This window comes from Agelaius phoeniceus, chromosome 1 (genome assembly GCF_051311805.1).
Source record: "Agelaius phoeniceus isolate bAgePho1 chromosome 1, bAgePho1.hap1, whole genome shotgun sequence".
Lineage (NCBI taxonomy): Eukaryota > Metazoa > Chordata > Aves > Passeriformes > Icteridae > Agelaius > Agelaius phoeniceus.
The window spans coordinates 127,609,015-127,753,193 of NC_135265.1; the positions used below are offsets into that span (position 1 = coordinate 127,609,015).

The 144,179-nt window shown below is 39.0% G+C and overlaps 1 protein-coding gene across 1 annotated transcript; it reads left to right on the top strand.

Annotated features, from left to right (window-relative positions):
* Positions 1-4,614: 4,614 nt before the first annotated feature.
* Positions 4,615-109,819, top strand: RSPO2 (R-spondin 2). The gene is given in 8 exon segments (XM_054645813.2): positions 4,615-4,770; positions 4,773-4,908; positions 5,156-5,308; positions 5,311-5,481; positions 61,297-61,485; positions 67,364-67,507; positions 68,208-68,396; positions 107,727-109,819. Coding segments are annotated over 8 exon segments (1,125 nt in total). The 5' UTR covers positions 4,615-4,737; the 3' UTR covers positions 107,837-109,819.
* The last annotated feature ends 34,360 nt before the right edge of the window (positions 109,820-144,179 follow it).

Genomic DNA, 144,179 nt, shown 5'->3' on the forward strand with positions numbered 1-144,179 from the left:
GAGGGAAAATTATTTTCTATTACACCCAGCACAAATCTCCCCTGTTTCAGATCACGACCACTGTCTCCTGTTCTTCTGTCCAGCACCTCCATAGGGATCCTGGCACTTCCTGCTCAGTAACCTCCTCATAGGTGTGGAAAGGAACTGTTTGGTCTCCTCTAAATCCTCTCCTTCAGGATTCTGGAACACGCCCAGCTTCTTCAGCTCTCCTTCACAGGACTAATCCTCCAGCCCCCAAACATTGTGGTTCTCCAATAGTCTTGCTCTGATTTGGGGAGACAATATTCCATTATTGTTATTATTATTTCAGATGACATTTTGAAGAACGAATGAATTAAGTGTATTTTAAGAATTTAAAGAAGGTAAAAAATGACAGAAATAAAAAGTTTGAAGCTGGGTTTTATATAAATATATCTCTTTTTGAAGGTTAGATATAAAGCTTGTCAGATTCGTTCATTTCTTTCACTGAAAATAAAGATATGACTTTTCTACTGCAATCTAAGGCTGCTAAGACTTACATATTATTGCTGAGATTCTGGTCTTAGGAAAGATCATGACTTTCACATAGCAATGAGTTGCCCAGATATAAGAATATGGAGAAATTTCTTCTAAAGTAAACCTTAGTGTTGCTCATTTTGAGATGATGAAGTTAGAATACTTACAGATCAAATCTTAGGCAGCCAAATAAAGAATGGAAAGATTCAATTACAATTACTTTATATCACAAAAGCAGCAGTGCTTTGGCTGTAATACAGCTGAAATGTAGAAGGTAAGATCTTTTACAGTCAGTGAAACCTCTGTGGAGCACAACACATAAAAATTAATTTTCTATGAACTGAAATTTAGTTCTAGAAAATAATATGATTTCTGAACAGTGTGCAATGAATCATCTCAGCACTATTCAAATGCATTAATTTGGCTGCTAAGAGTTTTGACTGATCTATGTAAAATGCACCTGTTCTTAGCTATCCCCATTGCTAAAGCTGTTGCCCAGACTGTCATCATCTGATATTTCAATCATTGCCACATCATCCACTTGGGCCTTGACTAAAGCATTCTTTCTAAGACTGTTAATTGAACATGCTCAGATAATTTTCCCAGTTCCTGCCTGTGACAAAGCCAGCCTCGGAGTGAGTGCAGTGTTCACTAGAGCCACAGAACACAAGGTGCCATTGACCTACACTCAATTCCTCTCTGGTAACTGATGTGAACCTGCAGAGACAGAGGTCTACCATGTCCTACAGAACTCATCCCAGCACTCTTCCTTCCTCTGATTTTTAAGCTCTTGGAGTCCCTGACTTTTTCCCCTCTGACTGTAAAAGTGTTCTGGGCTCTGCAGACTCTGGTTTGGCTTCCAGGCCACTGACACCGCACTTTGACAGACATCAGTCATCTTCAGTGCCAGCAGGACACCTGTCATAAAGTCCATTCATGCTTTTATTTCAGACTCTTTCAGAAGTGGAGCTGTGTTAGTGAGTAGATCCTGATGTCACTGTTTGCAAAAAGGACTCCAAAACTCTAGAAAGCTGATGTAGAGTCAAAGACACGTAATTATGGGTTTGTAGACATGAAACAGTAAAGGAGATTAGTTCCTGGAGTCCTCACAAAAGTAAACACCTATGTTTGGTTTCCCCTTCTTGTACTTTGATATCTCTCTCCCTGGCATTAAAACTTGGGAGGATCTCTTGGGTGCTGGTACAATTCTTATTTCTGCATCAGAAAATCACAAGCACATACTCTAAAGATAGTGCTAGTGCAAAAAGTCTCACTTTTAGCTGTCTAGGGTACACAACATGTCACATGAAATTAGAGTGGGTACAAGGACTACACATCTTGGAGAGCTCCAGTTGATAGTAAACACACATGACTGAAATAAATTATGGCATCAGTTGCAACAAGTTTTACAGAAAAGTTTCATTGTGTAAGTAGACTGGGGAAAATAAAGACCATAAACCACATATACACATGCCTTTTTTTGGCACTCTTTCCCTTTGCATCCACTCCAGACCTGCTTGGATACCACTGACACTGAGCTAGACTGACCTTGACTGACAGAGTTCTTAGATCTGTGTTAATTAGTTGACAGGTGACATCTTTGTAATTCTTAGATTATGACAACACTGAAAGATACTGGTGCTCTGCATAGCACAATGGAATCTCACACACTGTAACCTCATCACAACAGTTATAATAAATAAATACTTTGCATCAGAAAATACTCATATAATAGAATCATAAAATGGCTTGGATTGGAAGGGACTTTAAAGAACCTTGGAACCTTAGTTCCAACCTTCCTGCCATGAGCAAGGACACCTTCCTCTAGGACCAGGTTGCTCAGAGCTCCATCCAACCATTTCCAGGGATGGGGTAGCCACAGCTTCTCTGGGCAATCTGTGCCAGCGTCTCACCACCCTCACAGTAAAAAATTTCTTCCTAATAACTAATATAGAACTACTCTCTTTCAGTTTGAAGACATCCCCCTTGTGTCACTACAGCCCCTTGTAAAAATTCTCTCTTTTCTTGTAGGCTCCCTTCAGGTATTGGAAGGCTGCAACTAGGTCACTTCAAAGCCTTCTCTCTTCCAGACTGAATAATTCCAACTCTCTTGGGCTTTCCTGAAAAAGCGCTCCATCCCTCTAATCATCTTGGTGGCCTCTTCTGGACTCACTCCAACAGGTCCATGTCTTTTCTGTGCTGGGGACCCACAGCGTTCCAGCTGGGTTCTCATGAGAGCAGAGAAGAGGGATAAAATTGCCTCTGTTGACCTGCTGCCCACGCTGCTTTTGATGCAGCCCGGGACACGTTTGCCTTTCTGGGCTACAAGTGCACATTGCTGTTGCTTGCCCACCCTCTCATCTGCCAGCACCCCCAAGTCCTTCTTGGCAGGGCTGCTCTCATATTGGTACTGGGGGTTGCCCCAGTCCAGGGGGCACATTGCACTTTGTCTTGTTAAATCTCATGAGATTCCCATGTGTCTGCTTATTGAGCTTGTCCAGGTCCCTCTGGATGGATCCCATCCTTCAGGTGTGTCAACTGCATCACTCAGCTTGGTGTCTTCTGCAAAATTGCTGAGGATGAACTCAATCCCTACTGGAATGTGACTTTAAAAAATCTTGGTAATTTATACTAGTGATTAGACTAATGTAGTGCTACTATTCTACACTAGAAAAATATAAAAAGGGTAGCACAGGGATTACAGAAATGTCTGAGAACTTGGGAAATTCAGGACACAGTCTCATATGACCCTTTTGATTTCAGGCAAGTCATTTACCGTCTTTGTAAGCCAGTCTTCAGTATGGAAACTGATAATACTGATCCTTCTCTGCTCCAGAGGAATATTATACAATAAATGCACTCAAAAATTCTGAGGTCTCAGGATGGTATGGCAAACATTATATTATATAATATGGAATATTATACAATTAAACACACTCAAAAATTCTGAGGTCTCAGGATGGTATGGCAAACACCATACAGTCAGATTTCACTTATCTATGGTTAGACTGTTCAGGCCATGGATGAAAAACCAGCTTGGATCTAACACGGCATATTAGCTCAGGCACAGTGCCACATGAATGCAGCTATGCTCTTTCTAAGGCCAGCTCTGCTGTGGAAAGAGTACATCTGCTTTTGTGAGAACCTAGCTGGCTCCATCCCGAGGCAGCTCAGGTATTTCAGCACCAGAATTATTGGCGCAGGGTTTGGGGGGAGGGGGCAAGAAGGAGGAGCAGAAACACCCAGTACAGACCTAGCCTGGATCCTGGATCTAGCTGGGTTTATTAGACCTGGCTTTGCACCAGCTGTACCAGATCCACGCTGCCTCCCAGCTTTTGCACCTGCTTCACAGAGCCCCAGGTCCTGCGGGGCTCATTAGGTCAGGCACAAGGGGATGAGAACCATAAGCAAAGAGTCACAGTCTGTCCATACCTGGCTGGGGAACAGGCTGTGAGTGAGGAGCAGAGAAATAAATGGCACAGTGTAGTGGATGTTATGAGGAATTCCTGTACCAAAACTAAATTCACTTGGAAACTCTTGGTTTCCCTCATTTCAGCCTTCCTTATCTGTACTATCGGGATTCTCATTTTACTAACTTTACAATACCTTTGCCAAGTAGAGATTTGGCTAGAAACAAGTACAAGTCACTTACTGAAGTCACACTTTAGGACTTCCAGAGCCATCTTGGCAAGACAATGAAAGTGGTGTTTCAAGGAAGAGACTTCGAAATGTGTGAGATCAGACTTTACGAAGTCAGAAACAAGGGGTGTGGGCAGAATAAATCAATCAAGGTCTTAAATCCAGGTTTGAAACACATAGTTAGCAAGAAGTAAAGAAAAGGGAAAGGAGAAATGAAAAAAAAGAGAGAAAGAGCAGTGCGAGAAGTGAGGAGGACTAGGTTTCCCCAGGCTGTAAGCAGGGCAGAGAAAGAGAAAGGACGAGGAGGCTTTGCGGGCAGAGGGAGAAGCCCGCCGAGGAAGAGCCTCCAGGCGAAAGCATCAGCGGCTCTCGGGCCGGCTGGCGTTAGGGCCCGGCGGAGGCGGGGGCGCGGGCCGGGGCGGGCGGCGCCAGGGCCGTGCGGCGGGAGGGCCGGGGCACGGCACCACCCACGTACCGGGCCCCGCGCCGCCGCCGCGCATCCCCGCGGAGCCCGCACGGCCCCGCCGCCCGCGCCCCCGCCTCGCCGCATAAAAGGAGCGGGCGGAGGCGGGCGGCCGGGGGCCCGGCGCGGACACCGCCTGCATGTGCCCGGGAGCCCCCGCCGCCCGCCCCGCCGAGCCCGCGTCCCGGCGGCCGCCGCCGGCCCGCGTGGGGCTGCCCCGCGGCGCGGAGCCGCGCTCGGGACCCGGCGGCGGGACGGGGCGGCCGCGGGGCCGCGCCGCGGGAGGTAGGGGGGGACGGCTTCGCCCCGCCGTGCCGCGACCTGAGCGCGTGTGGGCGGGGAGCGCCCCGCGCCGGGATAAATAGCGCTGTGCCCCGGCTGACAGCCCGTCCCGGGCAGCGCGGGGCCGGCGGCAGCGCTCGCCCGCCGCCGTGGGACGGGCTCGGGGCTCTCGGTGACTCCGCTCCGCGGTCCCGCTCCTGCCCCGGCACGGGCTGTGATTTTTCTCTGTCTGTCTGTTTGTTTTTGGGGCGAGCCAGAGCAGTGGAGGACCAGGAGAGCCCGGGTCCAAGCTTTTCACCTCTCTCTCCCCGCAGCACAGGGGAGATGCTGGAAGCGGCGGTGAGTTCGCAGCGCCCGAGAAGGGCGGCGAGAAGCGTGTAAACTCCTGCGGTCCCCAGCGGCAGCCGCTGCCCCGCGACCCTCCGCCGGCCCCTCCTCGCCCCGCACGCCGCCGGCCTCGCCGCCCCTCGTTGCCGCCGGAGGAGTCTGCCCACCCCAGCGGCCCAGGATGCAGTTTCGCCTCTTCTCCTTTGCCTTGGTCATCCTGAACTGCATGGATTACGGCCACTGCCAGCCCGGCCGCTGGAGACGCAGCAAAAGAGGTGAGTGGCGCCGGCGGCTCACCCGGGACGCCGGCCGGGGCAGCAGCGGGGAAGGGCCGCTCTCGGCAGGTGAGCCGCGCTCCGGCTCCGCGGGCACCGGGCGGGCACGTGGGGCGGCAGCGGGGCCCAGCCGGGGGCGTGGGGCCGTGCCGGCCCGGAGAGCGCTCCGCGGGGCTGCTCGCCGCCGTCCCGTGCGGAGGTCGAGCCGGGAGCGGGAGGAGCGGCGTGGACGTGAGCTCCGATGGGAAGGGACCGGCCGGAGCCCGGGGCAGCCGGGGACGCGAATGCCGAGCGGTAGGCGCACTGCCCTCGGCCCCCGCGGCGTGTCCTCCCCCGGGGCCGGTGGAGCCGGGGGCAGGGGACATCGCTGATGCCGCCGTCGCTCCTGGTCCAGCGGCTCGCGGCTGCCGGGGATCGCTGTTAGCCCGCGCAGTTAGAGTCGCGTGTCCACGGGACGGACTTGGAAGCTGCTTTCCGTGGACGTTTCCGAGGCAGAAAGGCGGCTTCTCCCCTCCATCCTCCGGTGCCGCCGTGCCGCTCCCGCGGGGCTTGGCCGCCGGGAGAGCCGCGGCGGCGGAGAGCACCGCGCCGTGCCCAGCGCCCGGGGCAGGTCTGTGCCGCCAGCTTTGCTGAAAACGTGCAGAGCCCTTTGAGGAAAAGACATAAACGGTGCGTTGGGGCTTCATCGGTTTCCCCAAACGCTGATGCCGGGATGCCGGAGCTTTGAGCCGGAGCGGTGCAATATGCCAGTACAGCTCCCGTGTGGACGGAGAGGTTACTGCAGCGCCTTCCGGCTGGCAGCCTGGCCAAGGCTTCGTCTGTTTCTTTTTTACTTTTTTTTTTTTTCTTTTAGTGATGGGGAGGTTCACCTTATTATAAAGTGTTTCATTATCCGCATATTCTGAATTATTATTTTCTATCCCTTTTGCTGTTATTTTCTCGGCCGTGCATCCTCTTCACATTTCTAAAGTTCGCTGAAAATCAGGTGGCTCCAGCTGCTGAGAAATTTCTGAAAGAATTGCACTCTTAGTGGTATTATTTGGAAGGGGAGGGACTTAACATCTCCAGTGTTAAGCTGCTACAAATAGTAATAAAACTGTGCGAAGAAAATAGTTTGCACTTTTGTGCATATATCTCTTTCAGAGTAGGTGCAAATATGCAAATAAAATTGTAAGGCAGTTTGGTTTTGATGGTTTCCAGAGTTTAATTTATGTGTGTGTGGCTAAAACGATAGCAGTCCTTTAAAGTGACCAGACTATCTGTCCTAACAAAGGGTATACTGTGTCTTTAATTAAATGTGGAACTACTTAGAGTGCTGGCTAGACAGCGGAGGGTGATAGTGGTATTTCTGCTTTACAACAGAGCTTAAGGGCTGCATTGTGGGAGTACTGAAATGAATAGACATCTAACTCAAGTTGTGTGAATTGTCCTCTTACAAAAACTTAAGCTGGTTTTAATTGATCTCATGTTCACTGATTGATCCTAGACCAATTGTTGTGCTTGTTGAACAGTTGGCTTTTCCAAAGGAGATTGATTTAAATTAGTTTTTAGTTTAATTATTGGATAAATACGATCAGTATTGACAGTTGACTTACTGGCTCTATTTTGTGCTATCACCTATGGGTTTTGTTTTGGGCTTTGAAGAATGCAGTCTTTTTCAGTTAATAAGTATAAAGAAGTAAGCATAGCTAGTTCTAAGCACTGAAAGCACAATCTAAGAATGTATTCACATTATAATAGGTATTTGCCATGACACATCCAGTCTGAAGTAATGCTTTCGTACAGGACTCAGAATTCCAATAATTTCACAATTTTTCCATATCCCATCTGCAAATAATCAGGCAGTCACTGTGGGGTACTGGCAGTTAAAAGTTCTCTGGCATTCTGTTTTGTCTGTTACATGATCTCAGATGCTCCATAATATCGTTTTCTTAATGAAATACAATTTTTGGCATAGATTAAGTCTCATGTGTGGTAGGAATCAATTACATTCAGTCTGGAATTATGGGCAAATATCATGTGTAGCTGATTTTTTTAAAGCAGCTAAATGTACAATAAACTTTAAGTGTATATGCCTGTATTGGCGTTTGCTTGGATTTGTTGCTGCTGCAGAATACTCCAGTAAAGAAGACTTAAGTAAAACTGGGAAGATGTTCCCAGGCTTCCTCATTCACCATCTGCTTGCAATCCTTTCCCAAATCAAGGCTTGCAACATTGTAGTAGAAGCAGAATAATAAAATAAGGTTTAGAAAGTGGTTCCTACCTTGCGTTTTGATTTGCGTTTTGTTGGTTAATGTCACTTCACTAAATTTTTTCTGATAAATACATAATAATCAACAGGCTCTACTTATTCCTCTGCTGCTCTTAGCTACTTTTTCAGCTCATTAGAAAATTGCTTTGCATAGTTGGTCAGAACAGAATCTTACTTTCCTTAAAACACCTCACCAAATTCTCCCTCTGGAAGTCACTGCCCTGAGCAGAATTAAGGCCTTTTTGCCTTTCCTGCAGAAGATATTTGAAAAGCCATTTAAGGGTTACCTAGCTGAAAGCTTGGTGGTGTAATGTCACAGCTGGTTTAGTCTAATCTTTCCTTTTCTTCTTGAATTGTATAACTTGACTTCTTGTTTCTTTTGTAAGCCTTCTTCAATGAAAATTTATATTTATTTTTCAGATTTCTCTTTAGCAATCATTATAGGATGGGCAGCTTCATGTCAGCATTTCACTGAATATCCCAGGGTACATGAAAGACCATTGTTTTTTCCCTTTGAGATGTAATGAAAGCAACTTTTCCAAAGAGTACCACAAGTTAAAATGGGGGTACATAGAAATGGGGACTCTCAGGGAGGCATGATGGTATTCTGCAAAAGTTTTGACAGAAGAGAATATAGGGATCATTATAAACAGCCATCAAACACCAGATGCTAACAAAATTCCCCAAGGGGAAAAAAGTCAATATGATAGCAGTGAGTGCCTGCATTGATGGGGAAACTCAGGAGTCTACAGAGAGGCTCTCCACAGTTTGTAAGACCAGTGTTGGAGCAATAAAAAATGTGAATGGGACACATTCACATAGTTAAACCAGAAGTTGTTTATATCCAAGTACTCAAAACCTGTGTCTTTCCATTGAGTTCCTATTCATGGAGTGTCATGAGAGCTAAGGTGAGTACTTATCTCCTAGATGCTTACACTGTGTGTTAGAGGTACATAAAAGTGGAATACCTGTGGCAATGAGTGACTAATTAGTGACAGTGGTGATGGTGAAATATCCACAGGTGGAAACAGGAGGAATACCTGGGGCAGGAAATTTCCCAAGTGTTTCTCAGACCTCAATATAGCTTTGTGCACAGCATTTATTGAAGAATATGAATGTATGGAGGGGCACATTCACTGGGTTCAAAATTATGTCAATTAAATTTTTATCATCTTAATATAAGATGGGAATCCTGACTATAAACCTGTTATTATTATAGGAAATTGTTACATGGATTTTCAACTAGAAGAAAAAGCTGCTTGGATATTGGGGATTGTGATTTAGCTTTCCTATCAAGGTATTTACCTGGGATAATCTTGGAACCTGTCTCAGCTGGATTGTATGGTCAAGCTTTGGGAAAGATGGATGATTTAAACATTAGGGAAAAAGAAACTGTTGGATATACTTGACTGAAATAAATACCACATCTACTTTTACAAGGGACTGTACTAGCTCCTAAAGAGTAATTTATCCCAAAGAAGTCATACTACCTGACTTTTAATGTCAAGCATTATCCAACTATTCTAGCTGTTATTAGCTATCCTCCTCTCTGAGGTTGAAACGTGTTGTGTTTGAAGGACAGTTAACTTTTTTATCTGCAGATTAAGACTTAAAATTCTATGTGGAAGCAGTACTTTGAGATACTTTTTTTTTTTCTGAGGTGTGACGTTAAGTAATTGTAACAGAACCTGAGAAAGAACTGAGTTGTGCTAACACAAGTGGTAATTTTCCAGGCTTATGGTCTGGAGACATCCTTTGGAACATAGCTTCTGTTACTCAGACCTATATTTAGGATAGTTACTAATCATTCTTTATACATACATTGTTACTACAGCAATAGAATATCCTAACTCTGTAACCATTGAAAAGTTACAACTTTTAAACCATTGGCTATTTACACTTATTACTGTCTTAAACTGACAGAAATCAAAATTTCTGTGTGAATGACTGAATACTAAACCAGCTAATGATGCAGTCAGTGTTACTGAGGATAAGCAATGCTCAAACAGGTTGTGAAGATTTGCAGGAGAATGTTCAAAGCACTAAGAGCAGGATTCACTGTCAAAATAGACATCTAAGGTTAGGTGTTTGATTCAGCTTCCCAAAATTGGTTTTTAGTGCTGCCTTATAATATTTAAAAGATCTGCTTCTGGGCTTGGTATGTACGTGACTCTCTTTAGCAAGCAGAGGCTGGGCAGGACGTCTTGGGGCAGGTCCTGTGCATTTGGCACCTTTGGGTGTCCCAAGACCTGTTATTGGGGAAGCTAGAATTGGGGAACCTGTTCTGGCACAGTGTTGGGCTGTGTCTGTTTTTCCTTGCCTGTATCCACCCCTTTAGGTCCCATTATGGGTCACTAGGGTTTAGGATGCTGGGCTAAATGGGTGTGCCTGATCAGACCTTGAAGTCTGATCTTTTGTGTTAAAACCTGCTGTAAGATTTACACTATGACAAAGAGCTTAGATTTGTATGCTTTAACTGTATATTTTCCCCTTTCAGGGGATGGAGGGGATTTTCTAAGGCTTGGCTGAAAACTCTCACTAAAGCAGCTCAAAATGCATGACAGATACCGAAAGTGAGTTTTTACTCTAATATAGGGACATTATAGTGATAAAAGCAAGAATGCAGTTTCTCAATTCAATGTGTCATTTACAATATACAGGCCAGCATAATTACTATGTTAAAGTATATTAGTATGGTGTTGTTTACATAAGCTGCTTTTAAAAATATGGAAAATATGAAATTATTTAAAAGGTAGAAAGTGGAAGAGGTGTTTCCTATTAAAATTCAAAGACGAAAAATAAAGGACTGTTTCTTCATTGGATTTTTTTCTTTCTCTTGCTCTTTCTGCCAAGACTCTGACTACCCCATGGAGGCCTGCATTTAATTTCTGATAATCTAGCTTTTTTTTTAATACCAAAAACTTAAGCTAACTAGAGGGACTGTCTAGTCAAACCTGCAAATCATCACAGGCTGAAAACCTTGCCCAACTTATCATACCTCCAACTTGAAAGCTTATAACTCACCATAACATCCTTTCCAAAAATGTATCCTTGATTTTGAATTCTTGGGTGGGATTTGTATGACTGCAGGTAACTATCTGGACCATGAAGGTCCATGTGTTCTTTTATGATTGATCTAGTTGGTGCAGTCCATCAAACTCTTGGTACAATTTAACTCATCCCATGGTGCATGCCTGCCTTTGATCAGATAAAGCATACCCCTAACTAAATAAATATAAGATTACTTGATTACCTTTATCTGTAATTGAAGTGTAGTTCAGCTGTATATGTCTTCAGTGTTATCCCCTGAACTAAACTGAAATCAGCCCTCAATGAGAAAGGATCCACTACCGATATTAAAATTAAATGTTGGAACATCTCTTAAGCTTAAGAGATGCAGTCCCTGAAAGTTCTAATCTCTCCTGTATTAGAAATTGATTTAGTTTCAGGTATTTTTAAATAAATTCAGTTCCTCAAGCATGCCCTTTCTTTTTACCTCAAAGTTTTGTTCAGGTACAGTTGGAGAACCTTCTGTATTTGTCTAGGCTTCAAGTATTTGCTAATCCGTTTCTTAGTGTAGAGCATGACTTCATAAGTATTGGCTGTTGGTAATGCACAAATGTAACAGCTTGATCCTTTCATCATGGACTGCTTTAGAAACTGAAATTAGGTGCTGCCATGGTTTGTATACTCGTTGTATTTGTAGTACGCATTTAGCAGATGTAATGCTTTTGTGTCAGTGTGGTGCTGCAGAGCAGTTCTGTGCAAGAGGAGTAAATCTATCACTTTTTGGGACAGCAGTGGTGGGTTTAAACCCATTCCCAAGTTATTTTTGGTGTAGAAGATGGAATAGACTTGGTATGACATTTTGATACTTGGATTCTAGCTAATACATCTTAGGAAGGGAGGTGTTGAAGTGTTGGTTGGATCTTGCTGGTGAGCACCATAAGGAGATGCAGAGCTCTCTTTCCTGCCTACTCGATGGCTTTGTCCAGGCAGCTCCACCCATGAAGACCACTTACTGGTCAGACTTCAGTGTTACACTTGTTGAGTTTTGCTTATCTGTGGGTCCCTGGTATGTATGACTTGAATTCCAGCTGTGCCACTTTACTCTCTCTGTGTGTGGCTCCTGTCCATTTTTGCTAGTACTTTTCAAAACTCTGAGGAGAAATGAAGTTGAAATGGATCAGGGTGGTGGTCTCTGCAGTGCTTGCCCCCAAAAGGCAGATGGTGATACAACACAGTGTCAAACACAGGAAAAGCAAGAGTGAAAGCATAAGTTTGCCAATACTCTAATGTCACCTTTCTGATGAAGTTGCTGCAGTGGAGGGGGTGAGTGGGATGGAGGAATTAAAATAAATTGGTATTTATACATAATACTATTTCAAAATACCTAATTGGTGTGAAACCTGTGTTCTGAACATGGAATAGAGATGACAAGTGTAACTCCTGTGAAATGATGGAATATGATATTTTCCTCTGTAGATTTTCCTCTGAGCCTAAAAGGATTTGAGACTTCAGTTGTATGTCCTTACTTTGGGATTTCTATGTCTCAGCACTTTGATTTCAAAGAGCTGCACACATCTCTGACCTTTGTCTGTCAAACTGTGGTCCATGGAGCAGCTGCTAGCATCTTCTGGATGTGTAGAGATGACACTGTCTTATCCTTGTGTTTCTACCTAAATACCCTTGAATGAAACACTCCAGTGAACTTGTATAGCTCTGCTTTAGTCTTATCCTATTTTGATGCAAGTGCTTGTTACTTAAATTCAAATTTAAGCTTAACATTTTTTTTAGGGGACAGCATATGAAAGATTGGCAGTTAAATTTTCTGAAATTTCCTCTTTTTTGTGGACTTGAATGTGCAAACTGAAGTGCAAAAGGATATAAAAGAAGGAATAGAACTATAGTGTGGGGAAGAGATTAAGAGAGGCAATTAGTATTTGAGGTACCTTGATTATCTGATCATTGGGTGGTTTTTAAGATCCCATCTGTTAAGATCTGGTGAGAAGTACAAAAACCCTTCATGTTCTTTGTTTCAGTAATTAATCTGTTATGTATTTCTTTTTGAAATACAAATTTCAGTAGAGCCAAGTACTTGATGTATCTCTAAGATTTTGTCCTTCTGTGAGGAAATGTTGTCTCCATTCCTTCCTTTTTTGTTGATTTTATGGGATGGCCATAAGACTGTAACTAGGGAAATGTAAGCAATTGCAAGTTACACGCAAAATATTTAGAAGAGGTGTGCAGTTCTGTAATTTTGTTTCAAACACCACCCTCCCCACCCCCCCACACTTTCAGTGGAATTATGTGTGTGATTTGATAAGGATAATGGCAAGTCTCATGTGCAATTAACATAGATCCAAAAATGAAAGTACTTTTACTGTGATTTTCTGTTTGTAAAAATATTTTTTCTCTCTAGGATTTAAATCTAAAAATAATCAAAAGCATATGGTTTAGGGACTGAGTATCAAATTTACCTTGCAGAAAATTTTGTCTATTTTTTTTTTTTTGAGTATGGTCAAGATTTTCTTCATTGTGATGAAAACCAGACCCAAACATGGATGTAGTGAGGTGGAGGAAGGGACATGGAAGATAAGTAATGTTTGTGATGTTGGCTTTTAGGGTTTTTTTTTTTTTTTTGATCACTGGACAGTTGCATGAGCACTAAATCCAAGTAGACCATGTGCAGCAATGAAGACAACGTTTGTGCCTTTTTATCTTGGAAGACTTGCACTGCTTTTACACTGCAAAGGGATAAGTGTATTTGTGTTAGAGAATGGCAGTGCTGCCATAAAATAAAAACTTCCTGATCCAAGCACATTATTTTCTTTTTTGAGTTGAAATGCTGGCTGAAATATGTTGCACACAAACATATACTCTGCAGTAATGTACGGTCTTCTCAGCGTATGGTTGCCACCTTTGGAATACCAAAAAAACCCCAAACTGGCCACATCAGACAAATGGCTGTTGTGCACCCACAGCTGAATCTGCACGTGTATAGCAGCCCTGACAACACCCATCACATCCATACGAAAACATTATGGGCAAGATGGAAACAACTGAAACAGCAGCTGTGCTTATTAAAGATAGATGTTACTGATTTGCTCTTCTTTCTGGAATTACTCAAAAATTTTGGTAGATACCATATGTTTTTATTATGAACCTTCCAACTTAGACAGTGTTTCCACTGCCAAGCATGTGGCTGTGACTCTTTTAATGGGCACTAAAGTTCCATCATCTTTTGCTTTATCTATATTGAGATGGTACTTGAGCATCCCAGCTGAGCTGAGGCCCTGCAGTGCTGATCGTGCTGACAGGGCAGACTCTGAACTAAGGTCACCAGAGCAGAAATCAGAAATCTGTCCTGGATTCCCTTCCCATAGCAGACATGTTCTTTGCCCCTTCATGTGAGCTAGTTCAGACTTGGTTCACATCTCATTTTACACAATGCACACTAATAATGTGATGGGCTTGGGTTCAGTTTTGACTCAGCAAGAGTAAGTGTAAGCTGGTACAATCCCTTTGCACACGAGTTGTGCTTTTCACAGCACAACACAGCAGCTGCTGATTTCAGTTTTATTAAAGCTTTTTAGCAATTATTGTACAATACTTTCAACTAGCCTTTGATCTGAGATGCTTCAGTCTTGCAAGAAACGTAAACCTAAAGAGCATTTCAGAGAGCATTTGCTTATTTATTAGTTGGTATCAGGTTGTGTGTTTTATTTTCACCGGGGACATTCTCAGGAGGGGGTTCTACCTCTAAATTTGCTCTCCTATCTTCTCCAAAATGGTCGGCGTTCTCTCCCCTGCTTTGTTGAGTGCAAGGAAAGCTGACTCCAAGGGACATCTGAGGAAGGCACCTTTTGGAGTAGGGTAGTGTGTGCCTTTGCTGTTTGATGTACTCCTGTGGCAGCAGGACAGTTCTTCAACTTAAGTTTCTTTCCTGGACCATGCAAATATGCCTGGCCTGAATGCATCTGTCTTGGTCTTCTTTAAGTTGTTCAGCAAATATTGATTGTACATGGGTACAGTAATTATTATACATTATATGTTTGGTTTTACCTGATATGGTTCAGTGTTGGGAATTCTGCCTCCCTGGTAAGAGGGTACCTTCAGGATATCAGAAGCAAATCTATCTGTTTTGTTAGTCTTCCTACCTGTAAAGCTTATGGTTCTTATGTTCATATGTATGTTCATATACATACTCATCATATGTATATACATCCATGAAAATGGGAACAGGAGATAAATTCCTCCTTTCTGTAAATGCTAAGCAGCTTTCCAGTGTGAAATGTTATGGCAGTAGGGATGTAAATAATGTCAGTATCTAATTGAAGTGGTGCTTCTAGACAGGTGCTTTAGTTTCCAACTTTATTTCTTACAGCACTATTGCAATATGCTGGAATGCAGCATCTTTGCTGATGCTGAGATGACACTGGGTCATGATTACTCTTTTTAGCTATAATGAAACTTGCAGAATTCCAAGTAGTTATCATAATTCTTTTATTAGTAGCAGAGTTTACTGAATTTTGTCTGTGGCCTTCAAAGTTGTTTTGGAATTCAGTTTTAGGAAATGCTTATGGCTGTAGTTAGAAATTAAAATGAGAGGGATCTCCAATATTTTTTGTAGTGTTTAAAGTTGCTTTTTTGTTTTTCTGTAAAGATTACTTTGACCACTTTACTCTGGTTTTTTGCTTGTTTTTCTTTTTTTTGGTTTATTTGTTTTTTTTCAATGGAGATTCTTATAGAAGTAGCAACTATGACTTTCTTTGATGCAAAATGTGTGGTGTGAAACTGAGAAGAAAATTGCAAAATCTTATATTTAGGTGAACAAAACTTGTAGACCACCTAGTCTAGTGCTGTACAGATGTGAAGTAGTAAAATATATATATACTCCTTTTGAAGGATCAGGTAAACAAAACTGGCACATGGAGAAGAAGAAGAGGCATAGAATAACCTTTATATTAGTGGGCAAAGTTGGGCATCTGATCTGTAGTTTTGATTCTCAGATTCATCCATATTCCCTGGATTATGTAGCCCCTCTGTGCTGAGGGCATGTACTTGCAGAAAAAAAATATTTTCTCCATTCCAGATTAGTGTTCAGCCTCATCTGTATCTCTTTGAGCAACAAAGACCATTTTTTTTCTGTTAGTGTTCAGCATTTGTGTTGTACATGCTCTATCCATCTCTTTTGCGTGGTCTCTGCAACCCAAGTCAGAGACTTGTGTATTATGTCAAAGGGAATCTAGTTTTGCTCAGCTTTGAGTACAAGAAGTGGATTATACTGTCTGTTCTTCTGCTAAAAATATCTTGTTATTTGCATCTCGTGCCAGCAGTATTCTGAAAAATACCCAAAACCCAGGGGACATCAAGAAGCTGGAGAAATCAAAAGAAACCTCACAAAGTTCAACAAGGAATTCACAGCCCTGCACCTGGGAAAGAGGAACCCCAGACATCACTGTAGGCTGGGGGGCAATCAGCAGGAAAGGAGCTTGGCAGAAAGGGCCCTGGGGCACATGGTGGGTGCTGTGCTGAGCATGAGCCAGCAATGTTCCCCTGTGCAAGGAAGGCTCCCGGTGTTCTGGATTGCCAGCAGGGGATCATTCCCCCTTAGCCAGCTATGGTGAAGCACAGCTGAATGCTGTGTCCTTCTCTGGGCTCCTCAGCACTAGAGAGAGTTCAACAAAGGAACACAAAGATGATTAAGGGACTGGAGCATCTCTCCTGTGAGGAAAGGTTGAGAGAGCTGGGACTGTTCAGCCCCGAGAAGGCACAAAGGGGTTCTCGTCAATGTAGCTGAAAGGGAGGGTGCAATTAGGTCAGGGCCAGGCTCTTGCCTGGTGCTCAGTGACAGAACAAGAAACAATGAGCACAAGCTGAAATACAGAAGGTACCCTCTGAACATCAGGAAATACTATTTTACAGTGCAGGTGACTGAGGACTGATATGTGTTGTCCAGAGAGGTTGTGGAGTCTCTGTCCTTGGAGATACTCAAAAGTCATCCACATGTGGTCCTGGGCATCTGCATTAGTCTGGCCCTACCTGAACAGGATAATTGGATCAAATGGTTCTTTTGCCTCCAGAAGTTCCTTCCAACTTCATCCATTCTGTGAAAGATAGTTTGGAAATATATTGAGTACCTGGCTTGAGCCTGCTTTTTTCTTTTTAGTAATAGCCAGCTGTGGAGAGGAACCAGACAATTCATTCCATTTAGGAATCCTTAGGATAAGTGACAGAATCATGCACAGTTGCAATCCCTTTTATGTTGTTGGAATACTAAAATCAACCCAGAGAAGATTCTTGGTATTTAGCAGTAGCACTGGTTGTCATAAAAATGGGATTCTATGTCCTGGTGATTTTTCATCCCACAAGTTCCTTGCTCCCCCATTTTTCTTCTCTCAGATATTTACAGATAACAAAGAGTGTACTGTGAATGTAATAATTAAGATACTAGACCTAACTCTGGTCTCCCTCATTTTGTTGTAAATTTGGGGGTGATGTCCATCTCTCTCAGGCATAGTGGATATTCCTGAGATTGTGCTTGCTCTGGGATATTGTTGTCAATTTGCTGATGCTATATTTGAGAACTCTTTATTTTAACTTTTTCATCAGACTCCTGGAAAAAGTCTTGCTGCTTTCAACTTTTATTTCAGTTATTGTAATTAGCTGTGGCATCAATATCTAGGGGTTTATTTCAGCTTTGGAAGAGGGCTTTTCTCTAACTGCTTTCCAAGCAGTAACTAAGTGAAACTGCTGCATATTGAGCCTGATGTAACATGAGGCTCATTGGGTAAAATAACATTAGTCTGTGCTACTTAAACACGCTCTGGAAGGCTTAAGGAGGAGAGGAAGGAAAATATTTGAAGAGATCAACTGGATGTGGTTGAATACATGTAATGTCACCTGAGAAGGATTAGAATTTGCCAAAGCTTGACCTGAACCAAGACCTCCGTTAGGGCTTGTGTTCCTACCAGATCAACTACAGTAGTTTTGCTATGCACAGTTCTCTACCAGCAGTCATAGAGTGAAAGAGTCCAGTGATTTACTTGGCTTCTGTGTCTCAGATGTAGTAAGTTTAAAAAAAAAAATAAAAAGGTCTCAGTTTAACATTCCTTTTCCTTATTAGCTGCAGCTGGCTTTTTCTAATTACTAAAGTCAACATTTTTTTCATCTGCATTCTGTTGCTTTTATCTTTGCTGGGAGCTCAGTGTATGCACTCTAGCTGATAAGCAGCTACACGTGTAGTTCATATCCATGGATGTGGACAGCTTCAAAAAAATACATGCACTGACACTTCCAATTCCAAGAGAAGACCCAGGGGAGTGGTTGGTAGCAATGGTACCTCATCCACCATGGTATTTGCTTTCTGATTATGTGGTGTTAGCAAACCCAGTGACCTTATTCTTAATAACATGATTACTGTGATTGTGTCTTTGAAAATCATGTGTTCTTCTGTTTTGTGATAGTGCTTTAGAGTGCTCAGAGTGTTTTCCCATGTACCTCTCTGAAGTGATGGGTGTCTCTTAGAGGTGTGGAAATGGAGTCCAGGGGTTACAAAATGAAATAAAAGAGAACGATAATTGGGGATGCTTAGTAACTCTGAAAAAACAAGTCACAAGTGATGTTCTTGTTTTATCAAGTCTGCTACAGAATTGGGATAGGGGTTGAAGAAAATTAAATGACTGTTGTGCCAACATTATGCAGCTAGACAGATGTTCACCACTATAGCCCCTATAGCCATTCCTGCTAAATCTGAAGTTTGACTACTGAAAGGTAAAGCAGGTAAAGTAGGTAATACTTCTACATAGCAGTAAAAAATTACAGATTTTAAAATTAAGATTATAGAGTTTTTTAGAGGAATTACTTAATCTCATCCTTCTAGATATAGACTTGAGTATCACAGACTGGGAATACTCTTAGTTGGGAGATTAGTTTGACTTTACCAACAGGAGATTTCTGATACTTTCCTCTAAAGAACTGACTGCTGCTGGAGTGAGCAATGCTTTTGCTCAGTATAAAGATTTCCATGTAAAATTTTTGTTGCAAAGTTTCTTTTTCTATACAAAATGTTAATTGAGTTTATATTTTTGGGGTTCAGCATAGCATGGGCTTGATCTTAAAAAATACCTTAAGTCACAGTTAAGTTTGGTGGATATGTAATGAGAAAAAGCACACAATGAAATGCAGTGCTGTGGAGGAATAGCATGTCTCTCAAGAGACTTATATTGCAATGATTTAATGTCAGAACTATTTAGAGTTAACCTTCTTTTGCATTTGCATCTCATACCAGTAAATTATGAAATTGTAACTAAGATTTAACCATTTTGTTTAGCCACAAACAAGGTTATCACTGCTTTTTATATATTTGTTTCTTTTTTTTTTTCATTCATTCTTCATTTGTAACAGAAACACTGTCCTTGTGGTAATCATGTGGAGATACCCACGATACTCTACTCTGTGGAATAATTTTTCTTTTGTTTATGTATTTTTAGCTAAGAAGAAATCTGATTAGTTGAATGCTCTTGATAATATTCAAGTACATCCTAGAGCTTTGCATTTGCTGTTTGATGTTCAATTTTACAGCTTTACTTAAATGCTCTGCAGGGATTGTGGTTTAGTGGTGAGAGCATGAAATTTGAATCCAAGGTGCCTGGTTCTCTTACCAACAGAGCTGGTCAGTGTGTTTAAAACCAGATTCTTCTACCCCACCACCCCGTAACAGATTTGCATGTGTGTCTACAAGTTTTTTTTCCTCTCTCTGTTTTTCTTAAATAAATGTTGAGCAGCTCAAGCAGGCACTGCAGGTCTGTCTTTCCCTTCAGGGCCTCAGTATCTCTGGTGTAGAGGGTAGTGTTTTATCACAGTGCAGTTTAAATTATATCAGTGATATGCATGGCTAACAGGTCCTAGAGTGTTAATCTCTAGGCATTTATATGGTTATTATGAAGGATAATAAGCACATAAATAAGTTTCCTGCCTCCAAGTTTATTGACTGAACACACTCCAGCATGTAGAACATTGCATTCATGGCAATGATTTAGGAGCTTTAGAAAGTGCTTGCTTTATCTAATATGAAGTCTTTTGTGCTGTCATGTCTATCAGAACTGAGATAGCAAAATCTGTTTGACTCTGCATCAGCACTCTGCAGGGTGCAGAAACTACTGCTGCCTCTTTTCATTACTAGGTAAGTGTCTGAAAGTATTTAATTTAAACTTTCAGATACAAAGGATGGAGCTCTTCAGTTGAAGGTAGGTATTTCCAGTAGTCTGATTTAATTGCTATATGAAGAATCTATGTATTCTCAAAAAATCCCCCAAATTATATTTTATTTCCTTCCAAACGGGGGTAACTATGTTATCAGATACCTCAGAACTGGACTGTGAAATGAAGATGTCTCAAAGAGGCTCACAGTTAGAGTTACTAAGCTGAACACCTAAATTTACCTTATCTTAAAGTGGAAACATAGCTTTAAAGGTACTGCCAAAATTAAGAAATGTGTGTTTCTTGTAATAAGAATATAAGAAAAGGAGATACCATTTTCGTCTTTGCCTCCTCAGAGCTTCCACTCTCTTTTCTTTAATTCTCCAGTCTCTCATTATTCACTTTGCAAACATAAGCTGTGTAATGTCAGCCAAGTAGCTTTTAGTTTTTTAGAAACATATGACCTGTCTGTTTTTAAGACAGTATTTGAATTTCCATGGAATCATGAAAAAAAAAAAATCAGTAGGCCCTTGCCAAGTATTAATTCTAACTTCTGCTTGAAATATACTGAATGGTAAGCACTCAGAGTACACAGGTAAATATAATACATTTTTATCTTCTTTATGAAGGAATTCTCATTTGAATTTAAAAAAGCCCAGTAGTCATTAAGTGTCATTTTTCAGGATGACACCCAGCCTGCTGTGATTTAAGTGGATCTGAAATACAGAAGCTAGTACATTAAATTTCATTTTTAATAGTATTCCTCCAAGATGTGGAGATAGCAATATGAATATATCTGAAAAGCAAATATGCTCCATCTGTTCTAGTTCAAGATTTCTAAGTCTGGTCCATCATCTTTGAAGTTTCAGAGTCTGGTGCCTGGGGTTGACAACAGGGAGGATGACAGAAGATTTGGTGGGTGTTTTGAATGTGGAGAGTACAAGGAGGATAGAAAGCTCAGGGATGTTGGATTGAATTAAAGTGATGTCCTGCAGCTAAGTGTACGAAACATTCAGTTTAAGTTGTCTTTTTCATATATCTTTTTCTAAATCAGATACTTTCATATTTTCAGAGTTCTAATTTTTCAATCCCGTGTTTCTCTACTATGTTTAAAGACACCTATTATGCTCTTCTACCTTCCCTTTCTAGCTAAATTGTTTTGCTGCTCCTCTTCTCAGTCATGTGTGGCTGTGGCAGCATAAATAGCATTTATTCTTCCTTCTCTGTTTGTCCAAGTGTCTATGAACTCTTTTGTTTGCCTGCAAATCCAGAATTTTCTCAGAGTATATTGCTAAAATTTCCATATTTGTTTGAAATATCACCTTCTTGTCTCCCAGCATCCAAAAAACCTGTCCTTATTGAGAGTGGTTTCATTGGTTCATTTTTGTCTTGGAAGATAACTTCATAGGAATTTCTGAAGTTTTTAAATCTAGTAATTTGAGTTTTTTAAAGAGTTCTATGAATTATGGTTTTGCAATGATTGTTTGGTTTTGCTAAATATTCAGAGCAGGATGATTGCAGTGATAAGGAACTCTCTCAGGTGCACAGAATGTATATTTTAATTTCCTGATTCTCAGCACATGTGACCTTGGTGAAGTTGTTCAGAAAACAGTTGTTCCTGTATCCACATTTCTTTTTCTGGAAAATGGAACATTTATTCCTTGCATAGTCTTGCAGCAGCTCTACAAGACTCTGCACATCTGAGAAATAAATTAAATGCTGTTGTCTAGTATTTTGGTTTTGCTTGCATTCTGCTACATGCTTTTTTTTGTTCGCATATTTGTGACTTGGAAGATCTTTTCCTTAGCACTACATGTTTTCTTCTTTTAGTGCTTTTATCTGGCATGTTCTTTGGAAGCTTTCTTCCTAGAAGCACCACAATGGTCAGAATCTCACGCTCAGACTTTAGTGCATAGTATTTCAATTTGCTTAAATTAAGCAAAGTAAATTTCTTAGGGCAAAGATATAGGGAGAATTCTGGCCCTGTGAGATGAATTGCACATCTTATGCTGACCTGGGTGGAATGAGATAAACCAATCACCATTGGTTTACAAGTGTCAGATGAAATGCTAGAACAGTTGGATGTGTTTGCTTATCCAGTGCTTTTCCTGGGTTCTGGTAGGACTGTTCTCCTTTGCTGATTTGCCAAGTAGTTTTCACATTTTTCATAGATTATAGATTACCTTAGCCTTAGGTGCCTTAGATGTAGCTGAAGTGAGCTGGAAAATAGGCTATTTCCAGTGCAGAGGCAAGCTTGTTACTAATGCTCAATAAAAATAGGAGAATGGGATTTCCTTCAAGTTTCTGAATTTTATTTATTCAGCTTAGACTTAGCATGTAAAATCTTATGGGCATGAATGAGATTAAGTAACACACGGTCTAGTTAGCATTGTTTCAGACTTGGCAATAAACAAACTTTGCTCTTTTCAGCCTTTCAGTAGATAAATGCTTCATATTTTATTAGAACAATTTGGCTCCTGACATGAACTGTAAGCCTGTTAAGCCTGTAATATAGTGATTAAAACTGGAAAAATACAGGATGCAAATATGTTCTTCATTATGCACTTTAATGCCAACCAGATATGTAGTGTGCAGCCTAGAACATGATAGCTGGAGTGTACTAAGCAACTAGCAAATTGTTGACAAGGCTCATCTGCTATTGGTTTGTGTTGGGGTTAAGAGCAAAAGACCTTAAGAAATTTCAACTGTTTGACGTTAGATGTTGATGCCTGTTGCATCTGGCTGGATGCAGCTTAAACAGACAAGGCCAGGACCTTTATTACCTTCAGCTCAGTGTTCTTCATTGAAGCAAGAAACAGGGCAAACTAAAGACTATGAGAAGAATTAGCAGTAAATCTTACAGAAGAAAATTACTCAGTTATGAGAATGGCTACTTTTTGTACATTGGGAGTAATAAAGAAAGTAATTCTAGTCTGTGAAGCAGTAAGTCCAAGCTATTCTATTTTGCCATGATCTTTTAATATGGGATTGGTTTTCCTTCCCAAATTTAATCTAAGAGTTGCTCAGATCACTTAAAAAGTGAGAAAGAATGAATTCTTAATGATTCCATAGCATCTGCCATGAGGATTTTGGAAGTGATGGTAGTGGTCTCAGTTGCCAATGAATGAGCTGCTCAGCAGGGAATATCAGCCTCCAAACCCTGGTCTCCACATTGGAATGTGTGTATCTTATCTGTGGGGAGCATGCATGTAGAAAGGAAGCTTGAAAGTCTTTGAATACAGTTTTATTTTTCCCATGCACTGTTTTCCTCTTGGATTGTCAAGATATTAGACTTCTGCTTGAAATTTGTGAAAGGGAGAATATTGATCAAGAGTCCTCATTATATAATGGAATCATAAAGTCATTCACCTTGGAAAAGACTTCTAAGATCAGTGAGTCAAGCTGTTAACCCAGCACTGCCATGTCCACCATTAAACCACACCCCTAAACACCCCATCTGTATGTTTTCTAAATACCTGCAGGGATGGGGACTCAGATGCTTCCTTGGGCAGCCAGTACCAATTCTTCCTTACCATGGCTACGAGAAATATGCAAGTTTTTATTGGTATTAGTGGTTCTTCCATTCCTGTTGCTAAACTCAGCAATACATTTCTGTGCTTGCTTGGATTTCCCTGTGTAAGCCATTGTCCAGCAGCTCCCCAGGCTTTTTCCATCTCATCTGGCACAGCCTCACCATGGAGAGCTTGGAAACATAGCCAACATGGACCAACCCTCAACAAACTTTTCACTGGGTGCCAAGGACAGCTTAGACCCCTTTTTAGATCCTCTTTTCCAGATTAAATCAATTCAAGCTCCCACATGGTACACAAAATGTGTGGGCTGGACTCACAGCTCACAGCTGCTTTCAGGAGATGTTCACTCCTCCAGAAATCCCACTCTATTAAGCTGGACTTGTCCCAGGAGACAACCTGTCCCTCAGCACTTGCTCCTGGACAGGCCAGGGTGCAGAGAGGGCTCAGCTCAGCCACTGCTCCACTCCAACCCTGCAGAAACCTGAAGCTCCTTGCTGGGGCCCACCAGGGTCTCTGCACCAGGTGCCCCAGGACCAGACCGCCTGCTCATGCAGCTGCTTACAGTGGTGATTTGTGGTGTTTCAAAAGATTTTGAAGTCCATAGATGGACCTGTTGTCCTGAAATAGGTTCTTTCACCCAGAGTACATCAAGCCCACTGTGTGCTGTAGAGATTTGTATTGTTTATACTGAAAGTCATCATGGTTTTTTTTAATAAAGTTTCCCTTTCTAGTCCATGGAGTTTGTCCTGAAGATATTTCTGTGTGTTGGCTTCCAAGCCAGATGTATTTTTAGTACATTTGCATAAGTGAAAGAACAGTCCTTTTATAAATGGGAGACATTCTTTTGAAATCACCAAATTAATGAGAAATTAATTATTGATTTAATAATGCAGCAAAATTACTGTATTGCATTAGTATGCTGCTATATTATTTTCTTTCTTTAAGAGACAGCATAGCAGAAATTTCCTTTCTTCATTAATGGCTTTTGTAAGAATCAGACAAGCTCCGTGGCACTGGCAATTGAGCAGCAAAAGATACAGTGAATCTGTATCTCTTAATTTGTCCCTTTCTTAATCCTCAGACCTCTCTCTTTTAGGACCAAGAACAGTATGCTTCCACAGGACAGAATGTAGAAAAAGAGTGAAGGAATCAGTGTACTTGGTGAAGAAAAACAAAAAGGTGCTTTCTATTGGTGGTCAAGGTTTGACAAAGAAATAGGGAAAAAAAAAAGGCAAACCTTTTTCATGAAAAGCAGACAACTATCATAGAAAGTATCATTCAGTGAAAAGAAAAATAATTGCCAAACGAGATGTCAGTCTAGAAGCTTACAAGCAGCCCCAGAAAACAGTACCAAGTTCACTGGTGTGGGATTTTGGGGTGCAGTTTTTGTTGCATCTGACAAAGTGTGCTGTGATCTCTTTGGAATGAGACTTCATAGAACCATATTAACAGCCTGCACACAGATTCAGAAAACATTCCTCTATTTGAAGTGGTTTAGCAAAATTCATTTATCCATTAAATCAAGAACTGTGTTTAGGCTGCAGGACCTGATGGTCCACATAATGTGCACTGGGCTCCTACCAGTCATATGTAAACTGTCTAATTGCTCTCAGCTGTGTTGTAACAAATAATTGGAAACTGAATATCCACCAGCAGCCCTACCTGTAGCTGTGACAGTAGCAGATTCCTCTTACAGTTCCTTAAAAAAAAATATGAGAATCCTCAGAAAAACGATTAGGGTTCTTTTTTTTTTTTTTTTCTCTGCTACTTTTAAAAGCTGCTGTTGCAGCAGGAGTTGCCTGCCTGTTGTCTGTGTTGCATTGCTTTCCTTGAACAAAAGCCAGTCGCCTTTTTGGCAAGTACTCTTGCCAAATGCACCATTTGAACAACTGTCAGTGGGGAGAGATACATTTCTGTGTTGATACAATGATGATTTTAACAGCTTGCTGATGCAGTGGAGGACGCTCCAGAAAGTTTCCTGCGTATGGATATCTTGGCTCTGAATCCCAGGCTGCTGTATGGTGGCCAGCTCTGTCCTGTCCACCAGGTAGACTTTCATGTCTAAAAGACCAGCAAACGGCCATGGTAGCATCTGATGTTATTCCTTGATCGCTTTATGTGTGGGGGAGGCAAAATTAATGAAAAAAGTCATACCAAATGTTCTGTAGAAGGATTGTTTCTGTTTTTGTAATGTTACCTGATCTATTGGAATTTTCCAGATATTGAACTGGGGAACCCAAAGCTGCTCAAATGTATTACAAGACCTGGGAGAGTACCCTGAAGGTAGGGTTATGGCATTAGTTAATAGAGCTGTGAAGTCCTCTCAAAAACATAAAGGACATACTTGTGTCAAAAATCGAGAATAGCTGAAGCAAAGTTGTGATGAGATCTCTTGAAAGCTATCATTATGTACACTTTCATTTTAACTCAAGTATGAAATGAGAAATCTTTTCTTTCCTTCGTGGCTGTGTCTGAGCAGATGTAACTATTTTGGTGTTCTATAGTTAGCCCAGTAATTAGCTGATGATTGCTCAGCAAAGAAACCAACAAATCGAGAATGTAGAGAGTACAGTGACTCATCTGAGAATATTTGCTGTGTGTTATATTTGATTGTTAACTTTTGGTTATATGATTGCTGTATGAAGTATCCAAGGTTTCATAACTGGAGAAAGGAGATAAAGTGTAAGAACTGGTTTTCAAAGGAAAGTATTCTCTTGGGTTCATTCTCTTGGGTGGAGAGGATCTTTCTCCTTCATATTCAGGATAAGCCAATGAGGCCAAAGCAGGTATGAAAAAGCTGCAAAAGTGTCACTATGAAGTTGCAGGTGATAGTATGATTTAAACACTTAATTGAGAACCTTACATTCATCTAAGTTTAGCTATGTTTTTAATGTTTATTGCTGATGTGTATTAACCACCAACATCTTCCAGGATATGATCACCTGCTCTTGGTCTCCTCCTGATGTGAACTGAGCAGATGATGGGCTCAGTGGGACGTGGATCTGCCCAGTAAAGAACATTAAATGTCCTCATCTTTGTGGCCTTGTAACACTTCACAGGCTGCAGGATGGCATGTGAGGAAAACAGTCAGTCTTGAATCATAGAAAGGCTTGGGTTGGAAGGACCTCAAAGATCACCTAGTTTAACTCCCCTGCCATGGGCAGGGGCACCTTTCAGAAGTTGCTTAGAGCTCTGTCCACCCTGACCTTGAACACTTCTAGGGATGGGCCATCCATAAATTCTCTGGGCAGCCTCTCTGTTCCAGTGCCAGGAATGTGTGGTCTTCTCTTCTCTCCCATATTCTTCAATGTATCTGCCAGGATCTGTGTGAGATTTTTTTATTTGGGGACTTTCAGATTCTTTTGGAGCTGCTAGCAAAAGCTCAAACTTCTTGGTATTCAATGTATGTTAAGTTGAATTTGGTGGTTGTATGGACTTGAAAATTTGTAGTTGTCGGTAAGAGAGTAAGTTCCTTTACTTCCATTTATAACTTTGAAAATATTCCTTCTTAACTGCTTGAGCAATTTACTAAATCTTAGCATTTTAACTACATTTCATAGCAATAAAGGGATGAATAAAAATAAGGAAGTTTCCCTGTGCTTATCTCTTTTAGTTACCCTCTGCTGTAATTTTGGTTGACATACATTTTGATTGATATAGATAGTCCATATCTATATATATGTATGCATACAGGTGCAGTGCAGCTATATTTTTCTAAATATTTCTTAAACTTTACTTCCATGCTGTTCCTTGTTGGGGTAGGATGCATTACAAGAACACAGTCCCTTGAGTGTGCCTTTTGTTCCCTGCCTCTTGGGTATGTTTATTATAACCCTTATCTTCAAGTAAGGTATAGTACAAGGCATTTTGTAGGTCTGTGATGAACTCCACTGAATTTAGGAACCACATGTAAGATCAAGGCCTAAATACTTTAATCAGGACCCTAAAGGGTATAAATAAGGAAATCAAGGTGGTAAAAGATAATGCTAAAGTAAGGGAGCAGAATGTGGCAGCAAGTGGAAGGAACAGTGGAGAAGGGAGTTTTTATTGTGGAAGGGAAATCAGTTGAGTTGATTAGTTTCATATGTGAGATTCTTTTTTTTTAAATATTTGTTTAAGAACTAAATGGAAATTCTTTACTTTGGAATATTGTGGTTGAGAATGATTATGCATGTGTGACACAGGATAACAATATATACATTTGAAAAAAAAAACCCAAATCTAAAACTACTCAAAATATCAGGGGATTTACAGGAGAAGCACCTATTCATTGACTTTAACAGCAACAAAATTGTGTGTCCCTGACTTAATCAGTGTCAAAGTTACTTGGCTCTCATCATGTTAACCTTCTATTTGTAACAGTTAACTGAAATACAGTTCTCAAGAGTGTTTAAGTTTTAGGTGCTGATGGACAAAGTTTGTGCATCTTATAAATTGCATGCACTGTGTAGAACTCTTATTAATTGGTGGTGGAAGTTACAATCCATATTTTAAATAAGTAGTATAATACAGCCATTCAGAATTACACCACAAAAAAGAGAGGGGTTTAATGGACTCCATATGTCTGCTTTTAGAACTGGTTAAGTAAAACTTTGTTATACCACATAATGGTAAACCATCAGTGCTATAATGTCCTTGGGGTCTTTTAAGAACCTCCTTTATAGACACTCTTCTGACAAAGATTAATTCATTAATGGATTCAAACTAACAGGAATATAGTTTATATTGCTACAATGAACAGGCATCAGTGTTGGTTGCATTGTCCCTTTAAATTCCTGGAAACTGAAATGCAATATCCTTGCTCATGAGGAAGAACTAATTTTGAACAAGAAGCAGCTTTTCAAGTACATCACTTGCATTTTAAAACAATAGCTTCAATGCATACCTTAGTTTATGCTCTTTCAGAATAAAGACTAGAATAGTAGATGTATCTAGGAACACAGGAACATAGAATGCAATCTTTCTGTACCAGTAACAATTTGTGATATGGAAATGTTACTGACTATTTCTTAAAAGTTGTTTCATGGTTAAGCATTTTAATAAAACAGCTCTGTTTATAACTTCTAAGTTATAAATAACTAATACTAATAGGTAGCTAGCCTAGGGCCACATTATTTAAATGGTTTGATGGCCTGCATCTCCTTCCCCTCCCTGTTTCCCCTCCCTCTCCCCCTGCCCCAAAATTGTACTTATGCTTGGGAGTATTTCCAAACCCAGTGACTGTACATGTGTGCTGCCTGGCATAGCCTATGGTCTTCTTGCATATTGAAAATCAGATCACTGGACTCTTGATCAATATTGCCATGGGGAGCATGTTAAAAACCATGGCACTTTGCCCTCCTTCATTTGCACTCCAGGGGCACAGGCTGGTGAGAAATGTGCACAGCCAGATCACACCAGGATATTCTGCTTCTCCACTCACACCTGTCTGGGTCTACTGCTCTGTGAATCAAAACTGCCCAGTGGCACCAGCACATCTTCTAGGGGTCAGGCAGAAACCATCGATGGAATTTGATTGCAGGAATTCTGGACATTAACATAAGTGAACGCTAATGAGACAAGCGTGTTTTGGTAGAAAACAAAGGCCATGGCTCTGTTATAGGGGCCTAAACAGGAAGCTAATCATCTGTTTTTGAATAAAATGATTTGTGCTTTTCAGAATAGTGTATGTAGATGTGTATGTTTGTAAGTATGTGAGCACATATAAGGGAGTTCCTGCATACTTTTGAAGTTCTTACTCTGTTCTGTTGAGGTGTCAAAATTTAAAATTTTACAAAACAAGCATGTAAAAATTGTCTTTTCCAAGATTCTTTTGAAAAACTAACAAATATCAATCTTTTTATTATTTTCATTCAAGATTTCTTTAATCTTGAATTATTAATTCCAGGAAATGCTAAGTTTTTTTTTTTTAAAAAAAAAAAGTAGACCGACTTTGAAAGGAACTGTTTTACTACACGTAGTTGACCCCCTCAAAATCATAGTCAGAGCATTTAGTTCTTCTTTTCAAAGCAACTGCCCCATGTTCAGATGCATCTCCCTCTTCCATAGTCCACATGGATATTCACACTCCATCTCAGGATGGCTGCATGTGTCTGAGCACAGTGGGCTGACCTTGGCTGGAGGTCAGATGCCTGCCCAGCCACTCTCTGCTCCTCGTCAGCAAAACAGCGTGGGGGAAATAGGATGATAAAGCTCACAGGCAGAGATCAAGACAGGGAGATCACTTACCAAACTAAATGTTCTTTTGCTACATGGGACTAACAGCAGCAGGGGTCTATTTTTAAATCCTGGAGAGACAGAGAGGCATACAGGCCACTTCTTGAGTGATATCACAGTGTTGCCTTGTGATAATGAAGTAAAACAGTTTCCTCAAAACGTAATGGAATTGCTGATATTTCTATAAAGCAAGGGAAATAAAAAAATTTGAAAAGTTCTTGCTCTGTGAAGTAGCCCATGCATTTCAAGGCTGTTATACAAACTGACTGCAAACTTAGACATTGCTTCATCTATTTTTCCTTCATAGGTTTTTTTTTTTTTTAAGAAAGAAATGCTATTGCTTGCTCTTTTATTTATCACTGGAACACAGGACCTGTATATTTAGGGTCCCATTCTCCCATATCTTAAGTGTTGGCAATACCTTTGGAGGTTCAGTATTTCACCAAAAAATCAGTTTGATGTTGAAAGGGAATGATATAGCTATCAGAGAAGGACAGGAGAGATCTCCTCTCATGAAAGTTTATTTATAAGTCATCATTTCTCCTTTCAAAAAGGGCGGATTATTAATTAGTTTAGTTATTTGTAAATTCACTTTTTTCATCAAGCAGTAGTTACTGTAGAATCAAACATAATACATTGGTTATTTCAGATGTTGGGATTGAATACATGCTCACAATTACCTTCTGCACATATGTAATACATTCTAGCTTTTTATAAGGCTGTTGGTTACAAATGTCTTTGAAATAACTACCATGCCTTCCAGCTATAAAATCCCATAATAATTATTCATTATATCATCATCATTTTTATTATGTTAAAAGGGATTCTTCCACACCCCCTCCCACAGCAGAATGTTGTAGAAGAGATTTCTTTTGCCCACATTAATTCAGGATTGTTCAGCACTGCAATACAGCCGTATCATCTTTGTTTTAGGGAAAACTGAATGGAGTGAGACAGCTGCTCCATGAAAGTTCAGTAATTGGATTCATGTTTAAATAACTTGGGCAAAAAACCCCTTCAGCTTCCTAGCTTAATTCTTTTTATTATCTGCATGTAATCTGAGTAGGTTCTAACTAGAAGTTCTCTAACAACTAGGCTAGCTGGCTTTATAGCTATAATTTAGGCATAGTTGAACATACCTCTGACAATTCCCACTTCCTGTTACATATTCAGAACATAAAAGACAAGGATGTTGAGATGGTAATTTGTTTCTGAAAATGAAGTCTGATTATTTTAACCCCTCTTCCTTAAATTTTAAAATGATTTCTGGAGCTTAAGGTCATTTATTTGTTTTTAGTTTTATTTTCTTCTCTTTTATATTTAAGACTACAGAAAAAATCTGATTTTAACTTAATTTTAATGTGGTATATGCTGTTATAAACATGCAACTGCTTAAGCATATTTTAGGCTATAAAATACACTCATTTAAACTGCTTTGCTTCCAGAGCATCTGATTTAGATACTTGTCCATTCACTTCTTAAATAAAGTGAAAGCATATTGTGTCATACAAGATTATTTTTTTCTTCATTATCTGATCCTTATGCATTTGAACTTGGGCTTCTGTGACAAAGGCACAGTTGTTTGTCTGCTGATTGAATTTAACAAGAAGCTGGTGTTCTCTAAGTACAAGTCCCTCATTTCCTATAGCATAACAGTACAGTAATGCTAAGAGCACATATGTACAAAAAAGCATTAAAATCCAGAAAATCCCCTTAAATCTCAAAGCTGGAAATTCAACCACTGAAAGGTAATTGTACTGAAATTTAAGCCCAAAGTATTTTCTTACATGGTTAAGGAGTTTTAAATGTGATTAATAAACTGCAATAAAAGGGGTATTTAGAGGTAACTTCAGGGAGATGTTATGAACTCATGTGCTGATCAGTGATCATAGTTCCCAGCTAAATGTACAGAAAAAAGATATTTTAAAACCTCTAGGGAAATAATAATAGTAATAATCCACATTTTACTGCAACTTCTCAATTTCTTCAGTTAGATATTTATGTAAATGAGGTATTTTTGGGGCTGCTGCCTAATCTGCACCTACACCTGAAGTGTAGCCCCCTTTGTACAGCAAGGCCCAACACTGGCTTAGACTGAAATTTAGAGAGGAACACTTTTCATTTAACTGTAGCCATCTGAAGGTTAGAGTCTGTCTGACTTAGCCATTAGGCAGTGAAACAAAATGGGCAGCTCAGCAGGGATGCTCATCCCCCTTAGCTTTTAGGTTCCTCTCCAGTCAGTGGAACGTGATGAGCTTCTCCAAGGGTAGCTGGTCTTATCCTAAAGGGCCAACCTAAGAATGAATCCTTAAGGTTTTAGCTGCTGAAGTTAGGTGAGGTGAATTCCATCCCCAGCTCACTAAATATTGTTACTGGGACGTACTTGTTTATGACTTGAGAATGACCCAGGATCTCTGTGCTGGAAATTAAATCACCTTACAAACTTTAGTAAAGCAGAATATTTGTTTTAATATCATAGAGCAACAAAAAATTTTGAATCATGAATTTCTGAAAAGAAATACCTTTGTCAAGGCTTGGGATCCCAATGGATGGGCTCTCATCTGGAAAGTTTTGACAGAGTCTAAAGACTGAAATTTCAGTGATTTTTTTTTTTTTTGAAGTATCATTGCATTATGATAAAGGGCTATGGTAGAAAAACACTTTTAATATTAAACCTAAACATGTATTTTACATTGTGCAACGTGCACAGGTCTTGTCCTGTTCTTCATTCCTGTATTTTCTAAACCTGACCTTCATAAAAGTTGTTATCAATATATCCTGCAAGCCTTCAAGTGCACAAAGCTAACACACTTCTGTGAGTGACATCCTTTTTCTCACAATTATCAATGAGCTGATGAAAATACCTAAACAAATGAAGAAAACTGCTTGTCTCCAATTCTGTCAAAGCAACTTAAAAGTTTCAAATTATTCAGCAGTATTGTTTGTGGAGCATCTTGCCACAGTATGTTAAATTTCTGGATTGCCTAGAAAGATGTTCTGCTAAGCTTCTAATCTTAGTATGTTCACTTGCACAGCAGTATTAACCTCTCATCAGTATTCTGTATGTATAAATAGGTTATTGTTTTTCTCTGGTTCCTGTCTGGTTCTATATAGTTACCACCCTGGGCTTTTTTTGGTAGATGGGTGGGGCAATGGATTGGTTCTTAAATTATTTTGCTTTTGGGACTGGTGCCTGACAGGCTTCTGCCTTCTGTTTAACTCCTATTTTTTTATTTTGATTGGAGTCATTGCTCTTTATCTCTAGTACTTACATTGGGATGTGTTTGTTTTAGAGTTTCCACAGTGTGTGATAGTTTGTTCTTTGCATAGTCCCATATGTTCACCTACTGACTTGGACAGCAAAGAGGAAAAAGGAAAAAAATAAAAAGGAAAGAGCATATGTACTTTTTTCCAACATTTGTAGTCAACACAAAATACACTATGGAAAACACAGTTATTTCAACACACTCAAAGCTGAGGCCTGGGTAAAGTTTATAGTTTCAACGAGACTCAAGGGAACATGTATTTTTCTGCCAACTCTAAAAAGACTTGAAAATGCGTTGAAATCTTATATGTGTTGTATTTGTTTTGTCTGTGTAGGCAAGTGCTTCTGTGTGGCCCCTGTATTTCTTGATGTTCCCTACTGCTGACCTTGTAGGTGGATTTTTGACTCCAGTGTTGATCAAAGGGAGTTTGTAAAGTGCTTTTTAAAAGTTCTTTGAGAGTTGGTGTGACTTGTGTTTCATGGGTTTGAAGGATTTATTGAAAATATATTCAGCAAATTAATTTTTATTTCTATGAGGATTTTAAATTTAGTTTCTTGAGTGTTAGGATTTTTTCCCCTCTCTACTACAAAAAATAGGGATTTCCAATGGTATTTGAGTGGAACACTGAGAATTCCCATTTTATGATCTGATTCCATATAACTGAGTGTGTAATTTTGCCCATGACAAAGTTACTGGTCACATGCAGGTGAACATATTAGACTTGTATGCACCTGTACATTAAGGTAAGATTTTTAGAGTGGCATGTGTTGTAACTTCTTACACGTCCTTCAATTATTTAGTTCTCTTTCAAACACCTACTATTCCTGTTAGCAATTGTTAATAAATATTAGTCAGTAATATAATCAGTAAATAATAAACTCAGTAATACTTAGAAGGGTTGGGGTGCTCTGCTGTGCCACTTCAGTTGTCGAGGAGGGAACAGGTACCTGCTGTTTGAGGTCAAGTGAAAGAACAGAACTCTGGGACGTGGCTTAATTGATTGATTTATTGTCCCAAGAATGCTTGTTAGGTACCATATATTGCCTAAACTCTGCTATAACTTTGGAAGTTACTTTCCATACTCATGTTTCCAAACAAATTCTAATGTGTACAGACATAACTGATTTTAAATATCCAGTCAAACAAGGCTGATTTCAAGACCACTGGAAGTAAGGAGTGTCAGTACACTTTCCATTTTGGCCATGTTGGAACTGTTTTCATGAAATTGCTTGGTTAGGTGGATTAAGTTGGTAGTGAATTCCTCCAACTACCGTTGGAGCTGAGCAGAATTTAGCCTTGACTCTCCATCATGGTGCTTTCTTCAGAAAATTGCTGTTCTTAATCTGTGGAGAAGCTCTGCACAATAAGTATGTAAAGATGGGAGCTCTCACAGGAACATATTCGAAACTGCACCACATATGTAAGCAGATGTTCTTTTGTGGTTTAGAAACATTAACTTCTTTTTTTTTTTCTCCAGCTGTATACCAGGATCTTCCATTTGTGCACTTTCTGGATACAGTCAGAAGTTTATGTATCAGTTTATCAAAAACCAGTCTGTTCTCTCTTGAATTTGTGCCTGATATTTCCAAAGACACTTAGATACATTTGGATGTGCTTTTTCACTTTTGGATGCATTTTTATTTGTTTATGTTGATACATGATATTTTGAGATTGCTGCTCTGCAAGAGCAGCGGCCAAAAGGAGATGAGACTAATCCTTTGTTTAAACAGTTCAAAGACTAAACTGATATAGTAACTGCTTTTACACTCTCCAAACTACTTTGTAACAAAAATAATATATTTAAATCTGTCCCTGTTTTACTAAATGCAGTTTTATTTAATTATCTCCTCTATTTGAGAATGAAGTGATTTGGGGCATTGCAGTAGGGGCCCATGTCAGTCTGGGTTTTTGTCTGATTTTTTTTCCTCCTTAGTCCCACTGAGTTGTGGTCTCCCCTTTTCTTAGAAGAGTGGGTCTCTGCTGCCAATAGTGGACCTGTTCAGCCACAGAGATTGAGTGTTTGTGTATGTATAGCTTTCCTTTCTGGGCATTGTTTTCTGAAATTTGTATTAATTCCTGTTTCCAAGGTCAGGTACTTTTCATTGCATTCTCTTGTATTGCAGTGTCGAAACATACCTACTGCCAGCAGGTGGAGATTGGTTAAAAAAAGAAATCAGTTGGTTGATCAATCCTCTTGTTATCAAAAGTGACATTTTCAGATGTGTTCAGGATATCTAACTTCTTTTTTCCTGTTCTAAATCCCACTTCACCATAACCTGTTAATTTCTGCTGGTGAAACAGTTTAAGCCAAAAGGGCATTTGGAGGGAGATCTCCTGAGCTGCAGAAGCCTTTGAATGCAGAGGCTGATGAATGGGCAGAAATATTGCAGCTGCCCAGGAGGACTCCAGTAAAACTTTCTGTGCCTCAGAGAGTACTGACAACTCCCTGCCTTTCCAGCTGAGTGCCACTGTGAGGCTCCTCTCCAAAGGGATGAAAAACATTCAAGATATCTCTAAGCTGTGTGAAGTGTCATCTATCCATTTGCAAAGCAAGAGGGAAAGTTTGAGGATTCGCATTATGAGTTAATAATTTCAGCCTTTTTGGTCTGATTCCAATGAGCTTTTTTCTTGATCTTCCATTTTGAGGACTTTACAGGTAACATATCACGGGAGATCTCACAGTCAAGTTTCTATTTTGCCTGAGGTGGTCTGGTCTTAACCACTGGGCATATGAAATAGGTTTGGGTTCCTTCTTGGGAGACAGCAGCATCAGAATGTCAGGGCAACCTTGAGCTATGTTGAAGGCCAAGCTCTGCTGCTTCTCTCCTCATTGCCCCTCTCCTCTGATAAACAGCAACTTGTAGCTCTGCTGACTCCCTTCTTCCACTTGAGAAAAGTGCAGTGCTCAGGTTTCTCCAAGGCTGTGATGTTGTGGGGTGGCAGATGCTCCCAGCCCAGCTGTGTGAGAGACAGCTGGCTGGTTTGCCTCCTCCAGGGAAAAGGCACTGAGCCAGATTCAGCTTGTTAACTTCCAGCTGGATCCTACTAGCTAGTCTGCCCCAACATCATGCACAAATGGCAGCTGACATTTGGGAAGTAAGCATAGAACTGCAGACTGTCAGAGAACATACTTTGACAAAATTTGAAGCATCTCTAAAAGCATTGAGGGCTTTCATAGTAGAAGAATTCATCCAATAATCCATTGTCAGTTGTGAATCTGAGCTGGGATATGTCAGACCTGAACTCAACAAGTACTGTGAAACAGACTGTCTACAAACTCCTTTACTGGCATTGCCTTAGCATTTATTTTATCTTCCTTTTTGCATGGGAATTTTGATCTACATCCACTCCTCTGCACACCACTTTCTTCAAGAACCTTTCCTTGAAGCCTGAGGAAGTGGTTTAACATTGGATACAGACGCAGGCACACAGACACACACAAGCATAAAATCCCACTGATAGAAAAGGAGTGTGACTTCCTGTACACAGCGGGACTGATGGGGGTGGGAATGGCACAGTTTCTAAAATGCAAACAGAGGAAGGGCAATCCCCAAAGTATATAAAATTCCTATGATTTAAATGACTAAATCAGCTGAATGCTGGTAAATGCTCTACTGGTTCAGTACAGAGTTCCAATGCGTAACCCGCAGCCTCTCCATCAAACAAAGTTGGACTGTGGAGCCAAGCAAAGACCATGGGGTGGGTTATAAAAGAAGGTAGTAGGAATGGTTTTAAGCATCTTACTGCACATTTTATTGTCAACTAGAACTGAAGATAAGGAAAATATCTGCAGCATACAAAACTTTTTTGTTGAACTGTAACCTGGGCTTCCTAGTTACTGAATTTCTGCTTCTCGATTGTTAATATGCATCTCATACAGTAAAGAACTGAAGCAAAGATCTCAAGTCAAATGAATCCTGGCCTGGAGTAAGATTGCTTGTGATATATTCAAGGTGGAATAGCAGGAAAATGGTGGATGTGATGGAATAATTTTAATTTTTGAAATTTTTGTCTATACTTTCCCCATATGTGTTCTCCTCCTGTAAAATTGTTGCACATCCATCTCCTACAAACTTGTTGAAACTCCTTCTGAATGCCCTTGATGTTTCCATGAGCCCTCAGAGCAGCCAAGCTTGTGGCCCAGTGGGGTAAAAAGTTGAAGTGACCTGCTTCTCTGCTACAGAACCCATTTAATTGGGCACTTGGAAATGTAAATGCCTGAGTCTCTTGCTTCCTAACTGACATATTCCTCATTCTCTGTGCACCTAATTAGAGAATGCAGGTTGTTCCACAGAGATCCAGCTTTGCTAGGTGGTTGTACAGGGGCTGCAGGAGGACCTGGTAAGACAACATTCGTCTGGAACTTTCCTTTTTGCAGAAAAGAGAAGTATAAGTGGCTGCTGGTACAACAAAGAGGTTTCTGATGGGTCAGTTGAAGGCTTTAGGGGTGCTTGTGTCTGCAGCAGACTCTAGCAGTACCTGTGCCATCAGGAGGAACAAAGCTGTGAGAAAGATCATACTCATAATTAGCTGAATAAACCCAGAAAAACTCTTCAGCTTGCTCATTTCCAGCCAAGGCTTTTCTTGCTTCTTAACCAGCTATTATGGGGAAGAAATCAATTCTTGAAAAGAAGTGGTGTTGAAAAGATCATCTCTTTAGCTGAAACTCCTTCTAAGCCTCGTGGTGGTACAGATTTCTAAGAGCACAGCTTGGACTGAGAGAGTCATTACAAGCTTTTCTTTCTCTCCTAATCACCAGATTCTTCAAAAAGGCAGTCCCAGTATCCCTTATTGTTCTCTTTTCCTTTTCTCTCATGTTTTTGGATATGATAAACTAAGTTTCACCCTTAGATAACCTTGTGTCCCTACAAAATTTTATTTAGATGTCTACATTTCTAAAAATAATACATGAATGAGGCATTCCAAGCAGCAAACCACAGCTTCCTGAGGTATCAGTGGCTGTAATGCAGCTTCTAGTTCAAGGATTTTGTTTTATAAGTGATATAACATTGCAGAGTCTACATCCAGTATTGCTTTCCTGTGTGCTGTTTGTGGTTTCTTTTAACCATTTTTGGGTGCAAAGTATATGTCATTTAGTTGATTAACATAAACAGAAGACTGCTAAGGTATGTTTCCTGTGATATGTGTGCTCACTCCCCTTCTTAACAAGGTTTTTAACTGTATAATGATTCTAGGCTGCAATCAAAACACTGCCCACAAGCTTTAGTCATATATTTTATCACATATTAATGAAAATGCATTCGCTTTTGCAGAAGATTTCAGTATATTACTCTGATTCTTGGTATAAATTGTTTTCCTGGTGTCTAAAGCCATGTTTGCTCAAGCAAACTCTTGTGGAAGGGAATCTGACTGGGATTCAGTAGCCAAATGTTTTTTGAAAAGGCATCATGGTAAATGGTAAATTATGATTTCAAGTTGATTTGTCTGGGACAAAGCCAAGCACATTAGGTGTTATGTTCCAAAATTAGTTCAGCGACATAGAGTGGGGAGAGTTGAAGGGGAGGGGGGAATGGTAATTGGCAATAGCAAAGTACCTAATTTTCTTGACAAAGTTCTTGTATTTCAACACAATTCCATTGTTTGGAATACACTTTTTAATTACTGGCAGTAAAACTATAGATTTAAGAGCTAAGAGTGTTACAGTTGGAGGAAGCTATAAGTAAGGCTCTGTTTTCTTAAGGAAAACAGAGAGTTCTGGCAGCTTTTCAAAGAAGATGGCAGATATATGTGAACTTCTGGGTAGACTATGTATTGATAAATACATGTTCTCTAGTCTTACTCCAATAAGTTCAGCAGTAAAGCATATCCTAAGTAACTTCTTAATTTGTGTCTCCCAATGTGCTATTTTGGGTCTAAGGTGATTTATCTAGTAATAGTTATAATTTCTTCTGACTGTAAGTCAGAATTCCTTAATTCTACATCTTTTATTGTGGACTGAGAAAGAGAGGTGTAGAATGAAGTAAAATTTAATGGTTATGATTAAGAAGTAAGCTGGTTCTAAAATATGCACTATGTTTGTATTTGCACTCTTTTGCAGCCTGGCTGCTTCCAGAGAGTCAGGGAGACACAGCTACTGGTGAGCACAATGGCTGCAAGACTGTTAGTCGACAAATAAATGTGGGTGTACTGCAGTATTGTCAGTCAGCAGGTCATTACATACAACTCAGTCTAGACCATCTTGGAATCACTGCAGAAACCACTGCCATAGAAATCCCTCTTAGTCTGATGGGCTTCCCTGGGGCAATATTTTTCAGTCGGGAAAGATGCTGTGGAGGCCGGAGCTTGGAGTGGTGATTGCGGCAGCTCCTGTGCGCTGCCGCTCTCACTTTACCACAGCGTTCCACGGCTGTCAGCATTTTGGCTGCTTTTTCCACTGGCTTCCCAGGCACTGTGGGGGAGAGCAGACTGGTGTGTCCTGGTGCTGAGCCATGTGGGCTTTCCCTTAGCCTTAAATATGCTGCTGGAAGGGCATGAGTACCTGGGAAGCCCCATGATACCAGTTCCCAAGTGCCTGTGTTCCTGCTCTTGGTGCAAGGAAATGATCTTGTCAGATGGGCAGCACCAGAACTTGGCTTATCTTTGAAATATTTATTCCTATGTTATTCTGCACTGGAATGAAGACTGATTGTGAAACAGGAAGATCTGTAAAGTGGAATAATATTTTCTGAACATTCCTGCAAATGAGAATGACTGGTTTTGTATCACAGGATTTTGAAGTATTAGGTAGATTCAGTCACAGAGTTATGTAGTTAGGGAACAGAAAACTATTGAAAACTTTGTTTAGAAACTTAGAAAACATTGTTTAGAAGGTCATCACACTAGTGGTGTAGAAGGATAGTGTGACATATAAAATTCTCTTCTACTTTATATTATTTTTCTAATCAATTCTCCATTTAATAATCATTGTTGGATTGGCAGATTAATTGTTTTTTGCAGAGTCAAGCATTTTTGGTGATTTTATTTGAATTTTAGTGGGGCAGAGTTCATGTCTCTAGCATTAAGGTTTATTTTATGAGTGAGTTAGAGTAACCAGAACATTTTGTGTGATTTTTTGTAAACAGATAATTTTGCATGTGAGATAGTTTGGTTTTGAGGCAAATTCTTCAGAATCTCGTTAGAGCTGTCTGTAGATAAGCTGCAGCAGTGCTATGAAGAGGATGTGAGGTCCACAAATTAGTGTCCTGATGGACAGTGGTGGCAAGTGGTGTCCCTCAGGGGCCCACACTGGGCCCAGCACTGTTCAATATCTTCAATATTGACAAAGTGGTAGGATCAATTACAGTTTCAACAAGTTTGTGGAAGACACCACCACACACTGAGCAGTGTGGATGATGTGCCTGAGGGAGGGATGCCATCCATATGGACCTGGACAAGCTTGAGACATGGATCCATGGGGACCTCATGAGGTTCAGCAAGGCCAAGTGCTGGTGCTGCACCTGGATTGGGGAAACCCCAAGTATCAATCCAGGCTGGGGGATGAGCAGATTGAGAGCAGCCCTGCCAAGAATGATGTGGGGGTGCTGGTGAATGGGAGGCTGGACATGACCCAGCAATGTGCACTTGCAGCCAGAAAGACAAACAAATCCTGGGCTGCATCAAAAGCAGCATGGCCAGCAAGGAAGGGATTTCTGCCCCTCTACTCTGCTGAGATCCCACCTGGAGTGTTACATGCAGCTCTGGGGCCACCAACATAAGACTGATGTTTGTAATAGGACAAGGGATAATGGTTTTAAACTAAAAGAGGGTAGATTCAGACTAGATATAAAGAAGAAGTTTTTTACAGTGAGTGTGGTGAAATACCAGAACTTGTTGCCCAGAGAAGTTGTGGATGCCCCATGCCTGGAAACATTCAGGTTGAACAGGGCTCTGAGGAACATGCTCTAGTTGAAGATGTCCCTGCTTATTGCAGGGGGTTGGAATTACATGGCCTTTGAATGTCTCTTCCAACCCAAATTGTTCTGTGAAATTGTTCATGTACCGTTCTGTCTTTTTCATATATGAATAATTTTAAAAAAGCTAAAGGAAAATGAATATGTTTTACAGTGCTTGCAGCAAAGCAGAGCTAAGCACAGCACCATATATGCCACAATTATCTTTTTCTCTCCAGCTTTGGAGAGGAAGGAGGCAGCTGTTCAATGAGGACCATAGTGAAGAGTGAGGGAAAACTGTTCTTTTGGCACCTGGGATTCTTTTTCAGTTTCTAATTTTTACATTTAACCAATCCTGAAAAAGCACACAAAATGTTGAAACACAAAGTGTTAAGAATTACTTTCTAGGTCACAGGTTATGTTTTAAAGCAGACTCATGTTTTTATGGCTCCTGATAATATTTTTGGAATTAGAAACCTGTCAGTGTTTCCATTTGGAGATAGGGAGCTATAACTGGCTATAAAAATATGTTCCCAGCCAAGGCATGCCATATGAGGTTGTTGCTGAAAAGCAATTAAAGTCTGGCAGCTTTGAAATAAGAGGCACATCAACAAGATTGGGAAATCTGCTGTTTTGTGTTGGTGCTGCATTTCTAGAAGTCAGGAAATGTGTGATGATAGGTGTGACTGACTATTCAGGGTCTGCTTTTATGGGTCACTGTGCAGAATCAGGTCTGGGTGGATGATTTTGGTTTGTCCTAATGATAGGTTTTCTTGTGCTCTGGATGTCATTTCACAAATTAAGTTCTTGATAGATATTTTAACACCTTCTATCCATTTCCTAAATCTTTTGTGAAATTGGTCCTTTTCCTTTGGTTCACCACAACTTTAAGTAGCTCCAGCACATTCTTCCAAATTTACAATGTCTCCCTGACTCGCAGCTGGACTCCACACATAGCCTTGGTGCTCCAGGAAGGAAGACTTGGCATCAAGTGAGTCTGGGGTTAATGAAAGCCTGGAGTGGGAAGTTATAAAAATCAGATGGTTATAGTAATTTTAAGGGGCTGTTCTGAGTTTAATAGCTCCATGGGGAATGTGTATATATATGAGGAGAAGAGAAGGAGAGAGCGGACATAGCAAGGTGCCATTATTTATATTTATTAATGTGTGTATATATAAATCCCTCATCCCTCTCCCCTTTCATTCCCTCTTTTCAGGAGATTTGATATGTTTTGGCCAGAATCCTAGTCTGACCTGGCTGCATTGCATCATCAAGCAATCCCTACAGAAAGCTTGCAGAGAGGGGAAGCTGTTTTCAAGATTCAGTTTTCTCCTCTGGTTGCAATGAAATATTTGACTCTGATAATCACTCACGAGTATCTCCCCTGCATTTGCCACGGTAATTCTAAATCATCTGCTTTATCTTTTATTGTGATCAGATGAAACTTATCGGTTTCATTTTTTGTTCAGGCAAATATAAGATAAGTTTCTTCAAAAGGAAAACAGCCCCAAAGTTAACTTGGATCTTGGTTTGCCCCAAATGCAGAGTCAGAATCACATGGGCCAATGCTCCTGCTGAGGTGGAAGGAGATGATAGCAGGAGGCAGATAAAGGGTTGGCTGTAATCACAAACTTCTCGTGGCTGGCTGTCTGTAATGCTCAGTATGGAGGCAGAGGGGCAGACTCAGGAGCTCACAGCCCCAAGCGGAGGCACTGGAAGCTGCTGTTTGCACCGGGCTTCGTGCTCCATCCTTGTCCCCATGCTCCATCCTTGTCCCCATGCTCCATCCTTGTCCCTTTGTGGAGCAGATGCCAGGTGCTTGATCTCAGTGAGCTGGACTGTTGAATCTTCTCCCATGGCCCTGACTATAAAGAGATAGTGATGTTCCTTATTAGGCATAAGAGGACATGAAAATTAGGTGTTGCCTCATGTTTAGGGTTATGCTGTATCTTAATGATTGTAATCTGCAGAAAATGCAGGTTACAGAAAATTTAGGTAACAGTGAATAGTACTATGTTGAGGCATGATGATTTCAAAAGAAAAAAATATATGATATAACTTTGTAAATATAAAAAATCTTTTATAAAATATGATATTCTGTGGGATTGTCTTGCATTCATCCTCTGACATTCTAATTCCATATTGTTAAAAGGTGATTGTTTGTCTTGTTCGATTTGCAAAGTCAGCATTGTGACAAAAAATTCTTGTATATTTAAGAACAATGAAATAAAATTGCTACCTATATTCTGCTTTTACTTACATCTTTTATTTACAAAGGCCATGTTTTTTAACGTAGTTTGAAAGAAGGCTTAGGGAGTACAAAACCTTTGAGGGAATTGCAAGCCCCCCGTTTTATGACATTGTTTAATTAGTTGTTTTGTAGGGCTGGTTTTGGCAGGGAGTGTAAATGCATCTGTATATATGGGCATGTACATAGATGCACACACATGCTCATAACTTGAGCAAATTATTCTGGCAAGTGCTTGAGACTCAGCTGTGGAACACCACTTTGTTGGTTTAGCAGTCATATTTTGGAGAGGAACTGTACTTTGAAGAATATTCTCACAGCATCATTTATTCCATTTTAAAAAAAATATAGTTGAGGTTAGGATAGCTTGTTTTCTATATGCTTCACAATGTCAGAAAAATAACGAAAGCAAGCCAACAAAACCCCAATACTAGAGAGATTATGTATCTTGAGGTTTCATTTTAAGTAAAGTATTCAAATAGACATTTGAGTACTAATGTGTCTTATGATGTCTTTGCAGAGGCACAAAATGTGTTATAACTTCCTAAAAATATAACTCTGGTGGTAGAAATGCAAATGCTCTTATGATTCTCAGCTGCAGCTTTATATATTACAAATACCCCCGAAAAATCTTAGAAACTAAAAACTCAACTAAGTCTGAGCTAAAAAGTGAGAAATGAATTTAAATATATTGCTTTCTTCCTATGAAATAACTGTGAAGAAAACTGGTTTATTAGGGACCATTTGAGTGCACTCTCCTTCCCAGGACATGAGCTTTCATTTCACATGCAATGAAGTAAATTTGTTCTCAGTCATTTTGACTTCTCGTTTTAGAGCCCAGACTTACTCACACTATGGCTTTTTTATTACACATAGCTTTGTGAATGAAGAACATAAATTTTTTTTTTTTTTTTTTAGGTCTTAATGTGTGACTTTGGACAAATAAATGGGAGAGCATGTTTATTACTATTAATTTTTAGGCTTCTCTTGTTCAATAACAGTGTGGCCAGGATTTTTTTTTCTCAGGTGTTGTTATTTGGGCTCTCCACAGGCTTTCTTAAAAGAGAGTTTTTGCCTGTCTTTACAGAAAACGCTGCTCATCTTCTTTCTCTGGGAAGAGAATTTTTCTTTCTTCCAGTTAATCACTTTGAGTCAAAATGTCTCATAATGGAGTTGTACTCATGAGCAGGTTGAGTTAAAGACCATAGCTGCACCAAGGCTGTACTACACCATCCTTTCTTTCAGGAAACTACCAGCAAACATTTGTCATTCAGAAAAATGTACCAGGGACTTGGAACTGGAGCATTCCTGACTGCTACTGTCTTAGTTGAAATAATTGAAGTCTGTTTATGTACAGCAATCATGAAAAAAATGTTTGAATATCTATTTAGCTACCAAGTTTTCAGTGCCTCATTCGAAAATTTTTCTGCATTTTTCAATAGCTGTTTATTTCAGTGGCTTATGTAATTTTTATATCTGGTGGTCTCTAGAATGAAATTATTTGAGAACTGATAGGAAAACTTTGGAGGATTAATTTCTCTTTTATGAAATGTTCCAGAAATGAAATTGTTCAGTTTTTAATAGATTGAACTCTTCTCTCTCTTTTTAAAATAAAACATAAGCCCATGTAGCTTCTTACTTTAAGTTACTGACCCTGTTTCCATTCAGAGATAGTGAAGTTCTATTATCTCACTTTTAAGAAAGAGGGAAGAGTAAGAAAGGCTAAAGTTCTTCACACAAGTCATAAAACAGCTATGCCCAAATTATTGATTGAACTTATGTGTGTTTTATCTTAAACAGAGGGCTCACTGAGCTAGTTTATTCTTCCTCTCACAGGTGCAGCCTTTATATAAAAGGGAATAAAAAATAAAGTGATTTATTTAGCATATTTTAATTTGTTTTGTTACAACCAGGAAGGACTGTTACTGAAATACAGTGACAAATATTATTACCTTTTACTCAGATGTATGCAGACTAAAGATTCAAACTGGCACGAAGCACTTCAATTCAAAGGTTATATAACTATGTGTTACAGACTACAGCAGTGACCAAGTAGCCAAAAACCTCTTCTGGTCCTTGGAAAAGTGAGAATTAACTAAAATGAAAGTTGCCCAGATAGTCCCAGCTAGTAAACCATGCCACATGCTTCAAGTCTAAGCTGATTTGATGGAAGAAAATTCCTTTCTGTATGTAATCTGTATGTAATCTGATAACTGGTTGGACTCTGAGTATGTTGGAGATCTATATGAATTAGACACGAATTTTGATCTAGCATATTATTTCCCTCTTGTTATGGTCAGTCTCTGATCATTCAGAGGAGGAAAAATAATTTTCCTTTGTTCTTGGGAAGCTGTATCTTCTGGTTGCATGTTAAAGTTGGTAACCTTTCAATGTTATTGGCTGAGCCCTGAAGTGTGAGACTCTGTGTAATTTATAAACTAATTTGTCTCTGCTCTTTTCAAGAGTTATCTCTGTGGGGAATTGTTAGCAGGTTATTGGCCAGTAGTGGATATTGTCTAGTTCTTTCCTGAATTTTATGTCACTTGAGCTGAGCTGCACTGCTCCCTATAGGTCTTTTGCTCTCTTAAGACTTACTTTTGGTGGGAAAGGGTACTTCCAGCTGTGAAGATACCATTTTTGTTACCTTATTTGCAGTTACAACACATTTCTAAAATGCTTTGTTTCTATTTCATTCATTGATACTTGTTGTCTCCCTCCATGGGAACCCCTGTGTAAAGGAATATACCTGGACTTCCAGAAAACTTTGCATATGCTCATGTGCTTTGTTATCTATTCCTCCTCCATCATGTAGCTCAAGCTGCCTCCTTCTTCAGGCAAGAAGTGAAATCTGATGCTCCACATGCAGGTTGTAGGATCACAGGGTGAGTCCTGTGGAACTGACTTCTCTGGCAGGATTTTGGATTTCCTTCAGCAATCTCCTGCTTGAAACAGGTCAGGTGTGATGGCAGACCAGGTTAATTGGGCTTTATCTATTTGGGGCTTGAAATGGCTGTGCCTTTGTTAAACTGTTGTGACACCACTTGGAGTCCTGGACTTACTCAAACTGAGTAACTCTTGGAGTAACCACAGCATCCATGTTACTTTGAATTTCCTTCCTGGGCAAGGATAAGACAGTATTTCCTCTCTGCATAGTGCTTCAGGAAAATTTTGACAAAAATTAAACTTGAATTGTAATGGATTCAGGCCAAGAAGCAAACATGGAACCTTAGGTGTTCTCAGTTTTCTAGTGCAAACATAATCATTATCTACTCTTTGCCAGCTGCCATACTGAGGAAATGCAGTGCTGCATCTACACAGTACCCAAATCAGCTTCTCTTCAGACAAATCTACCAGGAAACTACCAGCTTAGCCCTCCACAATACTCTGAGGAGCAATTTCCTTCTGTGTGGTCAAAGCCTCATTCTCTACCTATGATGCCTAGCCTGAAACCCTGGTGCCCTCTATCAGACTTGGACATCTGACAAATCTACTTGTACAGGCCCTCACTGAAGCCTAGGTCAGAGCTTTGCTCAATGTAAAGATCTGTGCAACATTCCTTCTGCAAAACTTCTGACACTGTGAATATAACCTTACATAAAGTTTCCTACTTTACTTATATCTAAGGACATTAAATCTCCCAGACTATTCACAGCTATCTAAACCTTGAATTTCTTCATTCCTAGAGTGCTCACTGCTGTATAATCTGGAGAGTTCTTCACTGTTACAGATTTACAATTGCAATCAAGCTTTTTTTTGTTTCCTTTGTCGTCTCCTTTATGTGCCAGTTCTGTTGAACAATAAAATGTGATGGTATCAATAATTAAGGTGTGATCATTAGTTTACTGGTGCCTAATACAACTGCAAATAACTACTTAGTTTTTGCTTCTGTTTATTTCTGCTGGAATTTCTGTAGGAGTCCAGATTTGGTATCTACGACTTTTAAAATATGTTTCATTTCATCTTCTGGGAAGTGAAAAGAAAGACTTTGTTTAAACTCCTTCTCCAACTGCATTTTTTTTTTTTTCTGTTCATCAGTCTTTTTTACCTTTTTAGGAATCTTTTGGTAGAAGTATGAAAAAGTAAAGTGAAATATCACCCATCATGCATAAAGTCTTGTATGTCATTTTACTTTGTGTCTTAAACAGAGTGTTCTGGATCTTCACATCTATAGCTTCAGTGCTGCCAATAATGTTTTGTCTTCTGTGGTTTGGGTGGATCTGGATTTGGAACTGTGTTTTTGTTGGAATGCCTCTATGTTGGATCCCTGCAGTTTTCAGTGCTTGCAAAAGTTATAACTTACAATGGAAGACAAAGTAAACCCACCATCAAAGGAGAAAAATTAAATCTCTGTTTATTCACCTGCATGCTAAGATGAATCTTATTGACAGCAGCTAGCTGAAATATCCTAGATATTAAAAGACTTGGAAAAAAGTGATTTTTTAAAAAATGCCTGGGACTTTGTTTCAATAGGATTTGTGTCCCAGATGTTGATTTGCACGAGCAATATGCTGGATGAAATTTGTGTTGAATGTGCTATCAGATAGTGGCACAGAATACGTACACGGGAAAAACACATTTCTGTGCAATTTTGTAATTAAGGAATAGACTGTGACAGCCTCTGAGTGACTATAGCATGGGAATCTGAAATGGAAAAGTCTGAGAATGGTGTCCAAGTGACTTTTAACCATCTGAGAGGTGAAAAAACACTGCCTTGTGGACTCCACTGGCCAGGCCTCTCCACTGGCATGGTGTTATGAGGAAAGAGTAAAGGAGGGTTTGTTGTTTTAAGTTTTGTTTCCCTTTGCAGCTTTCACAGCAGCACTATTTATAAAGAGTTGGTCCAAGGGATAGTTAGTCTAGCTTCTAGACTTCTTCTAGCTTCAAGAAGAAGCATGACTATTTTTCTGTATTAGAAATTAACTATCAGCCTTGGTTTGAGCATCTGCTCATGTTTCCCAATGAAATTTATTTTCAATGGAAGGCAAATAAAACACCCACTTGAAATAAGCTGGGGAACATGGTGGTTTTCATGTACTGTCTTCCCTGCATATCTCTTCCCACATACAGAGTCTGGAAGGAGCTCCTGTGCCTCATATATGAGTATGACATAGTAGATTAGATGTAAATGAAATAGAGATAAAGCCTCAGCTGAGGAATGTGATTTTTCAAAAACCTGTTTGGGAGAACCCAGCAATTGGTTTTAAACCCCACAACTTTTGCTGTAGATGGTTTAAGGTCAGCTCAGTGTAGGCTCCCTGTCTGAGCAGGCTCTTCAGCAGACACGCTCCTGGTGAGACAAACACTGTCTGCAGCAGGGCTGAGACCGCTGAGTTACCTCGTGGTGGCCTGAGGGAAGGCAGCCCTAGCTGTCCCTTCACTGAAACCAGCCTGCTGGCCCACTGCCCTGTGAAAAGAGGAGATTTCCTTAACCCTTAGTTGTGGGCAGATTTCCTCAACCCTTAGTATTTCATTTGTCTGTCAGTGTTCCAGGAAAGCTGAGACCCTTGTGCCCACCCAGGGTCTGTCAGTGTCCCACTGCAGGGACCCTTCACTGAGCTCTCCTGGGTCAGAGGGTGGTTTGGCTGGCTGAGGCAGGGACACTCACCAACAGCATAAAGGAGAGCCCTCCATGGATCTTCCCACTCTGAGTGTGTTACCTGCTGCCAGCGACTGCTTGTGCCTGTGAACGATTCAACACTAACAGTTTACAGAATAACACTCTTTATTAGTATAAAATTGTGACAGATTAAGGTTGGAGAATTGCCAGTGATAATATCTGACCGCAAAAATGTGTTCAAACCAATATTGCTAATCCTCAATAAAAGTATTCAGCGTGAATAGAGTATGGTTCTTACCAAAAAGGTGTCCCTGTGGAGGGAAAAACAGGTTCAGCCCATTGGCTGCTCCCAGCAGTTACAATGGAGTCTTCTCTAGCATTTCCCCATTCTCACTTACTATTTCCTTCTGTTTAGGTGGAGCTTGAGTGACTCTAGTCATACATACTTTTGCTACTGAGTGGTGTAAAATTATCTTGCTTTGCTCTTAAAAATACTGTCAAAAAATATAGAGCACATGTTTAGTTAGGGGTGATCATATCTTGGAGTCTGGAAACTTTGGATGGAGATTAACATTATAATTAGGTTAAAATGAACTGAGTTCATCTGAGGAGAGCAATTTCACCACACTTGCTGACTCAGCAGCTGGACACCTCCTATCTCCCCTGGCTGACAGGTGCTGTGTAGTTTATCAGCTGCAAAGTACCATTGAGTTCCCCTCCCTCCAAGGATTTCTACAGAGCCTGGCTGTGGTGTCTCCATCCTCTCCACCGTCCATTCCATCCCTCTTCATTGCAGATCGTGTTTATGGGGAGTCACTGTGGAGCATTCCAGCCAGGGAGCAGCAGCTGTATTTTACCCTGTAATTTCCACAGCGTTACAATTTATGTTAGGGTGTGAATGTAACTTCTGAGTTTCCACTTATTGTACCTCCAGCCCTTTTTCCACTAAGACTGAAGTGCATTTCTTGAATGCACTGTCATTGCTTGAAGTGCATTTCAGAGAGAGCTGGATATTGGGGTAGATCTGAGTGGTGGAGCAGACTGGCTGTCTGGCCTCTGTCCCATCGCTTCATTTGTGCAGTCTTCATCAGATATAAATAATCTGTGCTGTGGCCAAAGTCAATGATTGTGGTGCTCTTCCTCCCTGTCTGAATTGCTGGGGTTTGAGGAAGAACAGCAGCTTCTCTTTAAGGAGCTGTTTTGCGGGATTTCTACATTTTACTCTACAGACATGGAAAAAGGAGGAAGTGTAATTAATGTAAAATCTAAATAACAGCATTTGAGAGACAAGTTATCTTTCAAAAGTACTGCATGTTAAAAGTCCTCTTGAGTTTTGTGATTGGAATTTCTTGAGGTTACTATACATGAAACTACTGACATTTGATCACATTATCTGGGGCTTATAAAGTATCCTAAAACCCAATGGAAGTTTATGCAAGGCTTTTATCATGAATATTTTTACAGAGACTGAAGATGCCGTAAAAGAAAAAGACTTTTGAGATTTGGAGTAGACAAAACTGCCCAGAGCTGTGCAAATAGTATGCAACTGGCAGATATTGCCCGTGCTTCAGTACTGCTAGACTTGCAGGATTTCTAAAAAAGCAACAATCTATCAATTCATAAGGAGATGAAACAGAGGTCATCTTGGAAGGACTCTTCTCAGTCTGATGAAAATGGAAGCAGGCACTTTACAAATCAGCAACTTCAGTTGATTAAAAGAAGTGGCTGGTTCATCTGGTGGAGTAATGTAATTTCTTACTGTATATGAAACGGATTGGCCTATAAACTAAAACTCAGAAATTGGATTGGCAACATACACATGCATGTGTGTCATGTAAGACTTTTGAATACCGAAATAAGTACTTGGTGGGGAATGGGTGGGGAACTAGGCTTGGAAAGAAATGACCTATGAGTGGTTGTGAATCAGTTGGTTGGTAAGGCTTGGTTGTTGTGTCGCTCTTTTTTTTCTGGTCAGGCACTTTAGCTGTCCTGTTTGCATGAACACAATGGAGCAGGACTTTTTGACTTTATCTTTTCTCTGAATATACTCTGTGGTTGTGATACTTGGATCTTTTATCACCAGTGTTTCAAGTGTGTATGTTGAATTACTCTCAGTTGTAACAGGAAGACCTAGAATAAAACTGGTGAATCTGTGAACAGAAAATATCAGTAAAAGCTAGCATTTCCTAGGACATTGCAACTGGGAGTATGCCACTTTCCTCTCTCTGTCTATTTCTGTACTTGTTTTTAGGAAGGCAGGTGATGGGGAGGTGTTTGTGACCTACAACAGATGTTCTGTATTTTTTTTCCATCCTGTAGACAGAATGAACTTTCCATGGATAAAATGTAAATTGGTGACAGCTCTAGATTTCCATACTGGAAAGACAAGTATTATTAGTGAGGATACACTGGGGAAATGCAAGAGGCTTGATCAACAAGACTGCTCCATTTTCAGGGGAAGGGGAAATGTCTAGGAAAAACAGAGAAATTGTAGAGGAAAATTCACATCCCAAGTAGAAGAAGAAAGCAGTATTCAGTAGAGTTAAGGCAAGTGAGGATTGGTAGGCTGAACAGTGAACAGAAGAGGACAAGAAGAGTTAAATGTTTGCAGATGACAATAGGTATCCAGAAAGTGAACTATGAGAGATACCTTTAAAAGCTCCAGATGTTCAAATGAAGAAAGATGGCTGAGATACCTCTGTTAGTAGCAGTTTATCTCAGCTGGAAAGTAAATTGGTAATGTTCTCAAAACATCCTAGTAACCAAGCATCCTGAAACCAACATACATGTAATTTTATTGGTAGACTTCTGAACTTGGTAGTCAGTATGCCATGAGTCACCAAATATTACAAAATATCTCAATATGTAGGTAATTCCTTGAGACTTGCCAGGGTGCTGCAGGAGAATAATATCAAACTGATCCTCACAGTGATTCTCCATGTCATGGTGGTGGGGGAAACCATACAGAAAATTCTGTAAGTATTCAGCTGGATAGATGTGTAGCAACAGTAAAATGTTTTGATTTGGAAGTGGAATAAAATGCCACTGTCTTTTGAGTATGGATGGAATGAAGACAAGTCTCTTGGAAGCTTACACTAGAATAACCAGAAAGATATTATATCAAAAATGAGATAATGAAATGAGCTGATAAGTGAGAGTAGTTTAAGCATAAAATTGTGATACTGAAAATATAATGAAGACCTCCAAAGGAAGTGAAGGAATAATAACCAGGTAAAATTGCTCACTTACAAGCAACATTTGATGAGATTTATACCAAACTCATTGAAGTGAAATGCTTCTCTACAGTTAATCTGTCTTCAATGGAAGAGTGGGGAACGTGCATTTTCTCAGCTGTGGAAAACTTTTGAGAAAATAATCCTGAGTGGTGAAGGCCTGGTGATCTGAGAAGGAACACTGGGTGATCTCCTGTATAACAAAAAAAAAAAAAAAAAAAGGCTGTATCCTACCCAGAGCAACATGGTGCTTGGGAAATGGTATCTTCTTAGTAAAAAAAAAACAAAAAAACATAACACATGAATGTTTCAGGAGAGTAAAATCTAGGAAAAGTTGAGAAGTTATATCACTTTATTTGGCATTGGTACAGTTGCTTTTCCAATGCTGAGCTTTTTTTGAATATCCATAAGCCTGCTGATAAAATTGTAAGGGATTGATCAAAGGACTGGACACTTAGCCTTGTGGTGAGACATTCTGGAATCTTGCTCTGTTTATCTTACCCATGAGAAAGCTTGGACTTGACCTGATCAAAGGATCTGCTTTGGGAAAAAGCATCATTGAAAAACTGTTAACAAACTGGCAGGTAAAGATACAAAAAGGTCCAGTGGTTGGTCCTTGAAGTTCAAAATTCCACTGCACATTTTCAACAGTGTGAGTAATTAGCCCCTATGATATCTTAACAAAAGTTGTGGTGGTTTCCTTACCACTAACAATTTAAAAATTAAGATTGAATGGTTTCTTAAATGATACGTTTCAGTAAAGCAAAAGTTCTGTGGCTTCTTTGTACAGGGCATTGGCCTAATTGTTCATAAAAATCCCCTCTGACCTTGAATTTTTAAATTCTCTTGAAGATAATTACCAGAAACAAATTAATATTTTTTTAAGTTGAAGTTTTCTGCCTAAAACTTACATTTGCTTTTACAAAGTTCTAATGAAAAATAGGTATTTTTCATGGCTATCTTCTTTTCATATCCAGTCAGATGTTTTTCAGCTGTAGTGGACATGCAGTGTTGCAGTCTCAGTTCCTTGATATACTATGTAGTTTTGTTTTTCTATAAGGCTGTATTTTTTGTTCAATTCCTTGGTGCTCCTGAAGACATAAGCCAAACACAAATGTACTTTATTGAGATATGTATGGGATGTCTTCAAAGCATTAATTGAATTCAGGATTATGAAATCTACTATTTTGCAATAAATGCAGCTTGTAGTGGTCTTTTAGTTCCTCATCTCCTCTGAGTCCCATGTGCACATCTTGTGTTTACAGTGATAAGTGTCTTGGAGACATTTCTGCTAGATCTGTGCTAAAATCCAGTCACCAGCATTCCTGTGGCTGCAGTCCCAGTTAGGGTGAGAGTGTCATTAAGCTGGCCATTGTATCAGCAAGCCCAGTTTCTGACTTCAGAGAGCTCAAAAGACCAAAGATTGCCAAAGAGAGAGACACAGTGACCAGATACAGAGTGATATTAGGGACATAGTGAGCATGTTAGCCTGGCTGTCTAAAGAAATGTTTAGGGAATGACTTTAGTGCTTGTTTCTCTGCCAGGATCTCCTCTTTCTCCAACTGGTTTTGGATTCATTTGTCTATTTCAGCCTGTTTTTTTTCAGAAGAATAAAAATACCAGGTTCTTGTGGTGAGCTGAAGCACCAGGTTCAAAAGAGCTTTGTGACACCCAACAAATGGGTATACAAGAAAGACACAAATTAGAAACAGTTGTATTATGGACTGCAGGACAGTAAGATCACAGAAAATCAAATACTCTAAGTTCTCTTGCTTACAGAACAACTTGTATTCTTGTGGGGAACAGGCTAGACTCATTTGATTCTCTTGTGATTTCAAATAGTCATAACAACTCACTTAAAACTGCTTCAGCAGTGTGGCTTAAATACATTTGATCTAGACAAGAGTTAAAGTAATTAGCTGATATTTGATTTTACTTGATATGGATCCAAACCATGAAACTTTGAACACCCTTAGGGTTCAGAAGTGTTTCATTCAGTGTGTTTGGGTATTAGTCTGTGTTCTCAAGTAACCTTTTGAAACTTGGCAAATTTAATACCAGATTTAAAATAAAGGCACTACATGAGGAATCAAGTCTGTAAATGTTTTTTCTTTAATTATGGAGGTGCTCTGGACTATAGTTGTGGAAGCAGAAGGAATAGAAAATGCATTACCTTGCATTAAGGTGTGTGCTTGTGTTTATATGCAGTGTTCACACCTGTGTACACACTTATGTGCTTGTACAGAACGTTACTCCTGCTGCAGAGAGCTTACAGTCTTAACAGAGAATGAGGGCAATCATGTGCTTTGAGAGCCAGAGGATGGTGCTAACTTACAGCATGTGTGCATTTCCAGTTTTGTGATGTGATGACAGCAGCACTCTGACACTGGTTAACATCTGTGGGCTGTGTGGAAGGAGCAAGTTTCCATGAGGGATTTGGCTGGAGGAGACCTGCCTGCCTGGCACACAGAGATGAGGAGGGTGTTCCTGGCAGGGTTGAAATAAGGATGAGTAACATGAAGTTTTACATTGCATGTGATACAGTCACTAATCTGGAATGTGATAGACCATGTTTTATAAGCTTTTTATTTTTTTATTGCAAACAAATATAGAGAGGGAAAAAACGAAGTTATGAAGAAATTAAAAAGGAAGTGCATAGATGTTTCTGTTAAAGGTGGAGGCGTCCACTTCCTCCTCAAAGAACAATTATATGTGAACTGGAGAAGCTGTATGTGATAACAATACAATCCAATACATCCAATACATCCAATTTGCTGTGTTAAGAAACCAAGATGGGAAGGGAAGAATTTGAGGCAAGGAGGATTTCATAGGATTTAATTATGGCCTATGTATATAGGCTCAAAAGAGGCACAGTTAACTTGGTGTCTTCAAGATGGCATCCTTAAATGACCCCAAAACCAGTGCTATGGTATTTGATTTGTGAATGTGTATGTTCATTGTCAAAGTAATTTGTTAGTAGATCATGTCACAGTTTTCCCTGGCTCTGGGAGAAATTGAAATAATGGAAAGGTTGCAGAATTCAGACCTTCTCATGAAACTCTTAAAAGAAAACAAGCAACAACAATGTGGAAGAAGATCAATTCAGTGGTACACACTTTACAGTAATTTACTATATGCAAATTACCTGGAAATTATTCAGTCTAATGCCTAAGCAGTACAGTGGGAAGTTTTCAGATTCTTTCACATGGTTTGCACTTTGTAATGCAACATACAAATCATATTATCTTCCCTTTACCATTATAACTCTTCAGTGATTTTTAATTTCTTAATGTGCTAAAGAAAGAAGAAAGCTAGGAGACCTACAGGAAAATTCATCAGCATGTGACCATTAATTGAGTGATGATTTTGAACACTGTCCAAATTCAATGTGTGAATTAAATAATTGTTCATTTAAGTAACTATAAATATACAATATATCTGGATCTGAGGATTTCAGAGCAATTTACAAGTTTTGAATCTCAGTGCATTTCTATAAGAAGTTCAAAACATACAGCTATGGAAATTTAAAAAAAAAAAATTTAAGTCTGCTTAGCAACTGAAGAAGGAGGAGGGTCGAGATTTCATGGCTTGGGAAACCTATATGATTTACAGAATTAATATATTACTGAAGTCTTTAATATATCTTGAGTTGACCTTAAGCTGTGAAAGATGTGCCATCCGTTTTCTGAACAAATATTAGCATAGGATAATGGAAGATCATTTTATGCTGTTAGCTCCTTTTCTATGGAGCTGAAGCCAAGAGGAGTCAGCATAATTAAATTTGCCTGAAGAAAGAAAGGTTATCAATAAAGACATCTTACCACAAGCACAGAAAGGGTGCTTGGGAAGAGTAACATGTGGCAGTAATAAAGGAAAGTTGGACAGTAGAGTCAAACTCAAACATATTTTGTGGCAAAGAAGTCAGAATTTTCATGGAGTTCCATAAGAGAAGATGGCAAACAAATCTACATGGAGCCCTGATATGTATCTGCTCCAGAGCTTAATTCTTGCTCCACAAGATCATAGAATTGTTTAAGTTGGAAAAGACCTTTAAGATCATTGAATACAGCCATTAACCCAGCACTGCCAAGTCTACCACTAAACCATGTCCCTAATCATCACATCTACACATTTTTTTAATAACTTCAGGGATGGTGATTCAACCACTTCCCTGGGGAGCCCTTTCCGAGGTTTGACAACCCATTCCATGGAAAAACATTTTCCTAATATCCAGTCTAAACCTCTCTGGCACAACTTGAGGCCATTTTCCCTCATCCTATTGCTTCTTACTTGGGAGAAAAGACTGAACTCCACCTTGCTAGACCTTTCTTTCAGGTATTTGTGGAGAATTTTGTGCTCCCTGACCCTCCTTTTCTCCAGGCTAAACAACCCCAGCTCTCTCAGCAGCTCCTCATAGAACTTGTGCTCCAGACTCTTCCCCAGCAACACAGCCCTTCTCTGGACATGCTCCAGCTCCTCAGTGTTTTTCTTGTAATAAGGGGCCAAAAACCCAGCCCAGGTTTTGAGGTGTGGCCTTATATATATATATATATATATATATACTGACCTCAGTGCTCAGTATTGAGGTACAATTGCTGCCCTGGTCCTGCTGGTCACACTATTTGTGACACAGGCCAGGATGCCATTGGCCTTCTTGGCCACCTTTCCAGCCACTCTTTCCCCAGCCTTTAGCACTGCATGGGGTTGCACCTGTGACCCAAGTGCAGGACCAAGCACTTGACCTCACTGAGATTTGTAGTCTTAGCCTTGGTCCATAAATCCCTCTGCAGAGCCTTCCTGCTCTCCAGATCAACAATCCTGCCCAACTTATGTCATCTGCAAGCTGACAGAGGGTACCCTCCATCCCCTGGTCCAGATCATTGATAAAGACATTAGACAGGACTGGCTCCAGTCCTCAGCCCTGGAGAGCACCACCAGTTGCCAGCTCTGTTGACCACCACTCTCTTAGCATGGTCATCCAGCCTGGCTTTTTACTGAATGAAGAGTACAGCCATCCCAGCCATGAGCAGCCAGGTTTCCCAGGACAGTGCTGTGGGAAATGGTGTCTAAGACTTTACTAAAGTCCATGTAGAAATATCCACAGCCTTTCCTTCATCATAATGTTGATCATCTTGTCGCAGAGGAAGGTGAGGTCAGTCAGGCAGGACCTGCCTTTCATATCATGCTGGCTGGATCTGATAACATTCTTGTCTTGTGTGTGCTGCATGATGGCACTTAAGATGATTTGCTCCATGACCTTCCCCAGCACCGAGGTCAGACTGATGGGCTTTACCCTTTTTCTGACTCATCTTCTACCTGGCATCACATTGGCCAACCTCCAGTCAGCTGGGACCTCCCTGTCTGACCAGTAAATGATCCTCCACCACCTTCCCCAGTATCCTTGTGTGGATTTCATCCACATAAATTTGGATGGATCTAGGTGGTACTGCTGACCATTCCCCATGGATTATGAAGGCTTTATTCTGCTGTCTGTCCCTGTCATTCAGCTCAGGGGGCTGGGTACCAGAAAAAGACTGGTCTTATTACTGTTACAGACTGAATAAAGAAGACATTATGTACCTCAGCCTTTTCCTTATCCTTTGTCACTGTGTTTGCCCCCATGTTCAGTAAAGAATGGACATTCTCCTTAGCTCTGTTGCTGTTGCTAATGTATTTATAGAAATATTATTACTGTTGTTAGTAGCAGATGCAGTTCTTATTGGGCTTTGGCCCTTGTAATTTTTTCCCTGCATAACCTCATGATATCCTTGGAGTCCTCCTGAATTGTCTGCCTCTTCTTCCAAAGAAGAAGTTCCTGAGTTCCTGCCAAAACTCTCTGTTCAGCTAGTCTTCTTTTCCCCGGATCCTTTTTTGGCATGTGGCACCTGCCTGTATAATAAAGCCTCAATCTTGGCCTTATTATCTTAGCAGTGCAAGATGGTCCGGGAGCCCAGTCCCTCAGAGAGACAGAGTGCCCAAAAGCTCAGCTAGCTCGTGGCCATCACCACTGGCTACCCTTTAGCAAGCTTGGTGATTGTCAGCTCTTTAGTGATATCAGCTCTCTTTAGTGATATCAGCTCTCTTAGGATATCAGCTCTTTGCTTGCTATGGTAGGGTGCCCTTGGCTTGAGGCTGCAGCAGATGCAAGAGAGGAGAAGGAGTGCCCTGGTGTTCCACAGCGATGGTTTATTGCGGGAGAGACCATGAAGGTTCCAGCGACAGCTCTTCTTCTGTCGAATGGGCTAAACCAGGCCCTTTTATAGGGTATGGGGGGATCCAAACCTGACCAATAGTAAGGGTTAGGTAAAATAGGGTTACAGAGATAAGCTTTGGGGTGGGGGGTCATTGAGACAGGAACTTATTTTGCTGTCTCATCCTGACTCAGCAGTTCCTATTGTTAAGTCTCCATTCTCCGTGGAGCTTTCCCAAGCTCCATGGGGTTTGCTACATGCCTGCTCCTGTGTCTGTAGGATTTCCTTCTTGAAGGCCTTCTTGGACTCTGTTGCCCCAAGGTAGAGGTTTTGGTGACCCGCTTCTTTACTTCACCAAGAACCAATAATTTAGCATTTGGTGATCACTATGCTGAGGATGGGCCTAATGATGTCCAACCATCACATCCTCCACAGGTCTTTCTGCATTCCCAAAAAACAGGTCCAGCATTACCTTTCCTAGTTTGCTCCCTCACCAGCTTTGTCAGGGAGTTATGTGCCCCCATGTTCTAGAAATGTCCTAGGCTCTTTCCTCTTTGCTGTGCTGTGTTTCAAACAGACATCTGGTAAGCTGAAGCTCCCCATGAAAACAAGGGTGAGTGATTGTTAGAGCTCTCCCAGCTACTTAGAGAATATTTTATCTGCCTCTTTCTCCTGGTTTGGGGTCTGTTGCAAACTCCCACTATGATACCTGCCTTGTTGGCCTTCCCCCAATTCTTACTCAAAACCATTCAACCCTATCCTCACCATCACTAAGCTCTGGAGAACCAAAACATCCCTACCTCCACTGAGACAGCAGACTGACAGACCCTGCTAGTACCCTGTCTCTCAGGCACTGGCACACTGCTCTCAGACTTCAGTGAGCCTTGTTTTATCCCTTTCTCCCTTCAAATCTCTTTAAAGCTCTTTCAGTGAGCCCTGCTAACTCCTGTGGAAAGATCTTTTTCTCCCTTTGAGACAGTTTTGCCCTGTCTGTTGCCAGCAAGCCTGTGGTATTGTTCTCTTTAGCTATATCCATATGTATAACATTTATCTGTATGTATACGTATATGTATATATATGGTAGCCTTTATCTATATTGATGCTGTTCAGCAATTGGCCTGGCCCCAAGTCAAAAATCATATACATTATATCAGCTGTTTTGAACTCCAAAAAATACTCTGAGTAGTGAGTAAGTTCAGGCATCTTGCATCCTTGCTTTTGCTTTATTCCTTTTAACTCTTTTGTTATAATATAGGCTTCTCTGGGGAACCTTGAATAAGCTGGAGGTAAAGATTTACTGAGAGTGACATCCAAGGAGACTATAAGAGAAGTCACAAGTCCACAGGATCACCCACTATGTGTTAAGCAGCAATTGCTTTTGTGTACATGATCACATATTATTTGATGTGGTTACAGTAAGGCAATCCCTGCCCACAGTGAGAGGAGGGATGCAGCCATGCCTAGTTCATAATTTGTTTGTCTTGCATGTCTTTGAAGAAGTTGGTTGGGAATGAAAATAGTTACAAGATGAAGTGTAGGAAAAGTTGTATCTCAAGTCTTTTAGGCAACAGAAGGTGGGAACTGTTTTAGGAGTGTAAAACAGTTGGTCTGTTAGGGTATCTCATTACAAAAGGGTTAACAGAGTGCTGAAGAATCATACATATCCCATGAAGGGAAGGACTCTTTTCCCTTCAAGAGAATCTCACCTGGTGAGACTGGTACCAGAGAATTCCAACACTCAGAAAGTGTCCCACTGGCTGAGCTGTTTCACACCAGATTGCTTCACTTCTTGTCCTGCCTGCCACCCACTAGGATTATTTGTCCAAGATCGGAATTGAATGGTGTCGTGCTGAATTTAGTGAGTCCTGTGTGGGGGATGGTAGCAGAGAGGGAATTGGAATGTGGTGTGCAGATGTGTGAAGGTGAGAGTAAAGCTTATCAGCTACTGGTTCCAGAGGGTGGTGGGCTTTTCCTTGGTTTTTTTCCTGACTCTGCTGGTGAAGTCATCAGTTGAACAACCTCAGTTATCCAGCCATACGAGGTAAAAGTACCAGATCACTACATAACGGTGTGAATAACTTTAAATATTTAAAAATATGACAATTAAACATAGGCCTTTTTGGTGAGCTGCTCTCTGGGTGGCCTCTATTAAAAACCTCTTGAGACCCCAAAACCACTTTCCTTTGTTGCATAATATTTTTCTTTTGTTTTTAGTAAACCAGGTTTGAACTGGCAAATTTCTGTGAAGTCCTGTAGGCAATTTATTATTTAAAGCAGACCTGTGAAGTTGTGCTGGTTTCAGGAATGTCTTGAGTCATCCTCCCTCTGCTGACCTACTGTGCTGACCCAGCACCTGAGAAGGACTTGACAGCCCATGGGGACAAAGGAATGTTCTGCAACTCTGCAGAAAGGCAGGATAATCAAAGCTCATAAGAACAAAGAGTGATGTGACTGAAGTTTGTGTTGCAGTTATCAGCCAAGCAATTCAAAAGAAAAAAAGAAAATAATCCAACAAAATCAGAGCATAGACTTGAATGCACAGCAGCTGGTGACCTAAAATGGTAACCTGCACTAATTGTGCTCCTTTGGTAATGGCATATGGTTTTCAGCCCAGAGAAGAAGGCTCTTAAAACTGTTTCTCTTTTTTTGAAAAATTTGTCTTGATACTCAGGTCAAGAAGACCCTGTAAGAAGACAGCTGTTCTAGGACCCTGAGAGTGAGGGGGCAGCACACATTGCTAGTGCTGTACCTGCTCTGCAGAGGCTTTTGTACTCTGAATATTGCTCGCTTCACAAATTAGAAATTGCATTAGTGGTGTTGATCAATTTCCATGGGCATATCATTCCATGTGCATATGTCAGGGTGCTGAAGTTCTTATATTTTGTTGCTGTTGTATGCTATGTCCCCAGCTTCACAGAATGCAGCATTGCATTTTTAGCCAACTTTATTCTGTGAGCTTTATAAAGCTTGGTCTCTGCTTGCCTGCGCCTGTATTTTAAATCTGTGTAAAATCCTTAAACTGCCCTACATATAATTGTAAATGTAGAGATTACAGTTCTTTTTATTCAGTGCCCATGCAGATGTCTGAAAGTGAGTGCACTCTCAGAACCCTCCTTTCAAAACTGTTTGTAGTCATACAAAAGATGAGTAACACTTTAGAGGATAGAGAACCTCCAGCCAAAATACTTTCCAAATGACCTTAAAGTGTAATTTATCTTATTTTGCAGCTAACTATGGACCAAATCCAATTTGCAAAGGTTGCTTATCTTGTTCAAAGGATAATGGGTGCATCAGATGCCAGCACAAGTTATTCTTCTTCCTGCGAAGAGAAGGGATGAGGCAGTACGGGGAATGCCTGCACTCCTGCCCGTCAGGGTACTATGGACTGAGAACGCCAGACATGAACAGATGCTCAAGTGAGTTATTTCTTCAACCCTTACACTCACTTTTGTCAGAAGGCCATAATTTGTGGTTGGTTTTTAAGATGGTATGTTGTGAAACACATTTGTATTTTCACAGATATCTCAAGATCATCTTAAATTTCTTTGCTAAAGAAGGTCCCGGCTCATTCTCAGATATTTAACATTCAGCAGATTAACTAGTTGATGAATTGACCTATTTTTTATTGTTATTATTATTAGTTTAATTAAAGGGGTAATTTAGGGAAAAAATGTATGATTCACACAGATACTCCTAGTTTTAAGAAATAAATTCCCACTATATGAAAATATAAAGGATTTAGAATAAATTTAACATGTAGGTACAGGTCAGTATAAACAGTAATATATGGGTGGGCTTTTTGTCATATTTTTTGTTCCCACACAAATTTCAGGTGACCAGACACCTCACACCAGACATGCTTTAATATGTAAGTGTTGCAAATTTAATAAAACAGATGTACTATTAAAAACAAACAAATAACCTTTCACTTTTAGTGAAACATTTTATTTGGAAACTTGCAACCTGCTAATGTGCAACAAGATTCCTTGTTTGCATGTTTGTGCCTAGAAGCACAACTATTAAAATCCATGAGTGCTCTGGTATCTCACATTATTTCACCTCTGTCTGGCAGTTGTGCTGATTTGTATTGATTTTTCCATATGCTCATATGTGGAGTATTACCCATATGGATTATTAATCACTGCTGTTACCTCTTATTCCTATTTAGAGGGAGAATGCTTTTGTCATAGTCTAACCAGAATCAGGTCACCTGACATAAGAACCTGAAGTGAGAAATAGCTTTTCTTTTTTTCCTGCAATAATCAAGTGTCTGTTAAATGTGTGGCACCTTTCCCCTCGTGCTGTGCCGTGTCATTGGGAGCACAGAGTTGTGAGAAGGTGTGTGCTGGTTTTCACATCACACATCATCTTGAGACTCACATGGGGTCACTCAGTGGCAGTCTGGCTGGATGAGGAGCACTTATGGCCATGCTTGGACCTGTCCCAAGCTATCCCACCTCTTTCTCCCCATTCCCTGCGTGGGCTCCATGGATATAGTGTTCCCAACTGCTGTGTAGTATTGCAGAGTGCTGCCTAATCCCTACCAGGTGGTTAAGTTTTGATCAAAAATTAAATGAGACAGTATATGGTTTATGCATCCATTCTGTAAAGTAATTTAGAATCTTGGCCTTAGTTTTCCTAACATGTTTTTGAATTCAACTTCTGCACTTGAAATCTTTCAAAACTTGGCTGTAAATACTTCCCCATGTAAAAATGTTTTTGAATATATTTGTAGGTTTAGGAAATAGATTGATTTGTTTCTATTAGCCTGTACTGTGCTTGTGAGAAAGGCAAAGTAGTCTTATTGGCAGTATTCTTTAGTTTCTTGAAAAGAAAAAAATAGAGAATTTAATTGCAGAAGGTCGAGGGTGAATTCAAAATAATATTTATTTTGGTTTTACCACTTATGGAACTTGGCTTTTTCCCCTGAATTACAGGATTGATTTTGAAAAGCATAAATGCAAGTTCTGTCTAACCCATACTGGCATGTGTTGAGCACTTGATGTTTACCTCATCCTCATGCCTTTTACAGTCTCCCCCTGTAAGAATAATGATGCACTTGCATTTATGGACCAGTCCTGGTTCCCCTCTGATGATTATTGTATTGCATATTTTTATGTTAGTGTAACTGCTAACTCTTTAGACATCACTTCTCTTTTTTTCTTGGTTTGGTGATCTTGGTTTGCACATATGAAGCATTGTGGACATACAGACATTTTGTCGATTGAAGTTGAGTTGAAATAAACATCCTTAAAAACTGAATAGGTTTCTTCCTACTTGCTCTTCTTAGGTATGCTTACAGATTGGGTTGCTCAGATAGTATTGTCTCAGCTAAAATTAACAAAAATTTTGGCTATGTTAAAGTCCTTATGGGAGTTACAGGGCTTGAATTACATAAGCTGAAATAATTTCTGCCCTAATAATATCTTCATAGGCACAAAAGCTTTTAAGCATTTTTTACTGGAACACTCTCATTTTTGTTAGAGAAGTTATAGAAAATATTTTTTATGGAAAAAGTTGTCTTGATTTTAAAAGCCAAACATTGTCAGTGCCAAATGTAACACAATGAATACCACAGCCAAGTGTAGCATCTCTAAAATGATGGAAATTTTGGATTTCAAGACGAATTTACTTTTCTGCATGTAAGGAGTATGTGTTCCTAGAATTTGCTAAGTGGTTCTAGACTATTTTTCTAGTAACAGTGAATCATGAAATTTGAGACTGCTTGTCTCTAGAAATCAATGTAGTTTCCTGCTGGATATGATTTCCACCTTGAACACTGCAGTGTGAGAATGCAGTCCTTTTGGACATGAACTTGGAAAGTGTTGAATCTCTCCTGTAGAAGAATGCCCAAGAGATGAGTAACACTTTGTTAATTTTCCAATAATTTTTAAATAATTAATGACTTTGAACTGAACTGCTCCAACAAGACATAATCTCATGAGAAAAAAACAGAACTGAATTTAAAGAGTAAGATGAAACCTATCAGTTTGGTGGTTGCACTGATTAATGTATTAAGCCTGTCTTGAACCTTTCAACTTAGTCCACAGCCATAGTAACCTATATAATTTTAGGAGGAGAAACCACTCAGAGATTAGAAATTACAGCTCCCTTCAGCTTTGGTTGACTGTTTGTTTAGGTTCTCCCTCTTTCTCCTAGGTGGACCCAACATTGTAATTTCCCCTTCCATTCACCTTCAGTAAAAACAAGATAAAGAGAAACTTTTAAACAAATTGAGCATTTATTAAACACATGTAGTTAATTCAATGCAGTAAGAAAGGTAATGAATTTTTTAACAGTGTTACAAAATAGCAGGACTTTATGAATATGCTGTTGCTTGAACTATACTTATGTAGTATAGTAGAGCATATGACCATTTGAGACTGTTGTAATTGCAACTGTAGCAATCAGGGGGTTCAATTACAAAAAAAAAAAAATAGCACAGAAGGTGTTGCTGGTCAGTGACAGATCAGTGCAGTGCCAGTGGACACTTCAGGATGGCAGTGTGAAATTGGATCACAATTTCACACCAAAGCTGTTCTAGTGAGCAGCAGAGGGATGGGAGCAGGAGTTGAAAGGAGTGAATGTCATGGAGTTGGGAACAGTCTGGGCATTGGTGAAATTGTAGAAGAGTCAGGTTGTTGTCACTCCTAGTTTGTCTTCAGCTACAGTTAAATTATCATTATGATTAGCACTCAGTAACCCTAAGCATTATGATGAATATCACTCTGATGAATTAATATATTTATTTCAGATTTCTTACAGTATTCCTAATACTCTTACAGTATTTTCCCCTAAATTGCATCTGATACAGATTAAATAATATGTCTTTCATGTTTGGAGTAGTTTATTTTCATAGGAAAAAGATGAAAATAAACTGTCTAAACTGTCTTGGTGGAAATCTCCACCCAACCTTCATCCAGCCTTCACTCCTCCCAACCTTCACCTACTAAAGCTTCTGAAAGATAGTTATCTCAGGGACTCTGCTGTGAGGAAAAGGAAACTGGCATTGAAGGTAAAGCAGAAAATACAAACAAGATGGGAGTTTTGAAGTATGATCAAAACTGAAAGAGGATTTATCCATTCATTGAATGAATGATAGTTTTATGGAGGGAATCCCCAGTGCAAAGTGAGGCCAGCTTCCACCCGCCAAGCGTGTCTGTATCATGTCAAACGTTAACTTCTGTTGAAAGTTTTTCCTTTAGTCCCTCTTGACACACACAGAGAAAATTTTAGCGTGTTACTCCCAACATGTTTTTTGAAAGCAATGGTTAAAAAGTTGTTTAAAAATTGTTGTGTCCATTGGATGTGAGGGAGTGTTGCAAGATGCTGATTTTTCTTGCAATGTTCTGGTCTGCATCTTGTGTTGGGACTATGCAATTTGTAAAAACCCTGATTTCTTTTCAAGTGTCTCAGGTGAGTGGGCAAGAGGCAAATGTTTTTTCTGAATATTTTAAAATACACAGGATGTTTGACTCAAGCATTACATTTAATAAAATACTTGCAGTACATCTTGAGTGTAACAAACCAGATTAGCAATTAAGTATTAAGTATTGTGGCACATCTCCAGAGCAGCTCACCTGGTTGGTTTTGCCTTGCAATTCATTAATCTAGGAAAGTGATTTTGCAGAATTGCTGTGTAGACATTGATCAGGATCCTGTTCTTTAGGGACTGGTTTAACCCTTGTGAAAAGAAATTATAATTCTAAGGAATTTCCTATGACCCTAAGTGTGGACAAGAAGCCCAAGTTGTGCTGCTATATGAACTCGAGTTCTAAAAGCCCCTTTGGAGAACGCTGGACGCAGGATTTGGTACATTCAGGTTATGTGTGGTTGTGTCTAAACAGAGCCAGCAGAGCTTATCTTTGTCAGGGCAAGGCTTCAAACTGATCCTTACATTCCTTTTAACCAAGCAAAGGTCAACACCACTAGAAATATACATTTTTCTTTTCATTCAATCTGCTTAATTTTTTGCCCAATGCCACAAGAAATCTGATTTAAAAGCCTCATATTTCCCTAATTGCTAACAAAGGATTTTACATAACCACACACACACACACACTGTTTAAGTATTGTGGGATGCCCTGTTTTAGCCTGCTGAAGTTCAAGAATAAATATTAAAATCTGTTTCATAAATATTGGCTAAATTTAAAGTGTTGATTGGTGATATTTACTAATTGCTATTTCAGAATAGTGACCTTATGGTTTGTGCTTATTTTTCCATTATAAAAGAATGAAGAATAAATGAGTGACAGAATTACCAAAATTATGATTATATTGTTGCATAACATGAATAAAAAATGCTTCCTGCTGTGGCTTCAGATAGCTGAAGAAAGGATACAGCTATTGTCGCTTATTTAATTTTGTTAGCTGAAGGATTAGATTTTTAAGAAATTAATTGTAAAATGATCATTACTGTTCCAAATATAATGGCTTATATGTCTTAATCTGTGGAATATTTTTTCCCTGGTATTTTTTGTAGGTATGTCTGGTATACATATGATCATTAATAACTAGCTCATTTCCAAGTTGACATGTTTTAATATGGAATAGGATATTTCTGAAAAGCCTACACATGAGTCTGTCACCTATTGCAGGTCATATTCCTCTTAAATTTTCTGAGGAATACAATATTTCATAAAGATAATAGTTGTTTGGTTTGGTTTATTTGTTTTTTTTTTTTTTTAATTTTTAATCTATGCATTATGGTATATGTCTCCTAGTCATTTAAGAATGGTTATTTTTTGTGGAATAAGTGTCTCAGTAATAGAGAGAAGTTAAATCCAGCAAAACTGAGGCTTCTTGCACATGCATATATGTAGACACAGGCATCAGATACACTACATGAAAGCATCCACTCAGCTATTCATAGGGTCAACTCATAAAAAGAAAAAGTATCCTGCTTTCAGTGATAAATTATAAACTGAAGACAATACATATAAAACATGCATACTTCCCAAAATAATTTGTTACATTTCAGTTTCATCAAAATTACTTACACATGAAAATAATTTATACTGAACATTTTTCCTCCAAAGAGATATCATTAACTCAAATATAATTAAACTAGGGGTTTTATCTACAGTTTGATTTAGAAAAATAAGATTAGAAGGACATGGAGGAAAATGTGGGAAACATGGTTACCTCTAATTTTGTCTATATACCAGATGGATTTCAGGATGACAGAATTACAGCATTTCTGGCTTTGCTATTTTATTACTTTGTAAGTCCCTTCATTTTCAGTCTTACCCTAACTTTGCTGTCTCATTGTTCCTTATGATCCTTTTGATTTAGGATGCAGAATAGAAAACTGTGACTCCTGCTTTAGCAGAGACTTTTGTACCAAATGCAAAAGTGGCTTTTACTCGCACAGAGGCCGCTGCTTTCGAGGATGTCCCGCTGGATTTGCAGCCTTGGAAGAGCTTATGGAATGTGTGGGTGAGTCAAGTAGCTCTTTGGCCAGGTGGCCATATTTAAATATGGCACTACTTCGTGATGATGCTTAGTATTTCTTATCAGGAAATATTCAGTAAGGAATTATTATTGATTTCTTTACTGATAATACTAGTAAATTTTTCCAAACTTTAAAGTACACTTCACTGGGAATGTCACTCTCTCTCTCTTGTGCATCACAAAGTTCTGCCCTCTTAACTGTAAAATCACCTTTATGAAGATTTTCAGCTTGGAATTTGTAAGATTTTAGGACTTGTGTCAGAACAAACTCTTTCTTTCAAGATTATTTCTTGCATTTCATGATGGAGAGGAGTTGGAAATGTGAACTTCTGAAGTGTTCAAACCCAAGTGACAACCAAATAGGATCTATATATTAGATAGAAGAAAAGTCAATCTCATTAGCTTAGGAGACTTTTTGAATATTTGGACTGCCATAACATATCAAACATACAGTTCTATATTCTGGTTTTTTTTTTGGTTGGGTTGATGATGGCTAAAAAGATTCAGATTCTGTAAGAGATTTTAATTTTGTTTCTAGCTTTTTACCTGCTAATGGTAAAACTGTCAACTGTTGCTTTCTAACAATGTACATTGCATTCTAATTTAAAAAAAAAGAAAAAAGGAAAACAACAAAAAAAAACAAAACAGAAGAATTGCTCACTTGTGTTTTCTTTTGCTTTATCAGAAGGCTGTGAAGTGGGTCAATGGAGTGAGTGGGGAACTTGCAGCAGAAATAACAAAACATGTGGATTTAAGTGGGGCCTGGAAACGAGAACAAGACAAATTGTGAAGAAGCCAGCAAAAGACTCAATACCATGTCCAACCATTGCAGAATCCAGACGGTGTAAAATGGCCATGAGGCATTGTCCAGGAGGTAAGTGTAGCCCATGCCAGAAAAATCTTTATGAGCTGAAGGACAAATTCTGTCTCTGTTCTGCCAGCCAAGGCTGAGAAGCAGCAGTAGTACATCAGTCCTAGTCTCTACAGAGAGACACCAGGGAAACACTCAGCAAGGGAGCAATTAGTCCTTCAGCAGACAGTGAAACTGTGTTTTTCCTGGTGTGGTACTGAGGGTTTTCCAAAGAGGTGTCTCATGGAAGAACCATAATAGGTTGCAGTTTTGAGCTTCAGCATGGAAATGATGCTGATGGTGGAAGAACTACTTACTCTGCACGTCGCAGGAAAGATTATGACTCTAAACCACTCTGCAGGTGGCACACACAGTGTTGGTGTGCTGGGTATTTAAATGAAAAGAAGCTAGTTACACATGGCATTGTTAGCTGGAACCATTAGCTGGAACAGGTTATTTGTTTTGAATATTCTGGAGCGAGGCCAAACTGTGATAGATGTAATACAAGCAGAACAGTGATAGATATCAAGATTTTCAGCTTGAGACCAGCCTATGGGAACTGCCCCAAGTAAATAAAATCAAATATCTTTATCATGGTGTTAAAAGACTTAAGTAGTGATGCTGATGTGAGAAAGGAAATCAAGTTTCAAATTTGGGCTTGGTTTTTGTAAACCCCAAACTGAAGACACATCACTACTGGAGATTTTTTGTTATCTTTTAAGTTGAAAAGTTTAACTTCTCAGGTATGGATTCTGACAACTTAAAGAGGTTTCAAAATTTGTAGGAGTGGTGGGTGATCAGCAGGTGATAAAGATGCCATTCCTTTCAAAGTCACAGGATTAAATAAAGAATGGACTTCAAGAGATCTCAAGTCAAACCTCCTGCTGGTTTGACTGTGAAATCAGACAAATAAAAAGAGAAATAAAGGGTTGAAGAATCCTGAGGAAAGCTGTAACATGATGAATAAGATAAACCTGAAACAGTCTTAGAAAATGTACATAAATAAGTTGCTTTGTACTCTGGGATTGTTGAAGATGTCTGTCTTGGCTTGAACATTCTGCCTACCAGTGTGTATGTATGTTATACATAGAGTTTTATCTTATGGGTACAGATTAAATATCTGTAAGCTTCATTTTTTGTCTCTAGGACTGCAAGTCAGTCTGGAAGGGTACATAAAACTGATTCTTTGTTATCCAGGTTGACAGTCTATGATGTACTTTCCTCCCTATCCCACTCTCTGTATTCATACACACATGGGCACACGTGGGGCTCAGTCACAGTGGTACAGGGGACATTGTACAGCACGGTTAATCTGCAACCTAAATACAATTCTCAAAGGCATTGAAGAATGGAACCTACAAAATTAATATCTCTGTAGGAAAGAAGAAGAAAAGGTAAAAATGAAGGCTGATTTGGGCTGCCATGGTATGTATGTCATGGTATCTCTGAATATTAGTCAGCTGCCTCTGCATCAAGGTAGTGGTACTTACCAGTGCTTGCAGCCTGCTGAGTGATCCAGTTACTTGTAACAGACTCTGGATCCCAAATTGGGTTAGTAATCAGATCAACTGAGAAATGTTTTACTGCTGAAATGAAAGGAAATAAAAAGGGCCCATTGACAAGTTCTACTAACTCTCCAATCAGTGTTTTCTTTCTTCTCATTTGCCTTCAAATGCAGGCAGCTTAGCTTGCAGTGGAAAATTTGAGAAAATTGCAGAATTTTTTCAATTCAACATCATGTGGTACAGATTTAGTCATTTTTGTACTCAGTGTGTACAAAAGCAGGTATTTTATGGATGCAGCATCCAACTTCTATAAAAACTCCTAGCAAGTAGAAATATGGATTTAGTTTTGATAATTTAGTTAGGATACAAATTATTCAAATTGTTGTAAAAAGTTTGAGAAGCATGCTTAAGTGAACTATAATATTCAAGAAGGCTGTAGCATGCTCATGTAACTATGTTAATTTGGACATTCATACCTTTTTATGTCTTATTCTCTTAAGTTGTTTCAAATTTTCTTGTCTAGCAATTCAGGTCACTGCTTAAAGATTTACATCTCAAATTTATCTTTTGAAAGGCACAGTGGCTTTCCTAAGAGTGAGGATATTTATTGGTGTCCATTGTCTAGTGTCCGTATATATTAATTGGTGTTCATTGCCTAGTGTCCATATTGTCTCTGTATTAAGCTCCATGATCAAAACTTTGGTTTTTTTTCACCACATATCAGGAAAGTTGTTGCTGCAAATACAAATTCAGTGTGGTACTTGTAGTGCTCTTTCATGGGCTTCAGTGAATCCTGAAGATTACAGTCCTGTCCTCCCATGTTGTGGAATTCTCTGCATCTGTTTTCAGAGATAAAAATAAATGTGTACAAAACTGCAGGTTTGAACTCTCCACACTGACTACAGTATTTAATACTGCTTCTGTGCCATCATAGAAAACACCTCCCAAAGTATGACCTCCTTTCTCTCTCCTAAGAAACTCCTGGGAGAATGTTAGTAGTGTTTTAAGTGCCTAGGGTAAGTCTTCCCCAGACCTGCTTATCTCTGCAAGTGAGGAAGCCACAGAGGCTGCCCTGCGTACTATCCTGCTTTTTAGAATGTTTTAATTTATACTATGTACAGGGCTGGTCTAAGACCCTGTTCCTTTATCATATTTTAGTATGGTTGCCACATTAGATACTCAAAATGTTTTATTGCCTATTTGATCACTGTGACATTGTGGGAGGCTCAGACACAGCTTACAGTTCTGGCTGCTGAGGAAGAGATTCTGAGTCTTTAAAAATATGGTGCTTTCCTAATGTTAGGAATTTTGTGACTGAACTTTTAAACTGAAGAAATAATAGAAAAAAATTGTAAGGTTAGCACTTCTGGGAGACTGAAGAACCACAATCCCCTGTAAATGTCAGTTGAGAAGCTGTTAATAAATCCTTTCATCCTAATGTTCTCAGTACATAAACTCACACAAATGTGGAGAATAAGTATTGGATTATACAGCTAAGATGATTGAAGATTGTGATGGATTAAGCTGAGCACGGGAAGTAAGGATATTTTTGGTAGAATAGGGTCAAATAAAGTGCTTTTGTCATGTGCTTTCTACTTCCGTATATTTTAAAGTTACTATTTATGGTCTACACTACAGAGAAACATCCAAAACAGATTTTTATGCATTTGCAGTAGAAGGAAAGTTAAAGAAGGAGAGTTAAATTCTGTTTTCCTACTAACTATATCAGTTTCATATTTTTAAGGTGCTACCCAGCTGGCCAAATGGCAGTGGTACAACTTCAGTTTTTGATGAATGATTTATCACTTTCTCCAGTGTCTGCACAGCTGTAGAGATACAAACTTGTATACAAGTGAAAGATCATTTAACTTATTTCCTACTGAAGCTAGCAACATAAGAATAACACTGATTTCATATTTTTACTTAGAGATATTTCCTTAGTCTCAGTAGTTACTGATTTAACTATTACTGTATGGAAATGTCACATTTCTATATCTGTTAATGTTATGTAAGTTACCCTGTGGCTTTGACTGTAATGTGAATTCTACTTTGAGAGGTTGGACTTAGACAAAGGAGACTTGGCTTGTTCAGGCCACCTTCTACCCATGCTGGTCTCTTCCTGATAAGGAATTTTCTTCTCTTTGGTTCAAAAAGAGAGAAAACCAGAACTAAACAAAAAAAAAAAAAGGGGGAATTCAGCAGTCAGAGATGTAAAATAGACTGATAAATCTTGCTCTCTTCATGTTTTCCCATATATTTACTATAAATATAATATTTATACTATATTTATATTTTATGTAAATATAATATTGTACCTCTTATTTGTATGTTGCTCATGTTTACCTCAGCAATTCCTCCTCTTTTGTTTGTACACTCCAGGAACCTGCAGACTGGTTTAATTATTCATATTAAGCGTTACATAAGCAAGCAAAGCAGCTCTCTGCTATTTTAGTGCTCATTAGACTTCAGTTCTTCAAGCTGTCTGAAACTTGATTATTACTCTGTGCCAAACTAATACTTCTGCAAGCGCACATTGCTGGCCCATGTCCAGCCTCTCACTCACCAGCACCCCCAAGTCATTCTAGGTCACCAAAGACTTTGTTTTTCAGGCTCAACAAACCCAGTTCCTTCGGTCTCTCTTCACAGGGTCAACACTTCAGCTCCTCACCATGTTGGTGATGCTGTGCCAAACTCTATCAATATTTTTCTTTTCTTGAGCTGAGGGACCCAAAGCTGCATATGGTGTTCTAGATATGGTCTGATGAGTGTCAAATAAAGGGAGATGATCACTTCCCTTAATCTGCTGTCAGACTGTACTAACAGGTCAGCAGACTGAAGGAAGTGATTGCTGCTGCTGCGGCTCAAAGTTGGCTCACATTTAGCTCAAGTTTGATCAGAACCTTCCCAGGAGAGTTGTTCCCCAGACAGTCCATATCCAGCTCATATTTTTTCAGGGAGTACTTCCTTCCCAGATGCAGGACTTTGCACTTTGTTGAATTTCGTGAGGTTCCTTTCAGCTACAATGAATCTTTTCCTCATGAGTGAAATGAAAACCAGTCAAAATAAATATAACACCAGAACTCAGTGAATGATCAGGCAGCTGATCACATTCTTTTGAGCTTTTTTATACATCTACATTGTAGTATCCAATGTTGAAAACTTTGTAAGCTAGGACTCTTTTGAGACCTTAATTGATATATTGCACTTATAGACTGTCCCAGTGCCAAACACCTACAAACACCATCTGCCCTTTGAGTCAAGGCTAGGGCATTCTTTAGCTGGGTCTCAGGAAACATAACCACCATATTCTTTGTCTCCTATTGGTTGTGCTATGTTGCCACAAGAACAGAGAGCTAAGTGGCAAAGGCTGGTCCAGGAACAGCAAGAACTGTTGCCTCCTCCATGAGGACTGTCCAGCATTTGGCTGGATTGGCCCAGTAGACTGTGTAGGCACCATCCTTGGAAGTTTCCAAGACCTGATTTGACAAACTCTTGAACAATCTAGTCTGAAAGGTCTCAATCTTACTGAGGATGTTGGACTGGGGATCTCAGTCCTGCTGATGTTTGGACTGGGGACCAGTCTGAATGATTCTGTCTGAATGGCAGCATCTCCTGTGGGTATGTGCTGAAAGAACACTGTTCTTCCTCTGAGTTTTGCAAAATTTCTGATAACTTCTGCTTTGAATTAGAGACAAGCTGGAATGACTGGTTGTAGGGAATAGGAGCAAACCTATTCCCTACAAATCTTTATTGTGGCTGCTATAGTGCTGAAATATCTTCATTTGGCCTATTTTATTCTGGTTGAAATTATATGCAAATTATGTGTCATGCTTTGAATATAATGTTAACCATTGTTTCATGCATTTCCAAGTTTAGCCTTAACCAGGATAAAAGCTTAGTTCAAAGTGCTGATTTCTTGATTTATTTGTTATTATTTGTCTGTCTTTGGCTGAATGCTGCACACTTCTAAATTCAAAAATCATGCGTAGGATCTAAAAGATCCATTGTACAATGTACTTCTATTTTAAGTTAATGCACTATGAAAGTCTAAGAAAACATTGGAAGACCAGCAGAAGTATAGAAGTGCTGCTATAAGACTTTGTTTTGGAGTTGCTGTGCCTTTTCACATCTTAAAAAAAAAGTTTGATTTTTGGGACATTTTTAGTAAATTGTGGATTTCATTCCATTGCTAGTTAAGTAGTGACATAAATGTCTGTGTCAAGTTAGACATACAAGAAAATGATCCCACTTAGAAAAGATTATCGTATATGTTGAAGCGTGATCTGACCAGAGATGTTAGCAACCAGAAACCATTGTGGTTTAGGGAAAGATGATGACATTTACAAACAGATTGTACTACTTTGTTAGTATTGCATGGTTCTTTAAGACTTTGGAATATTATTTATCACTTTAAGACTAAAATTAGTATTTATGAGACTTATCAGTATTTTAAACAAGACTGTAGTACATAGAATAGACCACAATTATACTGTCATTACCTGCTGCAGCTGTCTGTTAATTTTGCTGTCCCACTGGACCAAATCTGCCCTTGTTTGCACTAACCAGGCAGGTAGAAGGTGCATTAAGTGTAGCTCCACTGAGTGCTAGCTCTGCTAGAATCCTGGTGTCACCAAGCAGGTTTCCCTCCTTGATGGCTTTTTTGCATGTCACCATGGACAAGAAGACTTGTCCTTAGCTTTTCTGAAAATATAACCCATCATTTTTGTTAAAAAATCATGACTCAAATTTTTTGAAAGAGAGAAGGAAAACCTGCTTCAGCATCAGTTTACAAGATGTAAAGTCCACCAAAACCACCTAATTGCACAATGCAGGGTGGGAAAGCAACAGTAATGAGGAAATATTTTTGTGAGTGTTTTAGTTGATGGCCATTCTGTGAAAGACCAAATAAGTGGGAGCAAGAAAGGACAAAATAGTAGTCTGTTGTTTTTTGGAGGCTTTTCAGGAAACAAGAACTGTTTTACAGTGTGGCTGAACCCTCAGAGCCTGGCATGCTTGTTAGTACATTTGTTCAGGAAGCAGACCTTTGCCAGCTGCAGATTCTGCTTGTCTGGATTGTCAACATCGACTTTGTACAGAGAATGTTGTGCTGCAAGTATTAAAATGTGAGTCTTTTTATACCCTTTAGCTGATCACATTCAGAAAGGGCTACAGCCAGTGAAAACTAATTGTAATGCAAATATAGATCCTGAAGAAAATGAAACACATATTACCGCTCATTTCAGTGGGAGTGACTGCAACTAGACTATGTACTTTAATTAAGGCACATAGGCAGGAGCTATAGTTATATCATCAATAGTCAATGAAGTTTATACCAGCTTCTAAGAAGAGCAGAAATTTTTTAATCTCTGTTTGGTAACAATAAAAAAAGTGAAAATCAAATCATAAGTAGTTTCAGGTTGGAAAGGAACATAGAATGTAATTTAGTCCAGCCTCCTGCTTAAATCAGGTCAGTTGTGAGAAAACCAGGATTAGCCATTACTCTCACAACCCTCAGACATTAAATAGTCTCCATTTTTTGGTCTTAGTTATGTTCCTCTTCATATGCGTATTTCAGAGATGATGATTTACAACTTGTTGTTTTTGTTTTTTTCAAAGTGGAAAATACAGAAATGCACAGCAAATTTGTAGGTTTATTTTAAAGACATTTGCATTCATTGATAGATGTACATGCATGCATGTGCCTGTATTGGAGCACTTCTATACCTGATGCTTCTTAGATTTGCAGGTAAAAGTTAGGCAGTGTACCTCTCAGGTGATAGCATACTATAAAGTAATTCAAATGAAGCAAGAAACTCTGTTTTGTTTTTTTTTTCCTGCATTAAAGTATCATGTTTTCTATAACCTTTCTTCTTAGAAACAAAAAATTACATGGATTTTTTTAATGGGTTTTTTGGGGGGGAGTCTGAGAGAGCAAATAACTCTCTCTGTATTATACATGCATTTGATTCACATCCATTAAAATGAGTTCACAAATAAACTTACTGTGACTTTTAAACAATTGCTGTTATTTTTCTTTTGTACTGTTGGGAGCAATCCATTCCTGAGAGAAAATGCAATCCAATTGGACTCATATTTGAAAAGTAGTTAGAAATAGTTTTTATAAGCCACATAAACTTGAACGTCAGTTTGAGTAGCAGTCATATTCAACTTTGAAACCAAGTACTATCCACCAAGGACCAACAGGCAGATTTTGCAGGAATGCCTTCTCTTTGCTGCTAATAGATTACATCACATTGCTGGAAGGTTGAGGTACCTCTTAAAGCTCTGTGAACAAGATATAGCTGTTGACTGATCCTCCTTTTTCTACATGTTTGGAATCAGGTCAGTTAAAGTAAGCAGTTAATTAAGTGCTCTGAAACAATATCAACACTTATTGAAAATAACCCTTCTGAGATTTAGGTCATTTAGGTAACTGCTCAGTGTTTGGGTTTGCATTTTCCTTGAAAATGGGATGGCGGTTCTTGCATGGGAGTTGAGGCAGCTTGTGACTATGTCACTGTGTTCCTACAAAACTTTTTTGCTGTTTTTGTCTGGATAAATACTACTATGGGTTACAATTACCATTATTAAAATTTGTGGGTTTATGTGAATGTGGGTGGAATAATGCATTACTTATATTGAAACTTGTAACTTAGACATAGCTAACCTAAACTTCCTTGAAGTGTTGCAGTGAAGTGTGGTTTTGGTTTTCTTTTTTAACTGATGGATTACATTTTAAAGCTTTTAACTATCTTCAGTCTGTTTGACTGAAGCAGAATTTAAAAATGCATGAACCAGAAGTTAAATCTGTCTAAAGTGATCTGTAGAGGGTACCTTTCATGACAGTAGCAAAACAGCTGTGTAGAAAAGCATTGTTGTAGTTTGATTTCTGTTTTAGTTTTCCTCTTCAGTACCACTGCCCAAAGCATGTCTTGTAATGGACTATATATACTGAGCACAAGGTTTTAACTCTCCATACTTTATCAGGATGATACAGCCTGTGGAAATTTATGTATTCTTTTATCATATTGGCAGGCTACATTTTCAGTTTATTTTTAAAGGCTTTCGAGGGAATTACTGGCAGTGCAAAAAAGCCAACTCAAGTACATTTTTCCCTTCCTTCTGAATATAAATTATCCTTCAATCCTACTTTTTAATTTAAGTAATAGGAAATATTTTCTTGGGAAGACATTAACATAGTTTTCCCAATCATTAAAAGGTAATATGCACAATTTATTTATTTATTGCCATTATTATATCTTAGACCAGATAAGTACTTTTAACATGTGTGTTTCTTTAAGTACACCATATTTCAGAAGTAGCATGAGTATTGAGTGATGCAGTGTCTCCTGTGGGAGTTATCTGTTTTTAATGAATAACTGAGTGTACCAGAGTGTAAATCCTCATAAGTGACCAGAGTATGAGTTAGAATGGTCCCATGGCAATTATACAATTCAGGGTTATTTAAAAATACTGAAGGAGAGCCAGCTGCTAATCCACATGGAAATACAAATTCTGTAAAAGAGCTGTGGCTGATCCAAGTGCACAGATTGAATTTGTCCATAAAAGGCACTTGATGGATTTTATTGTGCATACCCTTGTGAAGTAACTCCTGTTGGTTTTTGTCTCTTGCTCATTCTGAAACCACAATCCACTTGTAGGAGGAAAAGTCATATACATACTCATTTCTAATTCTTGACCAAAGAGCTGGTATTGTACATTATTGTTACATGTAATTTTTGTACATTATGGTGTCAGCCATTTCAGTCACAGCAGAGAAACCAGCAAATACTCACCTGACTGAGATTACTTGTTCCTCCCTCAGGATCAATCAGTTATCAGTTATCAATCAGTCTAATATGCACTGTTCTCTGCATATCCTCTGCCAAACCACAAGCCTGGGTATGGCAGGTCTGGAGAGCCATCTACCTCAGGTGTGGCATGACTAGAAAGCCATCAGCCTTTCTCAGTTTTTAAAGGTTCAATAAGGCTTTCTTTGCACAGAAGTCTCTTCTTAAGTAATAAACCTCTTAGGTTTATTACAGAGTGTATTTGTATTCACAGCATTGGTACAAGGGCCACATCCTGACTTTGGTACCCTCAGGCACAAAGGTAAAGCAGACAGGTCTGTATTTCCCAGGATTCTGCCTCCTGCACTTTTGAAAAGTGGGTATAGTGTTTCCCTTTCTTCAGTCACCTAGTGTTTCATCTGATTGCCATGATTTTTCAAACATCACAGAGATGGACTTGGTGACTACATCGGCCAGTTCCCTCAGGACTCTGGGATGCATCTCATCAGGCTCCATAGGCTTATGTACATTCATGTTCTTTAGGCAGTCATGAACCTGAACTTCTCTTGTAGAGAATGAATTTTGCTCCCCTTGTCTTCCAGTCTGCTCTCTCAATGGTGTGGGAAGAGAGGTTGCTGGTGAAGACTGAGGCAAAAAAGTTGTTGAATTCCTCAGTGTTCTCCTCATCTGTTGTTACCAGTTTTGTCAGTTTTGCTCACTCTTTCTTTGACCTTCTCTTTCTGGCTGACACATCTATAGAAGCCCTTCCTGTTATTCTTTGCGTACCTTGCCAAATTTAAGTCCAGCTGTACCTTGGCCTTCCTGACTGCACCTCCACACAACCAGGCAGAGAGCCCATATTGTTCCCAGAATACCTGGCCCTGCTTCCGTTGTTTGTGGATTTCCTTCTTGTCCTTTAGTTTGACCAGTAGGTCTTGACTCAGCCATGATGCTCTCTTGCCTTACTTTCCTGATTTCTTACAACTGGGAATCGCGAGCTCTTGTGCTCTGTGGAAAGAATCCTTAAAGTTCTACCAATTCTTGTCCCTGAGGGCAGTTTCCTGGGGGGAAACCAGGGGTTTCTATTTACTAACAGAAATAGGACCAGGGAGTCCTATTGACCAGTTCCTTGACCAGCTGGAATTTTGTTTTCCTGAAATTCAGGGTCCCAGCTTTTCTCTTTGCCTGACCTCTATTCATTAGGACTACAAACTCCACCAGGGCATGGTCACAGTAGCCCAGGTTTCCTCCAGTCTTGGTGTCACTGATGTAAATGATCATTTGTGTTAGTGACCATCAGGTGCAGTACTCCTTGTCCAGCACCAATGCAAATTATCTAGATCACCCTCCCATGTGCAGTAGCCAGCAGTCTATACAAGCTAATTGCAGCTGCTTGACTGCTAAGATAGAAACTCATTACACTGCTGTAATTGTGATTGTGATGTCTCATCTCTACCCTTCATATTAGCTTTGTTATTCTGGAGTATCATTTTGAATGCTCTGTGGCCTGCTTGCTTGACAGCTTGTGGCAAGCTAAGGTAGCCTAAGACAGGAGCCTCACAGCTTCAGGCTAAATTCAGAGAAGTGGTTTACTTCTTATCCTGCAGCGCAAATGTGGAGGGCAAGGAATCCAGGAAAGAGAAGGAGGGGGAAAGAATCTGAGAAATATAGTGAATGCCTCTTCCTCTTTGGTTCTTTAGAAAAAAATCATGAAGGTACAGACATATGTCTCCTGTTAGCCAACAGGAGAAGGTAAACTCTGTTCACACACGATGATTTGCTGAATAGTTTCCAGTGCCTTTCAAAATGAGACAAAGAGTGTGCAATTCTACAGTGATGTGTAGTTCAGAGACTCCTAAGCCAATGCTGCATAAAGTAGCTCAAGAAATGGAGAGTTTAAAAGTGTCAGCACAATGCTGTGCAGGAGTTAATGGTCCCTGCTGAGACACACGATTTATTAGATCTGGCACGGTGCTGTGCAGATATAATGTTTTCAGGTCATGAGGTACTATGTTTGGGATGAAGAATTGTGATTTGCTCTGTGGGTGCATAGATCACTTGGGGGACTCATTCTCTTGTGGGATTTATTCCTGTCTAATTATTACAGAGAGTCTCACAATAACTCTGGAAGGGCACACTGCTCGATGCATAAATGCAGCAGCTTCCAGTACTCTGCTGCAGGCCAGATTTAATTTAATTAACTTGCAGCAGACAGCTAGAGGAGTGAAGGGGGAGTGCCAAGAGGGAATATGTGAAGGAGCAATCTCCCCAGCTGCTCTCATTTGTGTGACCACCAGTGCTAGAACTAGGTGGAGTCAACTGCACTGATTTTTAAGGCTGTGCAGTGCAAGTTCTTCACAGAAAGCTTCTAGATATGTTTGCAACTTTACCTCTCGTGCACAGCAGAAAAAGGGCAATAGAAGGGGAAAGGAAGAACAGATCTTTACTCATTTTTTTTAATTGTTGCTTGGTTTTGCCTTTGGTGTTGTTGTTGTCTTTCTAGAGCTTTTTGAGATAATTTGAAATAATTTTATTTCAGATTGGAAAGTCTGGGCATCACTGATTCCTGTAGTACATTTTGCTTTACACCTCAAAGGTGAATGTAAAGAACTTCTTCTTGAACACTTTGAATTCCTGGTTCATTCTGAAGAACTACAAAAAAATTACTGCAGACAGTGTTTGGTAAAGAAATGGGAACCTGAGCATAGGAAAAGAGTAAGAGAAAACAAGAATTTCTCATGATGGACAGAGCATCCCCACTCTGCATTGATGTTACATTGTATTGTATCCTGTCTCGGTCCCTCTGGGAGCCTCTCAGGAACCCTGGGCCTGTCCCGGGTCGGCAGACACCGGGGGGGGCAGCCCTGACACGGCCGACAGCGGGGAGACACTGTCTGTGTGTGCCCCGAGGGTACTGAGGGCACCTGGGCTGGCAGCAGGGAGACACTGTCTGTGTGTGCCCCGAGGGTGCTGAGGGCACCTGGGCTGACAGCAGGGAGACACTGTCTGTGTGTGCCCCGAGGGTGCTGAGGGCACCTGGGCTGGGGGGAGACACTGTCTGTGTGTGCCCCGAGGGTACTGAGGGCACCTGGGCTGGCAGGGAGACACTGTCTGTGTGTGCCCCGAGGGTACTGAGGGCACCTGGGCTGGCAGGGAGACACTGTCTGTGTGTGCCCCGAGGGTACTGAGGGCACCTGGGCTGGCAGCAGGGAGACACTGTCTGTGTGTGCCCCGAGGGTACTGAGGGCACCTGGGCTGGCAGGGAGACACTGTCTGTGTGTGCCCCGAGGGTACTGAGGGCACCTGGGCTGGCAGGGAGACACTGTCTGTGTGTGCCCCGAGGGTACTGAGGGCACCTGGGCTGACAGCAGGGAGACACTCTCTGTGTGTGCCCCGAGGGTACTGAGGGCACCTGGGCTGACAGCAGGCAGACACTGTCTGTGTGTGCCCCGAGGGTGCTGAGGGCACCTGGGCTGGTCGCCTGTGCAGCACAAGAGACACCAGAGACATCAGTAGAAGAGAAAGGGCCGACTCTTAGCAGGGGTCAATCCAAGGTTTTATTAGGAGTCCCGAAGGAGCTCCTGCACCTCAGGGGCTTCCTGCCGAGAGCCCCGGGAGATGTGCCAAGGTCACATTTAAAGGGAGGTGGAAACCAAAAGTAGATAACATTTTACCAACCAGTAAGTGACTCTAAGGGATGGGTATGGGGGGATAGACATTTAGGACAGCGTATGGGGCAAGGCTTGGGGGGCTGACTCCCAGCCTCTGGCTAATCACTCGACGACTTGGACCGAAACTTCTGGATGGAGGGGATGGGATGCTGAGTGATTGACAGAGAGCCAGGGCGGGGGTTTGGGGATGATCTCATCCTGGGAGAGGGATAACACAGGTAAAGGGAAGGGGGTACAGTCTGGGATAAACCATTTGGGAAAAATAAGGGGATACAAAACAAAACTACTTCAAAGTATTACAAAGTATAAAAACACACTACAACAGTACCCATTAAAAATGAGTAGTTTAAATAATTTTCTGAGCACAGTCTTAAGAATAAATTAGCCTAAATTTAATAGTAGCATGTAAGGATGCAGTACCATGGAGATATCTCAATACTTTCCCTTTGTTAGTATAAACATTCTGCACCACATGATCAAACACAGAAGCAGTATTAGTTATGATGGACACAATGCAGGGCACTTTTGTGCAATAAATCCTCTATCATAAACATATTTATTTTGTGTGTCATTGTTTAGATTTTGAAGGGGCCCCAAACGTAGGTTTTAATGTGCCCCCCCGAGTTAGTATCTTACATCATCTTTGCCATTTAATGTGAGAGTTTATCAGTTTGTGTTTCTTTATAAAGTGTGTATCGGGTGGAAGTCTACTGAGGTTCAAATGAGGCTGAGCTTATACAGTCTTACCTAGAACCTTCAAGTTTGACACTTCAGTCATATGTTGTGCACATCTATTTACTGTGTAGCAATACTGCAGACATGATAGCAAGCTTTTAGATCATGTTTTAAGACTATTCTACTTACACACCTCTATTAGCTTGGCTGTTCCTGTTTGTCTATTTTAAGCCTTTTATTGGTTTCCTGTGAGCATTCCTTGGTGTTCTTATCTACATACATATAAGTGTGATGACTTTTGCAAACCTGGTGCCAAGTCAGAGGTATCTAGTTGCAAAGAGCAGCAGCAGTAGGACACCAAAGGAGGTGCTCTACATCATGTCAGATTTATTAAAAACTACAAGAAGTTCAAACAAGGGACATGACTTGCAACTCCAACATAGCTGCTTGAGCTATCATGGAGCATAAAGATCACAGGTATTTCCAATGACATCAATATCCCATGTTAACACCATGGCACTTGCTAGAGTAACTCCTGATGAAAATGGCAGCCAGCTCTTAAATTATTCTGCTTTTCGGTCAGATACAAACGTGAACATTGTGAATGGGTTGCCAACTACTTACACAAAAAGTTCAGCACAGCAGAAAGAGTACTATAAAAACTGCCACACTCTTTTAATTCATTGCTTTTAATATTGCACAATGAAACCTTAGCTGTTGACTAGAGGCAAGTGCCAAGCAGCTTTGATCAGATCTAGCATAGCTGCCCTGAAGCTAGATTGCATCTATACTATAGTTTCTTCAATACTGACAAAGTTTCTACATTTATCTGCTACTTGACATGACAAATGTTTAAAGGGTTTCTAAAACAAAGCTAGTTATAAGCTACCAAAAAGATGGCTAAATTCTGGCTTTTTATTTTTGCTCTGAATTTATGGACCAGATTATTTTGTTACCTCCTCATTTACCATCTGTTCCTTGTAACTTCTAAACAAGAAGAAAAAACTTCTGTTAGGGTTTGTAAAGAAAACCACAACTTGGTCAAATATAGAGGATAATCTTAAGCATTGCAAACATTGTGCAGGGGATATGCACTAAAAATCAGTTTGCAACTCTGCCATATAGCACTAAGAGTGATATATGAGTAGGACTCTGAGTGTATTTGCAACAGGAAAAAAAGACTTTGCATTTGATAACTGATGGCTGAAGAAATTTCTGGGCCATAAAAACTTGACAGATGAAAAATATCTACTGAGCAAGTCCTGTGTCAGGCTTCAGGTCATTGCTCTGGTTAGGCAACTGGAGTAAGTGGTGGGAGGTTTCTAGCTAAAAGAAAGTACTGTGGCAAATAAAGGGAGGCTAGTTTGAAGAAAAGAGGAAGTTGTTTCAAGATCATTACAGATTGTGTCAGTGCAGTAATACAAATTACTGACATTCTGATGTAAGGTCAGAATCAGGTTTTCATAGTCACTGAAGGTGATTCTATGTGTGTTCTCTGTTGGATGAATAGATGCTATCAGCTGTAATTCCCAGCACTCAGCACATGATTATTCTGCCACCAGACTTTGTTAATCGTGTCTGCAATCCAGTGCCAGCTTGAACATACACTGCAATAATTCCTCTTTTGAGAACAGGGGACGCCAGTGGATGATGAGCCTTAGACATATAAATGGAAAAATCCTGGGAGATAAAGTTCATTTTTTTTCCTTGCAGCTGTGGCAAGGAAAAAGAGAAGATGATTTATTATTTCTGCAGAACTCAGAAATAGAGATGACCCAAAAAACAGCACAGTGTTTTGAGAGAAATTTTATAACATGCTGAACAATTCTTTCAAGTGGAGTTTTTTAATTATATAAGTAATTGTTCTTCAAATTTCAAGCTCTAAAAAAAAAGAGTTGATTCATATGTCTTTTCCAGAATAATGTTTTTTTGGGTGGAGTATGTTGTGAAATAATAATATTTTACTTTTCTCTTAGTTTTCTTCCAAACAGCTCAATTATTTTTTTTAGAGAGATAAAAGAAATTAAATTTCTTTGGAGGGGAACTTTTCCCCCTTTTTATTACAGTGTCACAGGTTTACAGTATCTCAAACTGTGACAGAAGCTTATAAAGCATTCACCTCCCAGTTCTTTGGGTGAGGTGCTTATCTGGAATAGGTTGGTGGTGTTTTATAGATGAGTTGCTATTAATCTCTCATAGCATCAATACATGTGAACTTCTTGATGGTTCTTACCAAAAATCAGAAGTTCCATCAAAGCTAGCAAAGCCAGCAAAGTTTAATTGCTTGCTTGGTTTAAATGAGAAGCAAATCTATCTGTTTTGTAATTATTACTTGTTCCATGAAGTAATGGGACCTCAGAACTTAAAAGTGAATGTAAAAGAGGAGCCAAAATATAACTAGAGTCCTTCTCAATTCATTGAGCAATTTTAAAACCTCTCTCTATTTCAGTGAAGGTTGTCCTAGAAGAAATAATTCAAAAACCCCAAAAAGTGATACAGTTTCCTCAGCTGAGTATAGAATAAGAGTTTAAACAGCATTGCTGGACTTGGAGTTATAACTGTCTGCATCAGTGAGTGCACTTCAAAGCTGGGAGCAGCATGCTTCAAAACAACCACTTAAAAACTATTATTCCTTCTTAGACAGTTGTTCAAGTCAGCATCACTGTATCATCTTTCAGGGCTATTAAAGAAGGATGTGGATCTATTGATAGGAGTTTCATTTTTCTATGTGAACCAAAGTTTTATCTAGTTGGACAATTAGCTGTGTAAATTCTCTAGAATTGGTAGGGGCTTCATGTCAGTTCAATAGCAATTGAATTGGTGTTTTTACCTTTTGTGCCACTTACAGTAATTTTTCTAACTGTCTTGTTCTAAGACAATAGCAGACAACAGAGTAGTGGATGCCTTCTGAGAACAGTGTCAGTGTCATGTGTCTCCCTCAACCAAAAATGAGTGACTTTGGAAAGACACCTTTTTTAGGGAGTGAAACTCCAATGCTGTCAGTGTAGTAATGCTTCAGCTGCCAAAGGAAAGGTACAAATGCCCTGAAACCTGTAAGAGTATTTCTTCCTTGTGGACACTTTGAGGAATCTCAGGTACTTCCTTCAGCAGAACTCACTGAACTGTGAAGGTTACCATGGATCCCTGCAGGAGCTGTTATAAAAAGGTTTTACCTTATTACTTCCTAAAATGATTTAGAGAACAAAGTAGTAGTGAGGACATTAATGGTAGTTCCCTGTATTGCTTTCTTGTGTAATTTTTGTCACCAGTTTCCTCATTTCTTAAAGCTCAGCTGCTGGAACCACCACATAATACTTTTAATGTTTTAGCTGTTTTTCCAGTCTTTATAGCTGCAGGCAAAAGTTGAAGAAAATGGACACTTTGAATGTTTCAACACCAGAAATTAAATGAAAAGCACTGGAAATTAGTTATTCCACTAAAAGTCAGTGGTTTTAAATTTTACTTGCAACTGGCTTACGATTTTTGACTCCATATGGTTGTCAACTTTTACCTGACATCCACCCCAAAGGAAACATGTTTAGAGGTGGTGGTTTTCAATGTTTGCTAAAACACTGTCTCTCTTAGGTACTCATGTGAAAACTGATGTATTTCTGTGTGAAAACATTTGGTTTTCATTTACATATTTCATTTTACATATTTACGTAAAACCTAGTCAGCAGCAAAAAATCAAGTGTTATTAGTGAAGGAACACTTCAATGCACTATCTGGCATGCTAATTTGAGAAGATTAGAAATTCATATTCTCTATTAAGCTCTAAAAAATGAGCTAATGCAATGCATTGTGACTGAACAAAATAATAGCTGGTAATTTACTTCCTTGGTTCCTGTCAGCAGTTTCATTTGTCTTGAATAGGTATAATTGTGTGTCCAAAAAGAGATTGCTCTAAACCCAGTTCTGATATAGTCAGACTTTCCAAATCCTTTATTAAGCACAGCAATTTCCTGCTTCAGATAAAAATACTTCAGTCTTCAGTTATATTTATGTTCTGCTAGTAAAACATGGCTTTCTTTTAAAATGTGAAAAAGAAACATTTCTTCAAAGCTGAGTTGATTGAAGTTGTCCTATTACACCAGTGTTCACATGAACATGGTGTTCAGCTGAGCATAAGTTAAAATCAAAAAACTCATTTTAAAGGGCTGTTGAAGGGTAGAGATGGATGCTACCACAGGTATGAGATTTGGAAAGCAAGCACTTGCTGATTGTTTAACAATTATGAGTTATCACAGAGGTCAATTGTGGGAGGTTTCAAGCCTAAGTCATTTTACAGAAAATGAAGTGATAATAGTTACTGCCATTAGCCATATGAGTCAGTAGTAACTCAGAGAAACATTGCTTAAGCTTGGCAGAAGTTAGTACTAAACGAGCTCCATAATCTCATTTTAGCTAGCAAATATATTTTCCCGTTAAATAGGACCTGAATTGTTCTTAGGGTGATCTTACACTTCTGAAAATAAATGCAAGAGGTACTTTGCCTAGTTTGGAAGTTTTGGAGTGTTTTTCTACCAAATTTATAAAGATAATAATAATAAAAATCAGATCTGGATCTTCCTTGATTCAAACAGTGCTTATCACAGTCTATCTTTATTTTGATGGAAAAATACCAGGAAATTGAGTATCTAATTGTGTATATAATAATGAAATGTAGAAACATTTTTGACTGAGGGACTGTGCCTCAAGAGCCAACATTTATTATTCTGCCTGTATTTTTCTACCACTCTACCACATTTAGCTATAATATGGGAACTTGGATTTTGTGTGTGCTTGATTAATTTTGCTATATATATCATAGTTTTCCTTTATACCTAAAGCTTACTGGGTCATCCCAAAAAGCTAACACCCCCACATTAGAGAGAGTGGGACAATAATAATCTGTTTAGATATAATATTAATACTAAAATATATGTGTACAAGCACAGAACTAAAAGTATTCATGTGCTCCCAGGCTTCCTGGTATTTCCTAACTCCAGAAGATGCTTGCAGCTAGAATAATTTTAATCTTTCACTATTGGTGTTTCTTTTAATACACAGCTGCTGTTGTTCAGGCTTTCAAAAATTTGTTCCATAACAATTTTGTTATTATCATGCCCTAAGGAGTGCTGAGCACTTTTGAACATTTGCTGCTGAATAGTATTCTTTCTGAGGGATGAGCGTGTTCAAAGTTTCCGGCAGCTTTTATAAAAATGCTTTGCTGACATTTTAGGTGGACTTGCTGCTCTAAATCCCTCAGGGGCTTGTGAAAATGTTCATCGTAAAGTTGGTGTTTTCTACCCAGAGTAATCATATTGCAGAGTGTGCTGGGAGATTTTTGTAGTCTTATACTTGTTCACACTAAACTTCAAGATTATAAAATGCTAGATTATAAATAGTGCCGTAAAATCATATTCTCTTGTTTTCCTCAGCAGCAGTGTCCTAATTTATGAAATATTTCTGACTATGTTACAGTTGCACATATCAACCCAAACGAGACAAATAACTTAGCGGTCAGACCTGCTGAACACTTCACAAGGAGCCCTCCCTGACTGGTTTAGAAATGGGAATTTTAAACAGTTTATCAATAAAAATGTTGTTGCACTATTCTTGGAATTGCTTGATGTTGCAGTGTGACGCCATTTCCTGTTTCACCTATCCCAACCCCCCAGGTGTGCCAACCTCTCCTTTCCCCTCCCCCTTTGCCCTCCTGCTAAGAGCTGTCCATCAATCTTAACATTCCAGCAGGGTCGTGGTGTGGTTGGCAGAAGTTCAAAGATGCCCCTCAGGTCTGGGCTCATTGGCCTGTCCAAGTGTCTGTATCCCTTGAGCCTTCCCCTCCTCACACCTGGTTGGTGCCTCACCTGTCCCTTCCCCTCCCCCCATCCCCGGGCTTGAAAGGAGACGGGACCCTGCGGTCAGGATTCTGTTGGAGCTGTTACAAGATTCCGAGGTCTACCATCCTGGAATAAAACTCTGGATTAAAACTCTATGATAGAATCCTCTCCTTTCTCTTCACTGTCGCCTGAACCTTTTCCACCAGAGGTAAATTGAGTTCCTACTTTGCCTGGATTTGTTCTGAGTGCCCAGCTGCAGCACCCAGCCAGCCAAAGGTGTCTCTGAGGTGAAACACCACAGCTGCCGCCTTTGGCCCAGCAGCAAAGGCCAGACGAGGCCAGGCACGTCCCACCCGGAAATATTGGGATTAATATTCCATAGCTTGATATCAGTGAAAATATATACAATTTATTTTCAACAATTTAAGACCCTATTTTTACAAGGCTTAAATCAAGGGATGGAATAGAAGGATAGAGATTTTTGTGTTGTATCTACCTGTGAATTACATATTAGTTTGGAATAATGGTTGCACAGTATGTCTTTGAATATAATCTAGATATTATCCCACAGCCCTAGAATCCTAACCATGACCTCAAGAATATTTAGCTTTCTATATCATTGCAAAAAGTCTTGATCATGACTTGATTTATCTTACCATTATAAAGGAATGAAAAATTCTCAAAATCATGCCATAAGAACAAACTTTCTTCCAGGATTTTGGAGCTTCCAGAACTGGCTAAAACTAGGAATTGCAGAAGTATATGAAAATATTCAAATTGTGGTTAATGGATGGTGTTTTGTTTTGTATGATTATATTGCTATTGTACTGTGTAATTGTGACACTTGATATACAGCTATTTTTCTAAATGTCAAGATGCGGCTACTAAATAACCTTAGAACTCCAATTCTTGGTTACTAAAATAAATGATTTTCAATGGAATAATGCAGTTTGGAGAGGAGACATAGCTGTTGCTCACACTGTGCATTTTTGTTGGGACATTTCTACTTCTGGGTATTTTTTTTTATTTAGCTCTCTAACATAACCACAAAAAAATTTGATATGTTTTCTTAAGTGCCTTGAAGAAAAAAGAAAATTCATAGTATTTCCTAATATTCCATTCAAATAATGTGTATTTTTTCAGTCCTATACTGAGACAAGATTTGATATTCTTGTTTGATTGAGTGACTCTCCACTTAGGATGCTTGTACAGAGATAGATCCACTCTTACACAGGTGCTTGCACAGTGCATATTGAAAATCACAATTTCAAGTATTCATGAAATTGTTGTAGCTTCACCAAAACCTCCATCTTTGAAGTTACTGAGCTTAGCAGGCATGCATAGTGATGTGAGTTTTCTGCCCCCCATAAAATAATTGCAATATTTAATTTAAAAAGCATTATATTAAATTATTAATTACTTTATTTCATGGATTATTACAAAAAGCATTACTTAACATAAATTTATCAAAATGTCCACATGTCAACATTTCTTCTGTCATGGCATTGGTTGTGTCTTGTGACTGCCAGCCTTCTAGAACTTTTGCACCTTTCAAAACTATTTCTGGGCCCCTGCATGTTTTCTTCTTCCTTCAGTCTTTGACACATTTGTCCCTGTTTAGCTGTATTTCTCCCCACTTCCCTGATTTACTTCTACTTTCTGTGATTTTACTTTATTTTTCTTCAATAAATAAGGGTTTCTACTCTGCATGTCTTTTCTATTTACTCAATGCTATAATTCACTCATTCCATTTTGCAAGCTCTTCCAATCTGTGTAAAATAAATTAATTGATGTAACTAATCTAGAGTGATAATTTTTATCAGCCTGCCCAATAATTGTGATACCACTTTGTATTTAATGGGTAATCTAAGTGAGTGGGATATATTTATCTAACCTTTAAATAAGAAATCTCAATTTAATTATGTATTTGAGCCAGCAATGTGCCATAACAGCCTTTACAGCCTAGAAGGTTACTGGTGTGCTTTGCTGCACTAGGAGAAGTGCTGCCAGTGGGATGAGGGAGATCCTTCCCCTCTACTCAGCAGTGGTGAGGCCACAGCTGGAGTAGTGTCCCCACCTCTGGGCTCCCCAGTACAAGAAAGACATGGACATACTGGAGAGAGTTCAGTGAAGGGTTCAGTGAGGATGGTTGAAAGGACTGGATTGTCTCTGCTGTGAGGAAAAGCTGAGAGAGAGAGGCAAAGTTGTTCCGCCCAGAGAGAAAGCTCAGGGGGATCCTACTAATGTGTTTAATACCTGAAGAGAGAGTGGAAACAAGGTAATGGGCATGAACTGAGACCCAAGAGGCTCCTTCTGAATGTCACAAAACACTTTTTCAACCAAGTGCTGGCACAGATTGCTCGAAGAAGCTGGGGAGTCTTTCACCTTGGAGATGTTCCAAAGCCAATTGAACATAGTCTGAGGCAAATGGCTCCTGCTTGAGCAGGAGATGTTGGACCAGATGACATCTCTTTTTAAGCTTGAAGTTGTTTCCAACTTCAACCATCTTCTGCTATGCATAGTTCAATTTAAAATTTGAAGTGGTGGTACATGTATCAAAACTGTTATACTAGCTATCTTAAATGCAAGCATATTGCCAGAGGTAAAAAGTTCATGGCTTTTTATGAATGACATGGTTCTCCATAATTCATTAAAAACCACCAAAATGTCATGTAACATGTGCTTTCATACTATGTAATTTAGAGAACCTGACATTTTAGTCCACCTGATATTCTCAGTCTGTTGCTTTAGCAGGGAAGGGCAATTTATGTGGCTAGATGACTGATGGGAAGCTGTACACCTCACTGGAACACTGAGGGTGATTGTAGAGAAAATTTCTGAAACTAGCAGAGCACGATGGAAAAAAATAGTGAGAACTTACGTGAGATATATAATGCCAGCAAGATGTCTGCAGTTTACTTGATGTAGCTGAAAGTAGAAGGTAGTTCTTTGCTATACTGTGGATGCTTTTTTCTTACAACTGAGACATTAGCACCATTTGAGTCTCTTTCTTACTATCCTAAAATAATTCCCCTATTTTAGACTCTATCTCTCTCTGCTACAATAATAATTAAAATCAAATAATAAGTGACTAGAACCTAAAAAGATTCTGTCTGCCTTGAAATGTCAATACAGAAGCCTGAAATCCCTTAGCCATTTGGACTTTGATTTCTGAATCGACCTACATTTTCATTTCCTCAAAATAACATTTACAACTGAACATTTGCAGTGTTGGTGGTTGAAGCAAAGGGCACTGTGTTCAAAATTCTCTTTTATAATGGTTATTAAACACACCAATATCTTCTGTATAGTTTCTTACTTCAAAAAGCCCAGAGGATCTGGCTGTATTATGTTCAACTGCACATCTGCAACAAACTGTTACCATTTGCATTAGCACAATAGTTGGCTCAATAGGCTTGCCTCACAACAGAATATTAACAGATGCCTTTCTCTTTTCTGACCCCATTTAATCACAGTGAAAATAATTTTCTGTTTTCTTTCCCAAAGGTGGTAGAAAGACTTCAGTGTGTTGTCTGATGTAGTCAGCTTATAACAAAAGTCTTAACCATTCATTTTATCAGAAATGAATATCTCCACATACTTTCATGCTTTGTAACTACCATCCTGGGACAGTCTTTCCAAACTGTGGTACTTGAAAGCCATATGCAAAAAATGCAATGATTTTTTATAGTAGGAAACTTCAGATAACTGAAATGCAGGCACTATGTGTCTGATTTGTAAGGAGTTTAAATTAGAGACGGAGTCGTGCTCACATTTTTATATGACACTATGGAGCTGCAAGTCTGAAGTGTCAGCATCTTGATTGCTACATGATGCTATGGGCATGCTATTGCAAAAGAAGTAGATTCATGACCTATCATGTAACAAATGGGCCTGGTGTTCAGGGCATATAAATATCCTGATTTTAGCATGAAAACACTGTTATGGTGAGCTGTACCTCCACTCTTTCTTTTACTCTCTATTAGTGGAATCTCATACAGCAGTTCACATTTTCCCTTATCGTTTCTGATCTCTCATGTCTCACGCAGCGCATGTGAGACTTGCAGGTTCAATCCATGTCTCGTGCTTTTTTATTAAGCCTAGATTTCATACATTTTCAGTTTCATGCAAAGTCAGCTGTCCCTTCTGTGCAGAAAAGTTTGTCATGATCTATTATCAGCTGAAAAATTGAAAGTCAGAATGTCATGGTCACCTGGTCCTAACCAGATATTCAGGATTAGCATCATGAAGTGGCAAAGAAGTTCCTGAGTGGCAAAAGGTCAGGCTGAGGCTTTCAGGATAGGACAAAGGTTCTCCAGCAGAAACCTGTTTCCAAGCCCTTCTGCAGTGAGAGCCTCCATATGGCCATGGACATGCCAGGCCTCATGTGTGTTAGGGGAAGCTTCTTGAGAGAGGGAGTACATGTCGTTGTCTAATTTTATACTGTTACTGACATGTTAGTTTTGGGCTAATGCTGCAGTAGTGGTTTTGATGGATCCTTGTTTCACCCAGAGCCACCACTTTCATGTTTTTGTATTCTGATGCCACCAGCTGACTCTTGCAGACCATAACATTATGTACATAGGCTTTTAAGGATTTGTGAAATTTGAGTTTCAGTGATTGTTCAAGACTTATGGCCAGCATGGAATGAGCAAAATTCTGCTAGTAATAGTAACTTATATCTGGTCTGTTGTTTGAAAGCTCATTTATGTTTCCAAGTAGTAATTCTTGTGCATAGAAGAGAATAAATCAGTTCTTCAAAGATGACCAAAATTTCATTGCCAGATGAAATTTCAGAAGAGAATCATTTATCAAAACAATGTTTTTGAGAAATGATGAGATCAGGCTAGTTAAGTTGTTCATTATGTAAATTATGGATGAAATCAATCCCATCTATTATAATTTAAAAAAAAAAGAAAACCCTATCTTCCCATTTAGTAACATATTGTATTGTTCAGTGTTAGTTTTAGCTTCTGTACTTGGCCTATTCATAGATCTGCAGCCCATTACAGTGGCGCCTGTTAGGGCAAATACTATGAAAGTTTTGCCAATTTTTCTATGATAAACCATGTTTTCCAGGAATTCATACTTAATCATAAAAAAATCCCCCACAGTTGAGACTTGGCTTGGAAAGTCTTGATTCACAAAAATTTCACTTGCATGTTTATCCAGATATTAAAAAATAAATCAGTCATCTAATTTATAAAATCAGAGGTATTTAAAAATAATGTATTGTTTAAAGATCAGAGAATTGTATTTGTTGGAAACATATAATATTATGATCACTTAATCCAGATAGACACATTTCCTGACAATGAATAATTGATTTCTTGCTCTTACTTTACTAATCACTTTAATATGTTTCTGGGTGTTTTTTTCTGTTGGGCAGATCCATAGTCTAAAATGGCAAAATTTTTTCAGTACTCTAGAAATATTCAAATGTCTAAGATATTTTCCTTTGAAAAGCTCACTGTGTAGCAATGAAAATCTAAATATATTAATAACTGTAACTTGTGGTATGATGTTGGCATTAGATCCTAATATGCATTTTAAAACTTTTTTTTTCTAGATGTCATGTGTATAGTGCTGGTGGCAGGATTTTTTGGTTTAGTTAATTACATATGAATAATGATTAATGCAAGTTGTGAATGTCAATCATGGAGACGTGAGAGTTAATCTGTGTTGTTACTCTTACCTGTGATGTTTCCATAGTTCTAATAGAGACAAGTTTTAACAATGTCAATTTCTAACTATTAATCCAAATGATTGTTCAGATTTAAATTGCCTGCAATTGACAGACAAACTAGTGAGAAATGCTTGTTTTGTAGTACAAATATTTCTTTTCAAATGTGTGTTAGTGCTTTACGTTTCCTGTTGAAATCAGGTTTGAGGAAAGAGCTATTACCTAAAGTTTATTTACACAGAATGAGCAGCAACAGAAATCACATGTTCAAAGCCCCTGTATGTGGAAAGAAGTTTAAAGAAGAATAACTAGTTAGCATTAGGGAGTAAGTAATTATTTGGCTACACAGAAGGAAACTGGAAGATATTACCCATAACTGGAAAGATAATAAATTCAGACAGGATTTTGAAAGGATTTCTGTGAAGTCGGTAAATGAGAAGAAAATGCTTCCAGTCTCAGAGAGAAGGAAACTGGCTGTAATAGTGGTTTAATTGTCTCAGTAGGGAAAATAAACAATTGAGAGGATGCTTGTAACTAATTTGATAAGTATGTCACGCCCTAAATGATCCAGTTGTCATCCACAATTAATCTTACAGGACAGTTTAAATCAACATATGGAATAGATTGTGATGAATGTGCTGGCCAAGAAATGAGTATTTGCTGACATGATGAAATAATTAGCATTTGGTAGAGATCAGTCATACCTCAATGTGAGGAGCTGATAATCACTTAGCTGAGCTTGGTCCAAATTAATAGTTCCTTCCAGCACTTAAAACGATATCAGCCAGTCCAAGTATGCAGCCAAAGTCATACATTTGTATTAATTTTCTTCCTAGTAGCTGGTACAGTGCTTGGATTTAGGATGAGAATAATGTTAATAACACACTCATGTGTTGGTTGTTGCTGAACAGTGCTTGCACTAAGGCAAGGACTTCTCAGCTTCTCCTGCTGCCCTGCCAGCAAGGAGTTGGAGGGGGCGCAAAAAGCTGGGAGGGGACACAGCCAGGACAGCTGAGCCCACCTGAACAAAGGGATACTCCAGACCATATGGCATCATGCTGAACAACAAAACCAGGATGAATTGGCTGGTGGCTAGCATCTATGTCTCAGGGGCTGGCTGGGAAATTGCACTGTGCAACACTTGTTTTCCATATTCTATCACTACCACGGATGTTGGTGTTGTTATTGTTATTTTCCCTTCCTTTTCTGTCCTATGAAATTGTCTTTATCACAACTCATGAATGTTACCTGTTTCCCAGTTGTCCTCCCCCATCCTGTTGAAGAGGAGTGAGCAAATGGCTGTGCAGTGTTTAGCTGCCTGTTGGGTTAAACCACAACTTGCATGTCTGGATTTTAGGACCATGTATTTCAGCCCAGGCATTTATCACTCATGCATCTAATCTGTAAAAATTGTTCAGCTTGAAAAACTGTTGTAAATTTGAATTTAGTGAGGTCTCAAGGGTTCGGGTAAATGTTTCATCATCTCTTAATCTTTTGCAAAGAACAGACAAACAGGAAGGTAGCATTCTTGGAAGACAGTTGGCACAAGAAACATGCCAGGAAACCTGCTAGTGTTTCAGGACAGTGTTCAAACTTGTGCTCTTGCTCTGTTTATTTTCAAACATAGAATTGTTTGGATTGGCAAGGACCTTAATGACCTTCTAGTTCCAACCCTCCTGCCATGGCCAGGGATGCCAGCCACATCAGGTTGCTGATTTTATTCATAAAGTGTAGCACTTGCAGCTGGCCACCATTTTAGCAAGGATTGTGGTTTGTGCTGCTGTACTGTATTCCAGTCTCTGACTGCCAGCCTCAATATCTACTGGTGGAAATACCTCTGGTGCACAAAGAATTATCAGCACCAGGCATTTCTAAGCAAAAAAAAGAAAAAAAAAATCTTGAACAGTTTCAGTATTTCAGCTAATACTGTCGCAAAATAGTAAAGGCAAGATCTCACATACATTAGAAGCTCACCAAAGTAGCCATAAGAATCTGATGATGTGGAGCTGGAATAGCATTTATATTTTTCATATGGTTAATTAAACCCATAGAATCATTCTGTACATACTAGGGTTTTATTGGTATTAGAATAAAGAATTTCTTTTTTTAAAAAAATGAAACTGATAATTACTTCTCTCTGTGCTTCTAATCAACAGTCTTTGATGTACATCTGTTTTTTAAGCACATCTGTACTGTAACTTCCAGTCAGGAAAAGCCTTTTATGGCAAGTAGCCTTTAAGCTACATGCTGTGTTTATTTCATGTATTCTTTTTCCTTTTCTTCTTAAGAAAGTATCCATGCATTTTCCTTCAATTTAATTTCAGTTGAATTTTCAGTGACTATATACCTTAAAATGTTTGATGCAAGAAAAGCTTCAATTTTTCAATTTAGTTTTGACATGTTGTTGAAAATTATGGTAGAGATTATAGTACTAACTTTCTTGCAAATATACCTCAGAATAAGAAGAGAACCTATTTGTCCACTCCACATGTATTATTGGACACCATATTATGTTGCTTCTTATATGATGTGATGCCAAGTGTGTCTCCAGCTGCTGTGTATATGAGGGGGATCTGGGGAAAGACAGCCTGCTGTGATGCTGAGAGCATCTACAGTGCTAGGCTGCTGCAGCAGAGATGCTGCAGACCATTTATTGATTCCCCTTCTCTTAGCTCTGGAAGAGGAAAAAAGGCATTTTTTAGTTGTGTTCTTCAGGACAGTGCTGAATGCAAAAAATACATGCTTTTAAGTACAATGTGTTTAAACACTGATGCACTTGGGTTGAAATACATACTCATTATTTAGCATATTTAAGCATGTGAATAAATGTGGATAAATTTATTGTCATGGACTTACTTCAGTTTAGTGAAAAAATGTTCAGACAAGCCTTTGTTCAATTCGGGGTGGTTGCTGTACATGAGGCCAGCACTGCCTTTTTGAAGGTGTTCCTGCAGCTGTCCAGAGAAGGGACATGGGAGTGCACAGCTGTCCAGAGGAAGGGAAATGGGAGTGCACAGCTGTCTGGAAAAGGGACACACACGTGCACAGCTGTCTGGAGAAGGGACATGTGCACAGTTTGGAGAAGGGACACACACGTGCACAGCTGTCTGGAGAAGGGACATGTGCACAGTTTGGAGAAGGGACACACACGTGCACAGCTGTCTGGAGAAGGGACATGGGAGTGCACAGCTGTCCATCCAGTCTCCAGCAGCATGGCTGGGGCTAAGCCTTCCTGCAGGCACACTTTGCTTCCATGGGCTGACAATTTTAGTGCATCCTCTTCTGCCTGCAAAGCTGTGAGTAGTAGTTGCTGGGTTGGTGGGCACTGAGGAAGAGCTCAGACAAAAATGTCCCCAGCAGCTGCAGCTGGGTTCAGAAAAAGGGTGTTCCCTGTAATTGTAATTGTAATACTGATTTCATTCTAAAAATAGTCAAGTTATGTTTCTGATAGCTTTTCCTAGACATACATTTCAAAAGTGAAGATAAATAACAGACCTGTGCTCTGTAGCACCACTCTGAGAGATCACATTTTCTTATTGCAGCTTCTGATGTGAAAGGTGTTAAAGGCATACGGTTAAGTCCAGCCCAGGTTGTTTTGGTTTTCTTTGTTTGGTGTTGTCATGCCATCAGAAGAGTTTAACCAAGCATAATTACTTTAAAAGTAGAATTTCTTTTTGTGAGACTAAGCCTGTACATTCATATACAGAAAGCTTCTGCAAAGTTTGTTCCTTTTGGATTAATATTTGCAGCTGTAGAAATGAAGCTAACAGAAGCATCACAGGAGTCATGTCCAGGTCTACCTACCGTGCTTGAATGTGTTCAGACTCTGGAAATTAATAGATCTATTGAATTTTTTTTATCTTTACCACAAAATAAAATTAAAGCATTTGCTGACTGGTTGTCTAGGAAAAAGTGGTGATGGCCTCTAGATGTATCTGTAAGCATTACTTACTGTTTTAGTCAGTTACATAAACATCTTTTAGAAAAAGAAATAATCTGAGGATAATGGTAAACTATATTATAGGATAGACCCAAAGAAAAATGTAGGTTACTTCATAAAGCAATCACAGTTGCTTTTCATATAGTTAAATGTAAAGCTATTCTGCAGAATCAAAGAGTTATAGAAGTGGGAAAACATAGCTGCAAGATGAGCAATGGCATCCAAAAATGGTGTTCCTCAAAAGAAATCATTTGAGTTGCTATGATATATAGAGAAAAATTTCAAATGCAATTCCTTTCTGTATAACTTTAGTAAAAAGGAAGAAGCAAAATAAATAAATTTCAGAGTTCTGACATCCAGACTGAGACCTGTATTTTATAGAAAAGATTGGAAAAACAGTTCAGTTGGAAAATGTAGGTACAAGTAAAAAAAGAATTATATGATGGCTACAAAATAAATGCAAAAGAAAGGTGCACAAAATCTGCCATATGCTTAATTTCTCGGGTGATGAACAAATATTAATCTAAAGTCTGATCTAGGAGAGGAAGGAATAATAAGAAATAACATCTGCATAATAAAATTCAAGTTAGGAATTGGACAGAAATTCTGGTGGTAGAATGATTAATTACTGAAACAATTACCAAAGTATTGGACCCTCCATCTCTCTTGTCTTTGGATTTAGATTGGACAAATTTCTTCAACAAGTTAGTAGCCTCAACAGCACATGAAACTAATGTTTAATTTCTTGTGTTTATGTAAGAAATCCCACTAAAGGTTCTTTTGACCCCAATTCTCATTTGTAATCACTGCATCATCTTAATTTTTAAGCAATAAAACATGTTTTCAATTATATTAATGTAAAATGTAGGCATTCTGAAAGAGACCAATATTATCTTATTTGCCTATGTATTTATTATTTAATCTCCAGACTTTGAAAAGGGATGCAGGTGTGAATTATTGGGTCCTCATAGTCTTGGGAAAGTGCTGAGCAAGCAAGAAAGGTATGGTAACACATTTAGGGATAAAGCCATGTCACTCAGAACATCCTGTAAGTCCTGCCTGGCCACAGCTCGAGGACAGTCACTCTCCCTGCTGGTGTTGCTGGGCTGTTACCTGGCACTGCACTGGGGCACAGCTGGGGACACATCCATACTGGTCCATACTGGTTGGCTCAGAGCTCCCAAGGCAGGGAGACGCCTGCAGGAGCAGCCCTGGCCCCTGCTGCCTCTCTGGGAAGGACAGGGCTGCCCCAGGCCAAAGTTCAGATAATGGAGGGAGGGTCTGGAGATGTTCTCTAGCACTGTTGGATTTAATAATGCAGGCCTAGCATTATTAAATTAATATAATATAATATATAATATTAGCATTATTAGGGAGAAGCCTGTGGCCATAGTGCGTGGGATGTACAGGTAGAGGGAAGTCCTCAAAGCTAAATTTGGATCATTGGTCTGATCAAATGTCTGGGGAGAAGGGAAAGGTGTGCACTGTATTCAGTGCTTATGGACAAACAGAGACTGCCTGACCAAATTCAGGCCGGCACTGGAACATCCTGAGCACCCTGAGAACAGAAATCCTGTGAGTGCAGGGAGCAGTGCAGGTGCAAGGCTCACCTGGTACACTCTTCACTGCATGAGAAGAATGAGGCAATAATTTTACACCATATTAGAAATAATACATTCATGTTCACTTTTAGTTGTTATTCAGAAGGAGTCTTCTGCTGTACTTTAGTTTGTTGTCAGGTGTTTAATTTATCCTCTTCCTGAACATCTATAAGATTTACTGTGCAGTATTAAGGAGGGGCATGAGGGATAATAAAAATAATTTCTGAGCTGTGTCAGTTATAAAAAAGGAATAAAATAAAGTAAAATAATCCTGAAACAAATTTATTCCTTAGTTCTTGACCTGAATCCTTGAAGGGAATTTACAAAGGACTAACTCTTCATAACTAAACAGTATTCCACAGAAGAAAATATATCTCTAAAAAAATTTAGCTTCTCAGTATAATCTTCCTCTCTGTAAGAAACCCTTAATTGAATAAAATGCAATTTCCAGTATGAAATTAAACCTTGGGGGAGCCAAAAATAAACATTGCTTCAATAAAATTCATTTTTTATCCCCAGTATGATGAGATAAAAATACAATTAATTATATTCACTGGAAACAGGGAGAAAAATAAAGAATTCATTTTGAAATAGTGAGCAGAAGGAGTTTAAAGTCAGATTAGTATCCAGTCAAGCCTAGAGAAGTTCAAGCCAATCAGTTTTTAGCTATAAATGTTGTCTGTAGGGTTAGAATGTATTTACATGTGTTTGCATACTCTTGATGGTGTATACTTTTTTTTTTTATTATTTTGAAATTTGCTTTTTATTTCTCTGTAAAAGGAGGGAAAATAAAAAATCCCAAACTTTCCATTGTAAATATTTTACTTGGCTGTGCTTGCAAAGTATCTGATCTGACATGGTGTTGATTAAGATAAGAATAATGAGTACCCTGCATGCAACTGATATTCGTATTGTTTGAATTTTGAGCTAAATTTACATTAGACAAACATTTTGGCTGCAGTGGAGACTTGCCTGTTTTCATGGAACTGTGACTGAGAGGACAGTGGCACCCAACATTTCAGCATCTGTGTATTCAGTTAAACATGGGGTCCTCTATGAGAGTTTTATAGTTTCCATGTCCCCTTGAGGTTACTGGTTTTCCTCTACCCCAAGAGTGCTTATTCTTGCTTTCTTCTCTGAGAATGTTTGTGAGTTTTTTTAGTCTTTCACTTTCCATATTTTTTCATGAATATGTACTTCTACAAATAAAAAATAGTATTCCTGGAAATGTTGTGAGAGCAAGCAGTTTTCAGTTCATATCTCACTGCCATCTACTGTATATGCTGGAAAACTGCACTGTGGGAAATGCATTGCATTTCAGCAGTGTAAGATGACTCTTTTCCCAGTTAATTTGCCCTAAATTTAAGGAAAAAGACTACTGAACTTTCAATAGGCTATGACATGTGAATTCTTTATGTAGGAATCAGTATTTCTTTAACAGATGACAATGTCTGATTATACCATATTGTCCAGCAGGAAAGAACATCAGATTATATAGTATTGCTTAGTTAGTTTGTATTCAGGCCAGATGAAAAATAGACGGGTAGTTTGGGAGAAAAAGAATACCTCACTCAGCTTATTCTTGTCCTAAGTAGTAATTTCTTTAATTTCTTAATGGAAATGCCAAAACAAAAACCTAGCAGGATTTAGATGCAGGAACTTGAGATATTTTAATATTCCTTTTAGTTGAAGAATTAGTCTTTGAATCTTTTAAATTAGCTTTCATCCAAGTGTCTGATGTATGCAAATATCAAGTATATAAAACACTAAGTGCTGGTTGGGATAGATATAATAATTTACCTAAAGCTGTGACATTATTAAGTTGTAAATAAACTATCAGGATTCTGGGTGTCAGGAACTGAGTAAGATATCAGTCAGATCAGCTTTGCACTGAGTGCTTTTGTAATGGTTTGTGTAGAAATTGCAAAGTTTACTCAAGAGAGAAATTTTCTGATTTCATCAGGAAAACTGGCATCAAATAGACAAGAATGCATGCAAAACATCAAACTCTGTGTTTGCATAAGTGAATTCCAATTCTTAGTCTATTATTAATTTCATTAGACTGGGAATATAAATTTATACAATTAGCTACCAGTATTACACCAAAAAAAATAAAAGAAGACCAGTAAGCTTGCAAACTCAGGCATTGCAAAGCTGAAGAAGTACCTTCATTTGCTTCTTATTTTAATCTGTTTTGATGATGGCTATAACTATGTTATGGGTTTTTTGTATTCCTATTCAGTATTTGTTGTAAGAACTAACTTGCTGAACATTATTTAACCCTTGCAAATGAAGAAAGAATGATTAAAGAATTCCTTACTTTTTGTGATGCCCATTGTTACCATGTTTCATTGCTTTGAAAATGTTTATTAACCCACCTTTACACATTCTGGTCCTTGGGGATTTGAAATGGTGTCGTGGGCAGCTGATGTACTCTGTGTGATCATTCCATCCCTTCTGCTCTCTTCAGAGGCAAATATGTGTTCACAAGACTTTGTCAAATGACATCAGAAATTCATCCAGGAAAATGAGGAAGTGGTTTCTGACACTTGACCCTTTCTGTTGCATCTCATAAACCTTATTTCTTTTTCTGTGTCACCATCCAAGACAAAATGTCTTTCACTCCTTGTCCAAAAAGATATTTTACTTTGGCTGATTTCCTCCAAATCATGTTCCTCCTAAAGAACATATTGAGCACAGACAATTTCAACCTAAATGTTATGGCATTAAAAAAATCCACAACTGCAAACCAGTTTAAGAAAACTGTCATGAATTCAGTAGCAAGTGAGATTGGTAGAGATACCCATGGGTTGTGGTTTGCAAAGTTACTAAAGCTGTGTATGTCCCCTTCTTCTGGGCCACTGGTCAGTGTTGGTTTGTAAATCATGCTTTAGGAAGAGGATGACTCTGTAGCAGTGAGGAATTTTTTTCCATTGAGTGTGTGTTTATAAGATTTCTTAACAATTTGTGCATTTCTCTGGCAGTTTCAGTATCCAGAATTTTTAACTGAAAGCCTTGGGAAATATATTATTTCTGGGAATAATTTCTGGACCGAATTCTTTGTTTGCTCGGTTTTTGGAATTTTGCAGTCAGTGTTTATGTGTGGTACAAATGCAAAGTGATGAGGCATTTGTGGGTCTGTGCATGACCAGTGTTCGACCAGAGGGGGCTCCTCCAGAAGCTGACATGAGGAATGGCTGAGGCAGCTGGAGAAGGGGAGGATCAAGGGAGACCTTATTGCTCTCTGCCACTGCCTGGAAGGAGGCTGGAGCCAGGTGGAGGTCAGGCTCTTCTCCCCGGCAGCAAGAGACAGGATTAGAAGACATCACCTCAAACTGTGCCAGGGGAGGTTCAGGCTGGACATCAGAAAGAATTTATTCACAGAAAAGGTTGTTAAACCAGGGAGGTGGTGAAGTCACCATTCCTGGAAGTGTTCAGGAAAATACTGAACATGGCACTTAGTGCCATGATCTAGCTGGCAAGCTGGTGATTGATCATACTGAATCTTAGAGGTCTTTTCCAGTGCCTCAATGGTACTGTGATTCTGTGATTGTGACATGGTTAAGTGGCAAACATGGTGGTGGTGCTTTACTGGTGGTTGGATTTGGTGATCTTAGATGACCTTTCCAACCTTAATGACTCTATTCTATGATTCCATGACCTGCCATCTTTCTCTTGAGTTGATCTCATTGACTGGTTAATCACTGAGTATCTTTCCTCTGCTGTCATTAATTCCCTAATGTTGCCATCCTTCAGTGATATGTCTTGCTAATAACTTTTCTGGCTTTCCACATTAATGAAATGCTGCCACACACAAGGACTGTGGTACTGTGTCTGTAGGAGCATGATGTACAAACATGAAGCATTTATCTCCTTAAAGGACAGGTGAAAGGGGAGGAAAGACTAAAAGGTGTATTTAGCAGGGTCTGCTCTTATCTTAGGATTCCCCTGTGCCTTGCTACTAGGAGTGAAAATTCTGGGCATGAAAGTCTACAGAAGGGAAAAAGGCCCATGCATGTAAATCCCATCATGCAGAAATCATCAATAGAAGAGAAAGACATTTTAAATAAGGAAGGAAATATTAAGCTTTCTGGTAGCTCTATTATGGTGATTTATTTGTATGTAAGACTGCTGAAATTATACTGTGAAATAAAACTGCAGATGGTTGTTTTGTTCTTCCCTTTTATTAAATGTTTTAAATTTGCTGCCCTCATGTGGCTGCATACTATACTTTCTCTGCTGAAATTCCCAATGGACAGGATTCCTTAGGACAACTGTACTTGCAGCAGTGTTTATACACCAGATGGACAGTTCAGGCACTGAACTGGTGCCCTCTGGCTGAGTCAAAAATCTCAAGAAATGTGGCTGGGAGTCCCTGTGAATACATTTGCTGCCTTTTAACTCTGGAGGGCCAGGACTGCCCTGGGTGTTAGGAATCTGATGCCCAAATTCTGTCTGGAGAAAACTGCCTTTGCAGCTGTCAGAAGGTGCTAAAGGCTCCCTCTGAACCAGGTAATGTGTATCCCCAGCTGGCCAGGTGGGTCCATGTAAAAGGGATACCCAGTATTTCCAAGCATCTTTCAGCTTGGGGTATGAGACAAACCAGAAAACTGAACACAAGGGCATGAGTTATAGGAAGAACACAGATAAAATGGTACAAAAGCAACATAAAATGAAGAAAAATAACCCAGAAAAATCCAGTTTAAGGTTGCTTTTGGAGTTTTTTTTTTTGTAGCTGTTACTCTTTGGTGTGTGGACAGTTGCTGGGTATATGAGCATAAATAATGGGGTTTTTTTCAAGGAATGCATGTTCTAATTGCATGATAACCTATACTGGACCATTACCATTTAATGTTGCCATTAAAATATGTTATAATATTTCATTACATAGCATATTAGTTGCCCAGATACCTACCAGAACTAAGTGGTCAGAGCAAAAGTTTAATGAATAACACTGTAAAGACACCACCCATTGGGATAAGTTACTTAAAAAATAAAGACTTACTCATTGGTAATTTATAAAGCAAATTGCAAAACTGAATTTTTAAAAATTGAAATACAGAGTTTAAATTACAGTATTGCTTCTACAGAAATAACCTGTGCAGAAATGCAAGATATAGAATGATAGATACATTGGGCTTTCAAGGCTTCTATTTTAGTAGGAAGCTGAACACTGAATTCAGCTACATTTCACATCTTTCTTGGACCCTATAGATTTCAGTGTATACATATGACTTTACAGAGAATTAAAAAAAAATATGTAAATCATGTTCAGGGCTGACTTTGATACAGAAATTGAGGAGCCTGTTTTTAGACAGTCAGAGATAAAAAATGCTTTCCAACAAAAATCTAGTTACCTAGTTTGTATGCAAGGGAAAACACAGTCAAAATAAATATAAGAATACAGTATGCAGTATATCTGAACAGTGCTCAGATATCCTGCTCTTAGCATGAATTATTTGTATTTGCTCCCCTTGCTGCTAGCATCAAAGTCTTAAAAAAAAAAAAAAGGGACAGCAGTCATAAAACAAAGATTGAAGATGATGCCTGGAGAGCTATAACTCAGAAAGCAGAAGCAAGGTGCACTGCCCTCTGCCAGACAAAAAGCAGATGAGCATCCTTCCACTAGGAAGGACATAATGTCACTTAAAAGATCAGTGCTGACTGTGGATTCCAGGCAGTTGCAATGGATTGTTTGCTTGCTTGGATACTGCTTCTGATCAGGAGAGGTTTATAAGTTAATTGGATCAGACTTAATATCTCAGATATTCATATAACCATAGAATGGTTTGGGTTGGACCTTACAGATCATTTACTTCCAAACTCCCTGCCATGGGCAGGGACACCTTCCATTAGACTGGGCTGCTCAAAGCCTCATCCATCCTTGGCCATGAACACTTCCAGGGGTGGGGCAGGCACAACTTCTCTGGGCAACCTGTTCTTCACTACCCTCACTTCAGCAGCATACTTTGAACTCTAGTCTTCATAATCAGTTTGTTCTTGCTAATCTCTAATCTCTGTTAAGTTCTACTAACAGTATGGGAATTGATGGTTACCCAAGATATACCTTTTATATTCAGTTTTCTGGTTAAAATGACATTTGGAATTTGGGACTCTTAGCATCATGGAATCATCTAGATTTTCTCTTTGTGGTTTAATATTGTCCTGAAAATAATGAAACTTAATCTGTATAACAGGACAATTTGAGATATGGTGAGCAGCCATAATTGTTCTTCTAACAGAAGAACAACTATCTTTTATCAGTGGCTCAGGGATGTTGCCTCTGCATGGATAGCTAGTCCACAGCACAGGTGGAAGTTAATTGGCCTTTGTTGTCCCTTGGAATAAAAAAGCAGGGAGGGAGACAATTGCTGCAGAGCAGCAGAAGCACTGCAATGTGCTTGTTGCACAGTGACGTCAAATCAATGAGCTCTAGACCCGTTCATTTCTATTTTAAGGATTTCATATGGGGAGTGTGCTGGCAATTTGGTTTGATGTTTGTATTGCAGGAGCTACTTTCTAAGGCTTAGAGAGAGATACCAACTGTGTTGTGTGTTATTTTATCAGCTCAACTCACAGTTTTTTAGAGGAAAAAATAATAGGATCTTTCACTACCTTAAACTTATAGTAAGCAATTAATCTAGTTCTCTGGAGGAGGTCATAGAGAAACTAGATGAGACACTGACTGAAGTTTATATTTCTTTTACTGATTAGTCTATTTAGTGAAAAACCCCAGAAGGTAAGATCACTGAGCAAACTGGGTAGGAAATTTCCAGTAAAGCTCCTGATGATTCTGCTGGTCTTGTGAGAACCAATTGACCAGCAGAATTGGTGACTTCTCTCACATTATTTCCCCTCATCTACTCCTCCTTAATAAGCATTTCAAAGCTTTGGATAAAAATATTTAGTATATTGAAAGTGCAAGTTAGAATACAGGGTTGAGCAATACATTAATGCAAGTTTTGATGTTTTAAAATATACCAACCAGTAGAATTCCATAAAAAAATATTATATATTGAAATTTCTGTAATTCAAACCACCTTATTGTAATGCCACTTTGTGTCAAGTGTTCCTTCCCTCTGACCTCATTAGGCGAGCCTCGTCATTAGATACACTGTTACTAAAGAGTTTTAACTTAAAAGCTGCTTTGATTAATGCTTGGTTGGACTGAGGATTTATTGTGTAGGATTAACTAGATTTAAAAATGGCAAAATGCCATAGTAACTTTAATGCCAGACTTTAATGAGAAGCAGTAGTAAACTCCAAGGAGCCTTATGATTTTTAATATGGACTAAACTCATGTGCTTATTACCTTAATGTCCTGTCCTGTTTTATATACTAGTACTCCAATAATTCCTAGAGAATAGTAGCCTAGAAAGTGTATTACAAATGCATAATCTGAAGTATGTAGATATCTTTAATGAATCATAATGTTGATAATTTTATAACCAGATTTATTCAGTATTATTATCAAATAGAGAAAAACTCTTTGCACTGGTTTGGGCCTTTTTAATTAAGAAACAATATGGAAATAAGACAAAACCAGACTGGCAAACATTTTTCCCAATAAATAATGTACTAACAATGTAGATTAAAAATGCATTTTCACATTTTTGTGTAATGTGCTATTCGAATTTCTTTTTACTGTCTTCTTAAGTTCATTAAGTGCTCCTGAAAGTTTATAAAGTTGGCGCTTCTAGAGTTTAATAACCTTATTTTTTTACTATTGATCACATATTTTAGTATATGATACTGCCAAGAAAATCCAGACCATTCTCACATCCGACAACATTTGGTCGTCTCCTTAAATCCTACTAGACTTGATAGGATTTAAACATATACTTAAAAGGTAATGCACTGCTCAATGAGGGCCTTTGTATCTGACATTTTTTCTGTCCATGCTATCTTTGCTAAGATAACCAAAGGGCACTGATTTATTATTAGAGCTAAACAGGAAAAACTTTCTCATTCAAAAAGCTTGTAAACTTTTTTTTTTTCTGAACTGATGGTGATTTCCCAATTTTGTTTATTTTTCAGTGAACTTTCAATAGCAGAAGCATGTAATTAAATTTTTGTTTCTGCACAGTTATATACTGTGAGAATTAGGCACAATGTACTAATAAGCAATATCAAGAGTTCTGGTACTGTCTTTGCCAAAGCAGGTAGGATGCCATCCAACCAAGTTCTTGGGCTCTAATGCCAAATTTCTCATTGAAGTCACAGATGTGTTGGACATGACTTAAATAGGATTACTCACTCAAACAAATTTACACAAGGGTCTAAGGCATATATCCAGCTTCCAGTGGGTAAGGAGCCTGCATTCTCATTTGGCTCTGGGCCTTGGGCACTTGCATAACGTTGCTTGTGTAACTTACCCTGCCAAAAATGAAACCTGCATCAACATGGTTACTCATACCAGAAAAATTGTGCCTGTGGACAAGTGATGACAGTCAGGGATCCTGCTTCCTTTTGTAACACACTGAAAACTTCTGTTTTCACTGACGATTAAAGCTCTTTAGCCAGCATTACCATTGCAGTCCCTACTGATAATTTCTCTTCCACTGAGTTGTTTTTGTTGGGTTTTTTGGTTTTTTGTCACTTCTGGATTCTTTACTTGACTCATTGCTATTATTTGTTTTTCCTTTTTTTTTTTTTTTTTTTTAGGGAGAAGGCCAGCAAAAACGAAGGACAAAAAAAAGAAGAAAAAGAATTTGATGGAAAGGGCTCAGAAGCAGCACAGCATCTTTTTAGCAACAGATAAAACAAGCCAGTAAAGACTTGATTTTCCTTAATGTATTTTTTTTTGCAAAGTGCACAAAAGCTGCTATAACCTCCTGCCCGTGGATGCACTACAATTCAGCTGCTTTGACAGTATTGGTGGCAAATAACTTGTGAAAATAAAGCCCACAAGCTTGTTTGCTTTATTTATATATTTTTAATTTTATATTTTCCTGCCATTTTTGACCTGAAGACTTCAAGGTCAGGAGTGCACTGAGTTGGATCAGTGGAAGTGGTCCTGAAGTGCATCAGCGACATTGTTCTGAGTGCCTGGTCAACATGTTGGCAAGGAAAGAAACCTACACAGCACCAGTAGGTGGACCTGTGCATATTTAAATAAGCAGGGGGAAAAGGAAGTCTTGGAGGTGCAGGTACAATTGGATTTATGGCCTTTGTTTCCTATATTTGTACATTTCAAGAGTAAATGGATCTGACTTACCTACTGAGTGGTAATGTACATTGTTCTCACACTTGCTACGTCGACACAGTTGTGAAATAAAACTGCTTTAAGACAACATGCTGCAGGATTCACTGCTCAGACTCACCCAAGCACAACAGGCTGTGTGTACATAGTACTCTGTCTACATATAAATGAACATATTTACTGTACATCTATGCATTTTTATGTATAATACTTTATACATGTTTAAAGGTATGTTCTGTTGGTTCTAGTAATGTACTTTAAATAATCCAGTAAATGTTTACTTTTTGCTATGTTTTAACTATTTTATCATGTTTCTCAATAGTTACAAACTGGATTTTTTTTTCTCATTTGCAAGGCACACATTTGCAGAACTACCTTGCACTGACCCTCGCAATGGAGTGTCAGCTCTGAAGTATAATTGCCAGACTAGTAATCCACAAATTCTCTCTGGAATTCAGTACTTCTGTCTTTGCCCCCATGTATTTTGTCTCAGAAAGAGAAGTCTAATGTTTTTTAAGACGAGGCATGATGATGATAGAAGTTTTGAGTGTCAGGAGAGAAATTACTTGTAAAGTTCTTGGTATCTAAGACTGTATATGTAGTTTGGGATTTTTTTTTTTCCCCAATGTAATGCAGTGTTTTATTTCAGTTAGTCCTGATGCAGTCAGATAAGAAAACAAATAATTTTTCTCCCTGAATAAGAGAGAAACAAAATAAAGGTCATGTAAGGTCAACCATTCAAAAGTATAGAAAACACCAATTCCCCAGTATTGCCGATTATTTGTAGAAGCTTAACAAATTTATTCTGCAGCTGTTGTTTGCTTTGGGATATTTTTTGCGGGGGGAGAGGTAATTTTCTGTGTAGGACATTAAAATGGCACAGGATATGTAATTTGGTAATCTAGCATTATTGGGCTAGCATTCAAGGTGATTTTTGGAAACCTGACAGGGGAAGTCTACACTAAAATGACTGTCACTTAAGAGAAATTATTTCACTTTTAGACCTAAAACTTGCATACGACCTACACAAAAAAAAATGAAGCAGCAGAACAAACCCCAGACCTCCACAAACCTCTTTTTGACATATGCTTTAGAAAAATCCCACAAATTCCAGTTTTAGTTTGATGGGGCTTATGTTTTTCAAATAAACTAGGGAAATAAAGCATCTGTAAGCACAAATATATCTGCATTTAGCTATGACAAGTGTTACTACCAAAATGTACATATGTTAGACGCATATGAATGTTCCATCAAACTGCTTGTGGACTTCCACTCAGCCGTGAGGTTTTCACTGTATGTTCATATTTACCTAGAACATAATAAAGTTACAGACAGTAAGATTGCTCTAATCCTGGGATGCTATTTTGGACATAAAATGCTCACTTAAAAAAAAAAGAAAATAAGAACTGTAGCTGTCTGTCTGCTTATTGGTTATCAAATTTGGCTGTAAGTTCAGTTATGCCCTCATACAAGCCTTTCAGTAGTGGTTACAAATATTGTATTAGGCATGTCATGGAAAGAATGCTTCAAAATACAATAAAATGGTGTCACAAACTCCTGAGTAAAATATTTTTGGTCCTTTTAAATTCAAATAGCATATTCTTATGGAATTTCATACATGTAGAAAAATTGCAGAAGGTAGGGAGATGCAGATTTTCTCTCACTGGATTAAAAAATGTGAGGGTTTTCCATACAATTATTTTGTTTGAAAAGACCCTGAACATTAGATAGACATTGATTTCTCCTGTACCACTCACCTTCACACCAACACACCTACACTTGGGAGTGTAGAATGAAAAAAAAATTGTCCCTAAGTAGCCCTCTGTAGCTCCTCCTTTGTCCTGGACATCCTGCCTGTGCGTGGTGGACCCTGTCAGTGTGTTCATAGCCCTGGGGTTTTGTAGGATCACACTCTGGAGGTTTGAAAGGAGGGTTCCTTGGACATTAGGAAAATGCTTTGCACTGAGAAGGTGTTTGGTCACAGGCTCCTCAGGGAAGGGGTCATGGCACCAAGCCTGTCAGAGTTCAAGGAGTGTCTGGACAGTGCTCTTAGTAATATGGTTTAGTTTCAGGTACTCCTGTGAGGAGCAGGGGTTGGACTCAGTGATCCATATGGGTCTTTTCCATCTTGAGATATTCTATGATTTGATGAATCTATGACCTTGAGAGAGCAGCTAGTCAAAATATTTGCTTGAAACAGGGCTACCTTGAAGTTATCTTCAGATACTGTTTCTTGATAATGCGCAGAAGATCAGGTTTTCAAAGCTGGATAGCGTATAAACAGACTGTGCCCACTGTGGCTCTTATTTCATTTAAATTTGATCAGAAGTGAACTCACAAAGATCATATTTCTTTTCCAGTATGCAATGGACCAAGTACAAATGCCACCTTTTCCCTCCTTTCCTAGCTGTTACTGCTTTTTGAATGTTTCTCTCAAACAGCAGAAGGTTTCAGAGCAGTGTAACTTTTGTGTTCACAAGGCTTTAATGCCCTAGTTTAACAATTCACTATTGGAAAATTATTTCAGACTACAAAAAATTCAAATTAGGAGGACAAAGAGCTTCATATGCTATAGTCATTGGTTTTAAAACGCCGTTATGTTGCTATGATGAGTAGAAAGTGCTTTTTCAAAACCTTACACTATTTTATATCTTATTCACATGTCCCAGAAAAGAAAATTGCCTAGTGCACTGTGTATTTAGGAGCTATCTATTCTCAGTTTGCCTTAGCTTATCCTGGCCTCCTAATATCTGTCTCTAAATTAAAACAAAACAAAAACAAAAACAAAGCAAACAGAAAAAGAATAAATAAAAAAATACCCTAGATGTACCTTTAAAGCAATTATTTTGTGGCTGAGTCATCTTTATTGCATCTCAGCTACTCTTGTTAGTGAGAAATTATTGTTATATGTCTCTTTGTTTATTCCTGGGGGAAAAAACCAATGTTGCATTCCACATTATGGTAATGCAAACCTTCCATATTCCGAATGTCAGAGTAAGGACGCTGTTCTCTTACACCTGTATATATATATATATATTTATATAGGTATCAGCAAAGGAATATAAAGATATCAGCAAAGGAATAGTGAATAGTTATAGAGCTTACATGTTGTGTCTTCATTTATCAGAATGAGTTACAGAAAACTGCAGAGCAGAAAAAAAATAGATGTTCATCCATGTTAGCTAAAAACAAACCAAAGATCAAGTGCCATGTTAATTTTTTTAAACAAAAATGTTGCTAAAATCCAGATTGAAACCTCATAAAATGAGAAGACAGATCTTTTCCAGACAGATTAAAATCAAATTCAGTGCTTCAGTTTCTTTATGCTGATGAAATAGAATATAGAATAAAAATAGCCAGATATTTCTGGCACAAGTGCCATGCTTTTTTAAGTGGGTGATGTTACTGAAGGCTGATGCTGCCACTTAGCAGAGGATATGAGAGTTTTGAATTCAAACTCTCTTTTCACCAACAAAATGTATTTGTCTTTGGACACCAGTCCACTTTCACGTCCAATGGTGTAAGCCAGCATGAATTCCAGTAAGCTCTAGACTGAAATTATTTTGGACTGACATCAAGAAGAACAAAATGTACCCTTCTGAAAGTGTAACCCAGAAACCACTGTCAGCTTTTTGTTTAGTCCTTTACCGAAAGCTCTGTGCTGAACCTGGCATCATTTCTTTTATGAGGAGCCTCAGCCTCAGGACTGAGGAAAGGACTTAACTTTAGGAAGTATTAGAGCAGTCTGACCTGCAGGACATGTGGGAGAAGAGCAGCCCAGTATTTGAAGTGCAGTTCCTCTCAGAAGAGAAAAACTTTAAGAAAAGTGTGACTAGAGAGAGTGTCCAAAGTGAGCCCAGCCTTTAGTCCATTGCCAAACTCTTTCAGACTTCAACTGATTTTTTTAAATGCAAACTAGTTCTGTTTATGTCTAATAAACATATGTCTTCAACCCCAGTGAAGCTGTATGCTTTCTTAAAGGGCCAGTAATATATTCCTGGTTGTGCCAGCTGCAAAAATGCCCCCAGCCGCCTTGTTTTCAAATTGTGTCTTGAGTGACACTCGTGTCACACTTGATTTTAATTGGGCAATACTGATGAAGCTAACTAACAGTTCATAGACCACAAATGAATAAACACTAAAAATGAGGCTGCTTTGTTCTACCCTGTGAATTTCTATTTTCAAAATAGAAATTCAGCTCAAGAAAGCAAACATGTCTTGGCTTGCAACTGTTTCTTAGCTTCCCTTCAGACTTTAAGGGGGTTTATGAGAAAGATAAGAGTTTTGGGGGTTTAGTTGGGGCTGTTTCGTTTTATTTTTTTTTTCCTGATATCCTCCTTTTTTATTTAAATTTATTTATTTAAAATTTTTTCTCTCAGAGACTGCAGTGAGACTTTCTCTTTGCTTTCTGTTTCTGAGTGGACTTGGTTGCCATCTACAGAAGCTAAGGGCCACAACTGCAAGGGGGCTCCTGATATTTGCTCTGGAATTGTTTCAGTCTTTTATTTAATTGTCTTGTGGTAGGTACATGAAAAGTCTCAGGCCCATGGAGTGCAGCCACAGGATTTCTCTGTCACGACCTGGTGCTCTCCTTTTGGCCTCATGTTCCTTGTTGTGCAGTAGCCTGGCTTCAGCAGGAGCAGTGAACAGTTTTCTACCATAAATGTCTTCTAGTCTGCATATTTTCTTGGCTAGGGCATGTGATTTCTAACTCTAAGGCTGATCCTAGTAATTTATTTTGTGGTCAGATATTTTCTCTCTAGAGAGAGTTAAAGAGAAATTCAAGGACTAAAGGTCTAAAAACAGATGATGAGAGGCATGTATACTCTCACAGCTATTATCTAATAATATTAGCTATTATCTAATACATAAATAGGTAAGTGTATAGGTAAATATAACGACCATCCCTGATTCAGTGATTGCAGATGCTGAGGGAATATGAGATCAATGGACAGCAGATAATGGCTCAGGTTTTACACAGTATTGCCCATTGCCACTTTTGGAGAGAGAATATTAAACTATTGGTTTGACTTGGTAGACCTTCTCTTTTAGGCTTTTATGGAAAAGTATGTTGTGTTTGCTGCTCTACTGAGATAGTTTAGATAATGGGTTTTCTGACTTTTTTTATGGTTCATAATGAATTTATAAATTCAAATCAGTTTGATCCCAGGTCAGTGGGATTGTTTAAAATCCAAGTCTTCGATCAGTTCTCTTGAGACTGTGGATGAAGGCAGTCAGTGATCTCAGCAGGGAAGGTAAAAGGTCTTTATCCCCTAAAGGTATATTTGACTTTGAACTAAAACTGTGACAGTTAATGACAAGGTGATAGCTTGTAGAAACTTGGCAACAGGAAGAAAGATGTGGAAGAAATATTTTTCAGTCTTAATTTTATATGTAGTAATGATAGATATGTATGAATGCTGAATGATAGCATTTTAAAGATCTGTAATGAGATGAACAAAATTGTGTTTCTTCTGTATGTAAGTAACTGCAGTTCTGCTGATTATTTGAATGAGGCAATATATCTTCATTTTTACTCTAATTTTGGGTTTATTTTTTTCTTTCATGCTAACAGTGCAGCACAAGTATTTGGGGGTTTTGCCTACTCTTTCTTCCCCTCCCCTCCTGCTCCCTGGGGCTCCATCTGCCATAATTCAAGGCATTCCCACAAGCCCAAAGCTGCAGATGCTTTGCAATGAACAGCTGACTTGGATATTTTTTGGCATGTATTTTCAAGTGACACAGCCAGGCACTCTGAAGAAAATCCAGATGTATTTCTGAGAGAGAAAGTAGGTAGCACATGCATTCTATATAAGTATATTAATTCTTATTCTTTCCCTGGTCAGTTTCATTCTTTTAGGTGTGATGCAAGAAGAAAGAGCAGATATGTTTTCTGGGAAGCCTTCAAATCCACTTAGAAATGTAAAGATTTTTTACCATACTAGAACTGAAAAATATTGATATTGGTGTCATATTAAGCAGAATGCTACTATTGTTGTGCTGAATAGACAGAGGAGATGGAGAACTCAGCTCCACAACAGAACTTCATGCCACAAATAATCTGATCATAAAATTACCTTTTCCCTATTGAAATGGCAAATAATTGATAAAAATATAGATAAAGGCTTCTTGAGCAAATAAAAATCATTTAAAGCTCATGGACTCTTTGCTAAGGATGAAGAAAATGTGTGCATTTCAGCCTGGACTACTGTACCACCAAGGCATTATTCAAGACCAGTCTTGAATCTTAGGATCAATTTTTTTAAGATCTGGAATAGGACTCGAAACATAGAGCAGGCCAATTTTAATTTCTTTAGTGCAATATCGTGGAATCATAAAATGGTTTGGGTCAGAAGGAACCTTAAAGATCATCTAGATTTTTAGAAATAAACTCTCCAACCAGTTTGATAGGTTAGAAAGTCAGCATTATTTTATTCAGCATTGTTGGTGCATGGGGATAACTCCACCTAACATACACAAACACTTTCAAAACTTTTCATTATTTATACATTCTACCAAACAAATTAATGTTCATTGGCTCATTAATGTTCATAAATTATGCCATTTTCTTCATTAATTAGCATTCTCTCTTCTATTGGTTATTGATTTCTCACTTCTTATGCTAATTAGTCCACCCAGGCTGGGTTTCAGGACAATTGCTGGATTGTCCTAGTTAGTTTCTTTTTTATCTCAGGGTTCTGATAAATATCCTTGTGGTCCATGAATTCTGCATTTCTTGTGCCCCATTTTAGCAATATAGATCTCTCCCAAGGCTTTGTTAACCTCCTTCCAGGTCCAGAAGCATATCAAGTTGATTACAACTGCTTTAGTAAAGCTTAGAGTTTCATTAATTTTCCCAAACCGTCTTTCCACAATAGCAGCTTATCACAAACCTTGCTAAATGCTGGCTACAATGGTATGTGACAGAGTGGATAATTGCATGGCTTATAATTACTTAAAGCTATTAATTAGAAAATTAATCAAAACAATTAATTATAAAAGTTATTAGGAATGTTATATCATTTACTGTGCATGGTATGGTACAAAACGAACCATTAATCATGGCAAGGGAAAAAACACTATTGTGTTAAGGTTAAAAGGATTTTCCAAGGTTTTCCCCCACTGCTGCATAGATGCCTTTTTAAAGAAATACAGCTTGTTCTGTAACATCCTGAAGGACTAGGTCAGCATATGCCAGAAAGAAGGGCAATGCACAGCTGGCAATTTTTAATTCTTGTGTCTATATGTGTCTTTACAGTTGATAAAGCATGGCTGAGGAAGGAGTCACAAGCCTTCTCTGACATAACTGTGGTGACCAGATGGGAGCTCCCACCCATCTTCTCCACAGATTCCAGGGATCATCACTATTAAGGAAACTTCCCCCTCTAACCATCCAGGACCCACCCTGGCAGTCACTGCCACACCAAACCACCTGAGCTGGGACTGAGGCCCCTTCATGGCTACACACCCCACACGCCCACAGTCAGAACAGGTTTCCTGACCAGCTGGACCCTGTGTTCCCCAGAAGAGAACATAAGATGTGGGGATCCTTTAAATAATTTTATCTTGGTGGAAAATTCAATAACAAATTAACAACTAAATAACAAATTAACAGCCTGAGCTGGTGCCTCCCAGAAGGGACCTTGAACAAAGGCACTCCTGGGCTTTTATACCCTCACAGTCCAAGTCCACAAAAGCCAGGGGGTCACTGGTGCCTGCTGGGTCTCTGAGTGTCTGGTGCCCTGGCCAGGCTGCAGTCCCCATGGCATTTGTTGTGTGCTCCCCAGCAATTGTCACCAGCCCTTGTCCCCAGCTGTGCCCACTGAGATCCATGTGTAGTCACTGAAATGAAATGGATGGAAATGCATCTGTGGTCAGCAGTTTATAAATGACAGCACCTCAGAAACAAATGAACACCATGTAGTGTACTGCTACATTTTATTAATCTTCAGAATGGAACTGAGACTGACCTCTAAGTGCAGGTGCTTTGTTAGATTTTGCAGCTGAATTTGTAGATCTTGCTGAACTATCAGACACCACTGCCTTCACCTTGTTGGTGAGCTCCCAGAAGGCACATAGAAACTTTAGTGAATTACCATGAGTCTGAGCAGGCACAAATCTGTAAAAATGCAGCCTTGTCCGGTGTCCTAAAATATTAACCCATTTTTTGAAAAAATTCATACTGGATGCAGATGAAGATAAAACCAGACATATTCCAAAATTTTCATCCCAAGCTGAAGGACAGTATGATCTTGAAGTATCAGGAATCCTTCCCTTAACTCTCTTGGAAGTTATCTGATGTAATCAGAATCACAAACGCTGTTAGTGAAGTCTCTACATGGGTAGATATTATTTAACTTTAGACCCTCAGACCAGAGCTCATCTAAAGTGATACAGATATAAGTGTTATAAATCTAAAATTATATATATATATAAGTGTTTTACTTATGTCTTTAATAACTGTTTAACAGCAGCGGTAAGACATGGTATGGTGTATGCATTGAACTAAAAAGTGGCACTTGCACAGGACACAGATCTTGAGAAGAAAGGAGGATGTCTCACAGGCTATGCCCAGCTGTGTCTATAGAGTTGCTCAGTTATACACCATACAGGGAAGCATATGACACATTCAGATAATTAGTTGACAGTTAGACACCTGAATGAATCGGGACAGTGTTTTCTTTGTAAATGTGGTCACAAAGATACTATTTTATTTTTAAAAACAGGCCTTATACATGAGCTCTCCTTCCCATTTGGTGTGTGTAGATAAACCTGTTGCCTTCTTGGGGAATAAGTCCTTTTTCCTGACTTCACGAAAAATAATAATTGGAAGGGCAGTTTTTCATTAGTGGGTGACAACAACAACTCAAAAACTGGTATAAGCTTAATAAGCCCTTGACTTTCTGAAAATCTCCACATTTTTTCCAAGAGTATTATTTGAACCAATCCTGGATTTCAGGATCATGGAAGAGATAGAAAGCATATGTACAAACATGACCTTCTCAGCAGCATTGGAAAACATCAGCTTGGACTCAAAGCTTTACATATTCAAAGCCATTTCAAGGCCAATTATGCACATTGCTGCTTAGAAGGCTGGGAGTTCATAATTGTTACTTAGCTTTTTAAAGAAAATTCCAGGTTTTTAATTTTTGTGCTTTTTTTTATTTGAAAAAAAATACTATTTCTACTCTGAGTTCTTTATTTCAGTTAATGATTCAAAGATACATGATTGCAAATTTCTAACCAGAATTGAGGTAAGATTGATATCTGTTAATTGGCAAATGACATTTTAAATAAACCCTCCAAACGTACATGTCCAGTTTATATAAATAACAAGTTAAAAGGGTTCTTTTGATGAGAAATATTTGGCAGTGTGACACATAAGAGTATGACATAAATATCAGAGCTGGTGACAATTCAGTGCTGTTTTCACAATATTTTTTCAAAGTTGCCAATTTATTTTTCAGCACATACTAATTTAATCTGAATTTATTGTTGGCATGTTAGTGGCCATAAGTTGCAGGTTTTAGGTTTCAGAGGCAGGTAGTGACCTGTGTGAGGAGACCATGAACTACACTGTGATGTTCACAGCTTCATCCAGCTCACTCTGAAGCCCTCAGGTGCTTCTGGGTTAAACTAAAGTTTCAGAAGCACAACTGCAGCTCCTGGGGACCAGAGATGCCCTCTTGGAGCAGGAGATACTCTGTGCTGAATGAAGGGAGTACAGACACTGCAGATCCTGTGAGCAGCTCAGACTGGTGCAGGTACCTGTTAGGAGCTGTGGCTCATCATCTCACTGGATGGATCTTGATGGATTTAATAGAATCCAGGGCAGAAGGAAGGAAAATACAGACTGAGAACAGAGTGGGGTAGGGGCTTTTATGGAGGATTTTTTTTGTGTGCGTGTGTCCTTTTTCTCAACACCAGACTTGGCAAGCAGAGATTTGTGTTCGTTGGCACTCCAGCAAAAGTCCCCAGATCTATACTTTGCCCACAACCATGCAGGTTGAAATAGACTGGTAGAATTGATAGGCCTGAGGTCCCAATTTTGCAAGCAAATTATTTTTCTGTGTGGGTTTGTTTTGCAATATTCCTGAAAATTATTTTTCAAATTTGTTGAGTTCTTGTGGGAAATGTTGAAGGCAGCCTACAAAGAAAAACTAGCACCCATCAGATGAAAAATGATTCATAAACCTCTTGCTTGTGGAGTTGTGCCAGCCTGGGAGAGTTTTCAGGATTGGTGCTGATGTTCATGGTCTCTTACTTAGGATCAAAGAAACAGAAATATATATCAAAAAGTTTGTAGCAGTAGAAAAAGGCATGTTGAGCTAACATATGATGCTATAGAGAATAGTGGCAGCCTGTTTTAGTCATATTTCAAATGAGCACAGCTGCAGTTTTAATTTCAAAACTCTCCATATCCTCAGATGGTTGACATGACAAATAGTGCCAAGATGAGGGAACTGCTGACAACACTCAGACTAGAGAAGTAATAAAAAGGTCCTGAGCAGATTAGGACTTTGGACAACAATTTTTTTTTTCCTACAATCTGAAAAAAACCATAAAGCTACCTTTATAAGGAGGCAGTAAAGGAAATGAACTGTGTTGGTTTTGTTGGCAGCTTAACATTTATTTTGGTTACTTCCTTGAAATTTTTCTGAGGTGTGCAAATATTTCCAGGTCATTTATTGTCTAAAAGGATGCATTTGGCAAGAGCATTGCAGAAACCAGTGAGTTCCAATCTTTGATTAGAATTGGAAAAACAGCATTTAAAAAGAAAGTAGTGAAACTACTTCTAATAAGGAACTTATTTGATGTTTCCTTTTCTCTATCTCAAAATTTATGTCAACTGGTAGCTAGTAATATTTTTTGCAGAGTTGAATGGCAGCCTAGAACAGAAACAGATGCTTCATTTCACAAAAATTGAAGCTTTTAAATGCTCCTGTGCTACAGGATCTCTGATGATACCCTTCTGTCTCTTTGGTAAGATTCAATTCAAGTCCATTTAACTATAAGCCTGTTTTTAAGGGTGCCTTGGCTGAACATGCTGTCCTTGAGGCACATGCCTTAGCAGAGCCAGTGCAAACCAGGCTCCCACAGTCCACAAGGCAGTGCTTGAAGACATGAGGGGGTGCTGCAGGTTTGCTGGCTCAGCAAGTGGGAATTCCTGTAACTTGTCCCAGTGTGGGGTATTGCAGTGCTAATCCTCTTCTCCAGTATCAGTCACTCAGGTGACTGCTGAGCCCACAGTGTTCTGCAAGGAAACGTGTTTGCACAGAGCTGGAGTTCAACCCATCAGTCTGTGTTGGAAAGCAGTCAGAGAGAGGTGTGCTGGTAGGAGGAAATGTATGAGGGAAAGTGGTTTTCCCATCAAGATTTTCATGTTTTGGTTTCTTCCGCAGATTTTGCAAAAAGACCAAAAAAAAGGGCCAAAAGATTCATGTGTCTGTGTGCCAAGCACTGTTCTCTAGCACTCTTGTTGCTCACTAGACATCTGTGTATAGATCACTTTGACTAGATGAGATAGATGAGATTATTCTTATAAAAAATAGTGATAAGAGATAAGAGAGGAATTTCTCTTCTTGATGTTGAGAAATAGTAACATCACACAACTAGTGTTGGAGCCATTCTGCTGCTTTCTGCTGCTTCTTTTAGGAGCCTTTGGGAGATCCTGAGCCTTTGAGGGAGAGACACATATTGAGCTCCAGCTGGAGAATTGTCAGAGAATGCCATAACAGGTTTTTGTCATGACCTTAAAAAGAGAAAGGAATTTGTCCCCAAAGCAAAACAAATTAAATGGTCAGTGGCAGAAATACCTTCATGAGAAAAAGCCAAAAGCTGTGGTCATGCTGCTGTCTGCCCAGACTACAATAAATGGGAGTTCATCCATCCATGTCTGTGAAGAGGATGTGGGTGGTCATCGAAGTGTAACAGACAGGATACTTTTCATAACTGAATCTCTAACTCTCTCATCCATGAGATCTGGAGATCTGGGAAGGTCAAGACGTTCCAAAACAACCAGGCCTGTTTAAGCAGACTGGAGTTTGCTGCGCATGCTGGGAAGGAGGAGTTTGGCCACCCTGAAAGTGCCCTGTTCACTTCCCTTTTGCATGAGACACACAATTGTGCTCTTCTGGATATCAGCTGCAATTGATTGTCTACTGCAATACTTAGAATAGCTGTGATCTTTGCTTAAGATTAATGCTACATGTTCAAGCAGCTGTCAAATATGAAGAATTTAACGTTTTCAAAATCTTCAGTTCTTGCATGAAATCCTCAGTCATGGCTCATGGTACTTGCTCTCCTGCATTTTTCCTGACTTGCTATCTGGTCATAAAATTGTCCTACCCTCTGTCCTTTAATTCAGGCTCTCTGCACAAAATAAGTGTAACTATTCAGACATTGGACAACAAAAATGTTTATAATAGTGGAAGATACCAAGATGTTAACTAAAACAATAGGAAAGATGTATTAGCTCAAAGGTGCATTAATAAATGCAATATTAAATAAAGCTGAACCTTCAAGAGATAAATATTTAAATCAAGCCAGAGATGGCTCAAATTGTATAAAGCTTTGAGGGAGTATGGAGTGTTTTGTTGAACACAGTTCTGCAATGTGAATGGTAAAATTTGCATTAAACTTTATGCAGATTTCTCTGTATCTTAAAGCTGAATAGAAATAAAAAAAGATGTTTTGCTTTGTTATGTAAACTGGAAGACAGCACAGCACTCAGAGAGTTTGACTAACTCTTGTTTGCCCTTCATGCCTGTAACAAGTGTTGCCAAGAGAATAGCAGCACTTCATTTCTTCCTAGTCTGTCCAGACCATTCTGGATAAGACACTTGTGAAAAAAAAAAGCCACCCCAGAGGAGAAGGAGGGCAACAACATTCCAAAACTCTGAGCAGAAACATTTTCATCCTTGTTAACATGAAAACTATGCCCAGCATGTTCTTCAGCTTATTATCATCATTTCCCTTGGAAACTACAGAACTACAGCCCATATGAAGAAGAGGCCTCTTACCCAGAGAAGGCCTGGCAAGACCTCGAAGAAAACTGAGAAGGGAACACAGGCTTCATCTCCATCCCTGCAGAAGGCCACGGACTGTTTAGGGACTCCAGTGGAGCATGTTATTGGAGAGGGGCACGATGCAGATAGAGCAGCAGCAAAGAGCTGTGTTGGAGCCCCTTCTGTTACAGATGTCAAATATTGCCTTTAAAAGTGTGAAAATTATTCCTTTTTTATAACAGTCTTTTCCACAACATTCTCTCTTATTGCCTTCAAGAGACAGAGATAGGGGCTATTTCAAGCACGTCACCTCCTAAGATTTCCCGAACACCCCTTTGTCTGTTCTCCTGATTTTAATTTTTAGCATCTGTTTAATTGTCACTCTTTTGTTTCAAGAGTAATATCCCAGTTTTTTATTAATGCAATAGATTTCTGAAAGAGTTGTTTGGAAAGATCAATATTTTATTATTATTTTTTACTTTGAACAAGCAGATTCCCATTCAGCATGTTCTCACTTACAGCCATTTTTGTTCAGGTAGGAATAGAAATCCTTAGAACTTTTTTTTGGTTGTCTGGGATTTCTTCTTCCTTAGTCTCAAGTCTTGTGAAAAAAATACTGCTGCATTCATCTATCATACAATGCTCTTAACTAGAAATGTATTAAATATTAATAATGTTATCATCTACACATTAATGAAGATACAATGATTAACTCTCTTCTGCACACTGTGATTCATGCACTTGTGGGAGCTTGCTGAGGGACGTAGCTTACCAACCTTTCTTATCCTGGCATATCATCAAGGTTGCCTAAGGCTTCTGCTCTGTGGTTTGTGAAGCCTTTGGGCTCTAATGCCAGCTCTGAGTTGCTCTTGAGATGTCCCACTATTTGATCTAGTCCTGTCCAGTTAATTTTCAGTTACCAGACCTGCTTTTCTAACCATCACACTCTTTTCTGGATGAGCTGCCATCCAGCTTCACTACACTGATTTGCTGTTATTTTCCACAGGAAGACATCAGGACTCTCAGCACTCCAGAGGAAGATTACTGCTAGTCTTTCATGCTTAGTCAAAAGAAGTGTTCATCTTCATCCCATCTGTAATCTCTAAACAGCCTGTCACTCTTCAGCAGGGTATAATAGAACATTATTACCTAACTATGTTCTATGTTCAGGTATGACTGTTTGCTAACAGCTTAACAGTTTTACATTAGAAGTTTAACAGATTAATTTTCACTAAGAACCCACATCACCCAAACCTTCAAAGGATCTTCTCAAAGGAACAAGATCAAAATAAACACTTTTCAGAATTGAGGCAGTTCATCAAAATTGACCACTGCTTCTTTTGAGAGTAATCAAATAAAAATTTGTGGATAAAAGGCATCCTTTGGAGGCAACAAGGTTGCTTGATATTTTAAATGAAAATCTATCTATTAATAAAGAATTTTAATTCATTCTGCCTAAATTTGTATTATAAAAGAGCCCTTCCTCTGCAGTTAATAATGAGGAAAGAACACTTTATTCCTTGCCCATCACGTTATAAAAATATGGTAAAGACAGCATTTGCACGTGCCAAAGTTGGTTTGGACTTCAGAATTTTTGTGAATTTAGATTCAGTTTATGCACAAAATAAAACACAATTTCTACTTCCCTCATATTAAACATTACCTGGCAAATCAAGCATTATTTGACTGAAGAAAAATTTTCTACATCTTAAATAGAGATGAGTGATTTTTCTGTCATAGCTTTTAGTAAAAAAACAATGTCTTATTTACAAAACCACTCTGGCACAGAAAAGCCAGATCCGTTAAATCCAGAATAAACCTCAAATAAAACTTACCAGATTGGGAGGGTTTGCATTAATAGAATACATACATAGCTACATATATATACAAACATAAAATGCAAAAAAATAAAATGTAGGAAAAAAAATCTAGGAAACCTTCTCTGAGGAATTTTTTCCAAGAAACTAAAATGCATAATAATGTTCCCCCCCACCCAATCCCACCCTGTGGATTAGAGTAAGAACATTTTTAAGAAGAAAGAGACTGACCCTCCAGATTTATCTCTGAAAAAAATCATAACAGTAATATGTGTGTATGCCTGTATGTTTATTTTAATATTCTTATGCAAAATTAGAAATTCTGAGTTACTATGGGAAGCTGTTCTCTTGGCACTGCCATCTCAGCCAGAGCCAAGCATAAGAGTTACTGCACAGATATTGCGCAGCTCTTTTGTTTTTTATTAATTTTCCGGGGATAGTTCTAAGAAACATTCTGATTTGAAAACAGGATTAGCTTCTGATGGGAAATGGCCCTGCAGGGTGGGAATAACAGAGACGCAAATCTCGGGAGCGCCCGGCGGCGGAGCGCGAGTGCCGCCCCGAGGCCACGGGAGAGCGGGGCGCTGCTGATGCTGCTGATGCTGATGCTGCTGCTGGTTCTGCTGCTGGTTCTGCTGATGCTGCTGCTGCTGGTTCTGCTGCTGCTGCATGTGCTGCTGCTGCTGCTGCTGCTGGTTCTGCTGCTGCTGCTGCTGCTGGTTCTGCTCCTGCTGGTTCTGCTGCTGCTCCTGGCCCTGCTCTGGCTTCTGCAGTCGCTCCTGCTCCTGGTTCTAAAGCTGCTGCTGCTGCCGGTTCTGCTGCTGCTGCTGGTGGTCCTGGTCCTGCCACCCCACCGCAGTAGGGTTGTGCTATTCTGTTCATCTCCCAAGAGGAGCACAGATTTATGGAGGCCTTTCCACCCCTTAGGACCTTTGCATATGCTTTGTGTTGGTGATGCAAAAAGGTTGTGGGTTTTAAACTTTTCACATCTCTCCATCTTATCAGGCACAGAGGAAAACAGTCCTGCAACTTTGTGCTTCTGCAGACTAGGGAAAAGACCTTTAAAGCAGTTTAAGGCAACATATGCAGGCACATAATTTTTTAATGAAATGTGAAATACTTCAATCAGAAGAAAAGCCCTTATCTTCCAGAAACTCTGGCTCCCTGATTTTCAAACTCTTGCTTTCCAAACTTAGCAGCACAACAGAAACATCAAAGTGACAAAACATCTGCTGCAAGTTCCTGACAACCCACATTTACAAGTGTATCACTGCACCCCACCTAAATTAACCCAAATTTAATATGCTAGATGTTGAGCCTTGTTTCTAAATTAAATTTCCTTCCTTAGTTGAATAATGTAAAATATGTGTGCAAATACTTCTACAAAACTGATTATAAATAGCTGACAATACACAGCCATAAGAAAATCTAAATCATAAAACTATTTAAGCTGGAAAATACCTTTAAAACCATTGAGTCCAACCATATACCTAACACTGCCAAGTCCACCATTAAACCATGTCCCTAAGTGCCTCATCTAGACTAAGCCATGTCCCGAAAAGTTGCATCCACATGTGGTTCTTTACAAAGGAAAAATGTAATCCTAAAAGGATGTTATATTTCACATGAGGAAATTTTTCATACTCTGTGTATTAATATTTTTATACCCCTGCAGAAAAACCTAGGAAATCTTCCTTGAGCAGTTTTTCTTAATTGTAAAGTAAATGTTCTCACCAGCACTTTTAACTGGGATATTATGCTTCTTTAAACACACATCTGGCAAATGTGAGCTCCCAGATACCCTGGAAGCAGTATAAGCAATTTTTCTTTAGGAACACATGATGGCAACTTATGTTAAATGCTCACAGCTGAACTAAAAGCAGCTAAAGAAAGGAGCTCCCTCGGATTCCGAGTTAACGGCGGCGCCTCACACCTCTGAGTCAATGGCGGCGCCCCACACCTCCGAGTCAACAGCGGCGCCCTGCGCCTCCGAGTTAACGGCTGCACCTTGCGCTTCCTCTAGCAGCCCGTCCCAAAATGACTGCTTTTTCCCCATAGTTGGGGTGCCTGGGCTCAGGAGCTGCGAAGAGCACTCCCGCGGCTGTGAATCCCCACACTCAGCAAACTCATGATCTCCCGCAGTCTGCGCGGCCGCCCCCACACCCTGCCGGGGCCCCGCCTGCAAACAGTCCTCTGTGGCCTTCCACTTTCCCCGCTCCTGCTGAACTTGCTGAACCTTTTTTCAGAGCCTGCATGACCCTGCCCCATGATTTTAGATTTCGCCCCAAGCCTGAGGACATAGCCTCCTCTGCTAAGGCCCCGGTACAATCATCCCACACTTCCTGGCGGAAAATATCCTCCGGCTGCCCGATTACCCCAATGAGCAGGAGCCTCAACACCACGAGGATAAAATATCCCGGCTCACAATCTATGCCCCACTGTCTCTGAATTTTAAAAATGACCTTGGCAAGGGGCTCCATCCTCTCCTTCACTGGTTTTTGACGCGAGACCTCCTCTTTCGCCATCTCCTGGTGCGAGCCTTCCTCATTCGCCGATTCGCAACGTGAGACTTCCTCTTTTGCTGGCTGCGACGCGAGACCTCCTCTTTCACCAATTCCCGTGGCGAGACTTCCTCTTTTGCCGCCCCTGGTGCAAGCCTTCCTCTTTTGCCGCCCCTGGCGCGAGCCTTCCTCATTCACCGATCCTCAGTGCGAGACCCTCCCCTCTCGCTGGTCCTCTGGGAGCGTCCTCCCCACCGGAGACAGTCCTGCTGCTCTGGCCGCCACTCACTCGCCCAGGCGATTCCTGCTTCCCAGATCATTCCTGGGTTTCAGCACCACTTGTTGCCACTACTTGGGGCGTGGTGTCCTGGGTCAAGGACGGCTCGGTGGCAGCGCCTTTGCCACATGGGCCAAGCACACGCATACACCAATGTGGTGGACGGTGAAATGGTGTTTATTAACAGTTAGACAGGGTCATTTATAACGGGGGTTAACGGTCAACAAAACGGGGGGCTAAGTAATGGTAAAGGGGAGGGGTTCTGTCTACCCATAACAACGCGAGATCTTGTGGCTGGTCCCTAATCTCCCACATTCCTCCCATCCCATGCCTGAAATAATCAAAAGCCAGAACCCAGGGAGATCAGGAGTTTCAGAGCAGCTTGCCAAGGAAATTGTTAAGAGAGTCACAGAAAGTCAAGAAGTTTTCCAGAGCTATACAACTTTCCTACAGAAGTGTGAAAGAGCAAAAGAGATGGGAAGCAGCACGCCAGTAACAATGAAAGAAGAAACAGAAAACCTGGTTCTAAGCAAGAGAAAAGCAGGCATCAAGAGAAGGAGGACAAACTTAAATGTTATGACTCAAGCAAGGATTAATCAAATATTCAAAATACTCTGTCTGCTTCAGAGACAAGCTTAGATATAATCTAGTGAGAGGATACTGTTCAAATTTGGAAATCCTTACAGCTATGCAGTTCATGGATAGAAATGTTTCCAGAAAGAAACAATTGGTGGATGGATAGCACCAAGATGTAAAATCAAATGATGTTTGTAATCCCTCTTTTCATCACAAGAGAAAGCATTCTGAAAGATGGAAGGTCTGTTTTCTGCATATTTTGCTCCACATCTCATGTCAAGCAAAAATCTGTACACACACTGGCTTGAATCATCTCAAGGTACTGGACTAAGTCAGAAAAGAGTCCTTAATCTATCTCCCCATTAGAAGGTACAGGTGTGACCATCTCTTCACAATTTTTATTATTTCCTATACATTGATAAGAGAAATGTTTCCTATCTCAGCTGGAAGTGTGGCTGGGCAGATGAGGGATAGGTTGGACTCTGAAGCGATAGCTTTCCATTAGTCAGTGACAGGTGAGAGTCTCAGAGCACTGAGTCTGCAGGAGGACATGCATTGCAGGAATCAGACAGGCTCTTTTTATCCTATGACACTGTTGGGAATGCAAGAGACAAACTTCATGGGATAGCACTGGGTTGTTCCCCTCGCAGGGGAATGTCTGTGTGGGTGCGGTCATATCACTCCTTGGTGGGTCCCGGTGGAGAGGCTCCACCTTGTCCACCATATGCATGGTCCTGGATGGTTATCGATTGCATGACCAGGGAGAAGGAGGACTCGAGGCACTGGTGCAGATCCAACTGGCTTTATTTGAGGATGGTCCAAGGGTCCAAGGAGGGAAGGAAAGCAGGGGTGCAACCGCAGCTGAAGGGAGCCAGTGTCGGGGTGAGCTGGAGCTCTGAACTGGGCTGGGACTGGGGTTTATAAAGGGGAGAGGGTAGGCAGGGTTGGGGTACAAATCTACCAGTAGGGAAAGGGCTCAGAGGAGGGGACAAGGAGGGGGGGTACACCTATAGGAATGTGGGGAGAGGGTGGTGTCGTGACAAGGTCCAATGGGGGAGTGGGGAACAGGGAATATTTCAGAAGGGAAGGACTACGGGTGATTGTTGTTTATATAGTAGAATCCTCCTAGGGCGCCCCCGCCCCATCTTCCCTGTCCCCTCCTCCCACAGGATAGCTGTGGAAAATGCAATCTTAGTGTAACTGGTGGAGGTGGACAGAAGGTAAATATCCTGCAAATTCTTTGTACTAAAGGCTAAATTTTTGTCCCAAGTCATCAGAAATAGGAATCAAAAATCCGACACTCCTGTTACTCACCAGAATTATGGTATGATCCTAACACTTTGGGAAGTGAGCCAGCTCTCTCTTGCAAACTGGTCATAAAATCACAGACAGGTTTGTAGGCCATTGGGGATCGTGTTTCACCCTTCCTTCCCCGGACACGCCTGCAGGGATCACTGAAGCCTGGTGTCCCTGGCAGGTGCTGGGGACAGGGGAGCCTTTTCCCCTTTTCCTGCTGCGGGGAGCAGCCCTGCCGCATTCCTGTGCCAGACTCCCCACCATGGACCTGTGCGGGGGACAAATACCTGATAGGGACAAATAACACAGAAGGCACCAGGAGAAAGAGTAGTCGTGTGGTGAGAGTAGGATTATTTAAGGTGCTTGAAAGAGGAACATGAGGAAACTCCGGAGCACAGATGGCTAGAGAGCCTTCACAGAGCCAGGGAAGGAAGGCACTGCTGCAGGCATAGCCTCGCTGACAGCTTGAATATCAGTGCTTTGAAGAAATTACCTCATTGCTAGAACACAGCCAGTGCTGGTGTGTACTCGGCTGCTATTACCACATTATACCAGCAAATATTTTCTCAATGAGGCAGCTACATGCAGAGGTGACAACATCCCAGCTGAATCCATCTGCACTTGTTTTGTTTAATTTGGTCTTCAATGATTTCATTCAGCTTTGCAAATCATTTTTTTAATGTTAAAAGTGCATCTGGTCTCACAAAACATTACCAAGCTGAGATTTTCGTAAGAGAAAAATCAAAATAAGAAAGAAAAATCTCAGAATAATTTGTAACAATAGTAGAATTGTATTTTAAACACAAGGTAAGGAAAACGGTGTTGTACCTACTAATAATAATGAAATATATTTAAAATGCTTCAATTTGAATTTAATTACTGGCAATCATATCAGCTTTAGAGACAAAGAGATAATTAAAGACACTTGTAGGTTTGGGGTGGATAATTAGTATCTGCCAGAACTAGCTGTATGAGAAATGAAACAATATATACTGCATCTTAGCTGTGGTTGCATTGAATGAATTTGGTTTGTGCATTTGCAATAAATCTTCCACAAAATCCTCAAGGAATAACTTGCTGCTTCTTTCTTTCTTTAAAAAATAATCTGGTTTCATTTGTAACATAAAAGTGATATGTATCCTTTTAATTTCAACTAATCTGGCTCTAATTTTTGTGTTTATAGGAGTAAATGAAAAAACACAAAATATGCTCTTCAATAGCAGTTCATGATATTAAGTGCTACTCTAGTTACATCCTGAGATTATCTCAGTTGTTTAGAGCATGGTGCTAATAACACCAAGGCTGTGGGTTTGTTCCCTGAGTGAGTCATTCATTTAAGAGTTGGATTTGATGATTCTTGTGGGTTCCTTCCAAGTCAGACTGTTCTGTGAATCTACATCAGAATACTTGTTAGAGAAACTGATTCTTATATAAACAATATTGTACTTACAATATAACTGGAGAATTGGTGATGTTGGAATGGACACCAAATGAACAAAAGCATAAAGTGACACTTCTTGTGCTCCAGCCTCAGTGCAAATGCTGTTGATTTAATACAGCTCTAGCATGAGTGATGTAAGATTCATTTCCAACAGTGTACTCTGACTGCTCCACGTGAGAATATTTGTGAGTCCTTGTTGGTGTGATGACTTTCAGAAATCAAATCCCTTGCTGGTCAGCTGGGGTCTGGCTCTTTTGATTTGGGATTTTCTTCAGCTCTGGTAATTTTCTCTTTTTTTTTTTTTTTTTTTTTTTTTAAATTTTTTTTTCTCATTTGTAAAAGCCAGCAGAACTTTTCAAGGACATCTTATTTTAATGAGATGTTACTCATAGGAAATCTTTTTTTTCCTTAGGTAATTTGTTCAACAGTGGAAAAAGCTGGAAATATTGCATGTTAAATGAAAAGCATTTTAATTTCTACACATTGGTTAAAGGAACAGTTACACAATATTCCCTCCTATTTTTTCTTGCTAGTTTTGGGAGAAAATATAAAAATATGCTATTATTTTGCCATAAAGGGTTCTTTGCTGAGTTCTGTGAATGACTTAATGCCCAAATGGGAAAAGGCACATGGTTCAGGCTCCACAAACATTGGCAGTTATAGCATTTGAAACACGAATCTGATGTGAAATTGCAATGATCTTCCCCATTACATGAGTAAAAATTTATTTTTTTAAAGTAAAACCATTGTTCTTCTCAAGCATAATATGGAACACTAGAAAGGAGTCCACAGTTCCAAAACCTGTTATTCTACAATTCAAACTCATTGTCAGAATTTCATACCAGACAATAGAGGAAATTAAATGAAGCTGTTGTCACTTCTCAACTTGCCATGGAGTTAGAGCTTAAATAGATTTTTAATATTTCTATCAGAGATTTCTGTTGGAAAGAAAAATCTGTCTATCCATCCATCCACTCATTCATTTATCCTTTCATCCATCCCAGGATGGGATTTAACCTGGAGGTCTGCTGGTGAAATTTTTGTTAATTCCCTTTTGCCTTTAAACTGATCCTGAGAAAAAAAATGCTGAAGTTTCTGTTAAGCTCTGGTCTCTCCTCATTCACGTCCCTCTGTCTTCCCCTTTCATGTTGGGTCCTTGGAAATAGAGTAGTGATGCTGATGTTCAGGGTTAGGAAACAGCAAAACTTTTTCCAGATTGGACCATATTTTGAAGCTACAGTTGTTGGAGGTGTGTGGGCAGTTTCTTGTTCTTCCAGATTTACAATTGAAGTGAATGGAAATTTTAATTAGGAAATGAAAACTTTCTCCTTTTTTTACATTACAGTTTTAAACTTCCCAGGGAAAATATAAAAACAAATTTTAATGCAAATGAAGAATTAAAGAGATTAGAATATCCAGTGCCTTTTAAAACTTCTTTAATCATAGATAATTGATTACCAGCTGTATGTCTTACAAAATCCTTTAAATCTTACAAAAGGTACAAAGAGTTGGGAAACAATTGGGAATATAATACTTACATGCAACACTGACAGCTGTGAATAGCAAGAATTGTTGAACCTCAAGTAACCAGACCATGCAGTCAACTGCAGCATCCCTAGGCTCTTTTAATTCTTTTCATGAAGCAACCATACACATTCTTTCTAATGCAATGTTGTGTGAACAAGGCCATCATTTCTCCTCATGGTCTCATAAAAAATGACTGATTAAAGGGATCCCAGATGTACAGAAGAAACTGGAGCATGCAAATACTAATTTGAAACACTTGCAGAATTTTTTTAAAAAGTGTATTTTAGAAAGAAACTAGTCCTCCCCAAAAAAGAATTTAGAATACATTATATATTGACACAGGAGAAGATCTTTATTAGTGGTGCTTTTCACCCATGTATTGTCTTTAAATATCCTTTATGGAATAATAATAATAAAAAAGTAGAATTAAAGAAGCAAAACACAGCAACAGTTTTATCATTACTCATAAAAAGACCTTAATGGTTTCACTGTTTAAGCATCTCAGTTTCCAGGGTGTAATCTGTCAGCAGTTGGCTTGGGATCCTGGTGTAGGTACTTTATAATAGGTACTTGAAAGAGTAAAGTCAACCCTTTTTATGCCTGTATAGGGGCACCCTTAAAACTTATACTGGATGCTGAACAATATAGTATCTAAGCACATTCTGGGTCTTCTTATGTTCCACCATAATATCAGTGAACTTTTGCAGCCTTTTTGTGGACATGTTTGCCAGATTAGTGTATTCTGAATTCATAACTCTGTATGAGCATGACATGCACTTGGAGGCTTTTTCCCATCTCACAACTTTCCAAATTTTGAATAATTAACAGTTTCATAAGTACCTGCCTAAATAAGTTAGATTTGTACAGCTATATGAATATTTCTGTAAATAAAGATTTTCAGGCTTTTCTGTGTTCCTGGTCATTGCATTAGCCACTCATATGTGTTAACTATTTTGTTAATAATTATGGTGACCTCAACTGATTTACCTACTGGTCATTAAAAGTGTTCTTCTCTTTCTTCTGTTTGCAGAACAGCAGACAAAGATTTTGATTTACTCTAACTTTTCAGGACCCAGGATTTCTGCTGACAAAAAGGATGCAAATAAACTACTTTGGCTATTTTTCAGCCTGACTTGCTGCTCCACTCCCACAGGGACCTTTCAACAGAAGAGTCAGTATGCTCTTCAGACACTTTAGGGAAAGTATTGTAAAGAGGACTCACAAAAGGATAAGAAAACTCTCAAGTAATTCTGTCAAGATATGGCTAAGCTGTTTTATGTTACTGATGAAAATTAATATTTACTCTTTTACAAATTAAGGGAACTGGAGATGGAAAAGTCACAAGATTTACGATGGGTTTTAGTAATACTGGTAATTAGTGTAATTGATATATATTATTCATTCTATCTGTTCAACTCCTTGTTAGCTAGACCTCTGGGAATAAATGTCATGCTAATGTAATGTTTGGGGACAATATATGAAAATTTTGAGACATACTGAGTTCAACTGCAAATTGATATAAAAGTTTAATTTGAAAACTCAGTATTTTGGGAAAAAATCATAGCATTTTTCAACAGTTAAAGCCATCTTGGATGGTTAAAAAAAAAAGGAAAATCAAGGCATTTTTAAAAAACTTAATGATAAATGAATTTTTGAAGCACTTTCCCTTCAGCTCCTGTATGAGACAAATAACTTTTCTTACTGGCATCAGGAAATCTATGAAATAAAAACTCACCTAGTTCTAGTGCTAATGGCTATTTCATATTGGTGGTCACCAACAGGGGAAACGATCAAGAGGAAGGAATTTGTTTCAGGAATTATAAACATGTCCAGAGTGTATGGTGCAGCAAGATACCAGGAGATGGCTGGTTCAGAAAACTCCTACTGCCTCTGAAATCAGACACGCCAGGAGGACTGGCTCCCAAAATTAATAAACCACTGAAAGTTGGTTAACTGCTCAGGAAATGCCTGTGGCCAACACAGGACAAGGTGGTGATGAATTCACAATGTATTATTGTACATGGATCACATTTAGTTAGATATGTCCAGCATAATCCCATTGCAATATTTAAAATAAAGGTTTTATGTAAACTGGGTGTAAGATCCTTACTTCCAATGAAGTAATACAATTCCAGTCACCAGGCTTTGGAACAGAAAGCAAATGTGAAATCACCTACAGTTTTTTTCTGATGTGCCTCATGCCAACATATCCTTCATGATTTACAAGTCCAAAGAGAGTTATCTTTTTTTATGGAGTTTTTTTCAGTTTGTTCTGACATAAGAGAGGAGTTAAGCTGTCACATTACAGGAACAGAAAAAAGCCCCACATGATTTACAAAACAATCCAAATAAAACAGTATCCCTATTAATCACAGCTCTTAAAAAATGTTGTTCTGTACTTCAAAGACTATTGAAAAAATAAATGAACCTAATAAAATATTTTAAATTTTTGTGACAAATTGTTGGGGAACATCTGTTTTAACATCTTCTAATAGTAATACTTTGCATATTTTGCCAGTAGTTCTTCCAAAGATTTAAACATGCTTTGCAAATATCTGCTGAAGTAGTTAATGAGTGTATATTGCCTAGATTTTCTTTCTGACTTTGTAATTTTTTTAAAGTTCCATGGTATTCTAAAAAAATTCAGCTTTGTTTTGCTCAACATGGGATGATTTTAGAGCCTCAGCTTTCATTTGTTAAAAAACGAGACATTTTGGGGTTTTTTTGTTAAGTAGTAGAGCACATGAGATTTAAGTCTATAAATTTTACTGATTTCATTGTTTGTGTCTCAATAACTGTGCACTTACTGAATACTTTTTAAATGGCACTTTTCTAGGTTGATTTAACATGTGTGTTCTTCTCTTAGTCTCACAACTTGTTCCTGAACAGGAAATAAAACATTTTTGATGCTTGTTTTCCATGTATTTCTTATGACGTTAATATAAAATTCCAAAATAACTTTATTGTCTCTCAACAGAATGGGCAAATCTGTTCAGTTAGTAGCAAAGAAAGAGAGATCCCCTTCACATGGACTTTATCTGGCAAATTACCCTGAAGTACCATATTTTTCTCCTACTAATTACAGGAGTACACTTCCCTGAAGTGGAATGCTGTTATGACTCTTTCAGCTAAATGGGCTTTCTTTTATTATGAAGGGAAAAAAATAATAAAACCATAAATATAACTCTAAACTTAGGCTTGAATTTAAATCCTATGTGCAAAAGGCCTTTAATGTGTAGGCTCCTGTGTGTAGCATTCAACATAGGCTGAGTTTGTGACTGCCCCTCTCTGGGTTTAAATTTAGTCATTAGAGATGAAATCTGGACAAGTTCTCAGATGGTTCACAAGATAGGTAGATAGATAAACTGCATTGGAATATTGTCTTTTTTTTTTCTTTTTTTTTTTTCTGTGTATCAATCTGAAGTCTTTCTTATATTCCTCCACAGTATGTGAATGAGTTGAAAAATATGAAATGAAAAGTAACATTAAAGATCTGACGTACAATAAGATTTCATAGAATTGGTGAGCAGAATATTGGAAGTCTTTCACCCTTGATCCATCCCCAGCCTCATCAGTGAAGGACTAGAATACTCTTCAAGGTGACAAGATACCTTTTTTTGTAGTTCAGTATTCAAATATGCCAGAAGAAAGATACTGGTTGAATATTCCTTTTGAGATTGCCTCTTTACCTTGTATATCTGTACTTTCAATATCAAAATCTTTGGTGAGTGTTTGTAAATAGATGTTGTTGGGAGACAGAGCTGAGTGGAAATTGTAAAATAAGTCATGCTTTGTGGCAATATTGCATAAAACCAGAACTAATATAAATTTAAAAGTTTCTTACAAGTTTATAGCTCTAAAGCTTACCTCAATGCAAAATTATTTTAATTTAAAGTTTAAGTATAATCTGAATTTAAAGCAAAAGGAATGATTCTCACAATAAAAATGACAGTGCTAAAGTTGTCTTTTAACATCCCATTTTAATAAACCAGTGTAATTTGCCTGGAAGAACTAGATCTTTATTAAGTCCATGTACTCCCTGGTAGCTTTAGTTTAGAGGGTTCTTTAATAATTGTAATTCTTTATAACTTCTTAAGTACTTTTAAATCTCTAGAACTTTTCCAGATACAGTTTCACATTTATCTGCAAAGTGAAAGCCAAAGTTCTTGTTGACAAGTAGAACTCTTTCCTATTCCCATCAAAACATTAATTTTTCTAGTCTCTGTGTGTAAATGTCCCATAGCAGGCCCTGGTTTGGAGGGCCAGATGGAATGCTGAGGCCATCCAGCAGTTTATAAATGAACAAACATTTAGTGTATCATAGTGCTTACTTTTATCTGAATTCCTGGAATTTCCTATGCCTCCAATTCAAACACTTCAGTCCCCTAGTGAACTTATACAGTTCGTAAATACAGAGAGATTGTCACCAGCTATATCCAGTGAGGAAGACAATGCTGAGTGTTAAGCCATGTTGAAAATAAACTTGTGCAATGGGAACTACTTGTATCTATTTGTAGCATTCCCCTCTTTCAGAGGGAAGGAACTGATAAGGTACACAGCCATAATGTGCATGGGGATTCTCAGCTGTTTTTCAACATAGACAATTTTATTATCAGCTCTAAAACAGAAAAAGCCTTTCATTATCTTCCTAAAAGAAACAGCTTTTGTATGCCTCTGACCAGTTGTACATCATTTCATTACAGCAGTGATTTTTCTGTCTATAATAACTCTGAGCTCTGAATGATTCTCTCCTGTAAGACCAGCATCCACACTCCTCAGATGAAATGCACAGCCTGTGCCAGTTCATCTTTCTGCACTCATCTTATTTTTGTGTAGATGCCTTGAACTTGTCATCATGAGTGAAATAAATACACATTCTTTGGCTCTTAACTAAAGTTTTGTTAAGTAATTTCAGCTCCTGTGCCTTTGACAACTTCCCTAGCTATCTGCATGGTTTCAGTATTATCACTCTTTTCTGTATTCCTGCATTTTATTTCTCGACTTCCATTTATGTTTAGTTAGTTTGTACCTTCCACTTTTCTTTTTTTAAAGTTATTTCAGTGTGTCCAGCAATGTCAATATGAATCTTTCTGTTGGCTGCAGTGGGCACTGCACTGGCACTTTCTGATGTTCATGTGGTGTAACTAGTCTGCCATGGCATTTTCCATTGGTGTGGTATCCTCAGAGTGCTTGACTAGTTTCTTCTAAGTCCTAAGGACAGGCATGGTAGAAATATAAGTAGAGATTAAAGGTACTCAATCAGGTTTTCCTCCTTTTTGTAGGGGTAAACAGTTTGTATGATGACAAATTATATCCATGAAAGGAATTGAAATTCTAAGAGTCAATTCAAAAAGGACATTAGGGAACATGTCAGGCCACAATTTATAGCCAAATGACTAAATGTTCCTTTTTCTATACCCTATGCTATTCTTAAACCATTCTCAGATGTTTGAGAGAGTGCTTTTTTGCATGAAAAAAACTGCCAGAGAATTTCTAGTAAATAAAAAATGTGAAGAGTTGTATGTTTGGTCCATAATAACAGCTCTCAAACAAAGAAGGTAAATTCATTCATAGAATATTCTGAGTTGGAAGGGACACAAAAGGGTCATCAAGTCCAAATCCAGGCTCTGCATAGGTCAATCCCAAGAATGGTAAATGAAATCCAGAACTGTCCTGCTTTAGGGCAACCTACATTCTCATATAAGGCACTGGAGAATTAAAAGATCTAAAGGATAGTCAAGAAATCTTGAGTAACCATTGATTTTTAGAACTTGCACAGACTTTTATAAAGACTGTGGACAGGTATTTTGCCCATTTAGTAACCAAAAAGCAAAGGTGTCTCCTGGGACTGCACATCAGAATAAACTAATCCTTTATTATCTAGAACAGTAGAGGATGTGTTTCCTGACTCTAATACTGAAGCAGTTGGAGCTCTTGCTGGGATGTGGGATTCTTAAAATCAATATACTTTTCCAACCTGCTAGGATTCAAATCCACAGAAATATACGCAGTTTCTCAGACTATGGCAACAATAGTGGGTGAAGAACATCACCCACTGAATCACACAATTTATGGTGTTAGGGACCTTCAGAGGTCATCCAGTCTGATCCCTTGCTCAAAGCATTTCTGTTTATACCAAATTTCTCAGGGCTGTATTTAGAACATCTCCAAGTTGGAGATTCTACAATATTTCTGGTTGACCTTTCCCAATGTTTAGTAGAAAGAACAAGTTTTCTAATATCTAAGCAGATCTTTCTATATTCCTAACTTGTGTCTCTTGACTCACTTTCACTGTGCATTTGCAAGAGCTTGTCTTCATGGTAGTCCTATCCTCTACTCAGGAACTTGCAGACAACAATAAGGTCTTCCCTTAATCTTCTTTTAAGGCTGAGCAGGCCCAGTTCCTCAGCCTCTGCTCATGGCCCTATTAGCTCAGTGCCCTCAATGGACTTGCTCCCGAGTGTCATTGTCTTCCTTGTGCTGAGGAGCCTCCCAGCAGACACACTGCTCCAGATATGGTCTCACAACTCTTGGACTTAGTAAGGACATCTACTTTAGTCTGTGGTTAGGTGTAAAGGGTCCATGTCAGAAGTTGCAATATTTTGGAACTTCATAAATTAATGTATTTTCTCTTCTGTGAAGCATAATTTCCCACAAAATTATATCTGAGAGCTACCATTATTACTATATCTGCTTTATTCTGAGAGTAAGAAGAGTAACAATGTTAAATAGCTTTAATCAGTTTTATAATATTTCCAACGTATGCTTAGAAGTTGCCTGATTGACTCTGTCCTCATCTTGGAAGATGGAAAAGTGGCTGTCTTCTCATTTGTAAAATAATTGAAAATGTAGAACATCTGTTGAAATAATGACTCTAACATTTCAAGGATGCTGGTGTGGCAGAAACAAATACACTTTAAAGTATCCATGAAGGAATCTCTGAACAACCTTACAGTGTAAGACTAATACCATATCCACTTTGAACTGTTATAAAAAAATACATGGAGTGGGTCAGGTCCTTATAAAAAAATACATGGTGAAGGGTCAGGTCCTAAATCATATTCTAGACTTGCTATGGATTTCTACTCTGTCAGTTTTGCAGAAATTGTCTAAAGTAATTGTCTTCTAATTTTCTTGATAGACTAAAGGAATATTTGCAGTGTTGCTCAAGAGGTCTGTATCAGCTAGTCTATGAGTAATACTAAAGAAGTCAATTACTTACACTTTTTACTTCAGATTTTCCAATAGCCTGAATAAAACCTGTAGATATTGCCACTTCCAATAAACAAGAACTTCTCTATATTTCAAGTTCCTTCTGTATTTCCTGTTTTTTGCAAGTGACAAGGACAATTCAGGCAAGATTTAACCAGGTTGGAATTTATTGTGTTCGACTACTAGTGCATAAATGAAAAAAAACATTCACTTTTGCACTGTAACTCACTTAAATAATTGCTATCTATAGCTGTAGCTATTTACTCCTCTGAGTTTGCCATGAGACAGAACTGAGCTGTTGTTGAAGAGTCCTGGATCTCAGTGTTACACATGTCAGACCTTTTGCCTTTGGTTTTTAAATAAATCACACAATAAAATAAGAAGAGCTTCCTGCTCAGTCTGTCAGCAAATAAGGATGGGTGAACTTCTCATTTCAGAAAGGCAGCCTTTTGAAGATGTTTAGAAAAGAAAGGGGGAGGCTAAGATCAAAGGACCCCAGAACCTGTTCTGTGTAGTCAGTCAGTATTGTTCTTGCACATCTGGGTCAGTTCAGAATGTTTTTTTAGAGGCAATGAGAGCTTTTTACATACTACATTCTCTTGAATTTATGATGTGAATTCAATGTTATATTGAAGTTAATTGGTAGTGACCTTAAACATACACAGTCTTAGACAAAAACTATGCTAAGCTCAAGCTAAGGTCACAAGATGTAGCTATAATTTGAAGTAATAAAGATATCCAAAGGGCACGCAGAACAAATACAAGAAAAAGAGCTGTGTAAGAAACTTAAATGTTTGATGAAGAAAATACACAAGAGAGACATTCAAGCCTCCTCCTGCCCCCCTATTTTTTGTAGTGATGCCATGTGGCAATAATTTGATTTTTTCATAGCATCCCAAATATAATTAAACACTTTTAAATAAATATGTTTCTTAGTTATTTCATCCAGTATACCTGAATCACCCAAAATAATTCAAAGTTTTTTCCCACTAGTGCTCCATTGCCAATGAGCACTAAGCCTTTTCTTGTTACTTTCTCCCTGAATAAAAAACAACCTTTGACAGGTTTATATTTTCACTGAAGAAAGAAACAAACAATACAATCAGAAAATCAGCATGTCCATATAAAGCACTCGAAAAAAAAGAGTGTTGCATTCTCCTGTGAGCATTGCTGAATACAAAAGCTCCTTCCTTTGGGACCCTCTTCTCCCCAGAAGGAAGACACTGTAGCATGTACTCAGTGTCCACAGTCACCGTGTTGGGCCAGCAAATGGGTCTATCCCACATCCCACTGCCAACCAATGAACCTCCCCACCCTTCTCTTCCAGTTCAACAGGGCACATCCAGCCTCTCTGCTTCATTCTGGACCAAATAAATTTGATTTCCCCTTGGTTACAATGTTAAAGATCAGTTGATTCTTTGGGCAAGTATAAAACCTCCCTGAATATATCAATGAATTTGCTGAGGCTCAAGAAGATCCTGGGTTCACTTTAGTTCAGTTATTTAGGTAATGCAGCCATTGGATTTTACAAATTGATACATATTGTACTGAATTACAGTACACCTATAAAATAGATAAAAGAAGTCAGTGTTTCTTGCTACATTCTCAGGTCAAATACTTCAAGCCAGGAATTTCATCTGAGTGTTCAAACTGCTAAGAATTAAATTTGTGGCATTGACTTTGATGGGAAATTGTTTTACAACTGCAGGATTTGTTCCTATAGCTGATGATTCTCCAGGGAAAGTAAAAAGTTTTCAATCACAGAAATGAAGTTACATTTCGTAACTTTCTACATTTTCTCCTTTATGAACCCTTCAGAAGGTGTTCAGAGCTCCTTTCATAATGGATGGACTTTATATAAAAGATACAAATCCTCTGTGCAAGTTTAATTTTTTTCCTGTTTTAGTCCCAGGTCTACCTCCCTCCACTAAACTGCTTTTTACAGCTCTGTAAAACATGCCTTGTCTTTTTAACCTTAAACAGCAGATGGCAACCTGAGAATGACTATTCCAAGGTTGTTACCACTTAATGGTATGTTAAATACATGTCAAATAACTACAGGATCCAGCATATTATTGTGAATAGGCCAAATTTGTTGTATTTTTCAGAGCAGACTGACATTTCATTCTACATCAACTGACTATGTGGTCTCATGATCATGCTCAGCATAGTCTCTCATTTGCAGAATAAATTTTTAAGTAGGTGGAAGAACTGTGTAAAAGAGATGGGAAAATGCCACCATGGAAACAAAAAAAACTTACTGAAATATTCTCAAGTTAAAAAAGAATAAACCAGTCATTTATAAAGCTATTACAGATTTTAGTATACATTTACTGACTTATAATACTATGTTTACTTCTATAAAACTGAGTAAAAATTCTGTATTTCTTTCTAATTAAAGCTCCTGAAATACCATACTTGGTTTAAGGGACTTGTACAACCTTTGTCTAAACTTACTTGAAAATGTTATTAGACTAGATTAAATTAAGTGGAAGAAGTAAGAACATAATTTAGAGACAGTGACACACCAGCAGACATGAAAAAAGAGCCCAAGAGAAAAGAACCTATGTAACGTTAAATATTATGAGTGCTTGACAGCAGTGGTTGCTCATACCCTGATCCAAATACTGCAGCAAATTTATTTAAAAGCCATCCTTTAGGTCTTGGAAATCATCTTCTTACCACTATATTATAGCTTATTTAAAGTCAGCTGTGTTTCAGTGCATTTCCTTAAGGAAAGCTTTGAATTTTCAAGCATGTTGCAACAACATGTGCAAAGAGCATTTGCTGGTAATATTTCCCTTGGGACCCCGCATGCCTTCCTCCCAAGCTCCTCACAGGACTCATCCCTTAATCCTACTTTCCCCCGCTGTGGATCTTCTTTGCAAGGAAACGCCAGTGAGGAGATGATGCCAATGACTCACAGATATAGTTCTTCACTCAAAGTTAAATTCAAATTATTTTCCAGCATTCTCAGTGCTACTCAATACCAGAGCAAGCTCAGAATGCCTGAAACAATTCTTAACCATTCCCCTTTGGTTTACTTTGTTACATTTGCTTGTCATCACTGTCCTTCCTGGGCCTGATGCCAGCAAGATGGAGATTGTGTTAACCTCAACCATCTTTGTAGAGCTTCAGGTTCCATTTCGGTGAGGAATTTTCTGTTTTGATCCATGTGAAAATAAATCTTGAGTTTTAACTCTAACAGCTTTGAAACATTTGGTTTATGTCCATTTAAGATGGTGTTGATGTGCAGAACTTGTTCCCTAATACATAACACACCTTCATATTGTAGAGTTTCCTTTTTTCCCAGCAACAAAAGACAAACTGTCTGTCTTCCATTGCAGGGAACATTTTCCAGCCCTTACTATCTCTTCAGCAATGCTGAGCTTGTGAACTCATGTTTTCTCTGACAGGGTCTTCCCTCATTGACCCATTGCTACATATTTTTAGGACAAAGATATTTTATGCCATTTACTCTAAATATTAGAAGTTAACTCTCCACTTAGAATCATTTGTGGTTGTTAATGCTCATAAAAGTCTTGGAGGAGGTATTAAACCCTAAACTTCACACTTTAACCCTGTTTTTTCCCATTCTTTTTCAAAGCATGATCAATTTTCATCAGAATTGGCTTCATCATAAAAATAAAGTCATTATGCCCAGGTATCTGTCCTGAGTGAGGAGTCAGTAGAACATGGGGAAGAGTTGGATGAAGCTCTTCCATTCCTTTGCCTTGGTTTTGAGGCTGAGCCTTTGCAGTTTCAAGGATCTGTATCGCCCAAGCTATGCCATTTACCTTGGCTTGCAGACCAAGCCCCTTTTTTTCTTCATGGAGAAATTGAAATTCAGGGATTCACTCTGCATCAGAACTGTCCTACATTTTACTTCTTTGCTGACTTGCATTGCCTCTCTCATCATATTTCTAAGAACATCATAACTGTTTATGTGTAACAGTCTGTTTCTCTGGAAAAACATTTCAGAACATACCACTTCTAAATCAGAACACAGTTGTGCAACAAACAAGAGAGTAAAGGAAGGAAAAAGTGATGAACTCACTAGATATGTTTACTGACCTGGCTAGTCTCATAGAATTTGGTATCATCACCGTTTTTTTCCTTCTCCTTTACTTCTTTTCTGTATGTCATGAGTCTTTAGTGCTGTCTTGTAGACTGTCAGGGTTTCATGATAAGGACATCATGAAGAGATTATGTGAGGATATTTGGGTGACTGAAAGCAAATAACATAAGAACATAATGCTATTTTATATTCATTATTTCACAGGACAAAAAGTGAGCCTCTTTGTCATGTGAAATCTGAATGTACTCCAAAGGTCTGGTCCTTGGTTTGTTTTCTTTCTTTATCCAGTGGTATGAGATATTGGACAGACATCACTTTTCATAAAATTCTACTAAATGTTTGCATTTCTTAGATGTCCTTCTTAATATACTATTGGCAAAGACTATCAATATTTTGTGAAAATATTGGCAAGGTTTCCATTGGCACAAGTGTTAAAACAATATTACCTAGAAAGAAAGCAAAACTTAGTGAGGGATTAACATGAGAGATTAAAATAACTTTTTGCTTTCATTTGTTGAAGGTGCATTCATTAAGACCACCAAGAATTTGTCCGCCCACCTTAAAACTGTATTTAAAATGAGCTATTCCCAATCTTTTTGGCATAGAGCTGCATCATGGATTTTGAATTACTGTAAGCCAGCAAAGCTCCTCTGACCATAGCTAATCTGTTGTTGTGCCACTTTGTTTATTCTAGCTGAGACTCTGGCAGTCTTGCCTATATTGTGTATTACTGTCATCAATTTTCTGATGGGAAATTACTAGCTGCTGTGTCTGGCTGACTTTGGCACAACTTATTTAAGTTCAGCTTGCCTTGTCTTCTGTCAGCTGTGCATGCAGGTCTTGTTTCTACTCATATAAACCTTTTTCTTTTTCCAATTTCTGAGCCATATATCTGAGTGGTGACTGCCTTGAATTGTGAGGTAAAAAGGCACCGTGCTATGTGATAACTTTTTACACAATCAGTTTCTGCTCCTTACTCCGAACCCAGCCCCCAGTGTTAACAGGGATCTGACTGTCCTTTTCCCCAGTTGCTCCATCTCTCTTGCCTTGGATGTCCATGGGGGCTGCTCTGGCTGTAGCCCTGAGAGCTGTGAGTGATGGTGACAGTGCTTCTCTAGTCTGGGATCCAAGCTGGAGCCTGGTGCTTCTCGTGCTGCACAGTTTGGGCTGCACTGAAGTTATGCCCTTACCTGCAAAATCTTCTGTTTCAGGCTTTGCATTTGTAACCCTGTCACTATTAAAAATCGATTTTGAAATTAAGTTTCATTATTCTTTAAGATCTGTTTTGAAAGAAACAAAGTATTTTCAGTACATTTTCAGTACAGGCATTTAAGAGTGGAAATTTTCAAAAAGCAATGACTGTAGCCTTATGTCAGAGAGACAAAGGGTACTGTTAAATACAGACTTGGATGGATGATGCATTGTACTTACTCATAATGACCACATATTGGTCAGTTGAAGAAAAGCTTATTTATTTTTATAAGACAGGAAAAATACAGAAAATTTTAATGAAAATCTATGTGTAGTCTTAATTCACTGGCACCTTCTTGTAAATATTTAGTTTTCAAGGAATATTACAATATAAAAATTTAATAAAATACAATAATAGAAACCAGACTAATGCCAAAAACTCGTGTTGAATAACTCCCTTCTGAAATTCTAGTAGCTTAGGATATATTAAAAATATTGTTTCCTTCTATATTTCTACATTCACATACTAAAATGCTCAAATATTTATTTTCTTTGTATTTATATATGTTCAAGGCCCAGATACAATGTGGATGGACGTAATGTGATCACTAGCTTATTGCTTGCTGCTTGAAAATGTGCCTTGCTCACAGCTTGGGAGGCTGGGCTACTGTTGACTCAATTCAGTTTTTATGCTTACTTTGTCCTATATCTTTTATCAACTAGAACTGTTTATCATAGTGTGTTGGGCACTTTTTCAATAAAAGCTGATCTAACAGCATTGATTTATGGCCTTAGGTCAAACCTGGCTGCAGACAGAGGGGTGAATGGTCAGTGTAGAGAAATCCATACCAACCAGCAAGATGATTACAAGGCAACAAGAGTGGAAGTGAGCCATAAAGTAATCTGTTGTACCACCAGCTTACAGTGTCAGAAGAGAGGCTGGCATGTTATAGCACACATTGTGGTGATCAAAAGTAAGTTTTTAAGTACAT